Here is a 111306-nt window from a genome sequence, read left to right on the forward strand (position 1 = left end):
ATAGGCCTTATCTGCTCTCCTCCCAGGAATTCTGCCTTTGATCGGCCTGACTCTGGACTTAATACATTTTTGATTGATAGGCTGAGATGACAGAGAGAGGCGGTGTAGCAGGGGCAGGAGGCTGAGGGGTGTGCGAAAGGGGGTGAGAGGGGGTGAATGCTCAGATGCAAGTGTAACGATGCCCTTCATATGATCAAATGACTTATGACAAAAAACCCAAGATGGCGCCAATGTGTTGGAACAAACATGACATACATACACACCCCAGCATACCGAGACACACTCACTGACATGCACCCACACATTCCTCACTGCATACATCCGCACGCACCCCCACACTCCTGCACACATAAATTCTCAGTAACACACCAGACAGACAGGCCTATTCACTCACCTTAAACCCAACTATAACTCAAACACACCAAGGTATTAAGAAATCTCTTTCTGGAGACAGAGCGAGGGGATGGAGGGAGAGAAGTCAGGAGAGAGTGGGGAGAGCAAAGCGGCGATAAGACCCTCTCGCATTGGAGATGAGTTATAGCCCACCCAGGAGGACGTTGGCAAACAGTGACCCGGCAGACCGCACTGTGGGATTGGTGCATCGGGCATTCCCAGTTACCAAGGTGAGGGGCGAGCGAGCGGGCGGGCGGGCGAGCTCACAGAGAAAGATAAGAGACAAAGACCTTGACCAGTGGGAGGAGAGGAAATATGGAAAAACAGACACACACACACCTACAGATACCCCCCTTTGGACAGGGGATGACAGAGCATGACCATTACTGCGGCGTGTCACCTTGTTATGAGCCTCTGTCAGCACGGGGCGCTGGGTAAATTAAAGAAGCTGTAACTGCATCTCTGTCACCCGCCCATCACCCGCCATTCATCACAGTACGGGCGGGCGATGGGATAACCCCCCGCCCCCCCCATCAGGTGGATAGATAGATCAATGTGTCAGGCACATTTCAGGGCTCCAAATCAATCACACTAACAAAGCGGGAAGGGGCGGGGGGGGGGGGGGGGGGGGTTGAAGCGTCATATAGAGGACTTTAGGCCTGCTTCTGGTTGAGTCAGGAAAAGAAGCCTCTTCTGTCCTCTACTTGCCATTGGCTTACAGTATGACGGTGTAGAAAGTGATGGTGTTCTGTCATCGTCAAAGGTCACTCACAGGGCTGTAAATAATGTTGACCCACCACTATCGTTGTAGCATTTAAACACCGATGTGATGCAATCCTGCAACTTTAAATGCACTGCAAGACACATGTTCCTTCGCTTCAACACACACACACACACACACACACACACACACACAGACAGAGAGAGAGAGAGAGAAGTATGCATAGTACAGAAGGAGCAGCAGTCATTTAACAGTGTGAGAACATCACTGTAGGAGACCGTGATGAACGGAAGGCAAAATGTACAACGATGGGATAGAGAAGAGGGAGGGGATGAAAGGGGAATAGAAGGGGGTTAGATGATAAGAGCAAGAAGAACTGATAGAAAAGAGGAAGACGAAAGCGTGGAGAAAAATATGATTAAAAAGAGCAATCACCAGTCAGAGACTGATAAACGGACGACTTGTTAATTACAACTGTGCAACTCGTGGGGATGTGATCGGGTTATGTTCCCGTTTCTCGTTCGCCTTTTCAAGACACACTCTTCTACGTTTTATTTTCTCTCTCTTCTCTTTTCCTATCCGTCTCCAAGACGTTCACAATGAACTTACTAGAGGGTCTTTCATGAACTGTTCAAATGTACATACTGCTGTGGACATTCATTCATCCTGCCAAATGTGTTCCATCAAAATCTTAGGGAGGCAAATCTTAGACTCATCATTTAATGGATGGTGGGTGTGAAGATCAAACAGAAATAATGAGAGCTTAAAAGATTGAGAGTAAGGTATCACTGATATTTGAGTTCTCCTGGCCTTGGGGCTGTAAGATGTGAGATGGGCCATGATCCATAAACAAAGAGCTGACAGCCCACCTATCACATAGACAAGGCTGCCCGCCTGCTCTCTGTTCCAGCTCAGATAAAGCTGGGCGGCTCCTGCTGGACCTACCTATCCATCACCCATCTCCATCCACCCTCACACCTGATCCATCAACCCTTTTGTCTGCTGCATCGCCCCCTTCACCTGCCCATCAACTCCTACGCCTTCATCACCACATATTCATATTATATTCATATTACCATCCTCACCTGCCCCCTCGTATCTCCCCTGGCCCATCAACCCTTACACTTGCCCTATTGCCCTCCTAACCTGCCCCATCACCCCCTTCAACTGCCCCATCACTGTCCTCACCTGCCGCATCAACCCCATACACCTGTTCTGATCACATGGACACACCTGCTCCATGCCCACCACATTCTATACAAACACTCATCTGACTATTCAGCCTGTAAAGCAATTCAGTACATTTTACATAGAATCTTGAGGGACATTCAGGTGGTTTATGAAACTTTTGATGTGCCTGAGTTAAAGCTTGAAAGGTGTTTAGGTGCCCAAGGTTAAGGTTCAATATTAGACTTGCATTATTCATGTGGTATCTCTGCCATGCTCTGTGTAAAGCCAATTGTTCTTTTTCACCACATTCATTTCCATGTAAATGGAGAACAAACGGTTTGGTATTGTGTGAATATGTGACTGAGTGAATGGCATTGTGTTTCCAGAATACTTGAAGACTGTTGTCTTGTCAAACCAGTCCAAACAGGTGTTTGAAAGAGTGGTGCCAGAATATGGTAATACAATTTATCCTGTCCCATATTTAGCTATATTTTAAGAAAATTCAGCTCCCCCTAAATGACCATTCAAGGCCACCATTGTTTCCTTGTCACTTCTAATTTTGTTTTGTATTCGTCCCCTTTGTAGCTTACAGGGAATGGAAATTATGCAAATCGGCATTGGCATCCTGAGAAACAGTTTTGACACCCACACAGTCCAAGGCCGCCCCCTAAATAACCACACGTCATCCTCTCAACTCAGTCAGCTCACTTTGGCCCAGTTTTGTGATCCTGTCGGTCTCTCATACACACCTTCACAAACCCTCCCTAACTATTTACTTCTCATCAACCACACACACTCTCTACCATGCATGTTCTCTGAGTCCGCGACCAATACCTATACGCCAACGAAAAGCTAGCGACTCCATGGCACGGATGGCCTCCAAAACCAAACTTAAGAGTGAGTTTAACCGATCTACACGGGTTTATAATGTCTGTACACCAAGTATTTCATAACTTAAGTTGTAGTTAAACGTTAACTCAGTGGGTAGGCCTAATTAATTACGGAGGTATCAGCCCATTGTCAGTTGGTTTTCATTGGTTTTCACCGCGTGCAATGTCAGATTACTAGCTGATTTTCAGGAAGCCTGAGCGGTGCTAGCTAACGTGGGTGCCTGGCTGCCAATACATCATGATAGGTGGCCTACTAGTGTAGGCTACTGTTGGCTCACTTATCAAATATGTTGCTGTTGTGGTGAGAAAAAAACAAACACATTTTTAACAGCAACTTCCTAGCATTGACTCTCTTTTCTCTATGCTTTCTTTCTTTTTTGTGTCCCAGATTTATGTTGCGACCACATTTTCCTGACACCCGTTGCTAACGCACTCCTAATGTAACACTGATTCGCACAGCACAATACTTGGGAATTGGGAACGTGCAGCTGGAGCAGATCATTTATTAGAGCGGGAGGAGGGGACCTTAGAGATTTCAAACTTTTTAATTTAGAAAAAGTTTATTCAATATTTTTATTAAAGTTTATAATTCAGTTTGAAAATATTGATTTGATTGACAAATAATTACTACAGACATACGAAAAGCCCCCTCCAAGTCATGGTCCCCGTGAACCTTTCCCCGCGACGGCCCTGCACACACTACGAAATTAAAGACCTGAACTACTGGACTGAGGGTTGGGTTAAAGACACTTTTTCTAGAGACAGAAAAAGAGAGAGGGGAGGAGAATGGTTGAAATAGAGAGTAAATTAAAGAGAATAAAAGAGTTGAAATGGAAAAAGCCTATCGCAGAAGAAGCATAAAGAACTGAGTGATGACATCAAAGCGAGTCTCTGTGCCAGGGGGGCTGCAGGGTACGTGTTCTTCCACCCCTGCATAGGAGAGGGAAAAGAACTTCAGACCATAATGATTGTCCATTAGTCTGTTGCAGTCCCTTAATTCTCCTTCCTGTGCTAGTTTGGGAAGTCAGAGGAAGGTTTCTCAACTGTGGGAAACCCTCTCAGGACCTCAGGTTGACCTCTGCGCTACGCAACTTGTCCTAATGAACCCCGACACAACAGGACCAACACACACTCACACTGTCACACAGGGGACAAGATATTCCTCGTTTGTGGAACTAATTTGTAGTTGTGTATGCTTTGACAACAGCAGCAGTGTAACATCTCAACAGTTTGTACCTAATGGAATGAGTTCATTTCTGTCATTGATGTGACTGATGGCTTCTGTCATAAATTTGAAATGAGCTTAGGAGGACATGTATTTAAACAGTTTCTGAACTCGCTAAGTTCTCTTGATGATAATGATGATGAGGATGAGTGTTAGTCACGCCACGCGTGGTCTGAGAGGAGGTGTGACCCCTGTGTCCACCAAGATCATTACTCTTTGTGCCTCACTCTCTGACACTGTTCCTCTACAGCAGATCAAACAGCTTACATTGTGAGTGGCTGGGCTGACACGACAGGAAATGACATCTCTGTGAGCTCACTGTTATTTGTATTCATTCATTTCATCTTCTTGCCTGCTGCAATGCCACAATTTCCCCTTGGGGATTTACAAAGTACCTACTACTACTGTACTACTACGACTACATCAGTGGAATTGGAGTGTGTGTGTGTGCGCGTCTGTGAGAGAGAAGAAGAGGGTGCATGGTTCAGATTGGGGGTCATGTGAAACACCCCTGGCACTCTGGGTAACCCTCAGACAGACCTCTAATGCGTGACCTGGAAGTGGTTATGTCAAGGGTGAAGGGTCTGACAAAGAGGTTTGTCTCTGTTGACAAGACCCCTCTCAAGCTGTATTACAACTCTCATCCCCAGTCTAGAACTCTCCAATCTCTCTGCAGCACTGCTCCCTTACCGTCCACTTGTGTACCCTATCAGAGTATAGTAATTGTTTTATAGAAAGACATTGTTGGCTTTCAAGACATTTACATTTACATCCAGAGAGACTAAGTACAGGTAAGTACAGGGACATTCCCATAATAATAATAGTGTTAGTGATAATCAAGTAGGCAGAAGTGTCTTGCCCAAGGACACAACGTAATTTGGCACGGTGGGGAATCGATCCGGCAACCGTCTGATTACTAGCCCTGGTTCCCTAACCGCTCAGCCACCTGACTCCCTGACACCTGACTCCCCGACATCACCACAGGTTCAGGAAGGAGAGAGGGGAGAGGAGCAGAGATATCAGTCTGTACATCCCTGATTAACTCACATTCCTACACTCTAAACCTTGGTCAAACAAGGATAGGTGTCCTTCACTTGAACTTCAGACCATTGATCAGTGTAGAGAGGTTTGATGAGGTGGGCGGGGGAGGGTAGATATAAAAGTCACAGAGTTCGGGTTGCATGTTAAACAAACAGTGGGGCCTTTTTCAATGGAGAGTGCCAGAGGTTTGCTTAAGTTAAGTAAATTAGTGTTAATTTGCAGAAGTAACCTAATTTTCAGGAAAAACAAATGGTGGAATTTTAATTGGACAGAAGTTACTGGGAGTAATAGTGAACATGAGGCGAGACCGATGGAAAGACTAATGGTTTGTGAAGACTGATGCTGCAGTGATTATCACTCTCCACTAGTAAGAGGGAGAGGGAGGGGAGGGATAGACAAGCTGAGCAAAAAGAGAAGATGTGATGGATGCTTGTGTGCGCATTTATAAATGGTCTATATAAAGGGAAAGGCCTTGTGCAAACACCCTAGAGCAGAGAGTCAGCCGCCAAGCTTTTGAGAAAAGTGAGCATGTTTGTGTGTATGTTAGTGTGAGTTTGAGGTGGGTGAGTTTTAATGTGCACATGCACATATGTAACCCTTTAAAAACAGTGTTTTATGAAAACAGTGGCAGAGCTCCCATCAGATAAGACTAGATGTGGCCGAGTGAGGAGAAAAGGGAAAGAGAGAAGGATTGAAGTGAGGAAAAGAAGAAGGGGGAGAGAATAGGAATAGGGGAGGATGGGGTACGTACATACAAGGGGAGAGGGGAGAGGGAGAGGGGGAGAGAAGGAGTACAGAGAAGGAATGGTACAAAGATGGAGGGGGGAGAATGTGAGACAGAACATGGGACATGAGAAGAGGCGTAGAAAGGGGAAGGGAAGGGAAAGAGCACGCAAAAGAGAGCTAAATGTGCAAACAAGAAAATCCTCAATTACCAACGTGTTTGCAGCAAAACCTTCTCCAGTGCTGTTTGAAATGTGCTGCATCTTGGCAGGTCATATGCAGTGTCCTGTGAACTCTTGAGTGGTTGTGTTGTGGCTTTGTATCATGACCTTTTGGTGTTCGTTTATTTTATGGTGTTAGTGTATCTTGTGGTCTTAGTGTATCTGATGGTAAGCCATAGTGCAGTCAGGGTCACTTTGTCATTGCCAGTGTATAATCCCCTGCTGCCCCCTGCTCGCCTGCACACCGGCCTAAGAAAAGTGGGACAGCAAGATAATTAAAACCATTCCAGAACCTAGCCATCTTTCTATGTCTGTCTGTCTCTGTCTTTCTCTGTCGGTCTTTCTCCAACCAGGACACCTCTCATTCTCCTTCCTCATTTCTTCCCTCTGCATTGTGATTTCTCGTTGAATATTGAGGAATCATGTGGTGTTGACTCCACTCATGCTCTGCCCTAGATCAGCTACATCTCTCATTTTGAAACCCTCCTGCCAATGTCTGTCACTCCGGGAGACAAATGTGCATCGACGAGCTCGTTCCTTCCTCACCACGTGCCTACTGGCTCCCTGAAACTCAGTTTGTCTGCCTTTGAAGTGCTCCATGCAGAATGGAGATTCTTTGCATGGTAAATTCGCCCAGTTGCCTGCAGCGTATCCATTACACAAGTTTAAAGAATGCTGGGCAGTCGTTTTGGAAGGGCCCTTTTTTCTCACTTCACAACCAATTTCTCTGTGTTTTGAACTTGGGCAGTCATGAGCCATGTAATCTGTAAATTGGGCTCTTTCTCCAGAGCGTGCGCTCCGCCAGCGAGCTGCGTTTGATGTGCAATTATTTTGCTCATTACAAGTTAATTGTATTGTTATAGTTTGCAAATGTTTCTTGGGGTCATGATGTTAAAAGTTTCTGAAGTAGTGAGAAAGATGTAGAATTAACATGTGAGATGGTGGTGGGGCGGTGTGTAGAGCTCAATTGAGACGCTGTGGCTAGCAAGCTACTCACATCCAAGTTGTTTAGACAGAACCTGCTGGGTGGCTTGAATGGTGAACCAGCACTTGATTTGGTGGGGGGAAATGGATCAGGGGGTTTTATCTGGCGTAAAAGGTTAGGAAAATGCACATCTGTTTTGTTTGTCAGAGGACAATCATAATCTCCTCGACTGAGACCTTGCAGCATTATAGAGAAAAGAAGATGAATTTGAGCTTCTTCGGTTTCCCATGGATCTTTTGGTAAGGAGAGAAAGAGAGAGAAATACAGAGAGAAAGAGGGAGATACAGAACGAGAGAGACTGAAAGAGAGAGAAAGAAAGGGAAAGTGAAAGAGAGAGAAGACGGAGATCAGCCTACCAGTTTGATTTGGCTCATGAACAAAGTAAACATTAGTAGCAAGACTCTCAAAGGACACATTTAATACTGCACAACTCATAGTTATTAAAACATAACAAAAAAGATCAGTCTTTAACAACAGAATGCTTGAACACTTATTCTGATATATTGTACTCAGTTACACTGTCTTTTTGATTACTGTGGTCGCTTTACCAAACAAAATGCTTACTGAATTTTTAAATGTTCTCCAAGAAACAGACTACTGCATTGTTTTTAGTTATTGGTTAGTGTAATTTGTTTAAGCAGAGGTGTTCAGTAATACAACACTCTAAAACCTGAAAAGTTAAGTTTACTCAAATGGTTTGATGAAATGAATTGCCTTGAGCAATTTGAGTTGAAAACCCTGGATTCATTGAGTAAACTACACCTCAATTTACAAGTATACTTTCACCTTTGATTGGATACAGTTATTTATTCCCTTATTTGTAATTACCTCACAGCAGTGGGAGAGCACAAGCAAACAGGCTCCGGCCCAAATGGTTTCTGGGTGCTTCCTTTTCATCTGAATAAGCGATAGCATTGTGCCTGCTTTTCTCTTCTTCCTTTCATTCTGCTCTTATGGTTGATGAAGGCAAATTCTGGTTGACTGTGTAGTTTAATACCATCAACGCTAAATAAACTTTGTTGACAACAATAGCTCCTGGCTAAGTGCCCACATGAACAAAAAGAAACCCAACAGGTTCAAAGGCAATGCATCACCCTTCTTCTACTCTTCATTATTCATCCCTCTGTTTTTACCTCTCATCCCCTCACTCCTCCACTCGCCTGTGTTTTTCTGAAGCTCTTTGTCTGTTAAACTGCTACATGGTTTGGATACAGAGGCTTATTAGCTGCTCAGTTTAATTAAAAAAGGCCATTCATATGAAAATGGGAGACTGATAGTGAATGCTGTCCCCAGCAGATTCTTCCTGCTATGTTTAATTAGAAGCACACTTGATTGACATCAAGCCTGCTGGCTGGCTTGCCGTCTGAGAACTCGCTTACATGTGTGTGTGTGTGCATGTGCGTGCATGTGTGTTTTTGCACTTGTGTGTGGATGAGTGTGTATGAGTGCGGACCAGTACAAAGGTTTCCCCCCATTTTGTCGTTATGAGGTAATTATCCCCACGGTGGGCCACAGAGAGCTGGCCGGCCTGGCTGCCAACCTTGTCAGTCATGTCCACAGAGTCTTGTTTAACAATGCACAATAACCCAGGGAGAGAGAACAGTCCCCACAATGCTCTTTTCTTCAGTCAAATCAAAAGAGCTCCACTTGCACCCAGTGATAGTAAATGTGATGAGGTACCTCTCTCTTTCGATTTGTCCTCTGGGTTCTTCTTCTCTGGCTGGTCTCTCTATCAGGAGGTAAGCTCTTCATCTGTTTTCAGGCCACGCTCTCCTTCTCTCCACCTTATTATTATACTGTCAGCAGCACGTGCCTGCCTGATAGATGGACTTCTCCGCTGTTTACTACAAGCAGATGATTTAACTAAGGGTTCCAGTTCAACTTGACCTCTTCTCTCTTCTTCTTCCTCCATGCCGTGATGACTAAATCTGTTGTTTACAACTCCATTTTATGGGAAACAACCAGAGGGATGAGCCAGATATGGGGTTGATGGGGATCGTGTGTGTGTGTTTTGTGTGTGTGTGTGTGTTTTGTTGACTCAAACCCCACATTCTGCAGTTCATCTCCCAGTCCCACCTCTAAAATGTGGCATTGCCCATTCCATAATGCAGTATGACTGATACCTCAAGGGTGAGAGTACTGTGTCCTTTATAAGGTTAGATAGAACTAACAGAGAGAGGCTTTCTCCGTGTCACAGGGGATGGCCACAGCTGCACACTCCAGGCTGTAAAAGATCTTCAAAAATGGCCCATCTGAAGTGAATGCGTTTTTGTATTTTCTTTGTTCAGTTGTTGTGGAACATTGAGACAGGGATGCCGGAATGATACGAGCGATGCAGACTTGAAATGCTGTTCCAATTACCGCCTTCGTTAAAGGTTAGTAGTCTGTCATGTAGGTTCATGGCGGCCTGTGTTTCATGCTATGGAATGAGAGCCTTCTTGTTGTTTTTTCATATACTCTGATTTCCTCCAGAGGCTGCTTTTTGTAATGCAGAGCTGACAGAATACCTGCCACTAGGGGGCAGAGTCACATGAAAGGCCCTTTTCTACCTAGACAGTCGGAATATCAACAGAGTTAATACTCTTCTTCCATCTTGCAGCAAGTCACAAGGTCGGAGAGGGAAACAACAGAGGCTAGCAGATGCTCCGAGACAGAGACACTCAGACCGACAGGGAGCTGATATAATGTATTAGTGCTATGACGTCCTGGGTTAAGCTATTAGTGTCCATGCAGCTGCCTCCCGAGGGGCAGTTACCTGACCAGTCTTACCTGACCCAGCCTCTCCAAAACCCCCCAGGATACAGTGTCTCAGTCAGGCTGGTGTCCTCCACTCTGCCTCCTCTGTCTCTCTTCCCTATCCTCTCTCTCTCTTCTTCACAGCACTTAACAGTGATTAACCCTGGGCTCGGCCCCACCAGTGACCAGCCCACCTGCCATCTGACTGCCATTAGAGTGGCCCTTATCTCTCACTCCATCTGTCTACAATAGGGTCTGGGACAAGGGCTGTGCTGGGGGCTGGCTGTTTAATAATAAATCATTAGCTAAATACTTTTGTCCATTTGTGTCATGTTACATGTACTTCAATGTTCAGCTCTGTCTCTGCCCCCTCCCGTCTCCACTGTTGAGCAGAGCCACTGTCACTGTCTGTCCGTGTGCCTCTGTGAACCCCCCGCCCTCCCAGGCCTCTCTCTCCTTCACTCGCTCTCTCTCTCTCTCTCTCTCTCTCTCTCTCTCCTCTCTCTCCTTCACTCTCTCTCTCTCTCTCTCTCTCTCTCTCTCTCTCTCTCTCTCTCTTTCTCGCTTGCTCTCTCGCTTGCTCTCTCGCTCTCTCGCTCTCTCTCTCACTCTCTCTCTCTCTCGCTTGCTCTCTCCCCCCCCCCCCCTCTCTCTCTCTCTCTCTCTCTCGCTTGCTCTCTCTCTCTCTCACTCTCTCTCCCCCCCCATTTCCACATTGTTCCCTTCCTCTCCAGTTAAGTATTTATGACTACAGCATAAATGTTACAAAACTTAGAACTGATGTTTTGTATCCCAGTCATGTTTTCCTTAGCAGCACTGTGATTGGATGCCTTAGAGCAGTAGTCACATCCTAAGGTCCGGCATGGATGTTAATCCGGGTTGACATAGTAGACAGACAGAACTCTGTCACGGTATATCTCTGTCCAAATCGGTTTGACTTTGACCTGTTGAGCTGAACTCATGAACACGTATGCCACATTTTCTATACAATTTCCATTTCCATTGTGAACAGCGTACACAAATGGGGCACAATTCAAGTTGGGTAATACACACACATTCACACACAGACACATGTACGCTCACATTTACTGAACACAACCACACAGGCTGGACAGTGAGTTAAATATAAGTCTTTTTGTTCGGCTAACTTGTGTAAAGTGATTATGGACATACTCAGCCCTCCATATTTAGACTTCTTGACGCCCCCTCCTCAGTCGCCCCCAAGTCCGACTCTTGTAATCTAATTTTCCGCTGACAGAGGCTGGAGATCTCTGGGTCATGGTGCAACCCCCAGCCCCACCCCCTCCCCAATGCCCTCACGCTCTAACTTGGAAGCCGCCATGTCGGAGACAGTCCACATTAAACCTGTCTAGCGCTACGCTACGCCACAAGACCGGCAACCTTGCTGGTGCAATCTGAGTGGGAGAGAGAGAGAGAGAGAGAGAGGGAAGGAGAGAGAGAGAAGGAGAGAGCGAGAGGGAGAGGGAGAGGGAGAGGGAGAGGGAGAGGGAGAGGGAGAGGGAGAGGGGGAGGGGGAGGGAGGGAGGGAGGGAGGGAGGGCGGGCGGGCGGGCGGGCGGGAGGGCGGGAGGGAGGGAGGGAGGGAGGGAGGGAGGGAGGGAGGGAGGGAGGGAGGGAGGGAGGGAGGGAGGGAGGGAGGGGGAAAGGGGGGAAAGAGGGAGAGAAGGAAAGAAAGAGAGGTAAAATGAAAGAGAGAGAGGGGTGAAACAGAGAAGTATGAGAGTTTTTTGTTGTTCAGATACATAATAGAAATGATCCAAACTGAGTGTTGAAGACAGCAGGAAAGAGAGATGTCTATCGGTCAACAAGCTGTGAGAGATCTGGCCACACCTGGAGTGGTCAGGTTCTTGTTGACCTGCAGCATTTCTGTGACCTGAACCACCACAGCCTCAGTACATCACTCTGCCTGTCACCACCTGGCCCTGTACACACACACACACAGACACACACACACACACACACACACACACACACACACACACACACAGCCTACACCACTGTTATTCCAGTCGGGGTGTGAAACTTGCCTTCCTTCTCAAGGGGCATTTCCATTTTTGGGCCCCTTGTGAAAAATCACAGGGAAGGACTGGAACACAAAGAAACTGCATGTATACATATATAATACTGTATGTAAAACTGTGATGTATTGCAAACAATAACAAAAAATGTTTATCTATCATAGAAAATTTAGTGAATACTGTAAGTATAACTAAATAATGTATCTTAAATATTGTTTTAAAACCATTGTACATTATACATTTCCACTATTTATTGTAAGCCACCCCCCCTGCCCTCTTCTCTCTTTCCCTCTCCCCCTCTCTCCCTCTCTCCTCCAGTCTGCCCTATCCTGCAGGCCGTAGCGTAGCCAAGGCTGATAGGCATCTCTGCTGGAGTCTGCTCCAGTCTGCCCCAGCCTCTGCAGACAAAGTGCCTCCATGAGACTACAGGGGCACCCTGGGAACCTACCCCAGACCCCCTGGCCCCAGCACCACCACCACTGGTGTTTGTGTGTGTGTCTGTATACGTGTGTGTGTGTATACGTGTATGTCTGTGTCATGTGTGTTTGTGTTCCACCCTGTAAAATGGGTTTTGTAAACTCGGTGTTGTGTAATGGCCATGTAGAACATGTATGGATCATCGTGAAGGCAAGGTTTATTCAATGCATTCATCTGGAAATGCTACTGGACAATTCGTCATATATGTTTGTATTCATGAGGCTGTGTAGCCATGCATGTGAGGAAGCCATATCAGATCAGAACAGCCAGACACACACACACACGTACACTACTCACAGACATACCCACATACGCACACACACACCCTCCAACACACACACACACACACACACACATATTAAGTCTGGCTAAAGCTTCAAATCTGTGCTTGGCATCGGAGAACACTTGTGAACGTTTGGCTGTTGACTTTCATCATAACTAGAGAGAGAAGGAACAAACGGACACAAACTAAGTCAGGAAAAACGGAAATCAGAAGCAGTGCTTTTATCCCCCTCCTCTACCCCCCCCCCCCCCACACACACACACACACGCACACGCACATTCCTCTTCCTGTACCTGACCCTAGACTGACCCCCCAAACTTTCCAACTTTTCAATGTAGTCTAGAAGACTGTTGCTGGAACTGTGTGTGTCTGTGTGTTTGAGTGTGAACATGTGTGTGTGCATTCTTCTCAGGCTATCACCACCATCACTTGACGAGAATTATATAATTGCGGCCTGTGATCTCATTTTACTCAAAGATCATTTTGTTACTTCCTTTGGACTTTTTTCTTTGTTTCCTCTCCCACTTGTTCTTAATGTAAAAATGACACAAATCACACACCACCCCCCCCCCCTCTCCCTTGGTTGTCAACTTGTCCTGTGCTTCTCTTTAGTCCTTTCATGAAGTCGTATCTTTTTCTCCACTACGTGGAGTTACTATGTAGCCTTTTAAAGTAAGGATTTAGTGATTTCATGGTGGACGACCGTGTGGTCCCGACGACAGATTGGCATCCTGAGAAACAGGAGAAGGGGAGATAACGTCTTGGAAATGACTGTCTTATTATTTCGGCCATGATAATGTTGACATTATGTTTCACTTTGTGTTCTTTATTGAACCATTTGGAGTTGTTGTTGGTGTTATTCTACAGTTGTTGTTGATGTTGTTGTAAATTGTTTTTATGTCCAGCATTTTGTTTTCTGTCAGATTTTGTTATACTTCCTTCTTCTAAAGTCGTCTGTCTAGTTGTAAATACAACCCTTTTTTATAACAGGTATTCAGACCTGGAAATGTACTTTAAACTCTAAATGTTCTCTAACTTGAAACTCCTCTACACATTGGGTCCATGTCGCGACCTGCTTGACTGCATTTACATGTGTGGTTGATAGAGGGCAGTAGTGATCTGCAGAGGCTGGACTTCACGTGGACGTAGCAAGGAAATGTGTGTGTGTGTCTTGTGTGTGGGAGAAAAAAGTATGATGTGCAGAGTATGAAGGAGCTAACTTAAACTGGCTGATACAGTTTGGAATTTTCATTGAGAAAATGTCAAGTTTTTAAATATTCATAATTCTTTTGTTTAAGAGTGAAGAAAATAGACATGTCTAACAACTGTCTGCTCAGTTTCTACAGTCAAACATACCATTGTTCCGTCACACCACAGTTTATTGGAAAAGAGAAGAAGCCCTTCGGTTAGTTTAGAACGTGTGTGTATCTTTGGAGTGGGCCTTTCTGTACCTCTGAAGGCTGCTTGTTTCCCCAAGGTGGGGCAGCCTTGCTGTCACACTGCCTTATCTCAGACTGACACCTCTGAAAAAGTCCCGTGAGGAAGACAGATCTGCTCTTGGATTAAACTCATTTACCAGATGATTGAATTTGATTCCAAGCACTCTATTGGAAATAATTCAAGGGGCTGGATGTGCCAGCCTCTTGACCAACCACGATACATAAACCATTTGGAAGCGGTTCAAATCTGGCGTCATATTTAATTAAAACTATTGAAATTTCATAGTATATATGGACAATCTCACAGCAAGTAATAGTATATGTGATTTTGGTTGAAAATCTACACCAAATGTAGATTTTAAATAACGTTTTAGATAGTCTTCTAGATGCAATCCCTCACCCCCATCCAGTCAGTGTGCACATCTAGTATTAAGAGCGGACATGAATCATAAGTCTGAGGAGAGCAGATGTCTTCAATCAAGGATGGGTTTAGGACTGTCAAGCCTAAAGACAGCCGGTGTAGCTATTTCCAGACGTACTGAACAAGGTTTTAACCAACACAGTAAGACAACTTGTAACATTGTGTCCATGCTGTTCAAGTTTTTATGAGAAATGAAAGCCATTTTTCAAGCTTTAAAACCAACTTGTCCTCAAGGAACGTTTCTAATTGGAATAAATTCAACAGAACACTTTCATGCGCAAAGTGGTGTACAAAATATTAGTGGTAGTTAATTAACATGCAAAACAGACAAGCTTGCACATGCACACACAATGCAGACAGGCTCGAGATTGCAGCGACAGCAGAAAACAGACACAGACCCAAAAAGAAATAAGAGCAAAGAATAGGAAGGAAATTTGCTTGAAATTTAGCTGTAAGCCTGCATAGATCTTCTTACATAGCCGAGAGATAACAATCTCAGCTGGAATAATACTTAGCACATGCTGCCCTTTTAATTAAGCAGTAATATCTGCTGAGAGGTGGAAACAGAGTGCCTCTTTCTGCTCAATCACAGTTTCCCATCTTCACCCCCTGCCCCTCATGCTCCCTCAATAATCTCTTGTGAAAGGGATGGGCAGAGGTGTGGAATGGGGGAGGGACAGGGGGAGGAATGGGGGACACACTTCTCTGTGAAGTAAGTGTCTTCTTTAAGGCTTTACACATGTTTCTGTGTTTCTGTTTCACCGAGGCTGTCTGAGCACCCTGCCGATGAGCCCGAGGCTCTTACTTTGAGGTGTGTGTGAGTGTGTGTGTGTGTGTGTGTGTGTGTTATGATAGAGGACACCACAATGTGATCATGAAAGTGTGTGGTTCGTGGTTTGTGCGTGGGTCCAGTGGTGTGTGTGTGTGGTGTTTGAGCCCTTGGTCTCAGAGTTGCCCTCAGGCTAAGGTGGAAGGAGCCATCTTCTTGTGTGATGCCGCATGCCTGGGATAGAAACCACTTGTCCAAACACCCTGGTGTGGTCTCATGTGAGGAGGAACAGGAGGGGACTGGCACCATGGGGCTGGCATCTCAGCTCAGCCTGGAGTCTTACTCAAGGTCTGTTCTGCTGTCCAACTAGACACTACCAATCCACGTTGAACAATTTGTCTTTCATGGATCATTTTTCAATTGGTACTTGTAAGTTTACAGACATTGGTTAGTGGTAAAATATTATGGCTTTAAATGTAGCATTCCATCTTAGATTAGGATCAATATGTGTCCATCGAACTATTAACTACTGGTTCTTTATCTAGACGTTTTGACACACTGTTTTTGCGTACCACTAGATTTGGTGTTTGATCTGCTTGTTAACTGACATCTGTGTACATTGTCTGTTTTAGGACATGTAGCACGTCATGCATTTATTCAAATAAACGTTCTACATTTCTCTGTCATCCATACAAGTGCAAATCAAGTTAACACTCTGTTTGCTTGTCTTTACACACCTCGTGCCCATGTCATTACTGTCCAAACAGACACGGGGAGCTCCCATGCCGCAGACAGACACACACGCACACTCAGGAGCAGCAAAAGGCCACATGTTAATCAGTTGAGAGTTAAAGTTGCCGCTGTGAAAAGACAACAGATCAGCTCAATCATCACAAAAAGAAAGGTCTCTCTCTCTCTCTCTCTCTCTCTCTCTCTCTCTCTCTCTCTCTCTCTCTCTCTCTCTCTCTCTCTCTCTCTCTCTCTCTCTCTCTCTCTCTCTCTCTCTCTCTCTCTCTCTCTCTCTCTCTCTCTCTCTCTCTCTCTCTCTCTCTCTCTCTCTCTCTCTCTCTCTCTCTCTCTCTCTCTCTCTCTCACTCACACACACACACACACCCTGAGCCCCTGCACCTGCAGCCTAAGGGGCATTGTTCCAGCAGCCCCTCCCCTCTCTCTCTCTGTCTCTCTCTGGAGGACAGCTTTGTGGCTGCTCTTTTCTCTTCTCTCCAGACCTTGGCCTTTCTGCCGAGCACCCCTCCTCTCTCCCCTCTCCGCCTCTCCCCTCTCTCCCTCGCTCCGCTTCTTCCAAAGCGTAGGGCGCCCCTCGCCTGCCTCAGCGCAAACACAGCTGACAGAGGGCCGCTCACGTGCCACTCTGTTGGGCCCCAAAATCCTTTTTAGAGTGTGCGTGTGTTTGTGTGTGTGTGTGACAGAGAGAGAAAGTGGGAGTTTGTGTGTTTTAGGGGGATCATGTCATCCATTGTATGTGGTTTGAAGCTGTGTCTTTTTTGTGTGTGCTTTCAGAAATATCTTATCATGGAGTCTATATATGAATAGGTTTTGGTTGCTGTCTCATTTATCACAGCAACCTGCAACGCTCATTCTCTCTGATCAGAGTAACGCAGAGCTATTTTTCATATTTCTCATATCCGCTTCCCTTATCATCCCTTTCTACCGCCTCTCTACCCGCAAAGCTAACACAAGCCTCCAAAACGTGCACAGACTTCAATGACTGAGTATCCGACTGCAATGTTAAATGATATATAGATTTCATGTGTCATATTCTCCCTTTGCTGTGAGATTGTGTGAGCAAACACACAGACCCAAGCTTGGGGTAGATAATTAATTTCAGTCCTTTAAGAAAGAGGATTGCAATACAATTTCAGTGATTCTGCTGTTTATCCTCAATGGAAAATCTGACTTGATCCCACATGCAACTGTGAATATTGGCGCATATTAGTCCATTTCCATCTCACCGATTCTCTCTGTGTTTCATTGAAACACATCCTTTTTGGACTGTACCTGTTTAATTCCCACTCCTAACCGGTGAGACCAGTGAGTGTGTGTTCTCCTTGGTCTCCACCCGTCTAGAAATGGATTCATTTCAGCTTCAGTTACGTTCATGAGGCACTCGTGATAAGGTTGATCCCTTTCTTGTGATAAAAGCAAAAATATAACAGCCATGATAAAAGCAATTGATGATGTACCAATAAAGAATAAAGGTCTCTGCACTCTTTTTTTATTTTCTTTCTCTGTTCCCCTTTTCTGTGTTAGTCTCTCTCACACACATACATATACATACATGCATACACGTAGGGGTCTGTGTGAGTGTGAGTGTGTCGTATCAGTGATGGATGGGCTCATGTACTGTTGGTTGGGTGGAGGCTGGTATTCTAACCATGCTGGTTTTACAGCCCTGGTGTTCTCTTTCAAAGGGCCCTGGTTGCATCTATCTCCCCAGGTTAAAACAAACACAAGCGCTCCCCCACCACTGCCCCCACTCTGCCTGGCCCTCCTCCCTGGCTCCAGCAGCCTCGTCCAGGGGGCAATCAACTCGTTATCTCCCCCTCTCAGATTCTAATCTGACGGCCCGCCGCCCTGCACGCTGCCAGGTGACTGAGGGTGGGGGCACTACCCAGCCCCAGACCCAGCCTCAGCCCCAGCCTCAGTCCTAACCCCTAGATTTTCTTGCTGTTTAAATCCTCCCAGCGTTCCCTGCCTGTCAACACCATCTTAACCCCCCCCACTCCCTGTCTCCCTCCCTCCTTCTCATTCTCATTCCCCCAAAAAACCCTCCCCTGCCTGGGGCTCTGATGCCCCCCTCCACCTCCCCCATCCTTTCAGCAATTAATCCAGCTATTGATCAGAAAACAGGCTCTGGTGGCTGCAGGCAGCCAGGGAGGACGGCCTATTCAAGGTGGCTCCGCAGTGGAGGGTATAGTTCATAACCATAACAGCTGTACGCCCTACAATTACCTCACAGTGCCCACCATCTCTGCCAAGCATTGAAGTAGCTCTGTAACAATGGTAATGGCTAAAAAGACTGTTACTGTTGTGTCGAAGGCAGATGGAAAATTCCTCAAAATCCACACACTTCCTTCCTTAATGAGTCATTGTTTAGGCACTCTGATACTCCCACCACATTCATTGACATGCTGTTTGATACGCGTCTAGGAAACGTTAGCGCCGTATCAACCTTACAACACCATGTTCTAAACAGCTGTGTTTGATACCTAAAGCACATGTCTTGAGGTTGTAAACATTCTTGCCCAGTGTTGTCCTGTCCAGTAGAATCACAAGGAGCAGCCCTGTGCTTGCCTCTAGACTCAGTGTGACACAGGGCTCCTCTGTGCTGGCCTGTGGTCTCTGGGCTGAGGGCTGTGGACAGCAGCCCTGGCTGAGGTCTGCTCAGGTCTTTGATGTCGGTGGTGAGGCTGGCTGCTTGAGTGTTTGGGCTGGGGTTGGGACAGACGGGGGCAGACCGTGATGGAGTGATTACTCTCCTCTCTCCGCTCCTGTCTGCCATGGCGTGAATGCCCCTCTTCATCCATCTTAAAAGGCACATTATGGGGCTGAGAAGAGTGGGATATCCTGGCCACTGACCCTAGAGCTGAGGTCAAGGGGAACAGGGGGGCAGATAAAAGGGAGGGTAATTATGGGCAAAAACAAAAAGAAACCTTGTCTCCAAACAACTATTTTGGTGGGAAGGGAGGGATGGTTTGAAGGGGTTACAATTGAGATCAAGACGTTTTCCCTTGCAAGTTATGTCCTTATCGCAGTGGGTGCCCTGCCATGTGAATCTGAGGCTCAACTCTGATTGGCAGAGTGGTACTTCTTATCTGATGGTGATTGGCTGAGGCCCGCGGGCACAGGAAGTGACAGTGTGGTTCCCACAGTCCCACCCATGTGAGAAACAAGACTGACAAGAATGAAAGAACTGTGGAGTACTGTGTGTGCCTGAATGCATGCATGTCTGTTCACATTTGTTAGCATATTCTCATTCTGAACTAGGGTGCTGTACATACGCCCACCATGCTGTCTGGAGCATGTGACCTGTGTGTCTGCATGTGTGTGTGTGTGTGCGTGTGTGTGTCTGCATGTGTGTGTGTGTCTGCATGTGTGTGTGTGTATGTCTGCATGTGTGTGTGTGTTCATGTGTGTATGTCTGCATGTGTGTCTGTGTGGGAAGAGCCAGTCCGCCTCTGTGACTCTCAGGCTGTGACCTTTGACCCCATGACAATTTTCAAGTCTGTGTTTATGTGACCTAAAGAGCACTAACAGACAAACTGACCATGTGACTGGCTCTAAGTCTGATCTCAGCGTGTAGTTGTGAATGAGAACTGATCACAAGTTGTTTGACAGTGAAATGAATTGTTGGATGATGTGATACCATAGATGTATCTCTAGTTTTTCTAGGAGCATGAGGTATGTTATTCGGGGCATTGAGGGAACAGAGCAGTGAGGTGTTCAAACAGTCCTTTATCATTACTTTCAAATGACCTGATCATTAGATATGAATGCCTATAATATACAGCCAAAACTCTCCGTACTATCTGACAGTTGAAGGGTAGAATAAGGGTGAGGTGGTGAGGGTGGGGGTGTGGGTGAGTCGCAGCACATGTTGTGACACCTGCAGATCAGGGGTGAGTTAGGTGGGGCTGGGGGGGCTGGGGGCACACTGAGGATGGTGCTGGACCCTGGCAGGCTGATTTAGAGCAGTGAGGAGAGGAGAGCACTCCCCCGTGGCTGATGGATGGAGGTCAGGGGGCTGTGCAGGGCTCTCCTGCCCACCCAAGGCTCTCTTTATGGGGGATAGGGGGAGTGCTGCCACAGGCCGCCTCACCAGCTCAGGGCTCGGATTCCAGGGTGAGATTCACGATCACCCTTTACTGGAATGTGGTCAGACAGTGTGTGTGTGTGTGGGGTGGGGGAAGGTTGGGCCTGTGTGTGTGTGTGTGTGTGTGTGTGCATGTTTAGGCGAGTTAAACCCAATGGTATAAATGCTACACAGTTACTGGAGAGATGGCCTGCATCCTAAGAGGGGATGGAGATTTGACACTCCAGAGTTCCTGTGAACACAGAGAATCAGTCAAAGCTGTCTTGTAAAAAAGTACAAATTTGTGACGGGGAGAAAAGAACCAGCATTACGTAGGAACATCGGTCTCAGCAGCTTTATTACTGGTGGAGATTTAGAGAGTACTTTATTTTAAGCTGTCAGTCGTAAAACTAAAGGAGAGGAGAGGGAGGTAGTGATATACTAGTGAGGCCGCGCAACATAATCAAACCAAAACAGGAAATCAGTTGGAGGGTCTTTCAGGATGGAAACAGGGAGTTCCAGTGGGATGTCACTGTGCAGCTGGATACATGGAGGAGGACTCTGTCCTCCTACCTCTCTCTAACCCTCACCCCTCTCTCTCATTCTTCCCCTCTTCGTCTCTCTCTTCCTCCTCTCTCTGTCTGACCTTTACCCCTGCGCCTCTATTCCCCTTTCGTTATTTTGGGCTGCTTATCTTTTTTCTACACCATCCTTCCCTGTCTTTCTGTCTGCCTTTTTGTGTTTCAATCCTAAGTTCATGTGTAGCCTCCTGGAAGACTGTTCAGCATACTCGTGTCAGAGCACTCATGTACTCTTATCCATAAGAATGGTACTAAGAAAATAAGAGTGAGACCACTCTGTGTCGTCTGACTGAAGGATTTATTCATGAGTGTTGCAATGCGGTGTTTTGGAGAAAGCTGATAAGACAAACAGTTGGTGGAGCACATGAAGCCTTCAGGGAGATCCACCTTGTGATAGACACACACAGATAGAGAGAAGGAAAGATGGGTAGGTATGTGTCAAGATTCAGGAGATAAAGTTATCAGCTATCCTGCAATGTCTTTCCACTATCTTTTCTGAGTAGGTTCAATGCTTTAAATACCTGTAAAGTCCTGGGGAATTTCCCACTGTGTGTGTGTAGTGGTGGTGTGGCATGTGTAGACTGAATACATGTGCTGGTTGTTGGCTACACGGGGCCCTCTCTCGGACAGCATTGTAGAATCACATTGATCTGGCCTGACAAGGCGTTGAGTCTTATCCCTGCAGCGTGAGCTTAGGGGTTGACGCCTCTGGCTGAGTGGGATAGCAGCCGTGGATAAGATGAGGGAGAGGCGAAGATCCACACTGCATCGCCCGAATTAAGAGATGGGAGGAATCTAAAGTGTAAAATCGTACTCTTTTGCGATCAGTTGGGATTTAGCGTTGGGTTGTGGCAGACGGCGAAGCGGCTGAGTTCTTCCTTCTGACAGGGTAATCGCCCAGGGGCTTAGCGCCCCCAGGAAGAACAATACCTCCCACTTCCTCTCATCTCATCTCACGGCTGATCTGGACAAAGTACACGTCCACATCGACCACATCTGGGGAGCCAGGGAGCGAGGGGGCGCCAGGGAAATGACAGAGCAAGGACTGAGAAGTACCGGGGTGTGTTGGCATTGAGGGGAAGGGATGAGGGGAGTGTTTGTGTTTATGCGGGTGTGATGTTTGTGTGTGTGATGTTTGCGGGTTCGAGGGTGTGTGTGTGTGTGTGTGTATTACCAGGAAAAAGAGAGTGAGAGCGAAGTAGAGGCGAGATCCAGGGGGTCAGTGCTAATCTGGCTCAGGTTTTAGCATCCAGAATCCCTCCTGTTCAGATGAATAAAGCCCCTAAATAAAGCTGTATCTCTGACACATGCAAATGAACCAAAACAGCAGAGAACAGATCAAAAGATGAAAATATAGCTACTACAGTAATCTACCTCCGTGGAGATGAGAGGGGTTTATCTGGCCTGAATTAACGGCCTGATTCAGACTCCATCAGCTGAAGGATCAGAGGGACGTCAGGTACCAGAGAACCTCACAGTCAGACTCCCAGATGAAACACAAACACACATGGGGCCTTGGTTTATCAGCACCATGATAACTAAACATAAAGTTTAGTTCTTTACGTTCTCGCCGTTTGGAATCAGGATGATATGCGAGGTTGAACTGCTGATCCTCAAAACAAAATAATTTTCTTTGTTTCAATGTCTGAAGTATTTTTATTTATTTGATCTTTGAGTTAGTTCAGTGCCAGAAATACAGGATACCATCACCAGAAACAGTAAATCCTTCATGAGCAATGCTTATCAACAGTGTTTTCTTACTCTGTGTGTAAGATTTTACCAGTGCAGTGTTGACCTAAGGCCATCCTCCAGTAACATTCTCTGTACATCAACCTCCTAGACTTCTCCAGCGACCAGAAACTCCCCCCCTCTCTCTCTCTCTCTCTCTCTCTCTCTCTCTCTCTCTCTCTCTCTCTCTCTCTCTCTCTCTCTCTCTCTCTCTCTCTCTCTGTCTCTCTCTCTCTCTCTCTCTCTCTCTCTCTCTCTCTCTCTATCTCTCTCTGTCTCTCTCTCTCTCTATCCTGTCCAGGTCTGTGATACAGAGCAGACTCTGACCCCTTTCTCTCTGCCAGCTCTGACCCACCCAGACCAGACCAGACATGACTGGGAGTGACTGAAGCTGTACTGGACCTGCTGAGATCAGAGAGGAGGTCTTCTCGCTTCACAGACAGCTGAGGAGGGCTGCTGTGAAGGAGGGGCTTCTCTGATAAGGGTCCATAGACATCTGCAACATGACAGTCTGTTTTATGGCGGTGCGTACTGCACTTAGCAGCTAATTGTCGTGTCTTTGTGTTCGGCACGTGTACCTTGAAGAAGTACCTAATACTGGGTGTAAATTACCAGGATTTAGGTGGTCATTAGACCTCAAAAGGATCACAACAACATGGCCATTGGGGTGAAGGAAGTCCCTCCATCTTGTGTTCATACTGTTCACTAATGAACCCTTTCACACTCACGTCTGTGTTTGACCTATGCCCTGTAAGAGCTGCTAATACCCTCAAACGACTGCCCAACCACTAGGAAACATCAAGTGCCTGACTGCTCAACAATAATGACATCTGCCTCGGACTATCCAATTAGCACCACAAACGGCCACAAGAGGTCCTGCCGCAATGTGTGTGTAGGTGTGTGTGAGTGAATCTTTGTGCTTGCTTTCCGCTTGTTCAAGGCTGCTTTGTGTGACTTACAAAATGTAAGGGTTGCTTGAATGTATGTTGCCATTTGTGTAAGCATTATGTGTGTGTGTGTGAGGGTGTGTGCGTTCATTCATGTGTGTGTTACCTGCCTCTCTGGCTGGGAACTGTCACTGTCTCTGACTAATCGGATAGAGAGAACACCAGTGACTAATGCAGCCTGCTGCCATCAAGTCCTCCATTTAAAGCAGCACTGATCTGATTGCTCGAGTTTATTGGAAAATGGAGGGAGTCAGAGTGGGCAGAGCCTGCAGTGCTTCTCTCCAGCTTATTCAGACAGTGGGCACAGGGAAGTGCTTTAGTCTTTACCTAGTTAGCACCCTTATCAGTTAGGGGTCACTTTGGATGGGGATCTACAGGGAGATGTTTTAATGTAATTTTGTTGTAGATTCTGACAGGAAATAGTCCAGTCAATGCTTCTCTGCTTGATCAAATACACGTAGTGCAGGTAGATTTCAGACCAGCCATGGACTGTTGGGGTTCTCAGTAATTAACCATCATTGAAGCACATTGTTAACTGTTAAGCACATATGCTGCTTAATGTGAGCCAATCAATGGGATTGAATAGTGTCTATCAAGATTGTATTAGTGTGTTGGTTTTTTTCCTGGGAAAAATGTGAGTCAAAGTTGCTGTATTGTCTTTCTCCACAAATAGAAAGAAACATCCTCACTCAGAAAATAGACCGAATGGTTATTTGGTTTGAACGAATGAAAGATGTGTTGTATTTTTAAATTTTGAGTGGCTATGTCATTATTGTGCGTGTAAAGAAGAATAGCCTGAGAGAGAAAATAGACTGGATGAAGAAAAAAACTATTCTCAACTGAATTGCATCAGGAAGTGTGTATGTGTGCATGGGTGTTTTTGTGCTTATGTGAAATTGTTTCTTTTAAATCTCTCTCCTTTCGCCTCTCTCTCTCTGTCTGTCTATCTCTCTCTCTCTCTCCGTCTCTATCTCTCACTCTCTAGCTTGCGGCCACCTTTTCCCTAGTCCCTGAAGCCCCCCCGATCTTATCACCCCTTCTGATTTCATTTGGCCGTCGCCAGCTAATCAGGGGCCAACATCTGGATGGTTTCCTTGGCAACCAGCTCTACAAAATATCCAGGGCCTTAAAAGGTGGGTCGAGGTCTAGGAAAAGGCAATGAGAAACAGTGAGAGATTGACAGGCCTGATGGACAGAACCACGCTCTGAATAGTAGCTGTAGTGTGACGTGTGTGTGTGTGTGTGTGTGTTTGTGTACATGCAGGATGTGTGTGTGTGTGTGTGTGTATTACCTCATTCCCCATGGGTCCAGTGCCCATCCCAATAATCCATTGGGAGAGGGTGGACAGGGGGGACTTTGTATTTGCAAGTGAGGGTGTGTATGTTTTTCTCTGTGTGTGTGTATGTGGGTGTGTGTGAGAGAGACAGAGAGAGTCATAGAGAATTACATGTAGAAATGTCATTTCCCTTTCCCCAGGGCTCTCTGACCCAGCAATGGCTGCGCATAAACAGTTAAGGCTACTGAGTGAGAAAATCAGAAGCAGACCAGGGTAGTGGACATACAGAGAGCCAGGCCGCACTCTCGCTCCCAGCCCTCAGCCCTTCCCAGCCGAGTCCATCCGGATAAGTGTGAATGTATTTGTTTCGTCATTTGCCTAGCGTGTTTAAGGTCCAGCTTCACTGATTGGCTGTAAGGTCCAGCTTCACTGATTGGCTGTAAGGTCTAGCTTCACTGATTGGCTGTAAGGTCCAGCTTCACTGATTGTCTGTGTGATGTATTTGTTTTGTTTGTTTAGAGAACCTGCTGATCACTATGCATTGTTTTCCCTCCCTCTTGTTGGGTAGGCCTCCCTCTTTTGACTGGTGCTTCCCCCCTCTTGCAGACTATGACTCTGTCTTATGATTGGCGCTCCCTCCCTCTCATTAAGTACAACTCCCTATTTTGACTCTCCTCCCTTATTCATGCACACAGCTAATAGGGTCCATTACACTTGGCTCCCCGGGGCAACTAAAAACCTCATTTAGCATGGCCTTCTCAGCCAAGACGGGAAACGCCAGACCCCCTCCTCCTAACCGGATTAGGACCCGGCCAACGGATGGGCCCCAGGACAGGACTCCCTGGTCCAGCCACTTAAGACCACTCCACACCCCTGGAACCTTAGGGGACGGAGGGAGGCACAGAACCACTTGAACAATGTTTCCTGATTTAACTTTTGAGTGGGTGACATATTGGTTAGTTTATTTGTTTCTGCTACTTTAAGCTGTATGCAGCAATACTTTCTTTGTCATTGTCTAAAATTGCCTGCTTACGCACAGACAAATTTTAACCAATCTTCTCTGGTCTTGAAAAATGTTTATTTTTCAATGCAACCTCAATTATGGTCTGCTGCTGTCTGAACAAGCCAGCACAAGCACTGCAAGTTCAACTATTAACCCACAAAGATTCCTGTAAACTGTGTAGCTCTGAGTTGTAACAATGTTTTTTTTAGTGTATACAGTCTCTCTCTCCCTCTTCATCCTATTCCCTCTCCTTTCTCTCCTCTCTCTCCATTCTCTTCTCCTTTCTGGTTGTCGATTACATGACTGACTGCCCAAAATCAGAGGAAAGGTGAGGTTCAAAGGGCCCAGTTGAAGTTTTCAGACGTTTTTCACATGTGATTTACATCTCTGCTCAAAGTAGGCAAAGACACATTGTGCTCAGTCCAACACTTCTCCACAACGTCTTTTCTCGCCTTAATACAGTCATGTGACCAGTATAGTCATGTGACCAGTCATTTGTTTTCTTATTCATTCTATTAATCTCTTTTGTGGGGTTTGCTTTGTGATGCAATATCAATGTTTTGACATGTTCAATTTGCAAAAAGATGTCCTTTTGTCTTCACTTCGCTTTGAGCAAGCCTTGTACATTGGGTGGGAGAACCCAGCAATAAAAAATTACAAAGGAATATGAGGTAGATCAAGAAGGTATAAAAATATGATAGGGATATAGATTCAAACACTAAGGAAGAGACAGTAAGATGATGTTTGGTTTTGGGGGACCAGACAGCGGCCGAGATGAGAGGATTTTCCACAGGGATCACAGAGTAGAGGATACCAAGAAAGAGAGATGGAAAGGGAGGGAGGGAAGGATGACACATTTTAGTTTAGCACTAACAGTAACGTTGTTTGATGTTGCTGGGGCAGTAATTCACACAACTATAAAATAAAACACTGTTTCATCTCCTCTCCCTCCTTTTTCCTTTTAGCTCGCTCCCTAAATCTATCTCCCAGTGTGCAGTGTTCACTCTTTCAGAGGTCAACAGAGACCCAGAACATCTCGCTGGCACAGAAGTTGTTCCAGCTTGTTAGCCCTCACCAGTCCTATCAAACATGAACATTATAACACGTAAAGCAGAAATTCTCCAATCTCTTTGTGGCAAACATTTCTGTAAATACAGCCCGCCTTTTGCTTCCTGTTCAGTGTGTAGGTACATCTAAAAATATAAAACCAAGTTCTTAAGAAGGCACTTGTGCAACACATGCATTTCTTTAAAAATGGACTGGTGGTGAATCCACAGTTATCTCCTCTCTCTCTAATGAATCATTGGTCAATTTGAATCTTTCAAAAATACACACAATCTAAGCCAGTAGACCCCAGCCTTCTCTGGACTGACTCTACTGAGTACCGTTACAAACAATCCCCCTGGGGAAGGAGGGTCACTGCACAGGGGAAAGAGACAGCGGGAGGGGCAGAAGGATAGAGAAAATGAAAGAGAGTGGGGAGGGGTTGGGGGTTTTGATATATGTGGAGATTAGGAGACTGGGGGAATGAGTGGATGACAAAAGGAGGGAGAGGTACCAAGGGAGGTATAGATCTGTTATGGTTAAACCGTAATTAAGAGGGACAAACCGCCAGCTGTAGTGGAGAGCAGAGTGTAACTGCATTAGTACCTGTGGCTCAGCCCGTTAGGATCAATAAGTCTCCATTCACATCAGCTCAGACAGGAGCTGTCCAGCCCTGAGTGCTGACTCTCTCTCTCCATCGCTCTGAGGGAGGCTGGAGGCAGAGATATCTTGGTTATTCAACAGGCTCACCCCCTCTCCCACTCAGCCAGTGAGTGGGACACGCCAGCTTCGACTCAGCTGGGTAAAACCAGCAGAGCAGAAGTTTGAGCTTGTGCTTCGCTGGACTCGTAAGGCTCCGTGACACGACGAGGATGAGAGAAGTGGAAGGAGGCCGGGGAAAGATAGACAGTGGTCACAGACGAAAGTGGGGTAAGAGCCCATGTTGGGGAGATGACAGGCAGAGGCAGGAGGACTGATAACCTTGCTGGTATAAAAGCTTCCTAAGAAGCATAATCAGGCTGTCCAATTACACTGACAAGCTCCTGTCCCCTGCCCCAGAGCCTGATGTTCCTACGATAAACACCATTATTAATTAAAGTGGCCAATTGAATCTGTGTCTGATGGACGAGCTACAGGACGATTAGCTCATCCTGGGGTACCTTCCTCCTGATGGAATCTGCTGCGAATGAGTCAGCACACCTGCAAAGTCATACACACCACCACACACAGGCACACACGCCTGCTCACTCTCAGGTCTGGACTGGGACTGGCAAACAGCCTGGGACTTTGAAACGCAGACCGGCCCACGACCGTCTATTATTATTCTATACGATATTTTTTTTTGCATTATGCTGCAGCTGTTTGTCTCCCCACGGCCAATCCAACCCTGCTCACACACACACACGCGTACACACATCGTACTCCAGCAGATCCATACATCAGCATGCACACACAAGCCAACACAGGGTTATACGAGAAACATAACAGTTCAAGAAGCTTAAAGTATTATTATTTACAATCATCCAATCAATGGAAATGCATGGTGCTGCTTAGGCTGGGGAGGCGGTCTCGATGATTCACCAGGGGAATGTTTGAGGCTGGGGGTGCAGGGGTGTCTGTATGGGTGGTGGGCCGTGTAGAGACATGGCTTGGCTTGGCTTGGCTGGGATGTCCCCCTGGGGAGACATGAAGGATCTGATACGGCAGTGTTCCCAGATCAGGGCCATATTGACGGCTCAGTGCCCGGAGAAGAGTGATGAGCTTGAGATGGACAGAGAGGCCTCTGGGAACGTCAACGCCCCCAAAACATTGGGGTGACCCTGATGTCACTGATTGCTTGATTGAAGCTTAATTCTCCTTTAGGTTAATGGGTATGTGATTAGCATTGTGGGCTCCTTTCGGCACAATTGGAGGGGTGCAGTGGGACTTAACCGGTCTGGGCGGGGCAGGGCAGGGCAGGGCTGGGCGGGGCAGGGATAAGTTGGATGTCTTGGCTTCATGGGTCCTAGCTGTACTGTTGTGAAATGATATTGGCCCATTTTGAGGAGATTAAATCAGGAATCTCCTGGGACCCACTCCTGGGACCCACAAACATGGACAGGCTGTGGCAATCAATTAGTGTGAGATAGAACCAGCATCCATTCTCACAAACACTTACATGACCTCACACCAAAACACCAGCAGGGAAGTCACAGGGGAAGGATGGCAGGTCAAACACCTCTATAACTATGAGAAATAAAACTCTGATCTTTCCCACAAGACGTGGAGACAATCTACAGTCACCGGAATCATTCAACAGCACATGGTTTTCACCTGAGACTTTGGCTCCCTAATGTTGGCGTTTGGTTGTTTTCAGCAATTTTATGGGTCACAGGACCATACTGAATACTTATGTTTTTGATGGCGTGTAATGTTTTGATTTTGTTTGCTGAGAGAGTATTGCCCCGGGTGGTATGCAGCCTCTCTTTTCTCTATTGGTTGAGCAGAATGCAGTGTCAGCTGGAAAGAGGCCACAGAAGGGTCTTTGAGGAGATGTCTTTTGCCTGCCAGTGTAATAATGTTGCTGCAGACACTGTCTGTATTATTCCTCTAGCCTGCAGACAACCTTTCACATTCTGTTAGTGGATAAGGAATAGAGTCTCCACGTCTCTGTCACACAGATACACGCACACACATACATACACACAATTATACACACATGCTCACGCTCCTTATAACCGTGACCTGACCTATTAACCCAATGCACACCAACTGTGTACTTGCAGACATACACACGCATTCACACCCGAGTACCCTCCCTCTTAACACACGTAAACGCACACATACACGAACGCACGCACACACGCTCAAATGCATACACATACACACACATACACACACACACTTGTTGGTCAGACAGACTAACTGGCTCTCAGGCTAATTGAGTTGGGTGTGTGGCCCTGTGTGGCCCCAGTCTGACCCTCTGTAGCCAGGGACGCCACTGAGCCCTGGCTTTGATACATTTGATACGGTTTAAGTGTGGAATGAGGACCTAAGCCTGTTTACATTTGAACTGGATTAGCTTTGGGGTGACAGTGCAGTAACAAGAGTGAGAGAGTGAAATGGAGAGACGGAGCAAAAGACAAAAAGAGCTGCAGGGAAAGTCTTCATAAAGACATGAAGCAACCATGTAACGGGCTGGCTGGCCTTTCCCATACTGTTTCTGGCTTGTATGCAGCTACTTTGGAGTGTCATAGGGAACAAAGTGACTCTTCCATTGTATTTCGCTGGATGCATTGTTTGTGTATGTGTGCGTGTGTCAGTCTGTGTATGTATGTGTGGTTTGCTTGAACCTGTGTATGCATGCTTTTGTGTTTTCACAGTCCTGGATGCTAATTTAGTTGGTAATACTGTTTATACTGGGTATCAATGTGCTACTATTAGTTAAATGGGTCCCAGCACATTACTATAATAGAGAGACTGAAAAGAAAGGTAACATGATCTCTCTCTCTCTCTCTCTCTCTCTCTCTCTCTTTCTCTTTCTCTTTCTCTCTCTCTCTCTCTCTCTCTCTCTCTCTCTCTCTCTCTCTCTCTCTCTCTTGCTCTTTCTTACTCTTTCTCTTTCTTTCTTTCTTTCTCTCTCTTTCTTTTTCCTCCATCTCTCAATCCACATTTAACTCTCCTCGCCTTCTCTCTCCCCCCCCCCCCCTCCCATTCCTTTGGGAGGTAATGATTTGATGTTGCTAATGGCTTCCTAAATTTTGTGGAAAGGGCAGAACCAGCAACGTCTAGGGTTTCAGATGTTGGAGGTCGGCCAGACATGGAGGTGGGTATCAGAAAGGAGAAGGGGGGCGGAGGAAAGGGATAGGTATAGAGTAGAGCAACATAACCTTAAGATTGTGTTGCCTGTACACTCAACAAATGTATACCAATGAGCATACAACCATATCCATAACGTATCCAATAGACCATAAATCCATACGTCATAACACATTTCCACATAAAGCATCAGCTTTTATGATGACATTGTCAGAGACAATACAAACTGAATCCTGGAGAGACCAGAATGAAAGGGATCTATTCATTTTCATAACTAACACAAGTTAACGAAACAAACCAAAAAATCCCACTTCAGGCTCTCTGTGTGAGCGGTGTTGTTCTCCAACGTTGTGCTGACATGGAGCCCTCAGGTCCCCGGCCAGCCTGACATGTAGACGGACCGACACACTGCTCTCTGATGCACCACTATAATGGATTGTATTGTTGGAGTTCCCATGGCCACCCCGAGATAAAAGAGCTAACCCGTTCAATTGATTTGAGTCAGAACATAAGCTTGATATTTGTGAGTTTGTACATATTTTACTTGTGCTTTATCAGTGTGTGTGTGTGTTTGTGTGTGTTTGTGCGTGTGTGTTTGTTCGTGTGTGTTTGTGCGTGTGTTTGCGTGTTTGTCACATGATGCCCTGTGGCAACCCTTAACTAACCGTGTAGGCGCCAGTGGGAGGGGGGTCTGGGGGTGGGAGACGGGCACGAGAATATGGAGGGGGGGGGGGGGAGGGGGTAAGTTGCTGGCTGACTCCTGTCACATGATGGGCCAGATTTTGAAGCCAAGTTCCATTCATATAACACAGTATTAATAGTGATGACACATGACCTGGCTGGTGTTGTGCAAGTCCAGTTCTTCAGGAGACACAACCATCTCTCCTCTGCTGTTACCTAAAAACATGAACCCACTCACACTCAATGCACTTTCTGACACAATTTATTACTCATGTAATAAACTGTGAAACCCATTGGAACCTTTGGACAAACATTTAAACAGCAGATAATACTTAAACATTTCTCACAATGCGATCTACAATTCACCATGAAACTATTTTTTTCCCCAGAAGCTACATTAGTGAGTTTGGTGATCTCTATTACACGGCGTGGCAATGCTGTCGTCTGTAATGCTCCCAATCCATTAATCATAATGTGTGTGTGTGCTGGTGTGTGTGAATGAGGCATATGTGGTGTGAGTGAATGTGAGTGAGAGTGTACTGGTCCGAGGTGGCAGCGTTTACTCAGCGCTGGATGGATGATTGGCCCCAGGCCTAGGACAGGGGCTGTGAGGAGGCTCTGTGAAATGATCCTGACAGTGGGTGGCCACTGTCGCATGCTTGTTTGTGTGCGTGTGTGTTTGTGTGTGGTCTTGTTTAACTACTCTTGTAGAGACCAAAAGTACCCTTAAGGATGGTAAACTAAAGAAAATCAGGCCCCCACAATTTCAAGTATTATTTTATGAGGTTTTAGGGAGTTGAGGGGTTAAGGTTAGGTTAGGTTAGAATTACGTTGAGGGTTTCGTTTAGGGTTAGGGTTAGGGGTTCGAGATAACACGATTTTGAATGAGAGTTAATTATCTGTAATTTCTGGGATGATAAAATAAATGTTTTTTGTGTGTGTTTGTTGTCTACATGTGTGTATGCATGTATTTCTGGAAGTATTTTGGCGTGAATTAATTTTGAGGTGTGCAGGTGTGTTGTTCATGAAACACATTTGATCAGAAATGACCACTGGCTTCTATAAGCCAGGTTCTTTACCTCCATCCTCACCTCCAGAAGCCTAGAGACAAGCAGACACAAAGGTCAATTGTTCTGCTCCTCTTCCTGCCCTTGAATTGGCTCCAGCTGTAGTGGCTGAGAGTGGATGGAAGTAGATCTGTCCACATCTCCCCCCTTCTAAAAACAGTGGAGAGAGAGAGAAAGAGAGAGAGAGACAGAGAGAGAGAGAGAGAGAGAGAGAGAGAGAGAGAGAGAGAGAGAGACAGAGAGAGACAGACAGACAGACAGACAAACAGACAGACAGACAGACAGACAGTGGGATATAGAGAAGTACAGTGACAGAGACAGGACACAATGTGTGTGTGAACAATATGTATGTGTGTCTGTGTGTGTGGGGAGGGTACAAGTTAGGTGGAAGGGAAATGAATAAGGAAAATGCCTTCTTGACATCCTGTCCTATTTAACAGTCCTCACTCTTCCTTCTTCTCAGTTTCCCCTTTCCTTTTCAAGCTCTTGATCACTTCTCCCCTCTTGCTTGCATTCCTAACGCTTTTGTCATCTTGCCAAGGAAACTAATCAGAAAGCTCTCTCTCCCTGCACTCTTTTTCTTTGTTCATCTGGTTTCTCTCCTCTCTTTCTCTCTCTCCCTCTGTCTTTCTCACTTAATTCCCTTCTGGAAGCAACGTTTTCCCTGGAGTCTGCTATCCCTACACACTCCTCCAGGGTTTCCATGACATTGGGGTGTCACACAAGGTACAAGGTGTTTTGAGAGATGTTCATGTGAAGCTGGCTTGTCTTCAGCAGTGGAACACCTTTCCTTGTATGGAGACACCTCACATCACAACCCTTTCTCCAAGTTTCAAATGAACCAAATTAAACTCCATTTCTGAAACCTAATTTGTGGCTCTGAAACAACCTGCTTATCATATTCCACCTACCTATGCTTGAAAGTTACCAGTTACCAATAATTAAATTAAGTCGTTTACATCACTGACTTTTAATTAATTTTCCTCTTTTGTTTTTTTGTCTGTTCTCCAATAGACCGTGGCAGAAGAGAAATGTTTTAATCTTGAGACAAAATTGAATAATTCAATCAGTAATTTTGGTCTTGTCTTTTTTCACATGGGTGATTAACTTTGCCACCAAACCAATGAGTGTTGTACTGCCTGGGTGTTCCACACTCTTATTAGGTGTGTGTGTGATTGTGGTCTGCTCATTTTTTACATCAATCAGTGGAAGGGAGGTAGAACTGTCAGAAAGGTTATTGTCCACAGACTAGATCACTAACAACTTTGCACAAAGATGCACATAAAGTACACCTTGTATCCTGGTCCACAGGAGATCTCAAAATTTAGGAGGGACGTGTGTGTGTCTGTGTGTCTGTGTGTCTGTGTGTGTGTCTGTGTGTATGTTACCAGTCCTGTGTGAGTAAAGGGAGTTTTCAAGGCCCCTCTTCTCTGAACCCCGGGTCTCTCCATGCTTTGTAACCTATAATGGCCTGACTGGCTCTGTACTGAGAGTGTCTTTCGTGCTGACTCTGTCCTCTTATCTGTCCAGATAGGCTTGTGATAGACACTCATACCCACACAGGCAGGAGCAGCAGGGGCCACATCCTCTTGATAGACAAGATGTAACGCGGTGTGGATGAAGACAGGGCCTTATCAGTCGCCATGGTGATGTCGATGATGGAATGATGACAATCTTCTCTGAGCCAGCTCATGCACCTAAACACAGACACACTTCCATATATAAAGGCATGAACATAGATTTATACAGTATTGTATATGCATTAATTATGTTAAACATGTACTTACAGTAAGTATTTGCTGCATTTGTTATGAATGACAACACTGTGTAAATGGAAAATGATGCACTATATGCAGACGCAAAAGACGAATGATGCATAACAAAATGTTTTCTCTTGTAAATAGTCGAAATGTCCACAATCAACTTATCATCGGGAAGAAACCACAGACGTCAGTTTATGGTGATGCTCTGTTTTTGACTCATCATGTTATTTTTTTCATATGTATTTTTGCACTTTCAACAAAATGTACTGATACATATCAAACGACACCGCCTGCTAAAGAGAGATAAGCCCCAGTTAGCTGCTGGAGTTGCAACATCCCACTGAGCGAATTTGAGTGCAAAACTCTATTCTACAGCCTTTCCTCAACAGATAGACCTGCTGGGGTTTGTGTGTGTGTGTCTGTGTGTGTTTCTGTGTGTGTGTGTTTGTGTGTGTGTGTGTGCGCGTCTGTTTGATAGCACCAACAATCTCATTAATACATCAGATCTCGGTGCAGTGGACAGTGGACTGGACGGGGGTTGGCGTGGGGGGGTATCTATCTGGGAAAGGGGCTACACCAGGTAACACCATAACACTTATGTTGAGGGTTCAGTAGGAGAGATCTTGAGGAGTCTCAGGACTCTGATGGACTGAGTTGGTCAGGGAATGTTGTCTAGGACCTCTCGTCTCATGTTTTAACGCTGCATTACTCTACATAACTTATTGTTGTAGGTAAGGAGGTACAGTATGTTTCTTGTTAAGAGTTCTGGGCTACAGAGTTCCTCTACTGCGTCATCATAACATTGGTTCTTTCTCCTTCCCAAAAATCAGATAAGGTGTGTTTACCAAGAGGTTGTTCGGGTGGTGAGGGCGGAGACAAAACAAACCAGAGCCGCCAACAAAGAATGACTAGTGTTGTCTAGGAATGCCCTCACCTGAGGAGAAGAATTTATGCACAGGTGGCACGCCAAGGACAACTGAAATGAGGCCTAACCAAATGGCTCCAAACTTGATGTCTCGTGGATGAGGGTGAATGACAAATCTAGATGTTTTGAATACTTTTCATGCATGAGAAGGGAGATTGCTCAAGGCTTGTGCTGCTGTCCTCCTTTATCCTTTCACCCCCAGTTTGGTTATCACTTCCTAGGCTCCAGGAGGACCATCCAGGGGTAAGCAGCTGGCTCCCGCTCCACAGGCCTCAGATGCAGCACTGGGCCAGGCTGCTAGAGACTCACCCCTCTCTGCCTGCTTTCTCCAGTTACCTGCTGGTGAAAGCTGGAGAGAGAGAGAGAGGATGTGAATACTGAGGGTGCAGAAGAGGACAACAGGTCCAGACGCCCACTCCCCTGAGCCCTCCCCAAGCATTAGTACAGTACTTGCCCCCTGGTTTGAAAATGGGAGCCTTGGATGAATGGGCTCGTTTGTCCACAGACAGTGGGGATGAATTTGTCTGCCTTACAGAGGAACAGCAGGGCCTCAACAAGGCCTGAACGATGCCTGAATGGTACCTGAATACTACCTGTCCCAGGTGAACACTGTGAATGCTGTCTTTCCCAGGTGGGCTGGGGCCTGACCTAATTTTCTCTGGGATCAAGGCGAGGGTGCGGTGTCCTGCTTGTCCTCGTCCAGAGACACCCGTTGCCACCTGGATGACATTACCCGCTCTAGCTGGGTATGCATGAATTGAGCCGAATGAAAACGGTTGGATGACTGATCCCAATTCTTAATAGTCTTAATAGTCTGAATTGAAGCAAGTTCGTGTGATTAAAGAGCTAGAATAACGTTAGGTTTTCCAGACTCATTTGAACAGGGATTGTGATAAAACAGAATGATCCACGCATTTTAGCAGAGCAATGACATCTTCATCTGCACTGTGTGGGTTTTTTGATCTGCAAAAGAGTGTTTGAGAGGATGATCATCGGGGAGTACAACACACAGGCTACAAAGCGTTGAATTTCAATGCACTCATCAACGCCTCACTTTACAAGTTTTTAGTCTACTCTGTTTAAAAACCACAACATGTAGCAATTGTTGAACCCCTACACAAACCACTAATGAATTATGCGAAACACTTTCTTTCAGTTCCTTCTTTCACTTCTCTGCTTCCATTTACAGTGCTGTATGCACACTAATTTAATGCAAAAGCATTACTGTGTAGCTTTATATTTATACCCCAGTTCTCGTCAATCGTTTCTGCCCATCTACAGTATGTCAGATTTTTAGCCTCAATTGGTCTTAATAATACTGTGTAAGTATTTCCTGTTTGAACTTTTCACTTCCTGTTTTTCTTTTTTTCATTGGTGCTTGGAAAAATTAGGGCGCAGCCATGCTTGAAGTGCAGCTGTAACCATAGGCCTGTTAAAAGTGGGTCTAATGGTAAAGAAGAATGAGGGCCGGGAGGGGGGCCGGCTCTGAGGGGGGAATCTGACAAAAAGCCTGTGGTATGCAGAAGATAGTTAAACGTTTGGATGACTGATTTGTGACTAATAGTAAAATGTGCTGGATCTGATTGGTCACAATCTTGTTTTCAGGGTTATTTTACAAAAACTCAATGCTGTACATTCCACCAAAGTTTGATATACACACTGATGAGGAACTGCTGAGGGTATTTGTGTATTTGGGGACGTTCTGTTTCATAGGGATGATGACAACACCCCAGGCCTTAATTGTCTAGGGACAGTCTTTCTATGAATCCTCCCAGAGAGAGGAAGTTTACCTATGAGCTAAGATCACATATCTAAACGATGACTTGATGTGGAACCTGGTTTTAACTTGCTTTAAACAGCCACAGATATGGACAAGGGTATACATAGACACAGGGATACCATTTATTTAGGAACATGAACAGCATACGGTATGGTACATTCAGTAGGCTACATGCCAAGAAATCTGTCTTTGTGAATTATGCTGAACTTCCTTTCATCCTTCATGTCTGTCTCTTTCTAACCCCACTTTGAGACGGGAGGATCTTGGTAACTTCTGATTTTGCTAATTCAATTTGATGAAAAAACAAATACATGAAGGGAGTGAGAGATGAGGAAAGAGTGGGAGTGGGCGGTATGGAGAGGGGAGAAAAATAAAAAAGAAAGGATGACAGTGTTATGGAGAGTGGGGAGGGAGAGATGGTACATGAAGTCCAGGGTTTAGGATTCATAAACCTTCAAGGTCTTTTCATCTCCTGAATACAGCTATGGTTTATGACCTTTCTTGTAACATTCAGTAATATAATTTTTCATGGTTGCATATTTTGTCCCTTAATGTGTCATACAACATGTATGTGATCAGTGGAAGTTATAACAATTTTTGTCAAGTGTCACGTGGTTCCATTCTGGCAAAAGCATCTCCATCCTTAATAACAATAATGTGACACATAGCCAGTCCATTAGATGGACCTGAGGCAGAGCTAGCTCTGAGCATCTCTAAGTGGGTAGCAGCAGCTATAAGTCCCTCTCCCTCTGAGTGAACCAGAGTGTCTCTCTCCCTGTCTCGGCTCCCAGGCACTAGCAGGCTGCTGTATTCTTTTTGGGAGGTCTCCTCCTTCCTAGTGGCGGGCCTGGTAGAGGGCTGGCCCCTCTTAGGCTCTGGGAGCCACGCCAAGCAGAGCCATGCAGCAGTGAGTCCACGGTGGCCTAGTCGAGAACCGTGAACTCTCAGTACTGACACTCGAACGCACTGCTTGTGGCATGCAGCAAAGGATCATTCTGATTGAAAATTGACAAGCATTGGCTGAAGTGAATTTCTCAGTGAATGTCATTTTGGAGGATTTGAAATTAGGCAATCCCTTGTTGTGATTTGAACACGGGTTATTTTTCCGAAATGCTTTGCTAGTGCTGTAGTATCATGTTCACTGATATAAATTCACTGATGCAGAGCTGTTTTTTTGCTTTAGACAAACAAATCAACCTCCTGAGAAAACATCTATCGTATTGCCAGGGACTGTTTTGATCTGTAGACAAATAAGGCACTGGGAATAAGGAGGAGTTGTAGTTCTGATCTGGGTTATTGTTGTGTAAGGGCTATGATGATGACCTTAAACTGGCCTGAATTGGCCAGACTTACAGAGCTGACTCTGCTGATGGTGTCCTCAGGTCCTTCAATTTACCTAATGGGAGAATGAGAGAGAAGGAAAAAGAAAGAGAGAGCGAGAGAGCTGTTTCCTGCAGCCTTCAGCTGTGAGCACATCTGTGTGTGAGGGGTCCAAACAGCCCCCCACGTGTTTGCTCATGGGTTGCCTGATTGCCTTTCCTTCCTCTTTTCTCTGCCACTAAAGACCTGCTGTCCTTCCTCTCACTCCCATCGCCACAGCCCTGAGAGGGGCATTCTGGAAGAGGCAGGGCAGAGGGACGGGAGGAATGGGAAAGGCTGCAAGGGACGGATAAATTAAGTTAAAATAAATGTTACGCTAATGTGTCCAGTACAGATGTGCTTGCGTATGTATGAGAGGAGGGATGTAACAAGATAAGAACTGTAGTGTGTGCACTTGGAGAAGTGTCATTGTCTCTAGTCATGTCTATGCTTGTGTGCTTGTATGCATGTGGATGGATGTGTGTGTGTGTGTGTGCGTGTGCGTGTGTGTGTATGCATGTGTGACGTCAGGGCCCTCTGTTCACCCCGACTTTGGAGCCTACTGTCTGGGTCAGAGTGGTGTACCCTGAGGACTAGGCTCCACAAAGAGGCCTTCTACAAACACCACATCACACAGGGGAGGAGCTGAAACAAAACCATTTCTACACTTTTGAGATCACAGAGCTGGATTCATTACATCTGATATCAGTGACATTTAGATTCAAGAATAGAGTATTCTTCATTTAAGGTTGAACTTATGTGCGATCATGCATGTGTGTGTGTGTGTGTGTGTGTGTGTGTGTGTTAGAGCATCTTGCATTGAAAGATTTTAAATAATTTTGAACTGAACTATGACAAGTTTGCATGAGTTTTGCGTTGATTTGGTATATAATATATATATTTTGGTGACACAGATACATTAATTAATTTAGTATTAAACTTTATTTCTTTTATTTTATGAGATGGAAAAAATGATAAAAACGTACAGCTCAGGAACAACTTGTCTAAGATAGGTCAGTTTTTTCTGTTATGTAATAACAATGACATTAAAATCAATGTGTCTTTGAAGAAAGCAAAACAGTGAAAATAAGTTATCATAATAATTATAACATCAATTATAACAACAATAATAGCAATTAAGCATTTATAAACATTCTATTTCCTTGTGTCATTTTTCCATCAAAGTCCATTAAAAACAGGTCACCAGGTTCTAGGGGTTTTATCCAGCATGTGGTTGGGCCCACGGTGGGTGGTTGGGCCCAGACGTCTTGATCGGCCACAACACCACACACTCTGTCCACAGCAGCCATAGATGGAGGCAGGGAGGAGAAGAGAGAGGCAGGGAGGATAGGGGGGTCTCAGTACAATTTGGAGGTCTAGGAGGTGAAAGCAGTGGTTGTGGAACCTCTTGTAGTCTTCTCTGTCACAGGATGGTGGACACAGGGGTACCAAAGTGACAAAGTACAAAAAAGGCCAAACAACTATGAGTGTCCCCATTCACGCCCATCAGGCTGAGACACCAAGACCCTCGAGGTGAGAAACTCTCACTTTATCACCTCTCTCTTGACAGAGACGTGATAAAGTTGTTGTCCTTTTCTAAATTCTCTCAACAAGGTCATGTGAGACAGAAAAGTCTTCTTATCGCAGTCTTTCCACATGAAGCCGCGCATAAGGCATCCCAGCTCCTGCCCCGTGGAGATCTGACACTGGTGGAGATGCTGGTGAAGGGCCTGTGACAAGGGAGGGAGGGAGGCTCTGGGTGAGCTTCAGTGGGGTTCAGCCCAGGCTGGCGACCGACTTGTGTGGTGGGGGTGGGCAAAGGAGGGATGGATGGGCGTGGGTGTGGGCAGCATGTGTCCAGAATGGCTGAAGGGGGTAAGGTGGCTCATATGGGTCATGTGACTAGCCAAGCCAGGGGGACCACCGAAGGGTGAAGACTTGTCGTGCATGCATTTTGAAAGCTCATCAAAACCATCTCCAGCCCGCTTGCTTCTCTTAGACTTGCTGGACATCTTGCGGTTGCGGGTCTGAATACCCTCCTTCTTCATGGTCAGAGGCCTGTTAACCTGGAGAAAGCAGAGGAGCTGAGCTATTACCCACAGGGAAACCAAACAGACATGTAGTTCATGAGTATGCAACGTCTTGGTGCATTCTAGCATTTAGCATTCTCATTCTTGTTTTTCGTTTTCATTTATATATTCAACACAAAATAATACAACCCAAATTCACATCAACAATTGAACTGTAACTCACTTAGCTCTATTATAATGCTTAACAAGTCAAAGAAAATATAATGAATTTAAATCTAGAAAAACAAAAGTCTCAACAAACGTCTAATCCACTCTTGTGTGATTTGTGTGACTGCTTTGTCTCGTTTCAAATAAACTGTTACCATCAAGGCGATGAGCCACGCTGAACCAGAAAGGTCTTTCAGACTAGTTCGCATCAGTGTAACTGACGCTTTTGCACTAAATGACAGTCCCACCCTCCATCGTCTCCCGGGAGTAACGCCCACCATTGAAACAAAGATGCATTAATAATAAGAAAAAACGACTGGCTATTCTGCTTGACGGGGAAATCTGGCTCCTCACTCCCGGTCTCTCTCCCTCTGTCCTAAATCGATGCAAGCTGTCCGCCCACTTGACCAGCTCGACCCGCAGATTCTAACGACGCTGTTGAGCTACTTACGTTATGCAGTTTGTAGTAGAGCCCGCAGGCGTTGCACACCGGGTCGCCATTGCCGTTGCGCCTCCAAAGAGTGGTGGTGGTTGTCTGACAGTTAGCGCAGCAGGTGCCAGCTCGTCTTGCAGCGGACTGGAAGAAACGCATTATGTTAAAACATTATGAATACATCTATTGAATTGTTTAGCTGAATTGGATCATTATGTTTGAGAAGGTCAACACAGTGAACTTGACATAAATACAATTGACATGAAAACCCATGACCGTCTAACCTAAGAAAATTGTCACATTGTAATGTCGTTAAGAAGTGGTACGTTTTTACTAATTTAAAAGTATTAAACCTGTTTTCACCATTTAAATTATTCAACACATTGTGTGTTATAGACTACCTTCTTAAGTAAATACTTTATTTTATTTGGTAAAATTATTTAGTCGTATATGTGTAAAATGGTTCCGGCGTGTGTCACAGTCCACTTTTCAAGGCTTTCCGCAAATAAAGCAGATCGAAACTAATAGTCCCAGTTACTCTTTAAATTACTTACTTTGCCTCTATTGATTCGATTGAATATATCATTGATATTTACAGGCTTACAACTTTCATTTTGTATACACTGTCTCTTAGCAGCCATTGCTGCCATAAGCTATTGCATTCAATTGAAATGCGTTTGATGGGTGACATTAATAGTTTATGTCGTCATTGCAGGATAATTGCCAAAGATCTTGAGAATCTCACGACCCCTGAATGTAGGCCTAGTGTCTTGTCTGCGCACAATCAAGCCACGTGTGACCATTACGGATCGATTTTTTACACAAACTAAGAAACGTTTAGGGTCTCGACGCAATAACCCTATTTTTCTATTTTAATCAATTTCAGGTTTATACAATTGCTTCATGGTCTTAGAAAAGCAATGATGCAGACTTCAGACATTTAACAGCAAAACAGACAACAAAAACACTCCGCATTCCGACACACATAGATTGTGCCACTGCCAACCGAGCATGACAAACAAGCGACCAAGAACATAAATCCATTTATTTTCCAATCCCCACTGCCGCCATCCCTTCCCCTCGCGCTCTCTCTCTCTCTCTCTCTCTCTCTCTCTCTCTCTCTCTCTCTCTCTCTCTCTCTCTCTCTCTCTCTCTCTCTCTCTCCCCCTCTCTCTCTCTCTCTCTCTCAGTTTCTCTCTCTCGCCACACATAACTGGGTCCTACAGTGTTGTGATAATCGCTTTACAGTACAGTATATGTCAACGTCTGGCCTGCCGGGGCCATACAAAATGCAGCGGGGTTTGTTGAAGGAGGAAACACCCGGGAGCCGAGCTTCCTTATCGGCCCCGGACAGATATCCGGATAGGAAACAACTGGATGCCCTTTGAACAGAACTCTGAAAACACTTCAGCTGAAAATGCAAAGCTGCAGCCACAGAACCCATGGAAAATGTTATGGACTTTGTTGGAGAACAAGGCTGAGCGAGTGGAGAAATGCGAGACTACGTGTTAATTCTCAACAAGATGCTAAATGACACCAAATCAGCCTATAAATCGAATAAGTTGTTCTAAAAAATCTTACACTCGAGGATATATTTTTACAGAGAACGTTTTCAATCCTATTGAGGGATCGGACTCCGATAAAACAGTGCCATTAATAGAATTATAAATTTGTCGTTTAATAGCCTAACATTTCAGAATGTTCTCAGGCCTATTAGGCGTATGCTTTACTTGCCTCATAATGTAGCCTATTCTTGACACTGCTTCAAAAGCTTTGAAATGATTAAATAGAATATAGGCCTAGTAATTTGTTTCAATTTCATTGAATATAGCCTACAATAAAGTGATTAATATGAATTTAGGATAGGATTGGTGTAGATTATGTTTCATGTATGATTAAAGGCTATGTCACGTAGCCTAATCTCATGGAAAGTTTGGATCGGCATACAAGTAAAGTGCCACACATTTGCTTAGGCCTATTTCATACGTAATTACATAAATTACGAAAATACATGCAGCTCAGGATCAAGCCAATCAGGATCAATATGTCATTACATTTAAGGGTGGGCTGCAAAATAAATTTCCATACACAGGGTAGCCTACCTAGCCAGCAATTTCAAATTATAGGACATATTTAAATCCTCCATCCCCATTTTAATTAAAATCTTTAAATGTGAGAATCTTCCAAAGAATCTTCAAAATCCATCTAGAATGTCAATGATACCTGAGTAAGACGTGTAAAACTTATTTTTTTTAAATGGTAGAGCCCAACCATGAAGTAAAACCTCCCAAATAATTAGGAGATCATTAGCATGGAGTCATAAAATGCTGAGCGTGTAGCAGTAGTTTGTTTATTCACTCAAGTCTACTGATAACTGAGCAGTATTGGGCATTGGTATCAGTGACAGTATCAGAAGTACCAGCAATAATGATAGCAGTAACAATGGCAATAGTAGCAGTATTGTCACAGGCTGTGCAGGGGATCACCAGGGGGTGAGAGGGACAAACAATTACAGGAAGATCATAGGGAAAATATAACTTTCCTGGAATTGTGCTGGCAGCATCTGCTTTGTGCTCATATTTAAGACCCTTTCTCAGATGTGGAGGTAGAGAGAGCTAAAACTCACCAGTCTGCGCTTGGGTTTGATGAGGGGTCGATTCTGACCATTCATCTTGTGATACAAGCCGCAGGCATTGCACAGGTAGTGTCCTGTCCCATCACGGCGCCATAGGGGTGTGGAGGTGGCTCCACAGTTAACGCATTCACGCCCCTCTGAGTAGAATTCAAGTGGAGGAAAGACAAAGGGACATTTATATAATTAAAAAGTTCAGACTCCATTGAAAGACACAGTATTTGATTCATGCATGCAAGACTAACGGGCTGATCTGATTAAAACTGCTGGGGCTTCAATTAACATGAAATAAATAGACCACACTTCGTTAGGAATGTAATATCAGTCAGCGCTCCCCTGTAGGGATGCGACACTGCACTTATGCGCACAGTACAGGTTTACAGGTGTGCTGGCCAAGAGCAATCCATATGACTGTCATTGGTGCTCCTCTGTGTGTGGCGGATCGCCATGGACACAGACACCTCTATGTAAACTGATCCAGGGTGGGAAGCCCAGAGGCTGCCAGAACGTGTCCAGAGGTGTCCAACGAGAGGAATGAGACACACCATCAAATTAGAGCTTCATAATTCATTAGCGAGATAGAAAACATGAGAGGAAGTGTGTGGTAGTAGTATTGAATGTTTACCAGGCCACACTGTGGTCTCTAACAAATATGTGGCCGTTATGTCGCTGATAAACTCATACTTTAGGTTGTTTTGCTTTAAAATTGCATCATGAATTGTCTTACAATACCTTCATATTGTAGGGGGTATTGTAAGACAGCCTACATTGTTGTTGTATATCTGTTGAGCTCCATTGTGACCACCACATTCAAGGCATAGACCTCTGTTGGGCACAAGGCGGTGTCTTTTTCACCTTTAAGCTTATTTAGACATTTTAAGTCAGGTGAAAATGGTGGGCGTTCCCACTTTGCCTATCCCAGGTTTCACTTAGTTAATATGCGCAGTCTCAAATGGGTTGTTGCGAAACAAACCAAAACAGCCTTGTTTAATTCATGTCTCCCTCTCCCCAGAGCCCATCCTTTCATTCCTATTATAATGTCAGCGACACCCATCGTCCCACCCTAACTTGAAAAAGGGATCAGGTTTGTACAAAGCCAATGTTCCGTTCTGATGTTCATGCTGAGGTCTGTAACTCGCCCCTCTGTCTCAGGAACGCCCTCTCTCTACCTCTTTATGGATGGCACTGTAGTAGCAATATCAGTGCAAAATCCTCTATAAGTTGCAAAAGCAGTGACTTTCATGTGTTGCGCTGTATTGTCCAGGAACATTTAAAGGTTTGAAGAGCCTTGCAGTGCCCACAAGGCTCATGAAGAGAGAAAGTCAGAAACACCCCCTTTTGAGAAAGAAGACTTGAATGTAAGCAAGTCAAGCTGGTTTGAGGTTAGTAAAACAGGAAACCACACAAGGTGTGCTGACTGCCCAAGTGTCATTGTGGCATTTTATACAACAATCAATTACAGCTAATGGCACTGGACTTTGAGGTCTGATAGATAAAAAGCTTGTTTCATGACAGGTATGACATTTATTTATTTTATAATTGAGGAAATGTTATTTAAATTAAACATACTCCCCTTGTTAAATAGAAAATCTATTGATTAGGAATATGCCTTTTTTTATTGCACTGAAAATCCACCTAAACAGGATGTTCTGATATGAATTGGATTAAATATTGCTTCTGTAACCCGATAGTTGGAAAGTCCGTTTTTGTATAACTTAATATTCTGACCAACCAGGCGTCAAACCCAAGCCACACTCTAAAATCATGGTTCTAAACTGAATCTACCATCACTAAAGGAGGACGTGTGAGATAAAAACGCACACACATATTTGCCAGGTCGAACTCATGGAGATGTAAATAAAACAACCTATGCTTTTTTTTGTTACACAATACGACATGTAATATTGATGACAGATCATCATTATATTTCTTTAACATTTATTATCTTAACATCAAGATATTTAAATACTTTAGTTGTTGCTTTGTTTTCTCTTATAAACAATGTTGGCAGATATCTTCTTGCTGGCCGTCAATTAGGTTACCTAATTTAAACCAAATGAAAAAACACTGAGAAATCATTATGAATATGCTGCTAACCATCTTATAAGGAAATTCTCTTTTTGTATTATTCAATATTATTGACAAGACCTACATTAGTACCAATAGTGCTGAAAAGTTATCCTTTCATATGGGGTAGTCTTCTCTGGGCTTGATTTCTTCTCGGCATTTCAGTGGGCTGGACCAAGGCCATACTTAAAAACACAAACAGCAGGGCTCTGTCGCCTGTGACGGTGCGTCCCGACGGTGCTTTGTTAGTATTGGGGCAAACAGCGGGCGGGGGTGGAGGTCGTGATTTGTTCGCTGAGAGGTATACAGGATATGGCAGGAGCCAGGGCGTCGTGACTCCTGCATTTTAAGCAATAAAGGCCATATTTGAAAGAAAACAAGCCTAAGCAGACAAGCAAAAGAAAAGCCTAGGTGAGAGTCCAAAGGCAGACTAAATGCCAGGGAATCACTGTAACTGAATGTATTAATGACAACAAATAGCCCATATAAAGACTCCCTCAAAAACATTAGAACCACACAGCTTCTGACTAGAAGTGTTTACATAAAATTCACTTGAATTTCCGTTTGAAAAATAGGTCCACACGCTACCTTTTATAAACATTTGCCTGATGTCTGAACAGTTAGTAGGCTATTGAATGTTATGTCGCATACAACTTTGACTTACTGTCCAATTTAAATGTAGGCTACAATTATTTTGACTGTTTAACTTTAATTATCCCTCCTGTTAAATGGTTGAATCATGTTGAATATTTGAGTTCGAAGCCTAATCGGTGACCCTGATTAGCCGTTTCATGTTAAATTCCCCCTAAATGATCCTTTTAAGTGGATGATGTTTACAAGTGGTGACGAATGCGATCTGACTGAGATAAGAGCAGCCAGGACTGGTTTGCCCGAAAGAAAAGCTGCGGGCAAATAAACCGACCTGTATGTGGCTAGATTGTTCAGACAATAGCGCTGTCCAATAAATGTAGGTATAGAGTGTTATTTTAAGTATATTGTACAACGTTGTGACATTAGAAATCAGTGAGTCTACGAATGAACTCCTTCTTTACAAACAGACATATGAAACTCACCTGAGCATGACCGGGCTTTGCTTTTACACTTCGGCGTAAAGCTGGACGAGGATCCACCTAGCAGGCTCCCGGGGTGGAAAAGACTGCCACCATACTCGTGTGGTGTTGGGAGAGGATATGCTGGGTATGTCGGGATAGGATGGTGAGTTGCTGGAGTTTGGGCATTCATCGAGACTAGGCTGCTGCGTAGGGGACTGCAGTTCTCCATTTTCATTCCATCCGTTAGAGTCACTTGGTACTTGATAGACTCTTTTTCATCCATTCGAGTTGAGGTGGAGATTGGAGATGTAGGGCCAGGGTCTGGAGATACGTCTTTGGGAGGCGTGGGAGGAAAACTGTAGAGGTGTGGGCTGGAGTGGGACGCTGGGGTGAGCGACGACACCGGGGCTGTGCTGGAGCTACTGCTGCAGGTATAGCCTGAAGTAGCAGGGTGCAGTCCAGGTTTGCCGAAGTGGCTGACCGCCCATGCGTTATGATGGTGGGCAGCAGTGAGAGCCGCTTTTCCAGGGTCCAGCCACGAAATGCCCGGGCTGTGGATGAGGTGTGGCCGACAAACTTGATTTCCAGAAAGTCGAGCTTGAAACAAAAAGTCAAAATGCGAATTAAGTTAAGCGGGCTCAAATTTGCCAATGCTTAAAATGCGATCAATTCTCACCTGTTGGTAAACACTCCAACCTAATTGACCTCGACATTAAATTCCAATACTGAAACAAATTTCTTTAAATATAAACGTTTACATCGATTTTTTTGGACAAAAAATATTTGTAAATTACAGGCCTTCTAGCAGATAAAAAACGTTGGAAGAATAAAATGCTCAATGAGAAAGAAGGCCGTTGCCGGCTATTTCTCGTCACTGCGCCTGTTCGACTAACAGACTAGAGATTGTTATTAGTAATTTTTCGGGTTTTATTTAGGCTGTATCCGGGAAGTGCCTCTCTCCCTCCCTCTTGAAACCCCTGCCCCAATAGAGAGGGGTTAAATGACATACTTCCCTTTCTCATGCTGTCATTTGCTAGAAATTCCTGGGCTACAACTAAAATGTAATGTTTAAGTATGGACAGACAATGCATTTATGGTTGAATATTTGGTTTTGGAAAACAGTCTAGGCCTATAATTAGCCTATAATTGTTTTCAATTCATTAGTGCTTGTAAAACTCGAGCATATCTAAACAAAGCTGCGACTAAAGGAACATGACTGAAAAGCTTGTATTTAGTTACCATGTGCCACGAAAACTGTAGGTTTCACCCACTCCATCAGTGTACACCCACTATGCACAATATCTAGTCGTAGCTCTAATGCTCTTCACTTCATAGAGGCCTGTGAAGCCTAGCCTACTATCTAAAACGCATCGTAAATTAATACGGAGAAAGAAGGCTACGCGTCTTACCATGTGCAGGACTGTACGTGACTCTGGCCCTAGAGTTGGTATAGTACGGATTTCCTTGAGAGTCCAAATGATTTAAAAACATGTCCACTTCGTCCTGGGGCAGCAGCGGCGCCATGGGCTCCATGTAGTTGTGGGTCAGGCCGTGGTGATGAGAGTCCGGGTGCTGACCGTTCAGCACGGCGTGGTGATGCGCCATCCACCGAGACTGGTCGGCTGCTACTTCCATGGTTCTATCTTCCTCAATATTCTAATCTCTGCTTCCAAAAAAATAAACACGTCTCCAAAAGGGCACGTTTCAGTCCAAAGAAGTCAGCCCAGTCAGTAGGCTACTGAGAAGAGTTTCGGTACTTTCACTGGCTCTCTCCTGCTGTTGTATTCGTTTCAGATACAGAGTCCGTGGATCGTACTCAATGACACCTACAACAGAAAAAAGGGTTAAAAATGTTTGCCCCACACTAGAAAATGTTGTTGACATTTAATCCACATAGCCTATAATTACCAGCGTAATGATTAGCCTATAGATGTCATGCATTTAGCCACGAGGAAATAGGCTATTACTTACAGTGCACGGAATCATCGTTGTAATTTTGTTGTCTGCTGGGTGAAAAAAAAATAGGAAAGGATAGTTTCCACTTAAATTTGGATCTACGATTGCGATCAGCTGTTCTACACTTCTACCTTTGAAACTCCTGCTCCGTGAGGTACTCAGGCATACGCTCATTAATGAAATGTGGCTGTACCCTGATGCGACTGGCGCCAGTATCCATATCTAGGGAGCCGGGGCGGAGCCGGGGTCCAGCAGTGACCTCCCGTACACCAATCACGGATCAGCATAGTTACAATTGGCTAGTGTGTCTCAGCTCTTTCAATTCCCACTTGAAACAGCTTTTTCCCGCATCGAAAAACTAAAAGACTTATCAATCAGCACTGTAATTTCTCTGGGTGCTTTTCTCTCACATGAAACTTACTGAATGAGCAATTGACTCTTAATAAAAACATATTTTAACACTTAAATAATTTGATGTACTATATGAGCTTCCAGCACACAGAAAAAACACTGTCATATGGTAAAGCTGACTATTAGCTTAATCGTTTTTTTCTCCTTTGGAGCATAATAGTTGTCAAATTAATAAACGATTCCGTTGGTAGTTTGCTCCATGATATGATATTCATGAATCCATGATGACGGCTTTGGTGTAGCAAGCCAAATAATTAAATGTGCTTTAAAAACATTCACTCCCAGAATTTATTGTAATATAAAGTTGTTGTGCAAATAAACACTGTTTCGAGCACCTCCATACAGACCTAATAGAGGCGTTTTATGGCTTTGAAAGTGGGGCTATTGTTATGAGCGCCTAATTGTCCTTAATTAGCAGTCACGACATTCTTCTCGAGAAAACAGTTTTAGTCTCAGACACAGAGCGATCAAACACATTTTGCATTGTAATGGCGCCCCTTGCTCACTTGGTGGTGCAGAGATGGGATTGAGACCTCACCTTCAAAAACCAAATGGTGACCATTAGCGAGGCCCTGTTAAAAATTACTCTCAATCATAAAATATATTATTCAGCACATAAGAGAAGTAAGTAAGCTCCAAATACTGCACACGTTTATAATATGTTGTACCTGTCCATTTGTCCAAACATTGTGGAGAGAATGGCTCAAAACCAAACATAAACTGGCATACCCACATCGCTTTAGATTGGTTCTAGTTTCTGTCCAATTCCGATTGTGTTTTATTTATGTCATTGTATTTTCTATGTCCCCCTGCAGCATGTGAGAGCGCGTGTGTGTGTGCGTTCGTAGCCTACGCGCGCGCGCGTGTGTGTGTGTGTGTGGGTGTGATTGACAAGGAATAATTGGAGGGAGTTCGGGGTCCAGACTAGCCGCCTTTCTGACGCCGTGACTTGTAGCCTACGTCACAGTATCACATACAATATCGAGGCTATCACTAGAAAAAAGACTAGGCTAAGAACATCTCTAATCAAATCTAACTCCAAGAGTGTACAATGTCTGAAGATGATCTCGTAAAATCCACAGCCCACTTATACAAATGAAAAAAATGTAGGCCTATTTATGATATTATGTTATCCCCGATAATGGACTTGTGCTTAATGTAAAATGTACATTACAATTTAATTGTTTCTGTCTGTGTTGTTGTAGGCAGTGTGACTAGGACAGAGTGGGTCAGGCTCAGGAAGCAGCCAACCCATTGTTGTTTGCATGTTTGCCAAATGGATTACTCAGCAGGATTTACCCCTCTGTAATTTATACCTTCATTAATCCCATTTGTATCTGTGGTGTAACAAAGGATAGTTCTGGAGGGGGTGGGTGGGTGGGGTTTTGGTTCTTCTCTCTCTCAAGGACACAGCAGCATTGTCTCTCATAGGGAGATATCCTTGCCCTGAGTGAAGCCCACAAATCCTCACTGACTGCATCAAGCACAGAGGTTGATAACAGGTAGAACGTGTTACATTCTATACATCAAATGTGAGGAAAAAAATATGAAATTTGTCTGTTTGGGTCCTGCATGTCAGAGCTGTGGAATCTACCATACTTCCATGGGCCATATATTCTAAGCAAGAGAAGCAATTACAGTGTTCTATTAAGAGTCATAGTCTTTCTCTACCTGCTTGTTCTCTTTTCCTTAGTTTAGCTTTCATTATTCTGGGATGAAGGGTGAGGGGAGAAGGGGAGGGGAGAGTCACAGAGGGGTTTGTGAAGATAAGCAGAACCAGTGAGAGGAGAATGACACAAACCAGCTGAAGCATTATTGTCCTTACTCACGGGTAATTAGATCGAGCTAGGCCACTGAGGGGCTATAGACACGAGCCCATTGGGTCCATCCTGAATGTGATCAACAGCGGTGAAGACATAGTTCACTGTATTTACACTGATATGGAAACATTTACAATGAATTGACGGGAAGTTGTTTGGTCATATAGTCAAGAAATAGCCAACCTCTGAATGACATTTTGTCACTACCCCATTACCAAGGCCAACTGATAAAAAATAGCCTAAATAAAATTATTGAAAACTTCCCAAACGTTTAGGCTGATCAAGTGCCCATTGTCAACACATGAGTTAAACACTAAATAAAAGTGATTAACTCTTCAGCTACAGACACACAGTCACAATATGGCACATTCTGGTGCACGCGCCCCATGCTCGTAAAGGTGTAATTGTATGTGCTGGTAATAGTCTGGTGCAGCCCGGTCGAGACAAAAAAAATACATTGTCGAATGGAATAGAATTGAAGATAAAATAGACAGTTTCATTGCTACATCTGCGTTTATTACTCCAATGGCGCACATGTCCCTAACTCATACCTAGACTAATAGGCATATGTCTTGTGCAAATGCCAACTACCAAGAAGTAAAGTGCAGTCTACGATGGATAATGCACGTTTGTTTATATGCATATGACCATAGTTTATTACTGTGACGGCATAGGTTACACATTCAATCGTTTTCGTATCAGGCTAGTAGTATACTTAAATGCTATTGAGTAATTTAATTACCAAAATGTCTGACTGTTAATGTGATTAAAAAGGCAAAAAGTTATACCATCCAAGACAGGCTATCCATTCATTTGACGGCATTTTGCGTGTCACTTACTTAGTGGTTGTGCTGGAAGCCAACGCGTTGATCAAGACGGTCACATCTCGCGCAGCGCTGTCTGAACGCTGTTAAATTAGTCTACTCTTTGAAAAAGTATAAGCTCGGTTAAAAGTGTTTCAATGTAGGCTCTCTTTCGCCCATACAGTATGTTTATCGCGTTTTCTGATAAATTGGTAGATGTGGACAACTGCCTGAAGAAGCTTGTTTGAGATGGTGTCAAGGCTAAATGAATGCTGCTCCGTCTTGAAGTAGGACAGCAAGGCTGTTACAGCAGCCCAGTGAACTCGCACGCTGTTCGTTTACTCTATTTTCCATCCCCAGAAAAAAATGAGAGAAGAAAATCCAACAGGCCTAAGGAGCTGTGGCACTAAGGCTGCGCCAATAGCTACTCTGTCTTCCGCTGATGGTACATTTTTCTGGACTCTGGAAATATATGGAAATATTGGCTATTGAACTGAAACATATATTGACCGTCACTTAGAAACCCTAAGCCACATAACCGATGGTCACTTTTATGCCCAGAGATTAATGAATTCCGTTTCAACAAGCCAACAGGCATGTCAGTTACCATATCAGTCCCATTTTATATTGGCTATAAATAGTCCTAAATAAATGTGGTTCACAACAAATGCTTTTGTGAAATAAGAAGAGGCTGTCATGTAATGTAAAGACAAACATATCTTTGTTTTTTCCTGTCTGATTTTGAGTGCTTAGGCTATCTCGACCAATTGTCATTTAGACGTAGAGCCTAATTGTAGGCCTATTTATTACTTTGTAGCTTGTCTAAAAGGTTAAATGAACTGAGAGGTCTGACTTCAATCAGATTGAATTCCTTACCCACCCATTGCGTTTATTAATGTGTTAAAGAATAAAAACTCTGAACGCTGTGATCGACCATCCCTCCTCCCGTTTTTTCCTGTTCCACACATTTACAGAAACTTTTAAAACATGCAAAGCCACAAAATCTCCAGCACGCGACCTGGGCTAGTGCACTGCCGCAGAAGCGAGGCAGGTGCAAAGGCGCAAGGACTGCTGCATCCCGGGCTCGTGTCCCCTAGAGTGCACACACACAAAAAGAGAAAACAGAGCTTAGTTAAAGAAAATGTGAACTCTGACAGGATTAATTGAATTAAGTTGAATGCAATCAGTGCAATGCCACTGAAAGCCACGCGAACATTTCCAGTGGTTGTCCTCGTTTCAAAGAGAATTAACTTATCAAATTGATATTCTAAAAAATATTGTCTTAATAAACGTAGACCTACAAAAGATATCCCTAACAAACAACGAATGAGAAAGAGAACGTGATCATTCATAATGTAGGCCCGAATAGCCTGTTATTTTGATCAGATTTAAAAGTTGTTGTCTTAACGAAAGTCCATTAAATACATCGATCTGATCGAATGGTTAAGATTAGAACACAATTGGTTACTATCAACAAAACCTTAATCCAACACTAAACAAAAAGCTCAAAACAAAAATACAGGGTCGCAAACCATAAATTAGGCTACATTAGCTAACTGAAATATAGAAATACACGTTTTAAAATGGAAACCAAGATACATCTCTGCTAAAATCAAAATTTAACTCTGGGTAGAACTAAATAGACTAACTCATGATATTATGATATATATTAGTAAGCCTATAGTAGCCAGTTGTAAGGCCTATTTGCACATTGTTATTGTGATAGGTTATTAACCTTGTCATTCAAAGCATTTAGGATTAGGCTTCCAACAAATGTTTATGTAGGGTAGTAGGCTATGTTGTATTTAGACGCAATATTTTAGTTTGTTACAGCCTAGCCCACACGTTAGGCTATGCTTATAGACTACAACATAAACATGTTCTGCAAGACGGTTTTGTGAACTGTCTCAGCCTTAATATTTATATGGATGCTGCATTAGATACCAAGGCTCTTCTTCTTCTGATTATTACCGGGGGTAATATTTCATCGGCACTAAGCAATCTTTGTTCTCTGTGAAGATAATAAATGGCCTAATCGTTATCAGCAAACTGCTGGGGGTGTCAGCACCGACCGAGGATGGAAGCGGGGTCCAAAGTGCCGCTGAATAAATTGGTGTTCCTTATCTCCCTCTCCCAGATTATCGCTGCCTTTTCAAACTTGCACAACAAATACATTCAATGCATCTAATGCATCATTTGTGGGGGAGGCGGTTGGGGGGGCGGAGATCACATAGCTTGATAGAGACAGATAGGCTTAGGCAATGAGAAATATTTACACATTTCACGCACTTTTTTGAGCCAATATTAGCTCCAATGGTGTTTAGAGTGGTTATGAAGTAGGCCTTTGGTATAGCCTACATTCTTTACATATCAATGCAGGCTTTATTAAACACATATCACTGTGAACTGACATGATGGTTATCTTATTGATTAGTCCTGTCTCCTCATGGCGGCAATATCAACGAAATGGACGATGTTTTTGTATACCGCACCAAAAGTTTGTGTCGAATTTGAGAAAATAAATCTTTTTTTTTTTGTATTAGCCTCTCACATTGTTAAACAACTCAGATAACTCTGAAGCTGTATGCCCCTCTCCCTGAAATGATACCAATATCAATGATTTATGACATCCTGATGACTATAATGATAACAAGACTGGATGATGCGGTTTCATCCTTAGTCTAATACATTGTCATTAGCCCATCACGCCAGGCAAATTACAAAACGGGCTGTAGCAATAAAAATGGAATATGCTATAAAATAGGCTATGGACTAGGTTATGAAAAGATGCGCCAACTTTTTTGAAGTACTTATATCATTAGGAATTGTGTGATTGCACTTTATATCGAATGATAAAATACATATTTTATATTTGAATACACAAACAAACATTTTGTACTTAAGTGATCCCTTCACTTCACTTTTGTGGGATATAGGCCTAAGACTACAAAAGGATTCATACATTCTCTGCTGAAAATGTTTCAACCCAACATGAAACAGAAAACAGATTTCCACTTGATGATACAGTATTTATGAGTGACACTCTTTTTTTCTTCAATTCAGACAAACTCTTCGTTTAATAAGGTATTTCCACCGACCCTGCATGCTCTGATGGTCTCCCGGACAACTAAGATAACGGAGCAGCAGTTTTCCATATCGGCACCAGGGTCTATTATATTCCGGGATTAACTCTCTTTCCGAAAGGTCATACACAAAGTCATGAAACCTGGCATTTCCCCCATAGTCGTGAAGACATTCATACAACGCAACAATGTCACTTCATCCGTCATCATAAACATGCACCTAATATCTTGTTTAAGTTGTAATTGTCCACATATATGACTTACATACACTAGTAATTTCGTTTGTATTAATTCGACCTCTTAGAATGAGGAAGATACACCTTCAGTTTCTTACATGAAAATCCTTTGCCTGTTGACATAGGCCTACACAATGGAGTCAATATGCTGTTATGCAGGGACCTCTGGTGGTCTGATGAAAGAAGTAAGGAAAGACGGGAGTAAACAAAGAGAGAAGGACGAAGAGAAGCAGGCACAGAGACAGACACAAACAGAAAAACAGTTACAGAACGAAAAAGTGAGAGAGCACTCTCAGTACTAGAAGGACATAAGGAATGTTCCAGCTGGGATTCCCTGTGGCTGAACAGGAAGTGAGTGAAGTTCTGACAGGAAGTGTTTGCTCTGGGAGGGCCAACCAATACTGGGTGGAGAGAGAAGAGGGTTTTTTCCTGTCGGTTCATTTGCCACATTTCAAGTTTTCTAACATTACCTTCATATCTCTCAACTTTATTCACACACCATATATAACACAATAAGATTACTATAATATCTTAGTTTATTCCAAACCCATCCCTCCCCAGTATAATAACACGCCTGGGTTTGTGTATGTATAGAGAAGTGCTGTAGAGAAGTTAAGAAGAGGAGAGTGGCTTAAGATACCAGACAGTATACATCAACAGTGGCACGGCAACTAGGTGTCAGCACCGAGATGGGACACTTCCTGAACAATAAGTTAATGACTACTTTTTTGAGTAATTATATCCTATCTCATGGGAGTGTTCCAAGCAACACCAGAACAAATCCTGTCTGAAAATGAGAAGAAAAAAATTAAAGTGTAGATGTACACCAAGTGTGAAAGGAAACATTTCTTTGTCTCTCCTGAGCTCAGTGAACAATCAAAGTTTCCTATCAGCTCTAGAGTAGGGGAAATTGGCTGCCCTGGAAAGGAGAGGACCACTCTCACCGCCAATGGGAAGTGCCCCTGTCACTCTAATCAGGACTGATAGAGGGAGAGGGAAGTGTGTGTGTGTGTGAGTGTGTGTGAACATCTGTACTGCCTGTCTGTGAAGTGCTGTGTGAGCCGCTTGATTTCTTTCACAAGCAATGTCTCTTTCACGCATCCTGCATGATTATATAAAAATTATCAAAATGTACTTTGCTTTTCCTACAGAGGTATATGAGCTAACTGGGAGATTTTTTTTTTCTTTTGGCAAAACTTCTCTTACAAGGCATGACCAGCAGTGCTTTGATGGAGCGCCATGTGGCAGAGATCAGGGGGTTTTAGTGGGAGCTGTGGACAGTTACACATAACAGGAGGAGGGCAAGAGGATTACTGTCTCATTGATACAAATCCATACAGAAAGAGAAGCGGCAGTCTGACATCATTACAGACAATAGCTTAAATGTAGGCAGCACATGAACTTTTAAACTAAGCAGTGTATGTAATTTGTTTACATTCACATGACAGTTTTAAACGGTTATCCTCTTGCAGTCCATTTACCAGCCTTTCCCTGATCAATCACCTCTTTCCAAGACAAGAATGCATCTGTTCTCACCCTTGACACAATCCTCTGTTTGAAGTCCATCTCCATCTCTCTTTCTCTGTGCTTTCCTTCCCCTCTTCTGTCTGTCTGTCTATCTGTCAGCCATATTTTTCTCCACCCCCTGCAGCTGCAAGGGGGCTACAGACGCTCCCATTGTGCTTCTCTTCCTCGCCCTTGCACGCCTGCACCCTCCACAATCACACCTGCCACCTGCCAAGGATGCAGGGCCAGGATGCTGGGTACACTTTCATCCACCTCTCCCCTGGCCCCCCAGCCCCAGTCCTGTCACTTTGGAATGGCTTAAACAGAGAGTTGAGGTGGAACTCAGAACAAGAGCTGCCGTTGTAGTCTTGATTTCTGATCTTCCCGTCAGGTTAAAATGAGCCTGTTGGTTTCATTTGGTGTGTTTACGCATATTTGGGTGAGAATTTTGTGAACTTTGAGAATTCATATGGTTGTGCATACCTTTGTGTGTGTGCATGTGTGTTATGAGGACGGGGCAGTGAGGGCGGTGTCTCTGTCAAAGTGATTTATGAGCATGCAATATGAAGGCTCCTCAGTGCTGGATATTGTTCTCTGACGGGTGTCTCTGTGGGGACAGTGTGTGTGTGTGCGTGTGTGTGTGCATGCGTGTGTGAAAGACGGAGAGTGAGAGAAATGAGATTAGGTAGAAGATTATTCAGGTAGAGCATTCACATAGCAACTCATCACACCACAGTTCTCTGGATTTCCCAAAAGATTTCTGGCAATTTGTTCAGATGTTTGCTCATTAACCAGTTGTGATACATACCACAAATGAACATGCTTGCACCATAGTACTGCAACAATCCAGGAAAAGGAGAGAATAATCCTAACCTGAGAGACTATGACAGGCCAACCACATGGTGCCCCTAACCCCCCCTTCAGCCTTCCCCCACACCTACACACACACACACACACACCATCACACAAACATACCGGTATGCCTCTGCTCTCAGTTTGCCACATCAGGATACAGTGCTGTTCATGAATTCCGGTTCAAACTGTATTTTTCTCCGCTTTTACCAACAGCTCAACCGCAACCCTGATGTGACCGGTAATCACCTCTCGTGACAGCAGACACAACCGACAACAGACTATACAGTACATAACCAATGTGTACTCACCACAATCCACCACACGCGTCAAACAGCAACAATAATGTACGTATATTTTGTCAGTCACTACTGAGGCAAGTTGCCCTGCTGTGTGTAACAGAATATCAAATTGCACTGTACATTAAGCTCTGACCTTTCCCAGTAGACCTATAGTTAGCTTTTACTGCTGCAGAAAATGTGTTATTAGTAAATACATATGCATTGGTATTTGTGTAATTGGTAAATATGAATGAAGGAATGTGGAGGTTCCCTAGTGGCTCTCTGGTCAAGTGCACATATCATGTACCATATCATGTACCAAGGCCTTACCGCAGGGGCCCGAGTTTGAATCCAGCCCGGGCCATTTCCTGCATGTACTCCCTTAAATTTCCTGTCTCTCTTCACAGTATTGGACTCAGATGAAAAAAATACCTAATACTGAAAAATAATTACTAAGTGTGTGGCAAGTAGCAAAGCTACATTTGGTCTAACAAGGCAGCCAATAGCAGTGACGTGTGTCGTCTAAAGTCCTCTGTAGTAGTGTGGTGTGAGAGTGATACACCGCGGGGGTCTCCCAGCCCTGACGGCAAATCTCCAGTGGCAGTGGACCACAAACACTCAAACAAAAAAGCTATTGTGCAGCCTTGCATTGCCACAGAGCATCAGTGCTAACAGACATTGTCTTGGCCTTCCTCTACTGTGTATTTTCAGAATGATTATTGTATGGCATGTACAATATGTTAACCTTATCATGGCGTCTAGAGCGGAGTCTGTTACCATGGCACAGGAAATGACCTAGTGTGGCCCCTTGTGACCCATGAGGGAAAGCAGTGACCTCAGACTAACCCATGTCTCATCTCCTGTTTGTCCTGAGCTTTAATTGTAGGTAGGGCGGGTCTCTTCTTACACGGGTGGCAGGGTGCTACTGTGCTGTAGTTGTTTCTGTGAGGTTGTTAGGTGTGTTCTCTCTTCATTAGGCTCAAAGTTGGAAGGAAACAAAGCAACATTGTGTGCTAGAAACTCCCTATAAAGATGATGCAGAAAGGAAGACCTGTAGTTATTGTGGGACCATAAATCAAATTTCTCATAACTATCCACGTGAAGCTGTCTCAAGGTTACTGGCACCAGAGAAGATATGCCTTAAATGACCTTGAAGTAACAAATAGACAATTGGTTACCATATATTTCAATCTTGTATACTGGGAGCAGGGAACCATGCTGAAACAAGATACCATTTGGCCTCCATATAATGCAGAGCAACAGCGCCACTTAGTGGTGATACAATGCATCTTAAGGAATCATACACCACCTTGATGAAGCTAATAAACATCTAAAACTCTAAATATCGGAAACATCTAAAACTGAATTATCATGTTTTAAATTTTTATTTCAAATTCGGTTTATTTTCCCCCCATTCCATTTAGCTCTGGATGTACACATACGTTTTCCACATTTTCTATAGCCCATGCCCTTCCTCAGTCGTTCATTCAACAATCTCATGAAGACAACAGATATCCTACCAAAAAACAATGAAACTAAAGTTAAACAATATCAAAGTGTGACATGATGGTCTACACAAGTATAGGATACATCTGATGTATCCATCAGGTTTAGAATCTATATAATGTCAGTGCCTCACCTTTGTTCAAACATACAGTATTAAAGAAGGGCAAGTAGAGTTAAATGATTGTAATTCCAAAACGGATAATAAAAGATAATCGGTGCCATTTTACTCAGATGGGGCACCTCGGGTTCAATCATTTTTTATTTTTCACCCTTTAAAGTACAGCCAAGATAAAGAGGGCATTCTGAGGACATGCATGGGAAACCCCTTGGAAGAACAAAAACAAAATACAAAATGTTTTTTTTTTTTTTTTTTTTACAATCATGAGCATGAAAAAAAATACAAAAAAAATAGGATTCCAAATTGAAACAAATGCTTTATCCACACAAGAGATGGCAGAAAAGTTAACACAGGTGCAGTTTAACACTTGAAATGTGTCGTGAAAGGGTCACTGTAGTGCTAAGCATTTTTATGGCTAGGCACAAAGGCACCAGTGTTTTATGCACTTACAGGTTACTTAGCATGTGTACTTTCTGTCTGGTTCTCAGAGGATGGAGAATGATCGCGTACAAAAGTGTGTGTTTTGTTTGAAACTATATTTCTACAATGAACGCAGGGCAGGTTCTACATACAAAGGTTGGTATGTATTTGTGTGTGTGTATGGAGAGACTTGTGTATTTGTATTCAGAGAGCATCCAAGAGGCTGTCAATGCGAGTGACCAGCTCTTGTCTCTTGCTGGCTAGGCCCTTTTCATTCTCGATGTAAGCTTCCTTCTTCACCTTCCCTGCCACCAGGCGCTCAGCCTCCTGGCAGGAGCGACACACCAGCTCCTTCACCTGGCCATCCAGCTTCTGCACCTCACCAACCTGAGAACAGACGGCAGAAGTTGAGACTACTAGACCACACTAACGGTCACAGTAAACACGTTATGTGTAGAACCAAAACAACATACGAGTATTGATAATGATTTAAATTGAACTTAAACAACATGAGTATTAATAACTAAACTCATGTTCTTCAGGGTTGCACATTTGCTAAAAGTTTAAGACTGATCCTTGGAACACGCCATTGGACCGCTCTTCTTACCTTGTCGGCGAGGTCAGAGCCCTCGGCTTTCAGACGGGCTTGCAAAGAGCTGATGTCGTTGGTGAGTGTGCGGTGGTCTGCCTCCAGGGTCTTGCGGCCGCTATTCAGGGCCCCCGTGTCCCTGGACTGCTTATAGCGGTTGACAACCTCATCCATGTGGCGGTACAGCCCCAGGCGCTTGTTCACTAGAGTAAGAACCTGCTCTGTGATGGAGGCCACCTTCATGCGCACCTCAGCAGCAGGGTCCTATCACAGAACACAGGCAGACACCATCCAGTGGAAGTTGACATCAAGTAAACAAAAGTGTACAGGATTTAGTAACAGTTTAGGTAACAGTAACAGGCGGTTTGGTCTACCTTTGTGATGGCAAAGTCCAGGCGTACATAGATGATGACAGTGAAGAACAGAATGTAGAAGGCCCCCACCACCAACAGGGGCTCCTGCAGCATCAGGATCTTATTGAAGTTATAATGGACCTGAAAACAAAGGAAAAACACAGGAACTAGACGTTGCATTATACAATTACAAGGCCCTGTTTGGAGTGATACATTACAACAACTCAGTCCAGATCAAGTAATTATCTAATAAACATCTTCAATCCCACCCAGCCCAAACCCTGATATTCCCTGGAAGACAGCCCATGAGATGCCTACCTGAGGTTGCAACATAGAAATCTGAAGTCATTTTGACAAATTAGAACACAGACTAATCTACCATAACTTTCATTCACACCCCTGTGTAGTTGGTAGATAGTATATAAATTAGCTAATGTCTAGTCAAGGATCTCACATGCATCACTTTGTTTTCTGGCGTTCTTTAGTCATGGCATTGGTAGGGTATATCACTACCACTAGAATAGATACGACCTACAAGAAAGTCTAGTGCAAACTCTGCTCACCACTACATCCTGGATGTGCTGTTCCACCAAGTTGTTCTTGGAGGCTACCAGGACTGGACGGCCGAATGTGTCCAGGTAGGTGTAGTGCAGCTGGTCAGGAATACGGTCAATGGGGTAGGGAGTGTCCACGTGGATGTTCCTGAGGAGGAACATAAAGAACATTGGAACAAATAGGAACAATTTAACAAGAATTAAAAGTTGCGTATTTCAAATCCAAACAACACCCGTATGCTTACCTGGCACCCTCTGGGAGTATGAGCTTCACAGTGAGGGAGTCAATGACCTGGTCATCATATACATGGTCTACAAGCCTCATCTTCAGAGCATACTGATCACCTGAGGTTCACAAATTAGATGCAAAAAATAACAAACACTGGCATTAGCCTTCAGTGAAATGGACGAGGATGATCACGGGGATCCCAATTCCTTGCAGGACATTAACAACTCACCTAGAGTGTAGAGGTACTCATAGCTGGGCAGATTGTAGCCGATGATGTAATGAGTCTTCCAGCCACCAAACAAAGGAAAGCGGGGTCTGACCTCAACCTCTACAGAGTCTTCAAGAATCTGGAGGTGGGAGGTGGAGATGTTGCCAATCTCATCCCGGTAGTACACATCCTGAGCAGAGGCAGGAAGGATGGTCTGTAGAAGAGGGAGACAAGCCGTTACCATGCAATCTGCACACAGACCACAGATCCTACCAGTTTTGGGACAACAATAGAGACGTTCAGCTTACCTTGAAGGACTTGACAGATGAGATGCCACTGTCTGACTGCCGCTGGTAGTCATACCGGGAGAAAGGCCCTTTCAGAGATGCCCCTGTGTGTCTCAAGTCAATGGTCTCTTCCACTGCGATGTTGCCCCAGTGAGAGACCTCAATGGTACGGGTGATGCTACTTATGGTAAGGAAGGGGCTGTTGTTTTCGTAATGGACCTTCATGGCATCCTAAAATGAACAGACAACATGAACAGATAATATAAGATCATAAGATAACATGCAAAAAATATTTGTATATCTTAGGAATATATTCTGTCAATTGTCTCAATCCATATCTCTATGGATATGAGGATATATGTTTATGAGTCAGTCTATGTCTCTATACCACCCAGGGTCCTTAGAAGCTATACCTCACTAAAGGGTCCAATGTCACGGAATGGTCCATACTCGATGACCTCATCGTTCTTGCTTGGGTTTCCCAGCTTTGTGTAGCTCTCAACAGTCTTGGAGGCAAGACGGACACGGGTTGTCTGGCCACGCGTTGGGTAGGGAGAGTAGAGGTAGTGGTTACCCTGGAACACGACCAGCTGCCTCTCAGCCTGGGTGATGTGATTGGGGAAGGGCTTCAGAACATGGCTGAAGACAGTTTCCACCTTCACCCGGAGTTTAGCGCCACTTGCCAGACTGGAGGGCAACTGCACCTTGTAGAACTCCCCACTGCAGATAAATCATAAAAGGACTCATGAACAGACCCACGGCATCCCTTAAAATAACTCATGGTGTTAAAGAACGGTTGGGGGTGAAACACCCCTACTGCCATAAGCTTTTAACATGAATCATCTCCACTTCGTGAACAGTGTATGAACAATGATGCATTTCCATCAACTTGCATTCTACTCCCACCCATCCAAGTTGTTTTGTGGGCTTTGTTAGCAACACTTTGCTGTCATCCAGACGAAGATTGTCTGTTTGATTTGTTTGTCTTCTGTGGAGTTAATGTGAGAACATCTGCTATTGTCTGTTATTCATTGTTACCTTTGACCCTGAAGTGTTGTCTGTTTGAGTTCCAGAATGCCATCCTCCTCTTCATCACCTTTCACCTGGGAAAAAAACACGTAGGTCAGCCTAACACCTACTAAATCAACTAGAAATCGCTTTTACACCATGGCCAACGTGAGCATCATTGAGGTACACAGAATGCAGAAAATGCATTTGAAGCTGCATTAATCAGGTGCAAATGCATACAGTTACACCCTCTCTCACAAGAGCAAACAATAGTTTGCATTGTAATATTTAAAATCTGAGAACTATAATACAAACTTCCAAATATTCACTAGGAGGGTGGTGGACACGGAAGTAGCTTTGCTTAGCGCCTACTACGTGTCATTCGACCACTGACAACTTGTGCATTGCGGAAGCGCACCCGCTCGCTCGCCACATAGTGCCAATCAAAACGTTCCACGACCACAGCGCCATAATACATTTACCTCGTTGCCTAATGCAAAGGATGTATTTCGAATTTAAGGAACGTGTCTCGAATAAATGAATCGTTACCAAAAATTGAAAAAAGGGCCAATGTAAAGCTACGACGTGCATACATGGGCTAACCACGTTAAGAAAGCTTGCCAACAAGTTTGAGTAGGTTTTAACTTCTATGTGCATTTATAACGATGTAAATCTTTGCATCACCTCCATGAGGTGCACACTTGGTTATTTTACAGGACAGTTTTTGCAAATCTTTGCTTTGGCTTCGTTCGTACGGATACATGTTTGCAAAACCAAGCTAGCTAACTAGCTAGCAAGTTTGCGTTAGCTCACTAATATCTGTCAGGCAAATAATGTACAATTCACTTACTGAAGCTCCGATGTACGCAAGATGTGAAACTAGATCTGGCTCTACTGCCAAAATAAAGTTGTTTACAGCAGAGTCACCCTGGTTTGAAAGAAGAATCTCCGCTGTTATCTTAGCAAGATGAGTGCTAAGGTCCACCGTACGTTTCACCTCATCGTTGACTAACCCGTTGGCTGCCACTCGTTGGCCTAGAACGGTGATAACCAGAAGACATATACAGCCTAGAAGACGGTTCTTTTGAGCCATGGTTAGTGATATAAAGGAAGGATTACTGGATATATTGTTTAATTGAGACAGAGAATGAAGAGCAGCAAAGTAAGGCCGCGCGCAGCTCTACGAAGCTGCCTGCAAACGAAGGAAGGATGACGCTTCATTCATTTTCACGTAATGACGTATGATCACACTGAACGTAAGGTATGTCTAGACCAGACAGTATCCAGATTGTGCTAAAATTTTTACGGTTTACTCAATTCCACCGCCCCCCTCAACACCGCAGTTTTTTTTTTACAGTATATTTATATTAATTTCACACGTGTACACACACACATCTTTGAAAATGACATAGCCTTATCCTCAGGGCGTGTCCTGAACATCTGTCTGATTACGTCAAGTACCGCTGACACAGAGCAGAGGTTGTTTTGGAAGAAGCTGCTCGCTAACCCTAGCCTAGAATTAAAATTGAGATATAATTGTCACCGGCTAACACGTAGCTCTCGAGCTCAGAGTACAACATTTAACATTACATCGCAGACCTAGATAACTAGGTAGCTAACTAGTTATTGATAAATATTACAGCTCACTACTAAAACTAGCCATCACTGTTGTGAAGTAAAACTAGCGAGCTTCGCCGTCGCCTTCGCTAGCTGCATAGCGGCTGTGTTGTTTCATCACAGCAACAAAAACCTTTGAAGAAAGACCAGTGTCATAAGACAACAAACGGGGAATTTGTTTTGACCAAGGTAAGTGTTTTTTGTTTTGCTGTTTTGAAATTTGATTTAGTGACAGGTTACTAGGCTACTCAGTTTTTTCAGCCAGGATGAGGAGGTTTTCAATGTGTAGCTACAGTAGCTTGAGCCCTCAACTAGGTAGTTACTGCTGATCTAGCATACTAACTAGTTAGGCTAGCTCGCTGCTATGTTTGACGCTGAACAGCTCGCGAGGTTTGTCTGTAATGAAAAGGTGATACACTTTCATACGTAGCCAGGCTAGGCTACGAAGCAAAATTGCTGTATCTACTAAATATTTGTTCTCTGTTTACCATTGCATCAGATGTACACAAGACAGTTAAGAACAAACTCATGTAGTCTAGCTAGGCTACATAAACAAGTCAAGGTAACTCTCTGACACAGGCAGAATTAACTGTGTACATAATATAACTGACGTCGTTTGGCATTGTAGTACATGTTGTAACTAGTAACCAGTCTTATCTGCTGTCTTGATCTGGTCAAGAAGGCAGTTTGTTGCCACCGTATAGTAGATTTTCTTCCGAGATCAATAAAGTGAATTTAATTAAATTGAATAAATCTGAGGTGGTATCCGTTTTGTGAATGTCAGTGTCGAAAAGCTATCGAGGTAGGAAACCCAGTAACTGTTTTCACTCTCACAATGAGTCATCATGAGTTAAAGATTAAACGACGAACTATCAATTCGATTGACAAGACAGAGATGCATTAAAAGTCCCAATTATGCATACAGTAGTCCTACCATAACTTTAAAATATCCAGACTTGCACCCTGTACGTGAATATGTCTGGTTGAGATACATCTTTAGGTTTCTTTAAACCAGGCCCATATTAGTGGCTTCTTCCTGGCAATCATTTTTGTCCACCAGCTACTGCTTTTTTCTATGACTTCAATAGAAAGTCAGTTTCAATCATGAAACTGATGATTATTTATGTATTTACTAGCCTATATTTTGCCAGTGTGCTATGTTTCTGTTTGGGGGTGTCTTTCATATGACTACAAAGACAATTTGCAAGTGTTGTGAGAGTAACTGAACAGAGAAGTGACAGAGTCAGCTGTTGTGTTTGTTGTTGTTTTTGTGTTGAGAGTTCTTCTCTATCTGGAACATGCTTTACTTGGTTACTTTCCGTGAGCTGTTCCTACTCGGAAGAATTTCAACACACAGGAACACACTGTGCCTGTTGTCCCATTATGATTTCTGTTACGTGTGCTACACATTAGACTGGCAGGCTAACTTGAATATGAATGCAGATTGGATTTAACCCTGATTTGTGTTTTGTGAGGTCAGTTACAGTAGGCCGACCTTTACTTTGGAGTGAATGTGCTGCACTGATATGGTGTCATAGACATTTGACTCAATGACTGTAAAAAGATATGGTTTGCATACATTTATATTTTTTCTAAACTATTTTTCACCCTCCCCGTTTGCTGCAGCACTATGACATCTAGGAAGAAAGTCCTTCTTAAAGTCATCATCCTCGGAGACTCTGGGTTAGTGGCATATCCACCTTCCACAGCCAAATATAGGCCCTAAATGACAACTGGTTAAAAATCTTACAGATTAATGTCAATTGAAATTGAAAAATGTAGTATTTACTAATCTCTCCTTGTCTCCCTGTTTTTTTTTTTTCAGAGTTGGTAAGACCTCATTGATGAACCAGTATGTAAATAAGAAGTTCAGTAACCAGTACAAAGCCACAATAGGAGCTGATTTCCTCACAAAAGAAGTGATGGTGGATGACAGACTTGTCACAATGCAGGTACTGGGGAACCAAATGCAATTCACTTGCATTTACTATCTGTTCCTATCATTTGAGAGCACACAGTATGTCAGTGAGTCCACTTTACAGGCTCGCTCATGTTCCCTTTTCCAGATCTGGGATACAGCAGGGCAGGAGAGGTTCCAGTCACTGGGTGTGGCGTTCTACCGTGGGGCGGACTGCTGTGTGCTGGTGTTTGATGTGACGGCTCCCAATACCTTCAAGACCTTAGACAGCTGGAGAGATGAGTTCCTGATCCAGGCCAGTCCCAGAGACCCAGAGAACTTCCCCTTTGTGGTACTAGGCAACAAAATCGACCTGGAGAATAGACAGGTCAGTTCTGCCATCCAAGTACTGAAATCATTTCCTATTTGATAATTGTTTTTTAAGGGTTGTTTTACAAATTATAATGTAATGTATTCGTAGCTTTTATCCAAAGAGATGTACAGGGGGTATTTCAAACTGCAACCTTTGGATCTGCAGGCAAATGCTCTCCCACTGACATAACACCCCCCGCCCCTGCCCCTGCCCCCCCCCCGTAAACCATCCCCACACTGCTGTTTCTCAACACTGCTCAGGATACAACCTTCCTATTTTCTTTGACTTGTCAGGTAACAACCAAACGAGCGCAGGCCTGGTGTCAGAGCAAGAACAACATCCCTTACTTTGAAACCAGTGCCAAAGAGGCCATCAATGTGGAACAAGCTTTTCAGACTATTGCGCGCAACGCTCTGAAACAGGTAATTTCAAAAGGAAGTAGATGAAGGCTTTGACCAAGATGTTTTATGTTGCATGCTTCTCTTGTTTTTTTGTCTGTGTTTTATTGTCAGTCCTCTTTCATTTCCAGGGTTGTTTAAGTCTATGTAAATGTATGTATGTATGTATACATAAAATTGTTTGTTTTTTCCCCCCTCTTTTGTGGTGTAGGAAACTGAAGTGGAATTGTATAATGAGTTTCCTGAACCAATTAAGCTGGACAGGAACGAGCGAGCCAAGCCGTCTGCAGAGACCTGCAGCTGCTGAGGGCCCTGAGGTACACACTGGCCCCACTACCCTGTCTTGCCTTGTCTATACCCTCTCTCCACACGCCACTGTGTGCCCCCCTCTGCCCCAATATTATCACTGGCCTTTGGAGATATGAGCAGGGTTTCTCTTGTAGAGTATACTACACACACACACAAACACACACTGTACTCACATTCATATGTACACAACACTTACTTGCTTTGAGTCTCTAAGGCCCCCCAAAAAGCATTTATTTTCAATGTATTGTAATACCCCCTCAGATAAGTTTTCACTAGGCTCAAACACCTTTCTATTCTTGTTTCCATGGCACCATCAAGCCTCACGTGCACTGCCTGAAATAAATTCCCACAACTGTTTAAGGGCGGATTTTGACATGGCTGTTCTTTCCCAGAGTTTAAGTGTGAAGAAAGGCTGTTGTGACAGGTCAGAGTGAGTAATTTATATCAATGTGTGAACGTATGTGTGTGAATACTGTTGATGTGCAACCCACAGATACAAGTGATAATTGGCTTGGAAGTAAAATGGCAACTCTGACAAACTGTTTTGTTTGAAGCATTACCTTAGCACTTTTTCATTTAAACACAATCAGAGACTTCAGATGAAATCCAAGTCAAAATTAACTATTTCAGCTCAAAGCTGTAGCAGTGTGGTACACTGTTCCTTTACCTCAATGATACCCTAACAAACTAGTCGTTTGCTGTTTCTGAATGGTCAAAATGACGCTATGCCTCAGTTTGGAAGGTAAATCATTTTGGTCAACATTGAGGTTTAACATGAGGGGTACAAAGGAAGACCTTCCATGATGTATAACATGGTACAATTGGGAAAGTGACAAGGTGTTTCTGTAACATGAATGTGACCGCTAGTCATTAAGTTCCTCTGTAGGGTCTTCTCTCTTTCCTCTGTCAACTATTGTAAGACTTTGTTCATATGTAAACCTCTTTCAAATTTATGGCAGTGGCAAAAAGCATGTCTTTGCCATACTCCATATCTCTGCTGATAGCTCAAGTTGGCAAACAGTTCAAATGCTTGATATTTCTTTTAACAGATCTGATCTTTTATTGTTTGTTAATATGTTACATTTAAAATTAAATGGCATCTCATCAAAAACTGTAAAACCATGGGGGAAATGTAAGGATTCATCTTAAAATGGTAAATGCATCGCATCTACATTCTTTGAAAAAGTATTTGCAATGTTTGAGGTAATAATGATAATAAAACAATTCTTGAATAAAATGTTTTTATTTAATATTGTACACATTTTTAACAGACCAAATGCATACCTACCATAGGCTGACATGGCCTTGCACATCATGGTTTACCTACAGAAATATATACGTTTAATGAAATAGGGCAGGCTAACCAGTCCTGTTACTGGAGAGCTACAGTGCTGTAGGCCGCTGGATACATGACAAAAGGGGGTTGGAGACAGAACCTGCTTGATGGTAGCTCACCAGGAACAAGATTGGACAGCCCTGCACTAAATTAAGATGAATAATCTGCCCTGCTCAGTTAGTCCGTGGCTTCTTGCCAGCTCCCTGCAGCCACTGCTGGAGGGACCCTACAGGCTTGGTCTTCTTCTCTGGACTGGTTTTTATAGGGAGGTTAGGAGCTCCCTTATGCTCCTCCTCTTTGGTCTCCTCAGAGTCTGGCTCCTTCCTCTTGGAGGATTTGCTACCCTTCAGCCAGCTCATCATCATTTTACTGCTGGCTGTGGGCTCCTAGAATTGTTGTATAGGTTCCAAAGGAAGATTGAAAGGTATACTCTTTTTGATTAACTTTGTTTTAATGGGTATTTGTTAAAAGGACATCTCTGTCAGAAAACATATACAACTAAAATTGTAAATTTATGTTATAAGATATAGTTCATTAAATCAAATAATGTGTTTCTGTGACAGTTACCTTCTTAATCTGAGCATCCACAGGTTGCAGGCACTCAGGAGAGTTGTTGCGTGAGTTGTTCACCAATGATGAGACACAATGATAGGTCAAAGTGTTTTTAGACTGAAGCAGGTGAAGGGCTTCTAATGACTTCACCTCACCGTAATCCAGCCATCTTCTAATCTCCTCCTCTCCATCCAAAATAGCAGGCATCCTACAGTCAAAGTATAGTTCAGTGTTAATATCACTCATAAGAACTTTAACCTGTTGTTCATACTGGTTTACAAATGTTGTTGATGTTCATTTTGGTAACATTCAGCCTTACAATGAGCCTCCCCTCTAAAGCCCCCAAAATATTTAGACAAAGCAAACATGCATAACACATTTTTGCAAGCTGTTGCTGCTGGTGAACAATGGGATGCCTAACCAATGGAATCGTCCTTACCGGTCATGAATGCATTGCAGGTTAGGGGATGCATCTACAGTGATGACAGTGTAGGTGTAGAGTGGATCTCCACCACCTGGGGGCATCCAGCAGTCAAACAACCCAGCAATGGTTAGAACCCTCCACCCTGTCCACTCTTCCTTGTCTTCCTACACAAGACAGCATTGTTGTAACTAATCAGAACAAACACACAAATGTATACATAGCTGAATGTTATCACGTGTTACTATTGTTAATGGAGCAGGTGAAGATTGAGCAGACCTTTTTTTTGCTCAAGAGAACGTACCTCAAGAGAGCACAGTGTTTTCTCCTTTTGAAGGGCCTCCTGCTCCTCGGTTTTCTCCTGCTTGTGTACCTGTGGAAAATATATAAAGAACGGCTGCTTGTCTTTCTCCTGTCTCCTCCATTCATAAAAGCCATCGGCCAGAATGACACACCGCTGCCCTTTCAACAGGGGATCCTGGGGAAACACAAACATTGGTTTACAAACACAAAGCCAAAGTTGTCGACAGTGAAAACACACCGTGGAACATTATCAGTGGGATATTCTAACAACTAGGTAACGTATGACTCACTCAGCACCTTGTACGACTTCTTCTCTAGCAATGTATCACTGCGGCAGTTGTTGGTATTGTATTGCATCTTTCTTGGGTCACTTTCTTTGAACCAGGAGGGAACCAGGCCCCAACGCATTGCTGCCAGCACACACTCGTCAACTGGGGCATTCTGAAGAATAATAATTTGTAAATGTGAATTGTAGCAGATTTTCTAACAGGGTGGGACGGAATTGGTTCTAGATAACCTCCTCATACCTTATCAAAATGTCTCAGTGATAGCAAGACGGGACTCATGGACTGAGGACTTTTGTTGTAGGAGGGTCGGTATTTGTCAGAATCCCCTTCCTTCCATCTCGGTTGTCGACGTTGCCCCGCTCGATCTCGGTAGCGAGAGGCACGGCAAACTTCGTCTGGGGCTAGGGTGCATGCGGTCCTTCCGCACATCTTCGCTTGCCTCGTTGCTGCACGACGACAGGCCAGTCTATGCTACAGACACACACAAAAACTGCGGTTGCACGACGATACTAGTACATGCAGCATCTGGTCTACGCTGCCCCGGAAGTGACACACACAGGAACGGAAGCGAAGTAGGACACCCAGCTAGCTTGACAGTGGATAGGCAACTAGCTGTCTGCAGCAGTAGCTAAAAACCCTACCATTCCAACCTAGCTTATTTCATTATAGTTGTGGACGGTTCATCTCGTTAAGGATACAACTCCAAAAGTCAAAGCCTCTAGACTCAGTTGGAAAAAGTGACACGGGGTACGTTTGTGAAGCAAATATTCCTGCCACACAAGTCACGTAGCTAGCCAGTAGCTTGTACTGTAATAGTGTGAGTGGCAAGTGTTTGTTTGACAGCTAAAACTAGCTCTGTAGCTTGTAGCTCAAACGTTAAGTACCCAGCTTGTTCTAGTGCTAGCTGCCAGACAGAAGACGTGGTGGTCATGTGGTGGTCGCCTTGACTGTCGTAGCATTGATTTAGTTAACTAGTATTTCGTTAGAAAATTCAAGGTGTCAGACTGGAGTAGCTTTTAAATATATATTTTTACTTCATTACTCAAGCCCCGGGTTCTGTAGTATGACATAGCAGGTGTAACAACTAGCTAGCTTGTTGTCAGGCTAACGAATAAGGAGCTGAGTACGGTTCCGTTTGGGTGGTTGAAAGACTAGGCTTCGCGTAGTTACTGACGCTAAGTGAGATCAGGTGGCTAATACTCGTTAGCTGCTACAAAGTTAGTAGAATAAGCAGTCTACCGAACTACTAGCATTAACCTGGTTAAAGTAATGACTAAACTCAGCGTGCAATGGTAATTCAAGCTAGAGATGGCCTATTACTGACTGGGAAACTTAAATATTTTTGATTATTAGGAAGCGTTATAACGATTAGAGGCCTGACCTGTCCAACAATGTCTGTGTTTGAACATAACAGTGCAATAATACACTAATTGCTGAAGATGACAGGCGCATATCTCTCCCTCTGTCTGTCTCTACCTCTCTACCCGAACTGCTCTTTTTCGCCCCATTATTCTTTAGACTAATTTGCCTTGAAAACTGTGTGCGTACTCTGGAGTGCTCTTCCAGAGGGCTACCTGCGAAACACATCACCATTGGGGGCTCTACGGCCACGTAAATAATGTCCTACAGTTGAAGATGGGAGGTAGTGGCTCCAAAAACAAAGGTTATTGGCCTTTTGCTGGCTCAGGAAGTGTTGATGATTCAACCAAAGAGGGAAATGAGCAGTCATTGGCAAAACTTCGAAGTTTCCGAAATGCGACTCCGTTCGTGTTTACTAGACGAAGGTAAATATAGCCGCTGAGGCATGCTCTCAAGGCACATGCAAGCCACATAACTATTTACTGGCAAGCAGTTCTATGAAAGCAATAGAGCTAGACCTATTGCACTCAAAGAAGTCATGGATCAACATGTTGTATTCTGTTGTACAGTAGTTCTGTATCAATTAATGACACACACACACATCCGTTTTTTTCTGTCAAATTAAAGTTCAATGAATTCTAAAGCATTGCACACACTGAATTAAATGTTCTAATGTAACTTGTCACAAACAGCACAACATAATTAGATGATATAATGAATACTGTGTTTATAAATACAAATAATGAACACCATGTATCTTTTGTCTGCAGCTCTCTATATTTTGATGAAGATGGTGACTTGGCCCATGAGTTCTACGAAGAGACAGTTGTGACAAAGAATGGACGCAAAAGGGCCAAGTTTAAGAGGATTCAGAAAAACCTTATACCTCAGGTAACAGCCATATCGCAAATCCTTCTGAAGCCAGAACCATAAGGACTGAAATAATAATAATTTATTTTTCGGCGTACAATTTCAGAAAATGCACAGCCTGTAATGAAATGGGGAGACAATGTGTTTGTTTGGTAAGTGATTATGTTTGCTTTTCATCCTCCCCACAGGGAACCATAAAGCTGGAGAACCCCTGCATTCATGTGGATTTTCCAGTTGTTCTCTGTGAGGTTTGATTCAGCCTTGGGCACCTTTTCAGACCAGACTCAGACTAGTCACTGTGTCAACTCCGTCCCAGTTTCCCATTCAACCTAGCCTACACCTGGATGCCCCCCCCCTGCTCTGAAACGCCATGGTGTCCTCTTGACGATATTTGATGCCCCTTTGTGGAAAGGCTGTCTCAACCAGTGTTGAGCCTCTGCATGTGAACACTCTGGTGTGGCTTCTGTGCAGTTTGACACAGTAGAAGGAGGAGACATGATGTATGAATGATGTCTTTTATTTTACACTAAACATCAATATATACAGTGCAGGCCTGTGTGTATGATCGTGTTAGGGAAAATAGGATGATGGCTAATGGTCCCTGTTTGTTTTACAGCAGTGTCTTCTGGTATAATCCACCAATCTCAAGGAGAATGTAGGAGTGTAGTTTAAATTGAACTGTGGGCGTTAAGATGATGGTTCCTTATCTGTAAACCATGTCCTAGGAAGGGGTTCTCCATCTGTACTGAGAAGCAAGGGGAATTATGTAGAATGATGTGATTTTCCTGCAAGCCTTCAGAGCTTTCAGAAAAATTATAAGGATTCAAGATCAGGGTCATGGGGTTTGAGGCAGGACATTTTGTGGAAGGAATGCTTTCAAGGCCTACTTAAATTACCATCATGCATGAAGCTGGCTATGCTTATCAGTAATACCCCCATGGAGTAGACAATCACTGGTCATTGTGATCCGAATAATTCAACATGATGTTGTGGTGTTCGATAAATTGGCTGTAGTGATCATGATGTGACCAGGACTTAGAGACACATGCATGTACAGAGTTGAAATGAATCCCACAAGAGATCCTCTGTTCCTTTGCTGCTGTGGCAGAAAACATTTCACTGTTAATTTATTACTGTTACAATGGTATTGTTTTTTTAAATAACAACTCAATGTACTACTATGTCTGGGTCTCTTTTTTATGTAATCAAAAAGCCAATGTTTCTGTACCATGGCTAGGATATTTGGATATTTATGTGACAATGGATTATATTTGGAATAGTTGACTAAAACTTGTGCTCTTAGCCTTTTATATCCTAAATTAACTCAAGTATAATATAGAGGCATAGTAAACATGTTGTCACTGTATTGCACTAGTCCAAGGCATCATTTGTGTACTAGTATATCTATGTTTCAGATTCAAATTGTGTTTGTATGATTGCCACCAGATGATCCTCAACAATGGCACTGTGACTTAATGTACTTTAAGAAACTAAGCTAAAAGAAATGTTTGTTATTTTATCTTCCCCCCAAAAAAATCCCCCCAATGTTAGCTTGAAATCGAAATATGTAGCCTACTACACTACAACTGTGTATGTTTTATTGTTGTTTTGACCCATGCACTGGATGTGGGAGATGGTTTTTCCCTGAAAGCTGCAGGTGACCGTCCAGGGCCTGTATGTGCAGTGGACTGTGACATGTCCTTGGCACCAGGGCCTTTCAAGGCACTCAAGGACACCTTACAGCACAAAAACACATGAACAACAAAATGAAAACCATCAAACATACAGATCGTGGAATAAAATCAGTCAAAGCTATTCTAAACAGATATGTTTTAAACTGGGAAATACAGCAAGTTAGTGTTACTGCAAGTCTATGTTGACGTACTGTGTGGTTATCTCTCACATTGTCACGATGGGCACAGTCGGGCAGTGTTCCTTTGTTTTTGTCAGGAATTTCCTGTCCTACTGTCCTGCATGAATCAGATGCACAGAAGGGAAAGTGTACTGTAGCTCGGGGAGGACTGCAAGTACTGCACAGGAAAGAGCAGCTGTATGTGTGATGGTGTGTTATTGAGTAAGAAACAGACAGTGTGTGAAGGATCTATGACCATGCATGGGAAAGGGTTTCCTGTAAAGCTGCCTGTGTTTTTGTTTTGCCTAAAGGATAAAAGAGTATTGGATATAAATCCACTCCATGTTATTTGAATTATGTAATGGTTTTGGTCTAAAAAACTTTTACTTAAGAGCCTTTGTTTGCTGCACCACAAGAGGGAAAGGTAACAGTGCAGTGTTATTTGAAGATATTTCCACAAACAAATAGGGATTGGGTTGGTAAAAGGATTCATATTGGTAAGTAATCACATTCACTGTGCAGACAAATTTGCCCCTCTTCATTTGCATATGTTTTTTTAGTTACATGGTAAGTTACATAGTAAGTTACATGGTAAGTTACATGGTAAATGAGGAAACGGTTGTATGATTTTGTGTGGACTCCTTACACAGTGAGAGTTCAGGCAGCTTCCTTATGACACTGCATGTGTTGTTGAATAAAAGATTATTCCCAAGAGTTGCAAAAGCATTTGTAAAAGCAAATGTACATTGTCCCAGTTGAAATAAATGACAAAACATACATTTGTAAAACAATATTGTATAAAATTGTATGTCACCTTTAGTTAACATCTGGACAAACTATAACTACAGCGTTATATCAACTATTACTACTACTATTTGTCATATGAATAAAGTCCATGTTTCTCTTGTGATAGTTTGGCAGTAACTGTTGACTCATACAAGAGCAGCTTTTGATTCTATACAGTACACATTACACACCGAGGGTAAGCTTGATCACTCTGTCCAAGCCAGATAGCTAGTAATATAGGTCTAAAAACAATACAGTGCTAGTGAGCTTCTATTACAGGGCTTTATTTGTGCATTGATTGTAGCCACCCAAAGCATGGAATAGAATGGCCTGTAAAACATCTCTTTATACACTCTGACAATAGAATAGATACATGGACTACTTTCTCTGGATGGATTGAATTATGGTTATCTTGTGATTTCAGTTCAAGAAAGAGGTCAGTTTATGTGGGAGGGACTGAGGTGGGGTCTTGGAGAGGTTGCACTATAATTTGAAGGTGGATTTAAGACTATGTCCTATTGCCTGTACTGCCTTTAAGTAAAGAGTAAAACATCCCCTTCAAGAGGAGAAAAACTACGCTGAGAGAAGGACCCTATTTTTTGGCAAGTTACACATTATTATTATGTATGTCGACAACTCTGTGCCTGTATGACATTTACCTACCAATTATATGGTCAGAGTATGATTTATTTCATCCAGTAGGACTTAACTTTTTTTTTGTAAGTCAGATGATGCTGTAAGTCAGATGATGCAGATAATGATGGATTAATTAAAAAAATATTTTTTTGTACGTTTTTAGGGAACCGTAATATTGCAACGTCTGGCATATGGGGGCACAATTTCAGCATTTGCTGTCAAACTGTCAGAACAAATACATAAAACAATTAATGGTTATTTTGGAGTGAGGGTTGCTTACTATAACAGTACATTTCATTAATAATAATCACCCAACAGTCATATTTTGATGAATCAGAATGTATTTCTTTTTTGAAAACTGGATGAATATTATACAAATCCGAATGAAAACTTCAAAAAACCAGTGTCCATTGTACACTTGCAATGGTAGTCCCAAAGGCATTACCTTTTCTCTGAAAAGCAGAGAGGCAGATTGCAATTTCTACAGAGCATATTAGAATATCCTTTTATGCAGTGTCTGCAGCGTCCTCTCGTTGTCTTCACCATGTTTTATGTTGTAAATACAAAGTAAGACGTGAAATCGTACGTGGCAAAGAAACTGTCAAAACTGAAATTGTATTTGCGCACACTCCTTTAAGGTAAAATAAGAAGGAGGTGTTTCATTTATACCAGATACTTATATACATTTTTACATTGACATACATACTGACTGTGCATGGCATGTTTCCCTTATATTATTAAATATATTGTTAGATTAAACCCCCATTCAAATCGATTTTAGCATTATAAAAAGTATGTCAGAGGTAAAAAGAAAAATGCTATGACTTATAGTAAGACTAAACCAATAATCCTTTCGCGTAGGTATGAGGACCAAGCGTGTGTTAAATAAAAAGCTAACATTATTTAGGGTCTTTGTAAATATTCTGTGACATTTCAATCAGACCAAAACGTCAGTTTTTTATTATATATATATATATATATATATATATATATATAAATATATGTATTTAAAATTGTATTTTACCACCCTGTACCCGGAAGCAAACAATAATGAACTCACCCAATCACGCTGTGCTCAGTGAGAAACCGTTTTCACGAAAATTTCGCCAAAGATGACACGGAGGGAGGAATATACAGAGAGAAAACATTTGATGGATAGGCAATTTTAAAATGATGTATCGGAATAGATCCATCATGCGTGGATACAAAGGTGCATGTATGGGAATTTATTTCCATTCAGTTATTTATTTGACCCCCCACGAGTCGAATAAACCGGTGTCCTGATATTCTCTCGCTCAAAACAACAGCACAGCAGCAGGTCAGAGTAAGTGGAACTAAAAAGTATCCTGAAAGTTACCTAAATACTTCTTATTTAATACTTAACGCTACTAGCCATGATCAATGTGCCGCTGCTAGCTTCTAGTTGACATTAACCACAAACCCTTTCACCTGTCTGCTGGATTTATAATGTATGATTTGTAAAGATGGTGTCATGCTGTTCTGGTTTGTATGTACAAAAGAAGTTGCTTTGGTTAGCTACCTACTTACGTTATTATACTCTGAAGTTTACGGTCTTGGATTTGTACCAGTACTAATTTCTAATTTCCTGTCGGTTTATTAAGCATGCTGTCTATGCAAGTTCGCGTTAGTTAACTGGGTATCACTAGCAAACTGTAATCGTTAGCACCAATCATCGTCCAAAGCTAGCAAGCCACGTTAGCCCTCCTTGCTAGCCACGTTTATTGTTCAGCGTTGCCAAAATGATTTCGTTTCACAACAATGTCAATCTGAACATGAAAAATACAACACATGGGCTCAACTTAATGTCGTGATATTAAAAAGTAGTGTAACCTATGTCTTAAATTGGGTTTAAAGTTGATACTGTATGGAATAAGGCGCCTGGTGTGGTCTTGGCAATGACCACTGTTGAGCTCCTAAATTTGACACTTGGGGAAGATCTGCCCCTTTTCTTGGTGTAATTATGTCTTGATGGATAATGAAATTAAGTCGAATATAGTATTATAAAGTATAAAATAAATTATAAAATGTTCTTTCCTATTTTCTGTCTCCCCCCACCTCCCAGGGCAGGTGGTCATGGGTGTTGTATTATACCCTTTTTCAGCCCTGGTTGGCCTGCTGCCCTGGTTGCTTCTGGCTATACTCGCCCCTTGGCATGTCCTCCTTGCTGAAGAGCTAAAGCCAACTAGATGGCCACTATTTTCCCAAAAGCCCGTGCTCCTTGCATGGAATGCACCAACAGAGGATTGTGGACCACGGCATGGTGTTCATTTCCCATTGGAACAGTTCCAGATTGTCGCCTCACCTAATGAGGGCTTTGTTCGGCAGAATCTCACAATCTTTTATAAAGACCGTCTGGGGTTATATCCTTATTATAATGTAGATGGCACTCCAGTGAATGGAGGGCTACCACAGGCAGCCAGCCTCACAGAGCATCATGAAAAGATGCCTGAAGGTGTGCAAAAATACATACGTGAGACAGGCGCCAAAGGACTTGCTGTCATTGACTGGGAGGAATGGCGTCCTCTGTGGATTCGTAATTGGGATGTGAAGGACGTGTACAGAAACAGATCTCGTCAACTGGTTGCACAGAAAAACCCAGACTGGCTCCCTGAGCAGGTGGGCATGGTGGGTCAGCAAGAGTTTGAGCTGTCAGCCCGTAGGTTCATGCTGGAGACCTTGCGACTAGCCAAAAGCCTACGGCCCAACCAGCTGTGGGGGTTCTACCTCTTCCCAGACTGCTACAACCATGATTACAGGAGTGGTCTACAGAACTACACTGGTCGCTGTCCTGACGTGGAGATGGGCCGCAATGACCAACTTACCTGGCTGTGGACTGAAAGCACAGCCCTTTTCCCGTCTGTATACCTGAGTACTATGCTGCGCTCCACCACTTTTGGACGTCAGTTTGTCCGCAATAGGGTGAAGGAGGGGATGCGTCTAGCATCTGTGGGAGATGGATTGGCACGTCCTGTCTTTGTCTACACCCGGCCCACATATTCCAATGAGCCGACACAACTAAGTGAGGTGAGGGCACCCGTAAGGATGAAATTGACTGTTTAATATAGTTTTTCTTGTTTCTAACTTAAACTGCATGGTGTTACGTGGCCTGCTGAAAACTGACTGGTGTAGTTGACCAAGAGGAAGAAGTTGTGCTCTAAGGTGCATGACAAAAGATGATACTGAAGAATAAAACCTTTTACCAAATGTATCTTAAAGTGTTGATCGATTGAAAGCATTGTTGGATCTAATTTGCTCAATGCAAACAGTTTCCAGTGTGTGTCCAGTGTGTGTTTTTAGATTTTTTTCAGTAGGGTGCATTTTATCTACCCTCAAACTTCTGCCAGTAATGCAGATACTGGCATGTACAACATGTGGCTTAATGGCTTTAGGACTATGGCATACCTGAATGAAAAATCTGTCAACACAATTATGTCTAAAATGATTAAATATAGCAAACACACATTTTCTATTTACTTTCTTCCTGTTGCATGTGGTCAGCTCAACAAGAGTGGCCTCTGTTTCCCTCTAAACCTAAATATGGCTCATCTACATCAAATAGCATTAGGCCTACCCAGAGGAATACACACCAGAATGCCTGTAGTGTTATTTATGGCTGTAATAGTAATGAGTGTAAAAACATTGGTTTACATCTTATAAATATGTAATACTCTTCCAAACTGGAATAAACATGAAATTGTCATAATGTATTATTTAGCACAGTTTTCCAGGAATTAATCAGTTCTACAGTATTTGAATTGTAAAAAAAAGAGCTTGCGTGAACACTTGTAAAACTTTCAGAGTTTTTTTGTGGGCAACTGAGGATGAATGAGCTGTTGTCAAGCAGCGGGGGCGTCAATGTTTACTTTCTTACTGGAGCCCTTTCCGCTTGGACACCTGTCTGAGAGCGCAGGAGAGAGAGCTTGCAGATTTTACTGCCGTACTATTGTTATGCAAGCCTATATTATAAATGGTAAGAACTGGTGAAAGACTTCACCAGTACAGGTGTGGTGCTAAGGAGAGGGGAATGGGGGAATGTTGTGTTGGAGTAAAATAATTGTCCTATGGATGGAATTATGAATCATGTTTTGTGTCTGCAGACAGACCTGGTGTCCACTATTGGCGAGAGTGTTGCACTAGGAGCAGCTGGGGTGATCTTCTGGGGAGACTCCACCTATACCAAAAGTAGGGTAGGTGTCTGGACTTTAACTGGGATAGTAGAAAAGCTACAAGCCTGCCTATGTCATCTCTACTCTTATGCATCCGTTATCTTCCAATCTGTCAAATTAAGTTCTGCTTTGTTTGGATGTTTTTAATTTATTAACTGTGCATATTGTTGTTTGTCTACAGGCCAGCTGCTCTAGCCTCAATGAATACTTGGGGGGTCCGCTGGGTCGGTACCTACTCAATGTTTCCACAGCAGCAGGACTATGTAGTCAGAAGCTGTGTGGTTACCATGGCCGCTGTCTACGCAAACACTCAGACAGCGATGTGTACCTGCACCTTAACCCCTTATCCCACACCATCAGCAGCCAGGGCAGCAGCCTGAGAGTCTCAGGCCAACTTGGGCTGGAGGAGCTGGCACTTTACCGTGCCCATTTTCAGTGTCAGTGCTACAGGGGGTACAGGGGCGTAGGCTGTGTTCAGAAAGAGCAGGGCCAGAATGGAGCTTCGCCCATCCTAACTGTCTGGTCCCTAACTCTAATAATACCATTGGGACTCCTCACGCTGCTACACTGATGCAGCCTGGCTTCAGAAGTTTTATTGCACAATGATGGATAACCCAACCATAGAGCAGAGGACACTAAGGCTTTGCCGCTGGCTCAGCGGGAAAGGAGAGGTTAATGAGGTTAAATTAATTTCTCAAGACATGATAAACAACACGGAAGGTTAAGAGCAATTACTAGAGCTTGGCTAATTATGTACACAGTAGTAAGAACAAAGGACAATGCAAGGAAATGTATTGATCCATATTGTAACATGTAAAACAATAACACTTAAGGAATGAAGATTTAAAATAAATGTCTGGATGTTTTGTGTGCCAGTAGCCTAGTTTCCATTCACCTGATTTCAGATGTAATTTTCTTGTCTTAAATAGGTGGATGGAAACTGGAGGTCTATGTGTATGATGCTACTGGTGGAAGTTTGTTGCAGTGGGTTTGTTGAACCGTAACATGTCAAAGCAGGAGCAAATGTAATAGGTTACACAGAAATGCTGCAATTGTAGAGGTGCCTTTGCCACTGTGAAGCTTTCATTTGAAGTGAACTGTGCTATTATACTACCTCTCTTGGCTCTCCCACGCAAATTGTAATCAGTAAGAGACACAGACGTTTTGTCAACACTGCCTTATTCTAATAATTTAGCATTTTTATTGGTCATTTATTGTCCTCTAGCAGTAGAAGAAAGAAAACTGGAAGTGTTTTTTATTTGAAGCTTCATACATGCTTGACCTCTGCATGACGTGTGTTATTTGGAAGACATTTACATTTTGTGGATTGGATTACTACATTTTATGTTTTTAAGTAAGACATCACACCTGTTTTTTTTAATTATTTTTTTAATCATAACATGCATACAATGCATTCAGTGTTTAATGGGTTATTTAAAAAAGCCTTCTACACAGTGTTTTAACAGTTTGTGCGCCTTTTAGCTGCATTGGGCTTTTAATGTTTACTGAATATCAAACTTGTGTCCAGAATTCTGCTGCAATGCATCCATCTTTCACCAGTGTTACAGACACTCTTAAGTGTCTTTAGGAATAAGAGTGTAGTCTTGTCTGCTTTTCAATGTTGTATACATTTTGGATATCAGGATAAACCAAACTTGAGCTTACAGTCACTGTAAGCTTGACTTTGGTTTATGCCATTTTGTCATTGTGTTGCGTGAAACCAAAAATATTCAGTCCTTTGTGTTATTGCCTGCTTTATTTATGTTTCAAACATGGCTTATGTATCCTCTGCTTGGATGCAGTTCCTGATTTGTATTTGAATTGCAATATTTATATAATGTGGACTTTTTCATTAAAATGTCTAATTATGGAGTGGATTTATGATGTTCGTAAGTAAACCCATACCTATAGTAAAACCAGTTGTGTTAAATACGGTTTTACTTGAAAATCATACCATGTGTATATCATTTTGTGTTGCTGCTGTCGTCAATTGAATGTTTCTTTTCAATTTCACATTCTCAATTTATAGCATATTTTCCGTTTACGAGGGTGGGGGTCATCTCACAGTGCCAAAAGCAATATTATGGGCTTGGGAAGACAGAGAAAGCCCTGTTTCATAACTAAAACCAGAGTAAAGCCTCAGCTTCCCAAGATCCCCTACCCTCTTGCCCGGTCCTTCTTTCTGTCATTGTTCACTTGTAATTGTTCACTCATTGTCATAATATCAAATAAAACGGGGATTTTTCTTTTGACTGTCTCGTGTCTTAATGATAAACATGTCAATATCTTACACCTTTTCAAACGAAGAAGATTTTGTGAACTAGAAAATTTTAATTAAAAATTACTGGTAGGCCTACTATGCTTTTTGAATTAAGTGACTTTCCTGAAGAAATCTGCTCACTACTTTATTATTGGAACGCGGAACCTTTGTGCGCAAGAACAGTTCCCTTTGCCTTCCACTGTCACACATGGGAGCTGTTTACAGACGCGTCAACATTGATAGCATGCTAGTTATAAGGGTTGCTAGTTAATCCGCTCTGACGTGAGATTCAATGGACAAGTAATAGCAAACTATCTAGAAAACCAATGGATCCAATGGATTAAAAATATCAGAGACCTTATCCAGTCCTGTTGTCGATGTACTAGTATGTTTGCTTAAGTTATCATTACCTGGCGTCATTGACATCGCTTAGTTATAATACTAGCCCACTAACTAGCCCCATCCTCAACTCATGTCATCCGATACATCTGAAAAAAGCATTTATCGCCTTGCTCTAACATGTATTTGATCATGTTGTAAACGTTGCTAACTACTGGTAGACGTGTTGAAGTAGCTCAAGAAGCCCTTACCAACGAGCGACAGAATGTAGCTAAAGCCAAGGATGGATAACCGTTCGAAATAATGACGTAGTTAGCTATCTACACCTGTCTGCTTTCCCTACCCAGGTCATCTTGCTGAAATGAATTTCCTGCGTAATCGTCTTGTTGTGCTCGGGCTGGTGTTAGTGGCTACGGTGTTGCTGTACCTGCTGCTGCCATCTATCCGACAGGGCAGCATGGAACCCTCCCTTGATATCCAAAGAATGGGGCTTGCGGTCGCCTCTCCCCCTCCTCCGCCATCTATCAATGTGTCCATTCGCACAGGGCATTTACCTGGGGACCCCCCACTATTCTTTCGGGAAGCTTTGCCCATGGATGTAGCTGGTAGGCAGATTCTTCCAAGGTAAGCTGACCACCAACAGAACTGACTTACGTCCGTAGCCTATTCCATTACCTAGCCTACTCTTCACAGTTGTTTTTAGTGTAGAGGTTGATTTCCCTCCTACAACTTTCTGTGTCTGATAGTTTGAAAGAAATTATGTAAAACGTAACCAACTATGTCTTAAGCGAGATCTGAGATTTCTCACCTCATTAACTGTCAAATATATCAACAACCACTAAATTAGCAAATGTTCCAATTGGTTTGAATGATTCACTTGCTTTTTTGAATACAGGCTACAAATTGTCCTTCTTCATGGCCAGGCCTTCTCCTCTAAAACCTGGGAAGAACTTGGAACACTTGCTTTGTTGGCCTCTAATGGATATCAGGCTTTGGCTATGGACCTTCCAGGTAGAAGTGCCAGTCACATTCTTCTAACACCACGACAACTGTCGTAACATTTTGTAGACATTCATCCAAAGTGATATGTTAAATGTAAATTTAGTAAGTGTAGCAGATAATCAAGGACCAGAAATTCTAACCATGTTCCATCAGTAATACATTATTTAGTGACAAAGTACTATGTTTTAAAGCAGTAAATAGCTTTGAAGCCGCATAAGGATCTTCATGCAAGTACACTATTATTTATGCAGTACAAAAGCGATTAACTACTTGTTCCTGTTTTCATTGATTAGAATAGAACTGAACATAACATGCCTGGCCTAGTGAATGATTTTTTATAGTGACTTATCTGCCCCCTTTTCATTCTGTCTGACCAATACAGGATTTGGAAATTCACCAGATTCTGATGCTGTTAAGACTGATCAGAATCGGGTGGATCTTCTCTGGAAGTTTATGGAGGCACTGGGTGTTAGAACAGCAGTGCTGCTGAGTCCTTCTATGAGTGGACACTACTCAATACCCTTCCTCATGAAGCACAGCGCGCAGTTGCACGGCTTCATATCCATTGCACCAGTAGGAACGCGTAGTTATACTCCTGAACAGTACCAGGGCATCCAGGTAAGATATCTTGCAAATGTGAAGATTGAGGATGCTCAAAATGTAGCAATTATATTTCCAATGCACAATTAAACCTAAAAATCTAATAAGAGACCATTTCAGTTTATATGACAGCAAGAGGGCACAATTCACCATCTTTATTTCAATTGTAGAAAGAATCTGGCTCATTTTTATGAGCTACCCCTTTCTTCATCATCTACACAACATTTGATAGGCTTATATGAACATAAATTAATAATTTTTAAAAATTAAATAAAAAATAAAAAGAAGACAAAAAAGAAACTTAATCCAAAATCAGAATCTTTGAATTTTATTAAATTAGGTCAAGGTTAAAATTCATATAATTTATCTGAACATTTTGCATGATTATTTTGTCTTTTACTTTTGTAGTAATTTAATAAAGTACCACTTGGTGTCAGAATATACTACTAGTCTTTGAATTGAAAATAACAGTGTTAAACAAAACTGGATGATGCACTCTAGTGGGCAGCCACCACGAGACACTATTTTTCAAGGTTCACAATGTGTATGCTTGTTATCACAGTTTGTATACAGTCACTGTAAGTTAGAACAAATGCTTGTAAATATATCATTAATGTACATATGCTAATGGGGCCTTTTTATTTTCAGACTCCTACTCTGATTGTATTTGGGGCGCTTGACACCAATCTAGGGGCCCAGTCCCACAAGAATCTTATTCAGCTCCCAAATCACTCTGTGCTCAAGCTGGAGGGAGCACGCCATGCCTGCTACATGGACAAGCCTCGTGAGTTCCACCAAGCACTGTTGGACTTCCTTAGCAAATTAGAATAAGATGTATTGTAGAAATACCTGAACGAAAACAAGCAAACTTACTTACAAATAAAGATGTGGAATTGTGTGCAGGTGTATAGCTTATTGTATGCTGATTTGAAGATGGAAGGAACATTGGTCCTAAGGGTTTATGGGACATGCGTTTGATGTAATAACCTTTAATTGGTGGTGAATCGCCTCTGGTTTTGTACTGGACCTATTGAAAAGCATTATAAAGGAGGTATTAAAAATAATAGGTGTTACAAATAGAGTTAAGTTCCTAACAATAACAGAAGATAATTCAGTTATCTCTCAACAAGTAAAGAGATTCACAGAATGAAGCATTTGTAACAGTAGGCTAACCAAACCACAAATGTTTTGCCCATTCCTCATGCAGCATGTTCCACTTCGTTCAGAATTATGTGATTCAGTGAGGTAATAAGAATATTATCCTCCGAGCTGGACACACTATATTTCACTATATTTCAAGTCCTACCTGTTGAATTATCAACAGGTTGTTATACATAACCTTTCAGAGCTCTAGACCAACAAGCTCCCTTATTGTGCTGTTATTGTCACTGTCATTTCACAACATTTTCAACAAAATAATGTATATAATAACAATATCTGTTACATTTTATTGTGATAAAGGTAATACCTGAGGGTACATTTTTTTGTTTTCCCAATGGACAATCAATGAATTTAAGTTAAAACCCCAAAACAGGGTGTTGCGGTGTCCAATGTATATTATAAAGTATTAATGAAACATGATATGTTCTTGTGTGTTGATTTTTTTACCTGCAGCTTCTTAAATACATAAACTGTAGCCTACAGTAGTAGCTTTCTTGCCTAGCCTTTTTCCTTAATTAAAGACTTTGGTATCACTTAGGGGTGGGCAGATCGATTCAAAGTATCGATAGTATCGATACCAACGTTGGTATCAATATTGATTGATACTCGCATGATGAGATCGATACTTACGTTTCAATTACTCTTCTCTACATTCAGTACACAACTCCCTTTACATCATAGTGGTTGTGCAACCCTTTGCATAAGGGGAGGGGTACACATATCAGGTGAAAAAACGGCCTGATATAATGTGTATCCCCTCTATAACTTTTGCCAGAAAAGAGCAGAAATTTCCATATTATCTCAGGTTGTTCATTGTGACCAAAAGAACACAGAAAATGACTCACAGGATGGCAGGACAGACCCTGTGCGGGTTAGGGGAGGGGTACACATGATATCAGGTGAAAAAACGGCCTGATATAATCTGTGTCCCCTCTGTAACTTCTATAAGAAAAGAGCAGACATCTCCATATTATCTCAGTGACCAAATGGGCCCAAAAAAACGCCAAAGGCTTGAGCACACCCAATTATAATAAATATGAGAGAGAAAACAATGGTTGTGGTCGCCTAACGGACTCGTTCGCGGGGATCAGGACTGCGCAGTCCAAGGTTATGCTTGTAGACTAATTGTGGGAATAAATCCTGTATTTTCTCCCTCAACCAATCGGAAGGCCCACGTGGAGAACGCAAACTATTGTTTGACAGGTGGCTCGTGGCTGGACTGGTAGATCGAAGGTGGTTATTTGGTGCTGCAGCAGCCACCCTGAGATCCTTCGTTGTCTGCAAAAGCAGTACGCAGGCTGGAAAAAAGGAAGTAGGAAGTGTCCCCCAGTGAAATTCTTTGTATTTGTCACATGTCACCCAGGCTGTTATGTTTGGAACTATCATCACTTCATAAGCTCTGCTGCAATCGTGTTGATCAACAGACAGGTTTCAAACACGTCACGAGTGAACTTTAATCTCCAGACGTAAGGGATAAAGCAAGGTGAGTAATGGCGAACTGTCTTCGTGTGCAAACTTAGTTAGGATTATTCGCTAAAACGTTTTTTTTTGTGGTAGCATTAACGAGTGCCTTTGGAGTAGTGGCTTAATGCGATCCAATCAAGCTATATTATCTATTTATAATGTTAGCTAGATGTAGAGGCCTATTATCCAACATCTCATTGATGTAATGGGTAAACTAGCCAATGTCAGTTTGGGTTCTCATACAAATATTTCGATTGTTTACAACCAACGCCCGTTTGCAGGGCAGCGTAGCGTTTGAATAACAAGCAGTTCATTAGCTAGATACCAAACACAAATAGCCTTGATGTGTTGTGTCACCAGAAGATCAATGTTGCCTGATAAGGATGGTGTAGATGTACGTGGTGGGGTGACCACTGAGACAGGAGAGGACCCTTCAGTGAGTCTCTTCAGAGAGTACCTTCGTCTGAGAACTGTCCATCCAGAGCCTGACTATGGTATGAAGTGTCGTTGATTCCTCAACACTAATTTGCGAATCATTTTAATGTATGTAGTGTTGCATGAAGTAACATATACTACATGCAACTAGAACCAATATTACATTCTTAATGCAGAAAATACATTTAAATGTGGCAGGAACCATTGAATATTATTGCATAATGCAATATAATTAGAATCTCAAATTTGATCATACACATACATTTCTTTGATACAAATACATTGGATTCAACTTCCTGATATGCAATATTAAGGTCCAAAGTCCATTTTAAGGTATCAAAACTAACTTACTGTACTTAATTGCAACAATGACCTGTATCTGTTCATATCGTAGATGCTGCTCTTAAATTCTTGGATCGGATAGCTGATGAGCTTAAGCTGCCAGTGAAAAAGATTGAGGTGTGTATAACTAGCCCTTTTGGAAATGTTCTCACTAATTGAAGTCATGACGAGTTTACCTTACTCTTTTTCTTAGGTTTGCCCTCATCGAGTGGTTACTATCATGACATGGGAGGGGACAAGTCCTCACCTGAAGTCAATCTTGTTGAACTCCCACACAGATGTTGTGCCGGTTTACCAGGTAAAATGACAGTCCATATTAATGCATATGTTTGTCCCATCTAAGTGTAAAGGAGTTTTAGTCATGACTTTATTTTCAGGAACACTGGAAGTATGATGCTTTTGCTGCAGTCAAAGACGCTGAGGGCAACATTTATGCTCGGGGAACACAAGACATGAAATCTGTAACTATACAGTGAGTTTGGTGTTGCAGCTTCCTGCCTTGTTGGATTATGCAGATATCCAGTTGGTTAACCGTATAAATTGCACCAGTAGGTTACTTAATAAAGATAACCAACAAACACTTAAATGTCCTATATTTGCCTTTCTGGTTAAAAGTATCTACTCCTGACTTGTTTTCTCATTCCTCTTCTGAATATTCCTGTGCATACCCCTTTCAAATTCTTATATCTGTCCTCAAAGTGTGATCCTCACCACCAGTCACAGGCTTCTGCTTTCCATAGGTACATTGAGGCCATTAGAAAACTGAAAGCAGAAGGAAAGAAGCTGACTCGCACTGTCCACCTAATGTTTGTCCCTGGTATGATTTATGCACCTTTCACACAAACCTAATAATGGGTAGAACACATGTGAGTTGTTGGTTTGAATGGGTTGACCTGTGTTCACTTACCCCAAACACAAACAAGAAAGGGAATGAAGAAAAGCCATGAGGTTAATGAGCTTCTCTCAATTTGTGTGTTTTATGTTCTGTGCAATATGTTATATTAGTCTTTGTGCACCAATAGCAAATGTGGATTTTATGTGTTCATACACAACTTTTTTGTTTTTCAGATGAGGAGGTTGGAGGTCATAAAGGAATGGAAACATTTGTGAATCATCTAGAGTTCAAAAAGTTAAACATTGGCTTTGCACTTGATGAAGGTAAACAGATCATCTTCAATCGTAAATTATTACTTAGAAATGCACTTTAACACAACATAACTTTTAATTAATAACTGACAGTGAGCTTTATCCACAAGTTAAACTCTGTGTCTTTTGCCCCTTTCAATTTGCTGTCTATTGTAATTTGCATGTGCTTGTTATTACAGGTCTAGCTAACCCAGGGGATACTTTCACAGTGTTCTATGGAGAGCGGAACCCTTGGTGTGAGTATCTGGCAAGGTGTTTTACTCCAAGGATTAAATCCTCATGAAAAGGACAGAGGCGTGGCGTCTCTGGCCTAAATGTGTCTGTTTGTCTGTTTTCTGCCATTAGGGATAACTGTCCACTGTCCCGGCAGTCCAGGCCATGGCTCCAGGTTTGTGGAGAACACTGCTGCAGAGAAGCTGGTAAGAATAACTGGACAAACGTCTCAACATTAACATTTTCACGTGTGCACTATCACACAAAAAAGAATTTGCCTGAATCTAAAAAAGTCACATCCCAATTTGCCTCTTTCAGCGCAGCATTATCAACTCCTTTCTGGACTTTAGAGAGAAGGAGAAACACAGGTAGGTTATTGGAGTAGAGCTTATGTAAGATCCCGTCTGAACAGGGAAGGGGGATTTCATTTAACTGTGGGTGGCTTGCAGGTTGAACACCAGTGAATGTTTCACTCTTGGTGATGTGACTACTGTCAACATGACCATGGTGAAAGGAGGGATGGCTTACAATGTTATTCCTGCTGAAATGGATGTCAGCTTTGACCTAAGAATACCACCCACAGTCAATCTCCAGGTGTGTGTGCGTGTGTCTGTTTTATGTTAAATAATTTGTATGCAGTGTCCTAATAGTGTCTTCTTTTACATAAGTCTCTTTAATATAAATCTCTTTGTCACTGCCAGGAGTTTGAGGACCAGATTAAACAGTGGTGTAAGGAGGCAGGTGAAGGCATCACTTATGAGTTTGCTCAGGTCCGTTTACACATGAAACTGCCTGATGATGGTATTCAAGCACAACAAATGCTCAGTATACATCATCCGTAACAACACAATTTACAGATACAATTTACTTCTACAGAAACACATGAACCAAAATGTGACATCAACAGATGATAATGACCCCTGGTGGAAGACTTTCAGCACAACCTGCAAAACTATGTGAGGACACACTTGAAGCTTGCTGACCTACGAGCTCACTATATTTTTTGTATTTTCTTAGTTGCAATTTAAAATAGGAAATAGTTTTTTGGCTATAGTTTATGCCCGTCAAAATGTCTAATTTTCACTCTCTAAGTGCAATGCCTACATTGTTAATATTCAGGAGATAATTAAATTAAGGAATTAAAGTGATAACTGGCATTGACCAATACATTTGGTTCTTTATTTTTGCTCTAGGAACATTTCTTTGGAAAAAGAGATATTTCCGGCAGCCACAGATAGCCGTTTCATCCGAGCTGTGAGTATATGTAACGTTGGTGGACCCTTTATTTAAATCAAATAGACTCATGATTTGATACTAAGTAGTCCTTTTACATGAAATGCTTCACCATTTCACTCTTCTTGGAATTATATCAAACCATCACATACAATTTGAAACTGTAATATTGAAAAGGGATTGATGCATGTATTTTTTTTTATTTTTTACAGGTTGGTATTCCAGCCATTGGGTTTTCCCCAATGAATCAGACTCCCATCCTACTGCACGATCATAATGAATACTTGAACGAGAAAGTCTTCCTCAAGGGCATTCAGGTCTATGAGAAACTGGTCCTAGCTTTAGCCAATGTGCCTGCCCTGTCTGGAGAGACTTAGAGATGTGTCTGTTTACACCTGAAGCCACACATCAGTACAAAACATTTTCACTGATGAACTGACACTAAATAAACCCAATGCTTCACCAAAGAATGAGGGAAATACATCCATAGGTATCATCTACAGGTGAACTATTAAACAGCAGTAAGCCATCTTACTCAGCATAACAAACGTAACTATTTACTCTAAGAAACTCAGGATCTATTTGACATTACACCAAATCATAACAGACTTCTAAAGAAGTCTAACTGTAGAGTTGAAAATCATGTTTACTTTAATGTTGAAGATTACCATTCCTGTATTATTTTAGAATCTTCTTAAGAATCATAAAATTCTTGCCATCTAACAAATTCATTAATGAACAAAGTCTTATTTTGGGAAGTCATTTTTATGCATCCATGGAACTGATTCGACTGATTTGAATAAAGTCAGTGTATCAATGTAAATGTTTTACTCATTGTATTAATTTGTGGCCTTGTAGACCACCACATACGCTAACTTTGTTTATATTCATGTAAAAGAAAATGTCAGCTTCATCTGGTTTACCTTGGTAACTTTATTTAGTCACAAAATGTTTAGTCGCTGACCTGCCTCCTGGTGAACATAGCTTTTAAACATCAATGTTGACATAGAGAACGCACATACGCGTACAAAACTGGAGTATATTTCGGCCTTTAGAGGTTACATGTATCTAAAATACAATGGATCTAACAGAGACACATCTAAAATCACTTCTAAAGTTTGCTCTTAATGTGGCATGACATTAGAATATTAATTTCAATAGGACTACCAACATAAATACGCAATCACTTTTTAATCTACTGTAGATTTCCTCCCCAAATATCAGTTCTTTTAAACATAGTATTTGGTTCCCAGGGGAGAGCAGCAGGAGGACTGTGTGGTCAGTAACTAGACGACCCAGTAAGACATGGCAGCAGGATCATCTTCTTGGGCTGTCAGGGAAAGGCCAATATGCTGAACCTCCTTGACTGCAGAAACAGCTAACTGGAGCTGTTCTTTCACAGTCTGTTTACATAGTGGGTGACTGAAATAATAGCATCAGAACTGCTCACATTCCTAGGTTGAACTATGGGATGGATAACAGTGGTGTATTGTAGTACAACAGTATGTTGTAGTACAACATAGTGAATATTGTAGTTATGACGGTTTCAAAGTATGTATGTTTGAAGTGAAGCCTACCCTATATCTGTTGCAACACTCCATTGCATCTTATGCTTTGTTCCATTTTTAGTCTCTTCTGTTCTTTGATGCCTATCTGGTGGTCCTTGTCTGTTTTGGGTCATTATTTATTACACTCATATGCCGGGTCAATAACAAGTTCATATGCCAAGTCCACAGGCAGTGGGCCTACAGGTTAAATATGGTAATGTATGACCTGTTGTTAATTATCAGGCTGTTAATATGGATGTTTTTTTACTTACCTGAAAATTTGATAATGGCGTATGCATCATTGGCTACTCTATGGTATGTGTTAACGTGGTTTATCTTGAGGTTTCAATACTTAAAAAGTTGTCAGTATGAAGCAACACAATAGGCTACAATTCACTGTGCGATATTAGCGATGATTAGTGAGTGCAGCCTCGGAAGCACGACTTGACTTGAGGCTCGTGCAGAATGTCTTGACAACCCATGGGATACTGATCAGATTGTTGAAATAGTGGGCGAGTGAGGCAGCGCAAGCGAGCAATCGAGCAACTGCGGTATCTAGTAACGCCGCTGCATCAATGTAGCAAGTGCACTCCATTGAGAGTCCATGAAATCGTTTTGTTTTAACGTCGACATGACCAGTGGAACGTAATAACAGAAGCAACTGAGCGTTGGAACCTGACAAGACTTAATCGCATCGTGAACTCTTTATTCACATATTGAAATCCCGTTCCTGAGATTTTTAATGGAAAATGGCGATAGGCATACAGTCTTGCAGCATCGTCTGCTCGGTATCTTTCCAGATTATCTTGATATTCAATGCACCGTGGCCTGGAGCGCAGGGTCTTACATTCCCTCAGCAATACACGTAAGTAGCTACATGTCGTCAAAGCGATAGAAAGCTAAATGTATACTATTGTCTATATAAGTGTAGGTGACTTAATATCATTTTGATCTATAATCGATTTCTCTTAAAGTATTGGTGATTTAGGAGACGCTCATTGGGTTGTCTTTGGATGCACTGTCGTTGTATAAGATCTGCATTAGGCTCCTACATCCAAATCAGTTTTTATTCAGGTTGTTACCGTTGTTTTCTAATATTATACCAAAAATCAAATAACAGTATAGGCGGAATTAAGTGTTATGTGCATGATTCAAGAATAATGATAATTTTCAATAACCTACACAATTTATATTTTAGCCATTAAATTATATATGGTTTTAATCTTTCGAATCTGAACACTAGGGAAAATGTTCCCTGCGTAACTCCATTTGCATTATACCTATTCTTTGTGAAATTATTTGTGGGAACTCACATATATAGCTGACATAGCCAACCGTACTCAACATAAAATCTAAAATTCATGCTGAAAAGAGATTTAGTAGCCTAGTTAACTTTCTCCCAGATCTTTATGCTTGTGGTGACCATTTCTCAATGAGATCAGTAACATAAGAAAATGTTATGTAACAAATTATTTATTTGGGATTTGGAGATTGTAAAATCATGTATGGATAACTCAGGTTATGGAATGAAACAACCGCATGGATTAACAGAAGCTGATCCATCCTATACAGTAGAACATTGGTTTGTATTCAAGTTAACCTAAGGTCCAATCAGCCTGCAGTGGAATCTGTGTTTCTACTTTTAATTATCCCCTGCTCGGCTCTCCCATTTCCCCCTTTAACCCATCACTCATAAGAACAGCTGGCACATGACAACAGCTATCCGGGCCTTTCTCCAGGCACTGTAGTCAGGCAGCATCGGTAAGAAGAGTCGCCAGATGGAACAGAGATCTTTAGGACTATGTGAGGAAGTTCTGGCCAATCACAGCTGCAGTTACTGGGGCAGTCAGTGCAGTCTATGAAGCAGGGATGTGTGTGTCCGTGAGTGTGTGTGTGAATATATACCGGGTGTACATAAGGCGTTCATTGTGTGATGAATTGCCAGAACGATAGCCTAATGTTCCTCCTGATTTTCTGCTGAGTGCCTTAAAACAACACCACTCCATCTGGGTCTCTCCATGTGAGCTAAATGAAGCAGAATCACCACGCTGAAGAACAGCAGCTTCTACCAATTAAGAATTAATACTGCAGCAGTCAGGATTTATTCCCTCTCTTCTTCTTTCAACCCTCTAACCCTCCCTCCCCTCTATGGTTTTCTCCCACTCCCGCCCTCTCTCACGCCCCTCCCTCTCTCGATCTCCCTCTGTCTTTCTCTCCCACTCCCATCCCGTTCCATCCTTTTTTCCTCCCTCCTTCCCACATCTCTAAGTGAATATGGGTCACAGCAAGTAGTGTTACTTTCTTCCTCGCCCCAGGGGTGTGTGTATGGCAGGTAACAAAGAGTAAGAAAGATGTGCTTCAGTTCCAGCACACGTCTGCATTACAGGGTCTCACAGGGTCTTGGAGCAGAGGAAATGGAACACACTCAGAAAACCCAGGATTGTACTTCAGTTGCTCTGAGTCATACAGTTTAGGGCTACTCTGCAGATCTGTGGGCAGCAGTCATGTAACAAAGACTCTTTAGTCATGCACTATCATTGACATGCCTTTATCACTCTCCATTACTGCATATCGTATTATGCAATCGTTTCAGATTGTTTGCTTGTCTTCTATTACACTACAACAGTGTCCCTGCATCTTATTTCTATGACAACACAATAGGTTTAGTCACTCAAACAGTCGTGTTGTTTTTCTTTTTATGTACTTGTCTTCAGCTGTAAGGGTGTACGTGACAGTACATTATGCCACCCATCCAGCCAAAGTGGATGGGTTACTTTGAATGTCATGAAGCATTATATTATCTTGTTTCAGTCATACTTTGTATGTATTATAGCCTAATCAAAGGAGTAATTAGAAACCTTTTCACTGATACCACATATTTAACATGCATTTTTTCTTCTGTCAATTCTTATAACTTGCATTGTTCACCTAACCCTAGTCTTGTATTGTCTCCAGGATAATGCACTGGGCCAGGCGTATCGAACAGGAGATTGACAGAGTCTTCCAGCACATCAGTGGAGCCCAGCAGCTGAAGTCGGTGAGGACGGTCTCCTGTGCCTTTACAAATGTACTCAGTACAAGAAGTTGTGTTTTTCTCTGAGAGTAGCCATGTGGAGTCCGATTTGGTTTGTCCTTCATGCTGTCAGAGAGTGAATGAGCCTGTCATAAACCTTCACTTGTCAAAAAATCAAACCTTAGCTCTTCGGTTAGCCACAAGGCTACTTTTGCTGTTCCTCCTCCCGCTGTGAGAGATGCGTGGGAGCATATCCCTTGTTGTTTGAGTTATGACTGATGGCCATGGCTCGTGTCCTCAGTGTTTGTGTCACAGCAGAGCAGATGGTCTGGCAGCCTGTACTAATGCCTATATGTGAGCCATGTAATTCTCTGTTCATTTGGTTGTTCATCCATAATTGTAGCCAGTGTCTGAAACAGGCTGGATCTATTGGGGACAATGAGTTTGAAGACATTGTATGACTCAAGATTACTTAATACACCTGCTGGCAATGTGAGCCATAAATGACCATTGCGACTGTCTTTACATTAAGGTCATATTAACTACCATGTCACTGCATAACAATACATATAGTAACACATTTGTAGGTACTTAGAATTGCTATTTAATTAAACGGTATTAAGTGTTACTGGTATAGTTTATTCCAAAAGTGTAAGTCAGGCACAGTATGGGTGAGGGGTGAAAGGTTAAGTGGAAGTTGTAAAGAGGCAGGGGAAAGTTGAGTTGCCAAAACAAGATCAATGTTAACATCCACTAAGCCTTGGAATGCCCAACCTCAAAGTTGATACTACACATACTGCTATGAATTTATATAAATGGTGTATACATGGCAAAATAAATAAAGTATACGTATAAAGTATGAACGTTAATGTAACCTTAAATATTGCCCAGTTCTGTAAGATTGAGTTTCCAAATGTCTTTCCAGATCTACAATGAGAAAAGAAGACAGTTCAGCCTGGTGAAAAATTCACCCCGAGAAATTGTGGAGAAGGTGGCCTCAGATATAGAGAAGCTGCTGACCAAGAAGAGGGAAGCACTTGATGTAAGTCAGTAAATTCTTACCTTCACAGAAACAGACAGTAATTAGATCAAACAAATAAAATATATAATAGGAACCCACAGAATCTCAGTAACAGTTACTTTTCATTTACTTTATTTAAAATTGTCTCTGCTCCAGATATAGTTTTCTATCTGCAGTGACCATATTAAGTAATGTCATCCTGTGTGCAGTATTAATAGAGGACTTTTAAACACACCTTCTTCTCTAACTTGAACATATTTGATTTGCAGAAGCTGGCAAGAGAAGCAGAGCGCCTTCAGAGGGAGCATCCATGGCAGGATAGCAAGGTGAACCCCAAAAGAACACACTGTATTAGCCAGACAGTATCCTACTCAGCAATCCTCAGTCGACTGAGAGTGACAGTTAAAAGTTTGAGTTAGTAGTGGAATAAGTCATAAATGACCAAAACTTTAACAGCCGTTAACAACCGTATAAATCACTCATTCCACTGTCCACCATCCTTAAACAGAATTAATCATAATCTGAGTTCCAGAGATGATCACTTAGACAAAGCCAGAAGATGAGCTGGTTCCCGTAGCGCTATACTGGCTGATGCAGCGGCCTGGGTGAGCTCAGCCAGGGGGCTCTCTTGAGCCCGACACACATTGGCATTCCACTTTTCCACTTGGTTTGGCCCATTAGCCCACTGATGCAGGACTGGATCTATGGACTCAACCACATTCTCCCACGTGACCTCATCTTTCCCCTGGGCAGTGACTCTTGTTATGAGCATCACCACAGAATAGCAGTCCCTGTATTTGGCTGAGTAAATCTCTGGGATAAACATTCTCCTTTTGCATGAGCCCATTGTTTGACTGTTTTCAACACTGTCAAGATTAATGAACTGTGATGTGCAAACCAGGACTCCTATTTAAGACCCGTTCATGGTAACCTTTGTTTTAAGTTTCATTTGTGAGGTCAAGAAGTTACACCACACTACCACAGTAGTGAAAACACCATAATGGATTTAACTACACATCACAGGGAAAGTTTTCAGAAAAATATTTAGTTACACTTATCAGAGGACTTGACCCTTGAAGATTTGTGTTGCAGATTTAGTTAAAACTGGTAAAAGTGGTAAAAACTGAAACTACAGATACGGATTGACATATATATTTTTTGACCTTTTTTTCAGGAATGGGACATGAAGTATTATGACTCAAAAGCAGAGTTGGATTATGTGAGTCTGTACTGTTTGTTCATAAATTTGGCAGTTTGTAGGATTTTTTTTGCTGATGTATTAAGAACATTCTATTCACATTGTTGATATTTTTTGCATTATCAGATGTTTCTGTTTGTTTGTGTGTGTCTGTGTGCTTGTGTGTGTTTGCTTACTCATGTATCTCTGTTTTTGTTTATGTGTGAAGTATTCCTTACAGGATGGTGAAGGGGAACCCAAAAATCCCTATCACCGAAAGTTGGAGTTTGTATATGACCCCTACTTCAAAAACAATGTTAACTACTCTAGCACAGCAGTTCAGATCCCCACAGACATTTACAAAGGAGGTATGTACAAACATTAACAAGTGTTTGCAAATATTTGCTAACAACTTTATCATGAGAAAACATATAAGTCCACATTTGTCAGTGGATAGTTTTTTGTGGAGTTAAGTGTGTGTCTCCTTTAGCTCCAGTGATCCTGAATGAGCTGAACTGGACTCAGGCATTAGAAAAGGTGTTCATTGAGAACAGTAGAGAGGATCCCTCACTTCTCTGGCAAGCGTTTGGGAGTGCTACTGGAGTGACCCGTTACTACCCAGGTAGGTTCCCACCTGTCAGCAGAGCCTCAAAACGACCCAGACACATTCCTGTGAAAATAAGATAATCTAAATGAAACGTCTCAATGCCTGACTCTATAGCCACACCTTGGAGAGCTCCTGATAAGATTGACCTATACGATGTTAGACGGAGACCCTGGTATGGAAAGATTTCTTATCTGCTAAAGTTAAATTAACAACTAATTTAAATATTCCTAAAAATGATTATCTGAGAATGATCTACTGTGTCCCAGGTACATCCAGGGGGCGTCATCACCTAAAGACATGGTTATCCTTGTGGATGTGTGAGTGACCTTTAGAATGTTTACAGTTTTCTGGTGGGCATGCATAAGTATTGTGAGTTTCACATTGTTAACACATTGTGCTGATCTTATTTTATACCCACTAGGAGTGGCAGTGTGAGTGGACTTACTTTAAAGCTCATTAAGGCATCAGTTATGGAGATGCTGGACACCTTGTCTGATGATGACTATGTCAACGTTGCCAGGGTGAGTTTGTATTTAATTACAGTTCTCTTTACACTTTTATCCCTTTTGTCAACAATTCCACAGTCTTTCTGCAGACCTCACATGTTTGTTCTCTGTTATATTTCCAATTAACATTAATATTCCAATTATGGGATGATATATGGAAATGTTCCCCGTTTTTTGTGTGTTTCAGTTTAATGAGAAGGCAGAAGCTGTGGTCCCTTGCTTCACACACTTGGTTCAGGCCAATGTCCGGAATAAGAAGATATTCAAAGAGGCAGTGCAGCAAATGCAAGCTAAAGGCACCACAGACTACAAGTCTGGCTTTCATTTTGCCTTCCACCAGCTTTTAAATGTAACTAAATAAAACCTCTACATTTAATGCACTTCCATGGATGTCCATATTTATGACTTCTATTAAATTGGTTGTTTGAGTCGTTAAAAAGACAACTTGGGGTTTATATGTTGCTGTGGTCTGATAAAATAATAATAATAAGTATAGTAATTATTATAATAATCTATTAAGTATTGTGCAACAACTTTCTACTAAATTAATTTATTCATCTTCATTCTTTCAATTTTTTAAATCTTTATCAGAAGACTAATGTTCCAAGAGCCAACTGCAACAAAATAATCATGCTGTTTACTGATGGTGGGGAGGACAGAGCTCAGGATATCTTTGAGCAGTATAACAGGCCCAACAGGACGGTTGGTTTCTCAAAAAATCTCTTTTTTATTATACGTGTTTGTTAAATGTTTTGTAGAACCTCCTCTGCACTTTCTGACGTTCATTATTTGCATTAAACTTCATTTGTGGTCAACATGTCTTTCTCCCAAGGTTCGAGTGTTCACATTCTCTGTGGGACAACACAACTATGATGTCACACCCTTGCAGTGGATTGCCTGCGCCAATAAAGGTGAGTGGGCGTTTGTAGAGGGTCTTTAATCTAAACAGGTTTAGAAGATGCCTCCTCTTAAAAAAATCCTTGCATTATAACCCGCGTGGTTATAAGTTCCTCACATACTGTAGCTCTCAACGTTGGCATTTCTTATATAATAACAGCCATAAATATGTGGTGTTTCTCAATCTCTCTTTCTCTCTCTCTGTCTCTCTCTCTCTCTCTCTCTCTCTCTCTCTCTCTCTCTCTCTCTCTCTCTCTCTCTCTCTCTTCCTCTCTCTCTCTATCTCTCTCTCTCTCTGTCTCTCTCTTCCTCTCTTCCTCTCTCTCTTTCTCTCTCTTTCTCTCTCTCTCTGTCTCTCTCTCTGTCTCTCTCACACACTCTTCCTCTTCTTCTCTCTCTCTGTCCCTCTCTTGCATGCTAGGTTACTATTTTGAGATCCGCTCCATCTGTGCCATAAGGATTAACACCCAGGTGGGTTTGTCTAGTGCCTTTCACACAGCTGATCCCTGGCCACTGTCCCTTGTTCTTTTTGGGATTCTGATTTCTGGAGTTGTTTTTGTAATGGAAACATTTAATGAAGCGAGTAGTTGTATGCTACACTGTATGGTGCTATGAGTTTTTACGTTCCTGTGTCTTCAGGAGTACCTGGACGTGTTGGGCCGCCCTATGGTTCTGGCAGGCAGCGTCGCTAAGCAAGTTCAATGGACAAATGTCTATCAAGATGCATTGGTGAGACCATCTAAATGAGATGTTATCTATGTTTGCTTCAACTACCAATGAAAATTCAAATTAACATATATTTTACACTGCGTCATCTTCCATTTCCTGTAATTAATGCATGTATTGTTTTTTGTTTATTTTGCTACTATCAATAAATAAAATCTTTGTCCTTTTCAGGGTCTGGGGCTCGTTGTGACTGGGACTATGCCTGTATTTAATCTGACGGTGGAAGGCAACTCACAGGTACAGTTTAAAAATAAAATGTATATTGCCTTCTGCTGTTTTATATTCCGCTGTTATTTTCCAATATACATATGTGGTGATACAATAAACAATAATATATTATTGTCCCCCAGAATCAACTCATATTAGGAGTCATGGGAGTGGATGTACATCTGGATGAAATAAAGAGACTGACACCGCGATACAATGTCAGTGCAGATCTCACAAACTTTCACTTCCTCACAATCTACTCTAAATCTAGTAGATTTACAGGCACAAACCTTTTCTCTTTTCCTTTCTTCCTCAGCTTGGAGCAAATGGATATATCTTTGCTATTGATCCAAATGGATACCTTCTTCTGCACCCCAACCTTCACCAAAAGGTGATTCGACATTTGATACAACGTAATTCCAAAATTCTTATCAGGAAAGGACTGTAAATAATGTGCAGTACACTGCACATTCCGTAGTCGTATTATACTTTTTTTCATTTTAAACATAGCCTCTCGTTGATTATCTCAGGATAATCTTTGTCAAACTTTTTTTTTTTTTTACTTTTTGTAATTGATCTTTTGTTTGCACACATGACATTTCCTAGCTTGTGGATCTCCCAGAGCCTGTAACACTTGACTTCCTGGATGCAGAGGTGGAGGACAGCAGCAAACAGGAGGTGAGGATGGAGCTTCTGGAAGGATCTCCTCTTCTGTGACCTGCTGTGTGCATGCCCAACTGATATACTGGATGTACAGGTACCACAGGGTGACCAGTTAATACGTTGTTATGTTTTTATCTCCAGATCCGTCGACAAATGATTGATGGAAGACCTGGTGAAACCCAGATAAAGACGCTCATCAAATCAATGGATGAGGTATGTCATTGCTGTCTGTTTGTGTTTGTGTGACGCGTTCAATCATTAAGATAAAAGCGTATCGTCATTTATTTATGTCTTCCATTGCAGCAATATCTTGATGAAGCATTTCGAACTTACACTTGGACACCAATTAATGGCACAGATTACAGGTGACTGTGCCTTGAATTATGGTTTCAGAATACCCTAATGGAAGCTAAATTGTTAGACATTTTTAAGAAACTGCTTCTATCTCGACTATTTACCTTGTGTGTGACATCCATCCCTCTGCAGCCTGGGTTTAGTACTGCCTACCTACAGTGAATACTTCATCCAGGCAGACTTGAGTGATGTGATGCTGCAGCTTAAGTGTGAGTATCTGTCTGTTAAACCCCACTCTTATCTCCCTGCTTGACTCTGCCAAAAGAGGTAATACTCTGATACCTCTCCCACTCGTATAGATCTACAATCACTGCTGCCCAGCTCCTTTGAAGAAGGAGGCCATGTTTTCCTGGCTCCTAGGTAATGTATGCATGTGTGTGTTTATATCCGTGTGCGGTTTGTGTGCGTGTCTGCAATATAACTATCTCATTTATTTTATCTTTCCTCCAGAGAATACTGCAAACGCCTGCATATATCTGACAACAACACACAGTTTCTGGAGAACTTTGTGTCCCTCATGGTGGAGATTACCCTGGAGTCTGAAGATTGTGAGTTAATGTGTTTCTATGTACCTGAAGAAGATGGATGTGTGCTACTTAATCATCAGTTTCACTGATGACATGCATACATTCACGTCAAGAGTGGACACTAACATGTTGACAGAGCCCTAACCCATTCAGTTATCCATGGTGTGTGTGATCTTAGGTGATCAAGGCCTCATCCACAACCTGATCTTGGATTCTGGAATCATGTGGCAGCTTGCATCCAGAGTGTGGAAGAACAAGGATCTAAATTCGTAAGTGGACTAAATATTAATTGGTGGCATAAATAAGCTTTGCATGTGTGATTGTTTATTTTTTACAGCTACATAATATTGTTTCCCAAAGTTTCTAAAGCTAAGACTAGGACCTTTGTTTGATACAAAAAAGTATTGGTTCCCTAATAGGTTTGGTTTTGTTATTTAAAGACCCCAAAAAAAAGATGGTTTTTGAATGTTGAATATGATTTGAGAGAGTTTGTAAGACATTATACTTATTGTCCCTTGTCCTACTGTATTTTAAAGACAGTGACACCACCGTATAATGTGCTTCAGGTATGGCTTCCTGGCTTTATTTGCTGCAACAGATGGGGGAATTACTCGGGTTTTTCCAAACAGGTGAGAGAAGAAGAAGTGGGTTATGGGACGACTTCTGTTTTTATGTTGTGTTACTTGACTGTATCCTGATGCTGCTCAGCTAGTGAATGAGTTCTCTTTTATACGGTTCAGTGCTGCTGAGTCATGGGATGAGGACCCGGAGCCCTTCAATTCCAACTATTATCGCCGCAGCCTGGACAACAAGGGATACATGTTTAGACCACCTCTCAGAGCCTGTGAGTCCACATTTATGATACGTGAAAGATATCTCAGTATCTTCTATTTGGTTCAACGTAAACCCTGTCAACCTCTTGTTGTAGCAATGGAGGAGGCAGCAAGCTCAGAGAATGGCTCTTTAGGGATTCTGGTCAGCTCCTCAGTGGAAGTTCATTTTGGAGACAAGATTCTGAAACCAGCAGGTGGGAATTATTAATAATTAGATTTTTGTGAGATTATTAAATGTCTGTTTGGTGCAGAGCAGCTCACTGTGTCTTTCTTGTTTATCTTCATTGTTAGTGGTGGGAGTGAAACTGGACTTTGAAGCTTGGGTAGATAAGTTTAAGATCTTGGCCAGCAATGTTTCAGACAGTCGCCAGGGCTCACACAAGGTACCTAAATGCATGTGCTCAATGCAAAAAAGAGCAGTTTTTGGCATGACTGTGAAGTGGTTTTAACAGGCTACATTTGTAGTCAGTGTAAAGAGAGATGATTTCAGCTTTGCCTTCCTTTGGACAGTGTGGTCCTTCCAGAAGCTGTGAGATGGACTGTGAAGCTAACACTGATGTAAGAATATATTTTCTGTTTAAAACCTGATTTATGCCTGCAGAAACATAGAAACGTCAATGTTGTGTTGGATAGGATTTAAATGAATAAGAATTTAAAGGAGGGAAGAGAGTAAGATTAAGTAAGATCTGTCACTGCTGTAATAATCCGGACAATACTTTGTCTCTAGGACCTTTTGTGTTATCTGATTGACGATGGTGGGTTCCTGGTCATGTCTAATCAGAGGGATCACTGGAAAAAGGTACGCTGTCTCATTTGACGTGTACAGTATGTAGCTAGTTTAGCAACTGAATAGTCTTGAAATCAGGTTACAAACTAAGTTTCTACTACTTTTGCAGGTGGGCCTTTTCTTTGGTGAGGTGGACCCCTTCTTGATGCACGCCTTGTACAACAACTCAATCTACGCCCGACGCCAGTCTTTCCAATACCAGTCAGCCTGTGAGCCTGTCAGCAGCAGCCATACAGGCGCTGCTCCGAGGGGCATTTTTGTGGTCAGATACCTTACATACATCCTAGTTAGATCATCAACATAGACGTGCTCTCATTACCATTATACCTATGAATAATGAGATTTATTCTCTTTCACTCCTTTCTCAATGGGATGTTTTAGCCCTCAATTGCAGACATCCTGAGTCTGGCCTGGTGGAGTTCAGCAATGGCATGGTGAGACACTCTGCTCTATGATCTGGAAGTCTGTTTAACTGAGCCTAGCATGGTCAGATTGTAACTAAACCTACAGAGGTGTGTTTGCTATGGCCACAGTTGTTCATAGAATGACTGAGAGACACAAAACAAGCTACGGATCAGCCATTTTACCTCGTTCTTCTCTAAGATAATTTCCTTCCACTATGCCATTGTGCTTTACTCCTGAATTTGAGTGGTAATGTTTCTAGCACATCTCCTCCTTGTCTCACTGTGTGCTTTCTGGTCCGTTTCCCAGGTCTTTAATGCAGCAGCTACTCTATGGATTGGCTTACAACAGTTGGCTTTACTCAGGTTTGTGCTCCCAACACATGCGTTTGTGTCCTAGCCAGCTTGGCTCATTTGCCATGTGAGTTATACTGTGTGTGGGTGTATTGCAGGCGATATTCTGGCTGAAGGGTTCGATATCAGAGAAAGCAGCTGTGTAACCATCCAAAGTCAGTTTTACTTCACCAATACTACCAACTCATATAATGTGCTGCAAGATTGCGGAAACTGCTCCAGGTTTGTGTGTATGCAATTGCAATTTCTCACCACCACACATTTTTTGTATACACGCCAGCATTGATGGTTTTTATTTCCATAGGTTGTTCCACGCCAAGAGGATAGACAACACCAACCTGCTTTTTGTAGTGGCTGAAACATTGCCCTGCAGCTCCTGTGAGATAGAGAAACTGACCCAGAGCAGGACAGAATGTATCCTTCCTACAATCAATGGGTTTAATGACTGAACCGGTTTATAAATGACCCCCTAAATTCCCATTTAAGCAGTCAGATAGCTTCTTAACCCATGTTTACAGTTCAGGAGGAGAACCCCTGTGAGGTTTTGAGCTCTGCACGTTATCGTAAAGGACCGGCTAACTGCTTTGACTACAGTGCTGGGGTAAGGAGATGTATAGAGTAACAAATATGTTAACGCTGGTTATAACTATCCAAATGTAACACATTTTTTATTCCCTTATGAAGGAGAACACTACTGAGTGTGGGCGAGGCCATTCCCTACAGACTTCAGTTGGAATCCTAATTTCTGTTCAGTTGATCCTGGTTCTCCTTTGTCTCTAACACCTGGGTTAGATCCAAGTCAAGGTCATATTCCTGCCATTTCCGTAACTTGTTTTCATGTTACACATACTGTAATCACCTCAGGTCATTTTTGACCTCTGCCAAAACAATAGGTATGGTGTCTTCCACAAATGAAAATGTATGTGCATCCTTCCTTTCTACCTTGCCATTCTGCCATCTTAAACCTCAAGATTTTTATGACAACGGGATTAATTTTAATTATGCATATCTCTGAAAACCACTCAATTTGTTTACTTTAATGCTTCCACAAAAGCTTGGTAGGATTGACATGCTTCCAAAAGCCAAGAAGGCGCTGAGAGATCAAAAACTTTGATAAGAATAGCTAGTCAGTTGTCAAAAACACATTTTGGTCTCTTTAATTTCCTGTTATCAAACATAATATATATGAATAGATGCTCACACTGTGTGGCTTCATTATCATACTGTACATTTTGATAACATTTGTCATTACATTTGGAACATTGAAGAAGCACTTATGAAGCCTCAACTTGCATCTTGTACAATAATTAATTTCATCTTGAAAGCTCATGCACTTGTGTATGCTATTGTATGGGGAATGTAGCTTATTGACAGCTTTTGGTGTTTTGCTTTAGTTATGCAGCTGCCATGCTGAACCTTACTTATGGATTACTTCCTCGTCTGATCAGAGCGTAGCCCCCAGAGCCTTTGTGGATATACAGTGATATTTTTGACAAGCTGTTTTGATGAAATATTTGTACATTTTCTTTTTATGTCCACCTGGCTTTCCAGCCAGCAGTGCCTTGGTGCACTCCTATTGGTTGGCAGAGACTTGGATCTTATTGTTCCCGCAGCCCCTTGAGAATGGCACACAGATTCTATTTGACTGGTAAGGACTATGAACCAGACTATGAATGACAGAGTTTGATTCTCTGTATTGATTATGTACTAATGGACTGCAGAAGGTAAGCTGGTTCAGTCCTGGACTGAATTGTACATTTTCTGATTTGGAGCTAAGCACAGTAGACACACAGTTGGATCACAGCTGCTGTATGAATTCTCTGCCCCCGGGGAGAATAAATATTTTACCCACGTTTTTTTGTTTTTTTAATGATAATGGAGAAAGGTGTGGAGCATGGAAGAACAAACAGAGATACTTGGTGTAATCTCTTGGTTCTATGGTTCTAAGTCAACCTGGACCAAAGCACAGACCCTGTCCAATGACAGGAATCCTCATTACCTTCAAAGTATTTTCTTTGCCAATCATGAAGAAGCAACAGACTAAGGAACACTAACTTCTTCAAATAATGGCTTCAAATATACTTGACTGGTATTTTACCAAGGTTTTCAGTATTCATTCTAGTAACATTGTGATATTGATTAAAACAAATCTGTATGCATTTATAGACAGCATTTTGTGACATTAGTCTAGACTGTTTATTACTTACTTTTAAGGTCAGTGTTATAATTGAATGTGTTGGGTTTTAAAGATACTTAACTGCATGGTATTGTCACAGAAATTACAGTCAATGTGAGTACTGTAGATTACTGTAGGTATTTTTTGTTTATTTTTCCTTCTGAGGGCTCACTCCCTTCCAGTGGTAGTGGGATTTAACATGAACGCCACCTTAAGGGTATTTAAGGATATTCATACGAGGCATTTGGTAACAAATAGGACAGATGTAATGCTTTAGGATGGATTAAATGAAAACAGACAAGTGTTGGATTACATGATAAATGACCGTCACCGTCTGTCCTCACAGGATAAATACTACATTTTGCCTACAGGGGTCAGAGTTTGTAAATAAGTGGGCTGATACCTGCCATGTTCTACAGAGGGGGTATAGGGTTAAGGGGGAGGGGGGGGTTGCATGGAATTTGATGCTGATATCATGACGTGAGCATTCTTAATCTTACCTGTGGTCAATGAAATAGAGTCATTGATTTATAATGCACACAGTTTATTTTAATGAAATTCAAGGATAGTTGAATGTTTATAATGATTTTGGCTGGGCATTGTATGCAGTTTACATGAAGTATACAGTATTTTTATTTATTAAGTATGAAGTAATATGAATGTCAGTGTCTTTCTGTGCAGTTGATTTGGTTTGCTGCTACTGTTGTCATTTGCTTGGGACAGAGTTGCCTCTCTTTGTGCCAGTCATGTCACCTAATTTATTGTACAGCTGACGCCAAGCAATCGTTGGATGAAGACCAACTTTGTAAAGATTTACTCAAATACATAAAAAATTATATAAATGTTTATATCTGATATTTGGTGATTAAAATCTGTTCATATTTTTCACTTTAGCTTTATGGTGTGCTCCTTTTCTCTCATGTCCATCATTTACTTTCAGTCATTTTTTTATTTATTTTGAATGCTATGTCTGTGTCATGAAACTAGTGTATTTTACTGGTAGTGCCACATGACACACCATGGATTCTATTTCTGAAATCATTTGTTTAGGATTGCGTTGTCCAGCCGGCTTCTCTTAGTAACTTCTTTGATCATTTACAAAACTATACCTTCAACATATAGTTTGTGGAATAAAAAAATAACTGGCCAAATGGGAATAATGTGACTTATTAGAAACTACAACTAAGCACATTTCTCATTCACGTCATATTGTATGATTGATAATGTGGTGACCTTGTCTGAAGGCTTCACTCAGCTTCCTCTTTGCCCTAGAAATTAAGCCAAGGGAGATAAACACGGCCAAAATCAGTAAGGCTACCTTCTACACACTTGTAACTACAAAACAAATTCTTCACAGAGCTTACAGTAAGTTAAAATGATACAGAAAGTTTTAGATTTTTGTTCTGATTGACAACAACTACAACCTTTACCTTTCCAACATCACGGCTCTTGGCTCTCATCTTGTTGACCTGGGATATTAATATTTTGTGTTGGACCTTTGTTTGACAGCATTTAACTGTTTTACCCCTGATTTTGCAACTGACTCCATATTGCTGGAGAGGTCATCCATCTCCATCTTGTATTCACTCTTCACCTTCACCAGCTTCTGCTTCACACGCTGAAGGCTGTCGATCTGCTCTCCCAGTTTGGCCACACTGTCGGCCTGCTTCTTGCGAAGTGCAGCAGCTGTTGATTCATGCTGTAGGGTGGACTCTTCAAGATCACGCCGCAGCTTCTGGTATTCAACCTCACGCTTCTTGTTCATCTCAATCTGAACAGATTTTGCACCTCCAGCTTCTTCAAGTCTCTCACTGATCTCCTCTAGTTCCCTGGAGAGATCAGACCTCTGCTTCTCCACCTTGGCCCTGGCAGCACGATCAGCCTCAATCTCTTCCTCCAGCTCTGAAAATGTGAGAAGGAGCCTCAATCCTCTTTTTGCCTCTGTAGGCTGATACAACCCCAGAGTCATACACTGGGAGCCACTTGTAGGGGTTCACAGTGACGCAGAAGAGCCCAGAGTAGGTCTGAGAAAGACACAGAGACAGAGACTTTGAACAACAGTCAACATACATTTATTTCATTGATGGCCACAAGAACCTTTTGTGGGACTCACATAGATCATCCATGCTGCGTAACGCTCTTTGAGGTTATACAGCACAGCAGGCTCGTTGAGGTTGGTCATCATGGCCATGTCCTCAATCTTATCATACTTTGGAGGGTTCATTGGGTGGATATCATTTTATTTTACAGTTAATGTCTGTCATGGAAAGATCTTTGTGAGAATTTTGATGATGATTTCCAGGTACTCTATTTTGGATGAAATGTTAATCAAGGATTATAGCACAGACACAGATGATTCAAGAAGCATGTTGAAAAGTCGAAAAAGGTTTACAATTCCACAAAACTCACTTGCCCACATAGAGTTTTAACAGTGGCTTTGCCACTCTCCTTGGGCTCTCACACAAATAAAGCTGTTTTGGCATCAAAGGGAGAATATTGCGCATCAATCCTTTCTTTCTCTGGTTTCCAGAGAAAGGCCTCCATTTCAGCATCTGTGCTCATGATGGCACCTCACCAGGACATGGGGAGTAAATCAACTTTCAATAATTGTATAGGTTGCTTATTAGTGAAAAGATGTATAATAAACATCAGTATTTCCCAATACACAACTTCTGTGTGTCTGTGTTGCAGTTAAGATATCAGTGCAATAGAGGAAAGCAAAGAGCATTGCATAGCAGTCAGTACTGTATCACAATTAACAAGTTCAAGTCAATCTCCAGCCTTAGTTTAATCAGGCTGTCAAATAATGTATGATTACAGTTTACATTCAGAAACTGTATGGATAAGTAATCTTTTCATCCGAGTCAACAGTGTGAATGGTTCGTCAGAGGCAACAATTAAAAGTTTAAATGTTAAGTTAATTTGTTAACAGCAAATTATAAGCACAAAAATACATGTCATCGATATGTACAGTAAACTTATCCTTAATCATGAACAAAAGACAACAACAACAACACAAACACAAAATTAGCGAATGGCTTTTTATCTACCCTGTGTTAATATGTTTACTGAACGTACATTCATGCAAGTTTAAACAAGCAACAAATTCGAAATTTCTATGAAGCTTTTATTAACATTGTTTACATTTTCCCTCTGTTTACAGTTTACCGTACCTCCTTTCCTTCCCCAGAAGAAGTGAAACTGTGTAGACAGTGTGATGTTACTGCAGAAATAAAACAAATGAATTAGGCACCTTCAAACTATGTACTTAAAATGTATCTGCAGCGTGTTTTTTGTTTGTCCTGCTATACGTACATAAACAAACATGAATGTTTTGATGTCAACTAAATAAATGTCAAATACTCGAGTTAGTTTTTTTTTTTTTACTGAAAAGCTGTTAGCTTTCCCAGTGTTAATATGGGACAATTAACTTACCTTGGGTGGTTCTCTGTCAGTCCTTGGGGGAGCTCTGTGCAGGAGATGAATCAACAAAACTGTCTTGCTCTTGGTTTTGGTCATACAGTTTTACACTGTTTGGGCATCTTTGATTTGTTGTTTTGGTCCGTGAACAGATATTCTGTCAGTTTCATAATCGTAAACAAGCATGATTCATATTTCTTCAACATTTCATTTATTTATGAATGTTTTATAATTGTTTCCCAATAAAATATTTTGTAGGAAATGTTTCTATTGTATTTTTCTTTACTTATTGCTTATCACTTTTTATTTTTGACACATCAACACATTTTACCTAGAGATAGAGCTATTTTATCATCATGGTTATCATTATAAATGTAGGTTATTTCTTTTGTTCCTGAACAGACAATTGAACACTGCTTTCTAAGTTTAAAATGGAAATTGAAAAGACTAAACCTTATACATATTAGGGAATGCATTTCAGCATCTAAATATAGTGTGCCACTTGTTTCTTAACCTTGTGCAACAGTGTGGTAAGGGTATCAGTTACTGAAGTTTAAACATTGTTTAGGCCTTCTGTTGGAGCTAATCTCCCTAGAGCACCTTGGCACTGGGGAAGATCCCTTTTAGCCGTGGAGAATATCTCAGATGTCACTGACATACTCTTGCAGAAGCCGTCTGAAGAGCCGTCCAAAGTGACAGAAGAGCAAAATGTGACCTTACAGTTGTCTTTCTGTGAACTTGTGAGAATCATGATACCATCATGACATTGTAGCCAGTTGAACTTGTTTTCACATAAAGAAATACAAATTAATCTCATTTTCATCTGGTAAACCTAACCAAACAGACAGATGTCACATTAAGTCTCTTTGTTATGATTGCTTTGAATAAACTATTGGTTTTCAACTTGACACAGAGAAGCTTGTCAAAAGTGTTGTTGCATCAAATTAACCTTGAGACATGACCCTTTTACTAGGAAGTATTTAAAATGCTCAACAACAAAAGGACAAGTGTCATTTAGGGGCCCATCTGTTAGCCGTGTTGACGTTAGAAATTCCATTGACAACCTTTATAACCTGCTCTCTAGACACCTCATAACCTGCTCTCTAGACACTTCATAACCTGCTCTATAGACACTTAATTAACCTGTACTGTATATTTCGGTATTTTAATAAAGATAAAAATAATTACAGCACACTGAGACTTCCCCATTGGAATGCTTTCATCTCCATTGTGAAAGAGGGAAAAAAAAAAAGATTATGCTACACAATCGTAGATGAAATTGCCACACATATTGTTCATTACCCAAATATTGCTATAAAAGCTGCTCAGTGAATGTAAAACCTCCATGGCTCTCTTAATCTATTGATAATCTATTTATCTAATTAAATAATCCAGAGTGGAATGTTTCGAGGGTCTGTACTGTACCTCACTTAATGTGATAAGGATTATGTCTGTCGCTGTTGCAATCAGTCACGTGCCATCTGTAACGAAATGCAGACCAATAACTTTGCACTAGTATGGAGAATATTTTAAACAGCTAATTAAGCACACCTATAATGTTATTCAAATTAGACTGGATGGATAACTTTCTTGAATCATTTTGGAATAGTTTGGTAAATCTGTTAATTTTTGGAAACACTGCCCAAAGGATGACAGATTATTTGTGGATTTAACTTTCTTTCTTTATAATGTAAAAGAATCCCCCATTGTTAGAAATGGAATCCTAAGAGAACAGGTGCATGCAACATAGTTTCCAATTTAGTCAGAAGAACT

General features: G+C 42.4%; 9 protein-coding genes and 1 long non-coding RNA gene across 17 annotated transcripts; 7 read left to right on the top strand and 3 right to left on the bottom strand.

Moving 5' to 3' along the window:
- Positions 1-2969: 2969 nt before the first annotated feature.
- On the top strand, positions 2970-14483 carry LOC146272583 (uncharacterized). The gene is made up of 2 exons (XR_014766675.1): positions 2970-3181; positions 12462-14483. It is a non-coding gene; the product is annotated as an uncharacterized LOC146272583 (long non-coding RNA).
- Positions 14484-39221: 24738 nt separating this feature from the next.
- gata2a (GATA binding protein 2a) lies at positions 39222-48848 on the bottom strand. Of its 2 annotated transcripts, XM_084705708.1 has the most exons (6): positions 48691-48848; positions 48129-48545; positions 46741-47316; positions 43595-43740; positions 40987-41112; positions 39222-40364 (listed from the first exon to the last, which is right to left on the bottom strand). In XM_084705708.1, exons 2-6 carry the CDS (start codon positions 48352-48354, stop codon positions 40065-40067), a joined length of 1374 nt encoding a protein of 457 aa, XP_084561834.1. In that variant the 5' UTR covers positions 48355-48545; positions 48691-48848; the 3' UTR covers positions 39222-40064. The 2 variants fall into 2 exon arrangements, with proteins under 2 accessions (XP_084561834.1, XP_084561835.1); XM_084705709.1 differs by lacking the exons at positions 48129-48545; positions 48691-48848 and adding an exon at positions 47396-47600.
- Positions 48849-59033: 10185 nt separating this feature from the next.
- On the bottom strand, positions 59034-64160 carry rpn1 (ribophorin I). The gene is made up of 10 exons (XM_084703964.1): positions 63790-64160; positions 62970-63034; positions 62345-62651; positions 61953-62162; positions 61666-61858; positions 61453-61552; positions 61217-61355; positions 60675-60794; positions 60319-60564; positions 59034-60098 (listed from the first exon to the last, which is right to left on the bottom strand). The coding sequence occupies exons 1-10, from the start codon at positions 64030-64032 to the stop codon at positions 59916-59918; spliced, it is 1806 nt and encodes a 601-aa protein (XP_084560090.1). The 5' UTR covers positions 64033-64160; the 3' UTR covers positions 59034-59915.
- Positions 64161-64287: 127 nt separating this feature from the next.
- On the top strand, positions 64288-68770 carry LOC146272586 (ras-related protein rab7). The gene is made up of 6 exons (XM_084703966.1): positions 64288-64745; positions 66183-66239; positions 66382-66508; positions 66623-66841; positions 67120-67248; positions 67436-68770. The coding sequence occupies exons 2-6, from the start codon at positions 66187-66189 to the stop codon at positions 67529-67531; spliced, it is 624 nt and encodes a 207-aa protein (XP_084560092.1). The 5' UTR covers positions 64288-64745; positions 66183-66186; the 3' UTR covers positions 67532-68770.
- Positions 68758-70978, bottom strand: hmces (5-hydroxymethylcytosine binding, ES cell specific). Its single transcript, XM_084703965.1, has 6 exons — positions 70673-70978; positions 70443-70586; positions 70147-70320; positions 69861-70009; positions 69437-69629; positions 68758-69255 (listed from the first exon to the last, which is right to left on the bottom strand). The coding sequence occupies exons 1-6, from the start codon at positions 70859-70861 to the stop codon at positions 69043-69045; spliced, it is 1062 nt and encodes a 353-aa protein (XP_084560091.1). The 5' UTR covers positions 70862-70978; the 3' UTR covers positions 68758-69042.
- Positions 70979-71030: 52 nt separating this feature from the next.
- Positions 71031-73842, top strand: tusc2b (tumor suppressor 2, mitochondrial calcium regulator b). Its single transcript, XM_084703967.1, has 4 exons — positions 71031-71179; positions 71951-72216; positions 72562-72682; positions 72850-73842. The coding sequence occupies exons 2-4, from the start codon at positions 72068-72070 to the stop codon at positions 72913-72915; spliced, it is 336 nt and encodes a 111-aa protein (XP_084560093.1). The 5' UTR covers positions 71031-71179; positions 71951-72067; the 3' UTR covers positions 72916-73842.
- A 3166-nt stretch (positions 73843-77008) lies between these two features.
- LOC146272589 (hyaluronidase-2-like) lies at positions 77009-82372 on the top strand. Of its 5 annotated transcripts, none has more exons than XM_084706102.1 (4): positions 77009-77259; positions 78019-78980; positions 80054-80143; positions 80304-82372. In XM_084706102.1, the coding sequence occupies exons 2-4, from the start codon at positions 78030-78032 to the stop codon at positions 80691-80693; spliced, it is 1431 nt and encodes a 476-aa protein (XP_084562228.1). In that variant the 5' UTR covers positions 77009-77259; positions 78019-78029; the 3' UTR covers positions 80694-82372. The 5 variants fall into 5 exon arrangements, with proteins under 5 accessions (XP_084562228.1, XP_084562229.1, XP_084562231.1 ...); XM_084706103.1 differs by having other exon boundaries at positions 78024-78980; XM_084706105.1 differs by having other exon boundaries at positions 77009-77253.
- Positions 82373-82586: 214 nt separating this feature from the next.
- abhd14a (abhydrolase domain containing 14A) lies at positions 82587-85904 on the top strand. 2 transcript variants are annotated; one of them, XM_084706436.1, is made up of 5 exons: positions 82587-82767; positions 83069-83345; positions 83617-83732; positions 84106-84341; positions 84972-85904. In XM_084706436.1, the coding sequence occupies exons 2-5, from the start codon at positions 83083-83085 to the stop codon at positions 85152-85154; spliced, it is 798 nt and encodes a 265-aa protein (XP_084562562.1). In that variant the 5' UTR covers positions 82587-82767; positions 83069-83082; the 3' UTR covers positions 85155-85904. The 2 variants fall into 2 exon arrangements, with proteins under 2 accessions (XP_084562562.1, XP_084562561.1); XM_084706435.1 differs by having other exon boundaries at positions 82587-83345.
- A 931-nt stretch (positions 85905-86835) lies between these two features.
- On the top strand, positions 86836-91140 carry LOC146272591 (aminoacylase-1A-like). Of its 2 annotated transcripts, none has more exons than XM_084706338.1 (15): positions 86836-86967; positions 87309-87442; positions 87778-87842; positions 87919-88023; positions 88103-88197; positions 88466-88542; positions 88794-88883; positions 89051-89107; positions 89217-89290; positions 89403-89452; positions 89534-89678; positions 89786-89854; positions 89961-90040; positions 90278-90338; positions 90530-91140. In XM_084706338.1, exons 2-15 carry the CDS (start codon positions 87316-87318, stop codon positions 90692-90694), a joined length of 1260 nt encoding a protein of 419 aa, XP_084562464.1. In that variant the 5' UTR covers positions 86836-86967; positions 87309-87315; the 3' UTR covers positions 90695-91140. The 2 variants fall into 2 exon arrangements, with proteins under 2 accessions (XP_084562464.1, XP_084562465.1); XM_084706339.1 differs by having other exon boundaries at positions 86944-86967; positions 87312-87442.
- Positions 91141-92508: 1368 nt separating this feature from the next.
- On the top strand, positions 92509-107006 carry LOC146272592 (voltage-dependent calcium channel subunit alpha-2/delta-2-like). The gene is made up of 38 exons (XM_084704872.1): positions 92509-92729; positions 94820-94901; positions 95803-95919; positions 96168-96224; positions 97073-97117; positions 97305-97443; positions 97566-97697; positions 97797-97854; positions 97949-97999; positions 98104-98203; positions 98376-98537; positions 98780-98890; positions 99021-99099; positions 99507-99556; positions 99725-99814; positions 99983-100048; positions 100162-100236; positions 100335-100409; positions 100625-100696; positions 100823-100894; positions 100985-101046; positions 101168-101244; positions 101335-101395; positions 101486-101583; positions 101741-101831; positions 102129-102191; positions 102303-102406; positions 102491-102589; positions 102687-102778; positions 102906-102953; positions 103123-103194; positions 103292-103444; positions 103564-103616; positions 103894-103949; positions 104036-104159; positions 104242-104351; positions 104456-104538; positions 104622-107006. Exons 1-38 carry the CDS (start codon positions 92614-92616, stop codon positions 104715-104717), a joined length of 3291 nt encoding a protein of 1096 aa, XP_084560998.1. The 5' UTR covers positions 92509-92613; the 3' UTR covers positions 104718-107006.
- The last annotated feature ends 4300 nt before the right edge of the window (positions 107007-111306 follow it).

Source organism: Hypomesus nipponensis, chromosome 9, assembly GCF_054491055.1.
Source record: "Hypomesus nipponensis isolate SF chromosome 9, ASM5449105v1, whole genome shotgun sequence".
In the NCBI taxonomy this organism is placed as follows: Eukaryota; Metazoa; Chordata; class Actinopteri; order Osmeriformes; family Osmeridae; genus Hypomesus; species Hypomesus nipponensis.

Bases quoted from the DNA above. Each gene is read 5' to 3' on its own strand.
- gata2a (XM_084705708.1), bottom strand. From the start codon at position 48,354: ATGGAAGTAGCAGCCGACCAGTCTCGGTGGATGGCGCATCACCACGCC. The intron at 47,317-48,128 runs GTAAGACGCGTA...TTTTGTTTCAAG, and splicing joins CACGTACAGTCCTGCACATG to CTCGACTTTCTGGAAATCAA. The intron at 40,365-40,986 runs GTAAGTAGCTCA...TGCTTTCTCCAG, and splicing joins TCTACTACAAACTGCATAAC to GTTAACAGGCCTCTGACCAT.
- rpn1 (XM_084703964.1), bottom strand. From the start codon at position 64,032: ATGGCTCAAAAGAACCGTCTTCTAGGCTGTATATGTCTTCTGGTTATC. The intron at 63,035-63,789 runs GTAAGTGAATTG...TTTTTTTCCCAG, and splicing joins TTGCGTACATCGGAGCTTCA to GTGAAAGGTGATGAAGAGGA. The intron at 61,553-61,665 runs GTGAGTTGTTAA...TGTGAACCTCAG, and splicing joins TGAGTACCTCTACACTCTAG to GTGATCAGTATGCTCTGAAG.
- LOC146272586 (XM_084703966.1), top strand. From the start codon at position 66,187: ATGACATCTAGGAAGAAAGTCCTTCTTAAAGTCATCATCCTCGGAGAC. The intron at 66,509-66,622 runs GTACTGGGGAAC...TCCCTTTTCCAG, and splicing joins ACAGACTTGTCACAATGCAG to ATCTGGGATACAGCAGGGCA. The intron at 66,842-67,119 runs GTCAGTTCTGCC...TTGACTTGTCAG, and splicing joins TCGACCTGGAGAATAGACAG to GTAACAACCAAACGAGCGCA.
- hmces (XM_084703965.1), bottom strand. From the start codon at position 70,861: ATGTGCGGAAGGACCGCATGCACCCTAGCCCCAGACGAAGTTTGCCGT. The intron at 70,587-70,672 runs GTATGAGGAGGT...ATTATTCTTCAG, and splicing joins CACTGAGACATTTTGATAAG to AATGCCCCAGTTGACGAGTG. The intron at 70,321-70,442 runs GTGCTGAGTGAG...GTGTTTCCCCAG, and splicing joins TAGAGAAGAAGTCGTACAAG to GATCCCCTGTTGAAAGGGCA.
- tusc2b (XM_084703967.1), top strand. From the start codon at position 72,068: ATGGGAGGTAGTGGCTCCAAAAACAAAGGTTATTGGCCTTTTGCTGGC. The intron at 72,217-72,561 runs GTAAATATAGCC...TTTTGTCTGCAG, and splicing joins TTCGTGTTTACTAGACGAAG to CTCTCTATATTTTGATGAAG. The intron at 72,683-72,849 runs GTAACAGCCATA...TCCTCCCCACAG, and splicing joins AGAAAAACCTTATACCTCAG to GGAACCATAAAGCTGGAGAA.
- LOC146272589 (XM_084706102.1), top strand. From the start codon at position 78,030: ATGGGTGTTGTATTATACCCTTTTTCAGCCCTGGTTGGCCTGCTGCCC. The intron at 78,981-80,053 runs GTGAGGGCACCC...TTGTGTCTGCAG, and splicing joins AGCCGACACAACTAAGTGAG to ACAGACCTGGTGTCCACTAT. The intron at 80,144-80,303 runs GTAGGTGTCTGG...GTTTGTCTACAG, and splicing joins CCACCTATACCAAAAGTAGG to GCCAGCTGCTCTAGCCTCAA.
- abhd14a (XM_084706435.1), top strand. From the start codon at position 83,083: ATGAATTTCCTGCGTAATCGTCTTGTTGTGCTCGGGCTGGTGTTAGTG. The intron at 83,346-83,616 runs GTAAGCTGACCA...TTTTGAATACAG, and splicing joins GGTAGGCAGATTCTTCCAAG to GCTACAAATTGTCCTTCTTC. The intron at 84,342-84,971 runs GTAAGATATCTT...TTTTATTTTCAG, and splicing joins AACAGTACCAGGGCATCCAG to ACTCCTACTCTGATTGTATT.
- LOC146272591 (XM_084706338.1), top strand. From the start codon at position 87,316: ATGTTGCCTGATAAGGATGGTGTAGATGTACGTGGTGGGGTGACCACT. The intron at 88,543-88,793 runs GTATGATTTATG...TTTGTTTTTCAG, and splicing joins CCACCTAATGTTTGTCCCTG to ATGAGGAGGTTGGAGGTCAT. The intron at 89,679-89,785 runs GTGTGTGTGCGT...TGTCACTGCCAG, and splicing joins CACCCACAGTCAATCTCCAG to GAGTTTGAGGACCAGATTAA.
- LOC146272592 (XM_084704872.1), top strand. From the start codon at position 92,614: ATGGCGATAGGCATACAGTCTTGCAGCATCGTCTGCTCGGTATCTTTC. The intron at 101,245-101,334 runs GTGAGTATCTGT...CCACTCGTATAG, and splicing joins TGTGATGCTGCAGCTTAAGT to ATCTACAATCACTGCTGCCC. The intron at 104,539-104,621 runs GTAAGGAGATGT...TCCCTTATGAAG, and splicing joins GCTTTGACTACAGTGCTGGG to GAGAACACTACTGAGTGTGG.